The following is a 108,154-nucleotide window of genomic DNA, read 5'->3' on the forward strand; positions in this document are numbered from 1 at the left end:
TGAATAAAGCTATAGTTTTATCTTAGCTTTGCCTTGTTGTTTATCAAGTTTGTATTTGCCTATCTCTTGTTTGATGTTGGCGCTTTACTTCACCCAAAAAACAGTCGCAATTAGAAAACGAAAAGGAATTGGTGCACGTGTTAATGAAAGCGACTAATTAGGGGTAAAAATGTATTTTAAAGACACAGGTTTTGAAAGATGAAACGAGAACTTGGTTTCGTTTTCTTACCTGAAGTGAACCAACCTTCAGCAAGAAACCCAAAGCGATGAGCTTCGTCGCCATGGCTGAAGTGGTCGCTCTTCAGTTCCACACCCTCTCTTGTTAATTCTCAATTTAGTGAAGAACTGGCGCAAATTTAGAGTAAAGCTCCTTATATACCCATTAATCCTTACACACTTCTCAGAATCATTGACAAGAATTCGCTCTGATTGGTCGTTTATTCAGTTGCTATGGCATTTGGAAACGAGAGGTTAAGGAGTTTCTATACTGAAAGTGACGTTTTACAGGCGTGTTTACCTTTTTTTATCTTGTTGTTAGCCGATGTGCGATGAGATTAACCAGTCGCTGTGCACACAATAAAACCGTGCTCTCATTAGAAACATGTCGCGAATCAAAACACTCTGGAATATTCTCGATTAGTGAATAAACCCTGACGTAGTTCGCGACGGGGTGTTTTTCAACAAGTATAATAGAACATCCCTCTTATTGTAAAGTTTAACTCGGTAATACAATACCAAACAATGTCAAACTAGTCAAGTTTTTGCTTTTTAATAATTGTCAGTGGAGAGTGCATATCAATATCTTTACGTCATGAGTCCTCCAAGAAACGACGCTTTGATAAAAATTGTACCCGTTTATGTTCCTCTGTTAAAAACATGTTTTTAACATACCAGTTTACTCTGGCTTATAACTTGTGCAAAATTTATTTCACACCCTAAAAACTTCTAACTTAATCTCTCTTCTTATCGATAATAAATAAGAAAGACATAGGGGACAATCACAATTTGACGACTTGAGACAAATTAAGAACTAAATTGTAACCCAAACGCTAGGCAATAATTGAGAACGATATCCATTCACAAATATTGAAATTAGGGTCAAGAAAACGGTTGTCATTTTGGCAAACACTCGATCCTGGAACCTGGGATCACGGTACACTCTATTTTTTATATAAGAAATTTTAATGTATATAAGAACAAATAAATTATTAGGAAGAGAATTACACTAATGATCAATAGCAATTATAAAGTAACTATGGGCACAAATTATTTTATTCTGCATTTTAGAACGCATCAGGTAGACAAAGATGCATTTGCCACAGAAAAAGATAAGATATTTTAAAAGTTTTCTTCTCCGGATCTAAATCGCTCTTTTATTCGATATTTTTGGCTAATGCTAGCAACAAAGTTACCGCAACAAAAAAAAACTATATCGTTTACCTGCTACGGTTTTGAAAAAAAAAAAAACAGTTTAATTGGATTCAATTGGATATTGTCACAAGATATATCAGAAAGATGCAAATTGGTACTTCGAAAACATTTTGATGTTTAAACACCAGGTTCCGGTATTAAAGGCCGGGCCCGGGTGTTTCAGCGGCCTCACTTTATAGCGGTAAGAACTCTACATCCAACAAACATTGTGAGGTAGAATGAGTCCTCATTCTAAATAGAATAAGCACGTGGAAACGAATTTTTCGATGTTAATTTAGAATGAGCACATGGAAACGAATTTTTCGATGTTAATTTAAAATGAGCACGTGGAAACGAATTTTTCGATGTTAATTTAGAATGAGCAAGTGGAAACGAATTGTTAGATTTTAATTTAGAAATAGCAAGTGGAAACGAATTGTTAGATTTTAATTTAGAATGAGCATGTGGAAACGAATTGTTAGATTTTAATTAAGAATGAGCACGTGGGAACGAATTGTTAGATTTTAATTTAGAATGAGCAAGTGGAAACGAATTGTAGGATTTTAAGTTAGGATGAGCAAGTGGAAACGCATTGTTAGATTTTAATTTAGAATGAGCAAGTGTTAGATTTGTTTGCACGTACAACGTTTAAATAGCTGACTAATCATGCAAAACTTATCATTAAACGAAATATATGTTCTATTTTACGAGAAACTACTTTTAGTACAGGAAAATGGTGCGGAATTGTTCATCTTCTTAGTACAAGCATGTAATTTGGCAAGCTGATAGATCTTGGCATCACGAGTAATTTGTGATAGGATTCCACATCCAATTTATCATACTAAAGTTTTATAGAGGTGTTATTTATTATTAATTAAACTTACTTATTACTTAAACTGGCCTAAATACCTTGCAGTCTGATTAAGAGATACGTATATTCCATTATCCATACATTTGACACGCCCTTTCCTGGTACTTACAGAACACATAGAGACAGTGGATTACAATAATAGTCACCATACCAAAAGATACGCTAAATACGTAAATATTTATATGTGAAATTATGCAAAACGTAAATATTTCTATATGTGAAATTATGCAAAACGTAAATATTTATATGTCAAATTATGCAAAACGTGAATATTTATATGTGAAATTATGCAATACGTAAATATTTATATGTGAAATTATGCAAAACGTAAATATTTATATGTCAAATTATGCAAAACGTAAATATTTATATGTGAAATTATGCAAAAACATAAATATTTATATGTGAAATTATGCAAAACGTGAATATTTATATGTGAAATTATGCAATACGTAAATATTTATATGTGAAATTATGCAAAACGTAAATATTTATATGTGAAATTATGTAAAACGTAAATATTTATATGTGAAATTATGCAAAACGTAAATATTTATATGTGAAATTATGCAAAACGTAAATATTTATATGTGAAATTATGCAAAACGTGAATATTTATATGTGAAATTATGCAATACGTAAATATTTATATTTGAAATTATGCAAAACGTAAATATTTATATGTGAAATTATGCAAAACGTAAATATTTATATGTGAAATTATGCAGAACGTAAATATTTATATGTGAAATTATGCAAAACGTAAATATTTATATGTGAAATTATGCAAAACGTTCGACTGGCAGACACTTGGCAGCTTTTGATAGGACGCCACGCCCAGATTCTAGAAATTCCAGTTTTTTCCAGTTTTTTTATAGTAAGCTAAAAAATATTTTTTTTATAAATATTTCCTCTCAATCATACTTTCTAGATTGAAGTATTTGTAAATCCGTACAAAGAATACTTTGATTTCATGAAAATTAAAATATTTAAGATGGCCGCCTATCCAAGATGGTCGCCATTAAAGATAAATTACATTGAAAATCCTAATAAAATATAATTTACATTGAAAATCCTAATAAACGGCAAATTAAATTTATTGTTTTGTTTAAAACCCCCAAATTTAAGCCTTATTGCGGAAAAATGTTAGCTTAGCTCCTCGAGGCGCACAATTTGGCTGTGTATGCAAGACAGGATGGCTGGATTGCCATCAGACTCATAGACAACAGGGATGACTGAATTCTATCGTTATGCGGTGAGGGGATGACATCGGAATCGTATGCGAGAAGTGGTGACCGGGTGCCATCCCGACTTGCAGTGAAAGGTGACGAAATTCCATCGGACTCGCACGCGACAAGTGGTGACGGGATGTCATCAACTCGTACGCTACAAGGGGTGACTGGATGCCATCGAACTCGCACGTGACAAAGGATGACGGGATGCCATCAAACACGCCACGACACGCGGTAGCGTGATCCCATCGGACTCGCACACGATAGGGGGTGACGGGATGTTATCGGTCTCGCATTCTACAGTGGACTTGGAGTGACGCAGGCCCAAGATTTTGAGTTAAAATTTGCACGATATGCAAAGCTACGAACAGAAAAAGTTACATCATTTCCATTTATGATTTTTAGCTCTCACCAACTTGAATAGTTTGCGCTTTAATGGCCCTTCAAATTTCTGCCGCATTTTAACATGGCTGTGGCTGGCCTGTTCACTTGACGAACTTACATCGACCACGCATCCTTTCTCCGCTTTCTTCTTTCACCACGCTTAGAAGCAACAACTGATAAACACTTGACAGCTCTGGTAGGGTCCAGACAGGCTCCCACTGTCTGCTGCCGGTTTATTGTCCCCATTCAGATGGTGAAGGGATTATATAGAACAGGCAGTAAGTGCCTGACCCAGTAATGACGAGCGATGTTAGCAGCGCACAAGACGTGCTGAAGCAAAGCAGCAGATATTGGTGGAGAACCTCTATTCTGTTTCTCTTTGGGACGATGTCTGCCCTTGCCGCATCCCCCGCCAGACAAGTTATTATAACTCCAAATAGCTCCAGGTGTGAATGCTTGGTTATCACAGACTCCTTGTCAGGAATGCTGCAGAGTGAGACCAGTACTTGAGCGACATCTTCACAAACGCCCTAGCTGCCCTTCTTCTTCTTTACTCTGTTGTAGAACGAAGAGACATGACGGGAAAATCTGGAAAATTCGCAATTCGAGATAGAGAAAGAAGACACAATTTCTTACAATGGCTATAGGTTCCTTTTATACCGGAATGATTTTTGAAACACAAATAACGTGAGGCCGAAATGCACATACCAAGATTTTTGCTTTTTAAGATATTTTTTTCTTGATCATCCTTGCGCTATGTATGAGCTCAGGGACGAAAAGCTCAAATTTCAATGGCACATGACAAAAAGTCGCATCAATTTTAAAAAAAGTCGCATTTGATATTTTGTTTGCCATTACTCGCTAAGTACTTAGATAATTTTTCGCCTTATTAGATCTGAAATGAGCTTATTTGAAGCGTTAAGTCATGTTTTTCCGCCATGTCGAACGAAGACACTTGATCGCAAGTAGTTAGTTAATCCGAGCCTTGCTCGCTGAGCAGCTAATTGCCGCAAGAAATTGATATAAGCTTTTCCCAGCGTCGAGCATGATAAACAGAAAAAACTTGAGTTTTGTTTTTAGAAAAAAACTAGAGTTTGTAGAAAAACTTAGCTTTGTAGATAAATTTGGGCGTTGTATCCTATTGGGATATCATTCAGCGTGGTACAGATGTTTGCACGTGGTATGATATGTATTTAAGTAATAGGTTTGTGGCGTACGTCATTACTATTTATTTATTCTCTGAATAGACTGTAAGTATACGGAATTGGGTGTGGCATCCTATAAGAAGCAATTTATATGAAGTAAATGAATGAGTTCAGCCATGCACTCAGTATTGCGTATATTTGGTATTTAATTGTACTTCAAATCGAAAATTCTCTAGAATTACTTTTTAAAGTAATTAAAAGTAAATAAAAAAGAAATTGAAGTAAAAGTAATTAAAATTATTATTAAAAAAGCTTGTCTTACCAATTTTATATTATAGAAAACACTCCTTTCAATCAGACTGTTTCTAGGAATGTATCATTCTATGAAATGTACTCTGTTTTTATTTAAAAAGGGTTTATATTATTATATCTCAATAACACTGTAAGTATACGAAATAGGACGTGGCGTCCTAAGAAGAATCAATCACTTTAAAACAAATAAACATTTCGCGTGACGTTAGATATGTACCTAAGTATTGTAAATGTCGGGTATGTATTTATATCATAAACGTATATTCTCTAGAAGGCATGTAAGTAACAACAAGAAGGCGTGTCTTACGAATTGATATTATCGAATACGTTCAGCAAGTTTTCACTCCTGTATCATTCCATCAATTGGACATTTTCTTCATTGAAAGGTTAATTATGTGCAGCCCCATAAAACTGGAAGTATACGTTATAGGGCGTGGCGTCCTACTGCAAATTACTTGTAATATCAAGATCTTCCATCTTGCCAAATTTCATGCTTTTACTAAAAATTTGAACAATTCGGCATATTTTCTGCACCATTTTCTTGTAATATTTTAGGGAGATTGAAATCAAAAGTTTTTTTTTTTAGTTTAACCCAATTTACTAAGGGAGGGGAGGGGCGCTAGAAGTTCCCTACTCCATCCTATTTCCGGTACCGTTTGTGCGATGACTGCTCTATTTTTCTAAAATCACAAAAAATCTTGTATAATCAAGAATCAAAAAAACTATATGAGCCTCCCAATTTCTCGGATTTTTAAAGCTAATTTTTTTTTATATAAACACATTAAATCATGGAATCTAACAAACTGGCGATTTTTCAGATTTAATGGACTCGTACAGAAAATGTTTTGAAAAATTCCTTGAAGGTGAAAAATGTTACTTAGAATGATTTTAAAACTTCATGTATTTTGGAAGTTTTTTTTCCATGTGTGTAACCATGGCGTACAGAGAATTCTGACAACAAGCAAACTATTCACCTGTGCAACATTGCTCAAAAAAAATATTTCTCAACTAATTTTATACTCTACAAGAAACGTGTATAAAATCCAACAGCTATTTGGATTTGTGGAAACTATTCACAATCGAAAAATTCGGTGCGTTAATCCAGGGACATTTCCCTGGTTTAATCAAAGTATAAAGCGCATTGCCAGATTATGAGCATTTACACAAAATGAGTGGTTCTTTCACGACCCGCTAGTAAGGCAGACCAGTGGAGGAATACGTAACAGAGTGGAGAAGGAAGTCATTCTACAAATCGGAGTGAGTAGGATAGAAATGGTCGGAGGAATAAGTGGCGCATGCGCGAAGGTGTTCGATAGGGATTTGATAATGGAGGAAGATGATGATGGAAGAGTTTATCAACATTCGGACACAACTGAAAAGAGCGAAAGCAGTAGGCGCTTCTGTGGAAGAGGGAAAATTACAAACCTATCAGGAAAGGTAAAGAACTAACTGCACTATGGATAATAGGGATATCTACTCCAAACTCCACCATTAATGATTCACTTTATTTTAAAACGTCTACAATTATATATTAATAAACACAATTTCTATATAATATTCCATGTTATTTTCACTCTTATGGTAATTTCCTATGGTTGAATTCACGAAACAATGTCATTGATTGTAAATAGATACAAATTACGGGGAGAGAGCATTTCGCTGTGGTTTTATTTACTAAGCAATTAAAAGGCATTATCATAAGACATTGCATGCAATTTTTCCTTCTGTAAAACTCGTCATGGTTGAATTTTTAATAAAACTATGTCATCGATTGCACCTAGAAAAATAACAGGGGGGGCTGTCGCGTAGACTTTGCCGTGGATTTATCTACTTCTTTAATTGGCAATTAATACCCTTTCCCAACCTCGAAATTTATATAAAATTTTCTCCAGAAACTGCACCCACCACCCTCTCCTTACCGGAAATATACTCAAACCATATCATGCGTATCGTTAATTACCTCTTTACGTTACGCTTGAGGCGAAAATTAGGCACTGGTGTATAAATCATACTTTCCACACATAGGTTCTAGCCGCAGAGCAGTCATTCCATCTCCTCTACTCTCTCACGTATGGCCTGCTAAGCAGCCGATCTTATTTTTCCCCCATTTCCCGGTGTGGTTGAGAAAACATTGACTCTCTTTTATCGACAGCTGTTGGGACTCCAACTAATAGGGCAAAACAAGAAGATTAAAGGAAAATGAATCATCGTTATTAACATCAGGTAATTTATGTTAAAGAAAGGTCCCGAGTGTTATCATTCAGTTTTAAGTCCTCAAGTATTTCATTGTGATATACAATCTTAATATCGGGTTTGTCATTAACATCCTTCCATTTCTGTGCTTATTAGAATGTTCTTTGAACACAAATAATGTTCATAAAAGGTTTGATATCTTAATAATTGTAATAATGAAAAGAAAACACTTCCATACCAGCGCTGGAATCCCTAACTTTTAGTTTTGTTGTGTCTAAAGCTTATTTTTTGAGAAGCCATTATTTGAGAATACCAGAGAGTTGTATTGTTGGCAGTTTTTATAATAACTAGTAATAACAAATTAAACGAGACATACTTGTAAATGGAAGTTTGTTTGGGTTTTTGTCGAGTCATAACCAAACAAGAGGTCACGCGTGAAAGCACCTGTCGCCCAAGGAGTCAGTCTTTATGATGGCGGGCTACAACTGTTTTCGTTAAACAGCCAAACAGCTCAGGCCCGTACCCAGGGGGGGGGGGGGGGGGGTGCAGGGGGCGCGAACGCACCCCCCTCTACCCACAACACGGCCGAAAGTCAACTTTTTGTTCTCAATAGACGTGCTATTTATATACAAAACTATAAATCATAAGCTAGATCACTCTGGTATGGAAGTGGTGAGATTTTTATCAGAGAACTCCCTCCCCTCACCTCCCCTCCTAGGTCCACTTTTTCGGATTTCGCACCCCCCAAGAAAAATCCTGGGCACGGGCCTGAAGCTCATCTTCAATTTTCTGTAGAAGACTTATTCTAAGGGGGCGTTCCGAAGTTTTTTCAACTTTTATTAAATAATCATTGCTTTATCAAATCACGTTAAATCAACTACTCTTTGATGTCAAATCCAAAAGTTCAATTCATGTTAATATGACGCAAAAAATCTCAAAATTTACTTTTCAGTACTCCAAGTTGTTGCACACGGAAATTCGACTAGAAACTGACCGTGCAAACGTCGCAATTGATTCATGTGAATTTTGCGTTAAAACTGTCATCAAGTTGTTTGAAGAATAGTTGCGCTTTTGTCTCCAAGGATCCGTCGCCGCTCATTGTTGTGTCCAGTAGCTACGACAGCTTGTGTTAAAGAGACGAGGGGGTCAGTATTGTACAAGAAAACAATTTCAAATAGCCAATTTGAGGGTATTTATAAAGAGAATATTTGAAAAAGTAAATAATTTATTATTTTTAAATATTCAGAACCACGCCGCTTGTCTTCTAAGCTACTAACCGATGATACGGCTAAAATTGATCTTTACTTGAGTACTCGCACTGTTTAGCTGCGTGGCGAAACTGCGTTTATGAGAAATTAGAATCAGAATTTGAGTATCCGACCGCGCTTCAAACGAAGCCCACGCCAGCGCCACACACGGTAATCGATAGGCAGTCTTTTCCTGAAAACCCATCTATCGTGTCCCAAGAGGGCCCCTACATTGTAGAAAGCAGTCTTTCAAAAGAACGAAGCTAACAGGGAGCACATGGTTGTAACGATATCTGACGAACTGTTTCTTGCTTTCTCTCGTGGCTTCGCAGTTTATGATGACGAGGCAGAATCGTACAGCACCGAACAGCGCCGAAGTGATAATTTTCTGAGGCAAAAAAATTCAAATTGCATCTCTCGTTCATTGCCACAGTAGCTGACTATAGAACAACCAACATTTCTCAACAGCAAAATATTGTTTTGTAGTGTGATGCATTTTAAAATGCAGAATCAAATTAATTGATCATCTGCTTGTCTTTTTAATAATTCATTGTTAATATATTTTAATATTATAATATTTTCAGCCTTAAAATTAGACGTTTCTATAAAAAAGGGTGTTTTCCATATATCAATTGTTTTTACTTTGCAGAAACACGTTTTTAGAATTTTTTTCCAAGATGCACAGAAAAGTACTCGGAATTCTCCTAGGCTTGGGCCTAGTCCTCGCTCTTCTCTCGGTCACAAAGAGCACCTCTTGTCCTGACCGAGCAATCGAAATCATTGCCCTCACACTACCCCCCTACGCCTACCAAAAGAACGTCACCACAGGGGATGGGATTGGTTTGGCTTTCATTAAGAAGACGATCAAGAAGTGTTTTGCGAAGTGTAATATATCGGATATTTCCTGGAATTTTGTGAACACGACTGAGGAGCTGAGGAACGCGCTGCTCACGAACTCCACTGATATCGCCTTTCCTATTTTGGAATCCGAGCAAACATCACTTGACAACTACGAAGACGTGACAAATGGTAAAATATAAGCCTGGTTTTTATATAGTCGTAAGGGTGTTACACTGAGCTACAAAAAAAAATCATGACCTGTATTACCATCGACAGTTAATGGTTCACCTCGGGGGGCAAACTCTAGACGACTGCTACGACGACTGTTACGACGACTGTTACGATTATATGGAAATCAACCAAGCTTTAGTGGGCACGAAGTCAAGATTTGTGTGTGTGTCTGTATGGGGGGGGGGGGGGGGGGGGAGGGGCTAAGATGGCTGTGCAGACATAGATATCACCTATGAAAGAGCATTTTGGCTATCTAGGAGAGGAGAAAGGGGGTAGGTTCTTATCTCAGATATTCTAGGGTAAAATAATTGCGTCCTTTTAGGCAATAGCCGTATATGAGCGGAAAATTTCGGAAGGGGAAGATTTCCGTTCAATTATGAATATCTGCGTACATCCCCCCCTTAAGGGCCTCTCTCTGCAATGATTAAATGACCGGGCCTTTATAGAGTTATAATTATTATATGATGAATGATTATATCATTATTATGTTATCATTAGAACCATACACTAAAGCCGCCAAAATCTAGCCGAAAATATAGTAATCTCATAATATCGATTTTGTTATCATTAAAGCCAAGGGCAAGCCGTACCCGAGCCTTCAGTACACAACTATCTTCGAGTCGCCCGGTAGCTCCTTCATCGTTAACTTGGACAACCTCGACCTTGAGGCCCGGGACGTCGTGGTCGCATCCCTCTTATACATTTGGCCAATTTTCCTTATTACTGTGATTTTGGGAGGAATCGCTGGAGTTCTGGTCTGGATTATGGTAAGTCATTTGAAGGGGCTGTGCCAGCCGCCATTGTATCATCCAAAATGATTCAAAATACCAAGTGTATATATATATATATATATATATATATATATATATATATATATATATATATATATATGGTGCAATGTTGAATGAAAACAATAAAGAATGTATGCTTTGCCTGGCCTCTCAAAGCCGCATTGTCACCAGTTTTCTTCCGGAGGTCCGACGGAAACCTCAACCGTTAAAACACAAAAGAATCTATTAGAATCCGATATATTTTACAGGCCATCTGCTCTAAATTATCAATCACATCCTTAAAGAAACTTCAAATAGACACACTGCTTTCAATATTTCGAAAATGTTTTCGCGTTTTCCGTTAAAAATCATCGGATATTGTTAGCTAATCGACCGGAAGTAAACTGGTGACAATGCGGCTTTAAGGTTATATTTGCGTTCACGACCGCCGCCAGATAATATAAACATCTCCGAAAGGAGCATTGCCCCCGGACCGAGCCTAGTGTGCCAAATTTGCAGCCTTTTCGTTATCTCCACATGAAATAGCTTGCACTAAAAGGGTGTTTTTCCACAATGCGAATAGCCGTGGCTGCCATCGTGCGGCAGGAACAAGATGGCGGCCCCAACTCGGTCATAGAGAAAAATCATCGGGTAATGGCGGCAAGGTTACCCAGGAAATGTTATGGATAAGGTCTTTTACCATCAGGGACGAAAGTCGAATTTTTTGTCGTTTCATTCCTCAAAGTTTTGCTATGTTTCTCTAAAGTATCTATTTCATAAAATCATTCTGATAGTTCATATCATTAATTTTTTTCTTCTCAGGAATTCAAATTTAATCGTTCAGAATTCCCCAAGAATTTCTTTAAGGGAAGCTACGAGGGATTCTGGTGGGCGTTTGTTTCCATGACAACTGTTGGGTATGTAAGAGATCAAGCGCTTTTGTTTGCATATGCACCAACACATTCATTTTCACTTATTTATCTACACTTAGTATTCTTGCTCCAAGTTTTCCTCTTCTTTTTTTTCTTTTCCTTTCTCTTCTTCTACTTCTTCTTCTCCTCCTCCTCCTCCTCCTCCTTCTTCTTCTTCTTCTTCTTCTTCTTCTTCTTCTTCTTCTTCTTCTTCTTTTTCTTCTTGTTCGGGTATTCCATGCCAAAAAGTTAATCCCCAAATAACAGCGCGAAACAAGCGATCTGTTTTGAAACGCAAACCCACGCATTTGCAATTCGACACGAATTACACAAACCAAGCAAAGATGTTGTAAAAAGTCGTATAAATGCACTAAAGTCTTACAAATATGCACAAATGAACTTAACCAAAAGCTTAACATTGCACTTAGTGATAATGATGATGATGGTGGTGGTCGTGAAGGTGATGATGGTGACGTTCGTGGTGATGTTGATGGAAGTTTGATTATGTGAAGATATTTATGATGATAATCATGTTTCAAGGTCGGGCGGTAAAGAGCTATTTCGTGGGACGTGATTTCATGCTTTTATTTTTAGAGAAACGCGAAACGCCCGATTTATTTTACGTTAAACGTGATTCTTTATCCAGTTGTAAAATATGAGAGCAAATGGTTTAAAATATGAGAGCAAATGGTTTAAAATATGAGAGCAAATGGTTTAAAATATGAGAGCAAATGGTTTAAAATATGAGAGCAAATGGTTTAAAATATGAGAGCAAATGGTTTAAAATATGAGAGCAAATGGTTTAAAATATGAGAGCAAATGGTTTAAAATATGAGAGCAAAAGGTTTAAAATATGAGAGCAAATGGTTTAAAATATGAGAGCAAATGGTTTAAAATATGAGAGCAAATGGTTTAAAATATGAGAGCAAATGGTTTAAAATATGAGAGCAAATGGTTTAAAATATGAGAGCAAATGGTTTAAAATATGAGAGCAAATGGTTTAAAATATGAGAGCAAATGGTTTAAAATATGAGAGCAAATGGTTTAAAATATGAGAGCAAATGGTTTAAAATATGAGAGCAAAAGGTTTAAAATATGAGAGCAAATGGTTTAAAATATGAGAGCAAATGGTTTAAAATATGAGAGCAAATGGTTTAAAATATGAGAGCAAATGGTTTAAAATATGAGAGCAAATGGTTTAAAATATGAGAGCAAATGGTTTAAAATATGAGAGCAAATGGTTTAAAATATGAGAGCAAATGGTTTAAAATATGAGAGCAAATGGTTGTCCGTGTAACCCGATGCATACCCCACCTTCACCGTTAGATTGTATGAGGATTGTAATGCAATGAGTCGTGGATGTAATTATTGCAGTATATGTTTACCAGATACGGAGACAAAACGCCCAAAACGCTGATTGGTCGAGTGTTTGGCGTTATCTGGATTCTTATTGGTCTGGTCATCATTGGAACCTTCACTGCCGCTGCCACAAGCGCATTAAACGCGGGCTCAACCCTCTACACAAATGGCCCTAAAGGCAGACGCGTATGTAGCATTTAACAACGGGATTTGTATATACGGCGGTGGCTTTGACTTTGTACCTAATTCAATTGGAGTCTCCATATTTGCCACGATATAATGTTACATTTGTCCCAAGCTCAGATGGAGTGTTCGCAATTGCCGTGATGTAATGTTACATTTGTCCCTTATTCAGGTTTGAGTGGTCGTAATTACCGTGATATAATGTTACATTTGTCCGTAATTCAGGTTGGGGTGTTCGTAATTGCCTTGATGTAATGTTACATTTGTCCCTTATTCAGGTTTGAGTGGTCGTAATTATACATTTGATAAACATGATATAATGTTACATTTGTCCGTAATTCAGGTTGGGGTGTTCGTAATTGCCGTGATGTATTGTTCCATTTGTCCCTTATTCAGGTTGGGGTTTTCGAGGGTCACGAAGCTTCCCAACAGGCCATTAAACTTGGAGCCGACATCAAAGGTACTTTAAACGCACAACTTGAGCTAACTTGCCGTGCTTCGGAGATTTTTATAACTCAGGATGAACATCAAAACACTTAACCAGAATTGCATTTCTCAACCATATAATCGGAGAAACCCATCCTCATTCATCCTTATTCATCCTCATTCATCCTCATTTATCCTCATTCATCCTCATTTATCCTCATCCATCCTCATTCATCCTCATCCATCCTCATTCATCCTCATCATTGATCCTCATCATTGATCCTTATTCATCCTAATGCATTCTCATCCATCCTAATTCTTCCTCATCCATCATCATTCATCCTCATCCATTCCAATCCATCCTCACCCATCACATCCATCCACATTTTTCTCACCTATTTTCATCAGCCTTATCCATCTTCACCCATCTTCATCTATCTCACCCATCTTTGCCTGTCCTAGCCCATCTCACCCATAAACATCATTCTCATCCATCCTCAACCACCTCACCAATCATTTTCTTTCTTTTAAGTTTATCGTGATTTCGAGAAGATGTACCAAGACCTTAACAGCGCCCAGTTGCACGGTCTTCTCGTCGACAGCTTTCAGGCGTCACATATTCTCAACGATTGGGACGACAAGAGATTAAAAGTTTTAAGCTGGCTGGAGCACAGTACGCCCTACCAAACGGCTACAATACCAGCCAGAATGCCAGCCTTGGTGGGGAATAAGTGCTTCACAGAAATCATGAGAAAGGCAACGCGTTTAAGCAAGGCTCTCGTTCGAACATACGTTAAGCCCATAAAGGTTAGTTGTGTCTATGTATATTTGCGCAGTTAAGAGAAGCTAAGAAGTTAAGACAAAGATCGAGGTCGAAGTCTAAAATCTTAGTTTTGTATTAATTAACAAAAGTCGCTCGCGAGCCAGAATGTCGAGCGCAAAGAGAGTCCCAGGCCTGGACTATTATCCTTCCTGAGGTTTTCATTATCTTATTTCGCGGTAAATATGATATTCGCAGAAATGATAAATGCAGAAAGAACTTCGCTAAAGTTTTAAAACAGCATTAACATTTTTAAAAACAGTAATAAATACTGTTGAATCAGGACGTAACACAGATAACCCGAATGAAATCCTATTTCCATAGAAACTGCTAAATCTAACTTCCCGATAACTCGAACTCGGATAACCCGAACTACCCGCTAACAAGAACTCGGATAACTCGAACATCCCGATAACTCGAACTCCCCGCTAACACGAACTCGGATAACTCGAACTCCCCGCTAACTACATATCAATATTTGGGTGACCTTAAAACTCGCTCGGCCAATCTCTTGGAGGCCTGGGTCTAAGGGCTTTTCAAGGCTTGTGTGATAAAGATTTGACCAAGCGATAAAGTTTTTTTTTTTACACATTTATGCCTCGAGTCTCAAATTGACAGGAATCAGCATTTTTCACCATGTTTTCTGGAGATCAGGGAGAGGGAAAACTTTAGCTCTTCTAAATATGGCCATCTATGCCCATATAAGGCAATGCATACGAAGGACACTATCCATGGGGAATATGTTTGATATGGAACTCGGATAACTCGAACTCCCCGCTAACACGAACTCGGATAACTCGAACTCCCCGCTAACTCGAACTTGGATTACTCGAACATCCCGCTAACTAGAACTGGGATAACTCGAACATCCCGATAACTCGGACTCGGATAACTCGAACTTGGAAAACCCGAACTACCCGCTAACAAGAACTCGGATAACTCGAACATCCCGATAACACGAACTCGGATAACTCGAACTACCCGCCAACTCGAACTTGGATAACTCGAACTCGGATAACCCGAACTACCCGCTAACTAAAACTCGTATAACTGGAACTCCCTGCTAACTAGAACTCGGATAACTCGAAATCCCCGCTAACTCGAACTCGGATAATTCGAACATCCCGATTACTCCAACTCGGACAACTCGAACATCCCGATAACTCGAACTCGGCTAACTCGAACATCGCGATAACTCGAACTCGGATAACTCGAACATCTCGATAACTCGAACTCGGATAACTCAAACTCACCTCTACTCGAACTCGGATAATTGGAACATCCCGATAACTCCAACTCGGATAACTCGAACATCCCGATAACTCGAACTTGGATAACTCGAACTCCCCGCTATCACAAACTCGGATAACTCGAAAATCCGAAAAATCGAACTCGGATAACTCGAACTTCCCGCTAACTAGAACTCGGATAACTCGAACATCCCGGTAACTCGAACTCCCCGCTAACACGAACTCGGATAACTCGAACTCCCCGCTAACACGAACTCGGATAACTCGAACTCCCCGCTAACTCGAACTCAGATAACTCGAACATCTCGATAACTCGAACTCGGATAACTCGAACTCCCCGCTAACCCGAACTCGGATAACTCGAACATCCCGAGAACTTGAACTTGGATAACTCGAACATCCCGATAACTCGAACTCGGAACTTGGATAACTCGAACATCCCGATAACTCGAACTCCACGCTAACACGAACTCGGATAACTCAAACATCCCGCTAACTAGAACTCGGATAACTCGAACATACCGATAACTCGAACTCGGATAACTCGAACTCGGATAACCCGAACTACCCGCTAACTAGAACTCTGATAACTGGAACTCCCTGCTAACTAGAACTCGGATAACTCGAAATCCCCGCTAACTCGAACTCGGATAATTCGAACATCCCGATTACTCCAACTCGGACAACTCGAACATCCCGATAACTCGAACTCGGCTAACTCGAACATCGCGATAACTCGAACTCGGATAACTCGAACATCTCGATAACTCGAACTCGGGTAACTCGAACTCACCTCTAACTCGAACTCGGATAATTGAAACATCCCGATAACCCAACTCGGATAACTCGAACATACCGATAACTCGAACTCGGATAACTCGAACTCCCCGCTATCACGAACTCGGATAACTCGAAAATCCGAAAAATCGAACTCGGATAACTCGAACTTCGCGATAACTCGAACTCAGAAAACTCGAACTCCCCGCTAACACGAACTCGGATAACTCGAACTCCCCGCTAACACGAACTCGGATAACTCGAACTCCCCGCTAACCCGAACTCAGATAACTCGAACATCTCGATAACTCGAACTCGGATAACTCGAACTCCCCGCTAACCCGAACTCCGATAACTCGAACATCCCGATAACTTGAACTTGGATAACTCGAACATCCCGATAACTCGAACTCGGAAAACTCGAACTCCCCACTAACTCGAACTCCCCACTAACTCGAACTCGGATAACTCGAACATCCCGATAATTCCAACTCGGATAACTCGAACATCCCGATAACTCGAACTCGGATAACTCGAGCTCCCCGCTAACAAGAACTCGGATAACTCGATAATCCGAAAATTCAAACTCGGATAACTCGAACATCTCGATAACTCGAACTCGGATAACTCGAACTCCCCGCTAACAAGAACTCGGATAACTCGATAATCCGAAAATTCGAACTCGGATAACTCGAACATCTCGATAACTCGAACTCAGATAACTCGAACATCCCGATAACTCGAACTTGGATAACTCGAACTCCCCGCCAACACGAACTCGGATAACCCGAACTCCCCGCTAACACGAACTCGGAAAACTCGAACTCATCACTAACTCGCAACTCGGATAACTCGAACATCCGGATAACTCCAACTCGGATAACTCGAACATCCCGATAACTCGAACTCGCATGACTCGAACTCCCCGCTAACACGAACTCGGATAAATCGAACATCCCGATAACTCCAACTCGGGTAACTCGAACATCCCGATAACTCGAACTCGCATGACTCGAACTCCCCGCTAAAACGAACTCGGATAACCGGAACTACCCGCTAACTAGAACTCTGATAACTGGAACTCCCTGCTAACTAGAACTCGGATAACTCGAGATCCCCGCTTACTCGAACTCGGATAATTCGAACATCCCGATAATTCCAACTCGGACAACTCGAACATCCCGATAACTCCAGCTCGGATAACTCGAACTCCCCGCTAACCCGAACTCGGATAACTCGAACATCCCGAGAACTTGAACTTGGATAACTCGAACATCCCGATAACTCGAACTCGGAACTTGGATAACTCGAACATCCCGATAACTCGAACTCCACGCTAACACGAACTCGGATAACTCAAACATCCCGCTAACTAGAACTCGGATAACTCGAACATACCGATAACTCGAACTCCGATAACTCGAACTCGGATAACCCGAACTACCCGCTAACTAGAACTCTGATAACTGGAACTCCCTGCTAACTAGAACTCGGATAACTCGAAATCCCCGCTAACTCGAACTCGGATAATTCGAACATCCCGATTACTCCAACTCGGACAACTCGAAATCCCCGCTTACTCGAACTCGGATAATTCGAACATCCCGATAATTCCAACTCGGACAACTCGAACATCCCGATAACTCCAGCTCGGATAACTCGAACTCCCCGCTAACTCGAACTCGGATAACTCGAACATCCCGATAACTCCAACTCGGATAACTCGAACATCCCGATAACTCGAACTTGGATAACCCGAACTCCCCGCTAACACGAACTCGGATAACTCGAACATCCCGATAACTCGAACTCGGATAACTCGAACATCCCGATAACTCCAACTCGGGTAACTTGAACATCCCGATAACTCCAGCTCGGATAACTCGAACATCTCGATAACTCGAACTCGGATAACTCGAACTCCCCGCTAATTCGAACTCGGATAATTCGAACATCCCGATAACTCCAACTCGGATAACTCGAACTTGGATAACTCGATCTCCCCGCTAACACGAACTCGGATAACTCGAACATCCCGATAACTCGTTATGGCTTGACAGTACCCTTGAGAACAATTTTTAGTCGTTAAGAGGTGTGTGGTTACGGGAGGTATGTGGTTACGGGGAGCTATGACTGTTGGCAATTATTGTCTACGGTGACGATCTAGTAGAATGGTCACCGTCGAAAGGTCATGTAGAAGCTATCAGAAGATTTCACCGCATTGGACTGATGACAATAGAACGGGTATTCAATAGAACAAAGAGGTAATCCAGCCAATCCTAGAAAGCAATCAAGGAAGCACGGGTGGCCTAGTGTGTTAGCGCGTCGGCCTCTCACCGCTATGGCCCAGGTTCGAATCCTGGCTCAAACTGGGGATTTTTCCGGGTTCCTGCCTTGATTCGAATTTGTGTCGCAAGTGAGTTGAAGTTATTCTCCCGTGTTTCCAGTCTTCTCGGATAAGGACTAAACCGGAGGTACCGTCTTTTCAAGCTGCACTACACTAACCTGAACCGAAGGGACATAAAAGAACCACTGGGGACCCAATAAACCCTCTGGCAGTGACCACCCCCAGTGACAGTGCTTACAATGCTTACGAGGGCCATTTGTTATAAAACTGTGAATTCGGTTAATATGCTAACCTCGATAAACAAGGATTAAACAAACAAACAATCCCGCCTTACGAGAGGACTTCTACACGTTTCAGTATTAAGGTCAACCAAATGTTAAATGCATATCGAAACTAAAAAGCAAATATGATGTTTTGACGCGCAACTTAAATTGCGTGAAATTTATCCCTAATTCTCTGAATGTTTTCTCAGATGTACGACTCTGCAGAGGAAGTAGGTCTGTTCTCCAGTAAAACGCCCATGACCCAGATTGCCATAGCAACAACTGTAGGGATCTTATGCTTCCTGGTTTTGATAGGCACTCTTTATCAATGTGTGTACAAGAGTTTTAAAAGAAAAGCATACAGCGTTAAAGGTACAAATTCTCATTGGTTGTCTATTTATTGCAAGGATAAAGAAAAATAGCCCCGTTTTTTGTTTCCATGTTGATAATTGTTACGCGCTCTGTTCTTTATTTCCATGTTGATGATTGTTACGCGCTCTGTTCTTGTTTCCATGTTGATGATTGTTACGCGCTCTGTTCTTTGTTTTCGTGTTGATGATTGTTACGCGCTCTGTTTTTTGTTTACATGTTGATGTTTGTTACACGCTCTGTTTTCTGTTTCCATGTTGATGACTGTTACTTTCTCTGTTCTTTGTTTCCGTCTGGTGTTAATGATTGTTACGCGCTCTTTTCTTTGTTTCCATGCTGATGACTGTTACGCGCTCTGTTCTTTGTTTTCATGTTGACTCTTGATTCGAGTGTTTCGCATCCTTATTTTTATGTCGATGATTGTTTAAAGTTGCCTGTGTTTTTTACCTGTTTTTTGATATACTAGATAATATTTTTCTCTATTTTTAGACCAAAAAATCCCGATGCAGAGGGCTGCAATTGAGAATCTTCACAAAACTGCTGCAACTCTAGCGGATCAAATAATGAGTCTCCAGAAACAGCTTGACACTCTTAAGACAAATGATGAATTGGCGGCGAGCAATGTGCTGGAAAATAACGGATACAACCGGCGCGTGTAGGCGAGTCATATGTACCCTTCACTGTGGCCGGGACGAGGAATCAGAAATATGCACTTGTATGAGCAATGGAATATCTCGGAAGTTTCTTGGTGTCACGGAGCACCAGCACCAAAAACACAATGAAACAAAAGCCAAAAACAAAGACCCTAGAAGGAGACAATGAAATAGAGTACAAAGGCCTTGAGCACCAAAAACAAAGACCTTAGAACGAGGCAATGAAATAGAGTACAAAGCTCTCCGTAACACCAAGGAATACCAAATATCTCAACGTAGCAACCAACTCAAAGAGCAACGTGACCTGCATTTCCAATACGACCGAGTGTCTCTAGATTATTACCACAACTGTACTGTACTGTGTAACCGAATATCCTACGATAAGGCATCGATTACAAAGACCTGCACTTACATGTAGCTGAATTTCACGATTGAGCATCGATTAGAAACTGGTATGCACCCGACACACGGTACTTAAATGAATTTCACGATTGAGCATCGATTAGAAACTTAAGGGGCGGATCCAGGATTTCGAAATAGGGGGTGGACAATGGCCGGCTTATAACTGATCTAGTGGTTCTTGGTATGTCACATAGATCTAACAATACTTCACGCTAAATTGGATTTGTCGCGTCAGCAAAGTCAAGCAGGCGAAGGCACATGGACAGTACCTCCCGTCCCTCAGACATTTATTTTATTCAAACAAAGTGACTTTTCATTTTTTTTTTACTAAAAAGGGGGGTTGGATATACACCCAATCCCCCCCCCCTAAACTGATCTGCATCCAACACACGGCACTTGTGCATAGCGTCACGTTAGCTGTACCTTAGCAATGTAAGAAAACCCCATTTTCATGCAGCCAAACATCCCGATGCGGCAGTAAAAAAAGGAACGAAATCTGCATGTACTTATAAAATGATCACGATAGGGCATCGATTAGTTTGGCCGCCTGTGCTCTCGTCTTGCCGAGTGTCTCACGAAATCTGCATGTACTTATAAAATGATCACGATAGGGCATCGATTACTTTGGCCGCCTGTGCTCTCGTCTTGCCGAGTGTCTCACGAAATCTGCATGTACTTATAAAATGATCACGATAGGGCATCGATTAGTTTGGCCGCCTGTGCTCTCGTCTTGCCGAGTGTCTCACGAATCGTTTAGATACTTGACCCGAGAGTTGCATTGAGATTAGGGAGCAGGTAACCTTTTCGCGATTAAGAGATATTCAATGAAATGGGGTCGACTAGACTTTTGCTATTTGGGAAATCAATGACCTAGGATATGCCGTGTACTCTTATTTTTGGCGATGACTGGAAGAACGGTGCGTGACCCCTTAAAATATAGTGTATCTGTTGTAGGGGAGGGGGGACGTTGGTTTTTGCGGTATTGGCCCTTTATTTGTACGCGATTGCGGTAAAAGAGCACAAAACATGATGCAGTATTTCAAAACACTGCGAGATTTTGCATTTTAAACGGCGGTATTGCGGTAAAATCATCCCGCTGTTAACGGGATGTCGCGCATGCTCTCCCAAACCTCGTCCTTCTGTGCGGTATGCAGTATCCTGAAAAATATTGTGCGGTATTCCAACGTCCCCCCTTGTAGTCCCCCTCACAGCGTGTGTGCTCTGGCTATAGCTTGTAGAATTTTCACTCATAAAATATTGTTTTTGCTAATGCGCCTCTTTCCCCCGCCTTCCTTGGTAATCATGGATAATAGAATGGTAACCCATATAGTATAGTGTATTCTTGTAGTCCCCCTCCCCCCCACAAGACCACACCCATCTTTCTGTGTATCCTATCGATATGGCTAATAGAATATTCAATTAATGGTCTATTGTTTTTGTAGCTGTGCCACGTCTTTGCTAGATAACAACGCAAAACAGAAACAATTCACTTTTATTAACGCGTTATAAATTTTTAAATATTTGTTTACAGTTTAAATAAAATCATATCACGAGAAACACAGCCTTGATTGACAGCCTTGTTAGACCCGACACCCCCACACAGTAGGGGGGCATCTGCCAAATTAGTCCTTGGCATCTGATTGGGTTTCCTGTAGTGGGTGTGATGAGGCGTCCCAGGTCCCTTGCAATCCCCTTGGTCCATCTACGACCACAGAAAACCCAAACAACGCCATGGACCAGGCTGGTCTTCTGCCTTTTTTTATTATAAAGTATTGACCATTCTTACGCTGCGCAGGAGATTGGGTCGAGTTGATAAGCGAACAGCATGCTGGGACGGTTTTAGGGTCGCAATAGCTCATTTCCGAATTATGCTCGACTGCTTCAACTGTCTTGTTACCTTGCAAAAATAGTTTTATTCCAACCGACTGAGGCTCAGAGAATTTTACAGGAGGCTTATAATTAGTGACTGCTAGCGTGGCAGTGTTCTGACAATAATTGCAAATTTGAGCCCGGGGGTGGGAGGAGCTATCCCTTTTATGGCAGAGACTCGTGTTTACAGAAAAGCTTCAAATCGAGGTCCTGTGCTAAAACTACAGTAAATGTAACAGAATGGCACAGGGCCTCTATTTAAAGCTTTTCTTTTAAGGGTGTACTGACATCTGTTGCTAAGGAAAATTGAATATAGCATAAAAGCCTTGTAGAAAGTTATAAGGGTGTGATATTTGCCAAGTTGACCAACAAAAACGTGCTGACTATAATGATGACGCTACCCCGTGACGTCATGATGTGACGTCATAGATATAGATAAAAGCAAATATTTCAAGTAAAATTGCTCGAAAACAAAAATTGAATAGGTTTTATGAATCTTGAGGGATGAGTGCATTAAGCCAAGCATGCGTTTTAGAAATTATTGAGTAATTGTTTGTATAATTTTTTAAAGGTCCTGAAATCCAGATTATTTGATATAATTTTGGTTTCTGTTAGATTAACGCTAAATCCATGCTTGGCTATATGAAGAAGATTTTAATAAAAAGGAATACAGAAAAAATATTGCGTTTTGAAATAATTTGGCGACAAAAAAAAGCTTTTTTTAGAAAACGCAGAACCGGAAGTGAAACAAAGCCCGCGCGTACTCATTCGGCCTGCTCAGACACTGATGTCTCACATGATGAAATTGAAATGAAGTTTAAAGTCAAATCCCAATAGTTTTTCGTGGTATTTACACTTCAAAGGAGCGATATCCGTCATGTCATGATGGAAATTGAAAAAGTATTTTAAAATTCTGATACAGCGCGCGCTACTTTGAAATAAGATTTTCAGTGCGTGCGCGAGCGTTTGCAACCGGTGTTTGCAGCTCGCAAAGGTAGTGAAAATTGAAAACTTTGGCTTCAAAAAGGTTGGCTTGACTAAATCTTCGCTGAATCTCCGTTTTTACAAAATATGGGAATTATCATAACCCGAAAAGGCTGAGATCAACTTAAAGTCAATTTTTGGGAACTTGAAACGCATATTTTTTGCAACACTAATGTCAGTACACCCTTAAGAGCAGTCTAGCGTAATAGGCCATTCCAGCTATAAGCATGCGCGCGCACTCACCATAGGAACGTACCTCAACTACCGTCATGCAGCGCGCGCTTTGTTTGATGTGAGCTTAAAAAACGCGCGCTGCATTCTGGTAGTTGCGGTAGGTTTCTATGGTTAGGCGCGCGCAAAATTATAGCTGGAATGGCCTATTCGGAAATGAAATATTGAACATGGCGTCTAAAGATACCAATGCTGATCTTGTGAATTTAACTAACGAAGATATTCCGGGAGAATTACAAAACCCTAAGCATTTTCCAGTTTTCATTCAGTATAACATCAACATGCCCATCGTTGCCCATCGTAAGAATGGCGAATACTGTAGCATTTTTGAGACACTTTAAATTGCTAGTTATCACATGCCGACTTGGTGGCTACGGAAGCACACGTTACTCATGTATATAGAGGTGCAGACTCTCAGACACTTGGGTTAAAAAAAGAATGCAATATGTTATTATCGCCATCGAATGCCCGCTGGACATAGGCGTATTCCGACCGTTCTCTGCAGTTACCTGGCGTTATAGGAAACCACTTAAGCGCTGGCCATTTGATTGACGGACATTTTTTACACTATTTATAAAGAAGGAAATTACTATTTCAGGAGTTTCAGGATTCCTGTGGTGCGCAATAAGCAAGAGACCCCCTCTCACGTTCTTGCTATTTTTATCAACTCAAATCTCGAGACCCTAAAAATAGTATTTTTTGTGATAAAACCATTGGGGAGCCGTCTACCAGGCTCGCACTAGGTCTATTTGATGAAAATTAAATATAAAACTATCATTATTACCATATCAGAAACACTATCATTATCACAAACAATAGGCTTCTGTATTAATAAACCTGAATACACAGTCGAGCCCCAGGCGCTCTTACTCGGGTTCCTTTTTGGGCTTCCTGTGGAATGAAAGAGTTGTGACGTCACAGGAAACCATCTCCCGAGATGGGTGAGCTCGCCCCAGACCCCAACCTTCCCCACAGTTCATCTCCAAGGACAGAAAAACCGGTAAGAAGGCCTGGGGCTAGGGTGACGAACACATATTATGTACACCTTATTAAACACCATCATCTCTGGCCCTCGCCAATGCCTGCACCACTACAGTCACCGCTGCGTTATAATCATCGAGTTTCAAAGTCTTATCCATAAGCCGTACAAATAACGGGGAATAAAGATCGCCTTTGTTCATTTGCATTTAGTAGAATCCCACATTGGGGAGGGCTTATGGATTATAGAAGAACTTAACCAAAACAATCCCTGCCCTATTCTAATGGCCTCTTTCGTTTAATTCAGTATCCTTTAAAAGGAATTTTTCAGAACTCAGATGTTTACAAACCGATAAAGGTTTTGTTCACTTCATTGGTCGTACTATTGAGGTATCGTTGTGTTTGAACCATACAGAGGATTGAAGCACTTTCACCTTGGTGCCCGTTATGGTGAGGGTATGATTGCTTGTCTCCGGCTGATCATGCCAGCTAAAACAAAAAAGTGCCTTAAACAAAGAAAAGACGAACCAAAACAAGGGAAAGAAACCGAGTAAGGTAACCGAAACCAAAATCATTTTAAAACAAGACATTTACACTTTCACACTCCACCCCAAAATAATGATAGGAAAGGGGAGGGATGGGTATGGCTAAAGTCCCTCCTTAAAATAATCTGGCTTCAGTTTTTGTATGAAAATTGAGAAATTTCGTAATTAACGTGAACGACGTTGGTGTTGTCTCAAAAATCTTAATTTATTCCAGGTGGGTCATCAAACTGGAAATGACGTCAATATATTTACCGGTATGTCGATGGCGTTCTTGTCATAGTTGGGGTTCGTGATCGAGGCTGCAGGGTTCTTGATGACTGTCAGTGGGCTGTAAATTGATCAAATGTTATCATGAAACCAAGTAATTGGCTTCGCTATGGTATTCTTGTATTACGTGCGCGTAGTGGATTCTGGGGTGGTAGCACGTGGCGCGCGGAGGAGTATGGGATGGATGGACAAGCTTAGTTAGTCGCTATCAATACAAAAAAAATTCAAATTGATAAAAAAAATACTTGAAATAAAGTGCAAAATTACAAAACTCATCGTGCAATCACCTTTCCTTCCCATAATCCATCATGCGCCCTCTCTATCCTTCCCATAATCCATCATGCGCCCTCTCTATCCTTCCCATAATCCATCATGCGCCCTCTCTATCGTTCCCATAATCCATCATGCGCCCTCTATCGTTCCCATAATCCATCATGCGCCCTCTCTATCCTTCCCATAATCCATCATGCGCTCTCTCTATCCTTCCCATAATCTATCATGCGCCCTCTCTATCCTTCCCATAATCCATCATGCGGCCTCTCTATCCTTCCCATAATCCATCATGCGCCCTCTCTATCCTTCCCATAATCAATCATGCGCCCTCTCTATACTTCCCATAATCCATCATGCGGCCTCTCTATTGTTCCCATAATCCATCATGCGGCCTCTCCATCGTTCCCATAATTCATCATGCGCCCTCTCTATCCTTCCCATAATCCATCATGCGCCCTCTCTATCCTTCCCATAATCTATAATGCGGTCTCTCTATCCTTCCCATAATCCATCATGCGCCCTCTCTATCGTTTCCATAATCCATCATGCGCCCTCTATCGTTCCCATAATCTATCATGCGCCCTCTTTATCCTTCCCATAATCCATCATGCGCCCTCTATCGTTCCCATAATCCATCATGCGCCCTCTCTATCCTTCCCATAATCCATCATGCGCCCTCTATCCTTCCCATAATCCATCATGCGCCCTCTATCGTTCCCATAATCCATCACGCGCCCTCTATCGTTCCCATAATCCATCATGCGCCCTCTATCGTTCCCTAGCTTGTTGTTAAGAGTGCTACCTGTCATAGACTGGAGAGCTTGAGCTGGGGCTAGTGGTGGGTCCAACACTGCCGAAAGAAAACTCAGTCAAAACTGCTCTTCAGACAATGTCATTCAAGACGACATGACGGAAAAACATGACTTGACATTTCCCATAAGCTCATTTCACATCAAATAAGGCGGAAAATTCTCGTTAAGTGCCTAGTGAGTAATATAAAAAAAATTTTGTGTGAGTTTTTTTCAAATTGATGCGACTTTTTGTAAAGTGTCATTGAAATGTGAGCTTTTCGTCCCTGAGCCCATACATAGCGCAAGAAGATCAAGAAAAAATTATCTCAAAAATCCAAAATCTGGATATGTGCATTTCGTCCTCTTGTTCTTAGTCCGGAATACAAGGAACTGATGGCCATTGTAAGAAATTTTATCTACTTTCTCCATCTCTGCAAAGTGCGCATGTTCAGTGTTTTTCCGCCATGTCATTCAAGACAGGATAAAACACATACCTCTCATAACCATGACTTGGGCCAGAACTGAGAATGGACAAAACAAGAATGAGAACATGTAACATTATCATTGTAACAGTAATCAACATCAATGCAAACATTATCGTCGCCACAGGGGCTTCAAAGAATCCTGAAAAGTGTTTGTGCGGGGTGTTTGTGATGGTCGTTGTCGTCGTCATCACCATCAATAGCCATTCAATAGCCATCAAAATCATCAATACTTATCATCATCATCACCATTATCAATACTCATCATTTCAACCTTCTTTATCAGACTGCTTGCAGTCTGTTAGTTGGGGACGTTCATAAATCAAGTCCGAATGTTGAGGATTGATCTTATCTCCAACGTGTGTTTTGTAAGATCTGCAAGTATACTTTACTTCTTCTAGCCTCATAAGCCTCAACTATAACTTACCATTCGTACAATGGGTTCTCAATGATCCCCGGCAAAGGTTCAGGCCTGAAAAAAGCAATAGTTGGTGACAAACTGTTCAAACACCCTGAATCCGACTAACGCCCGACAATGCATTATTGTCATTACTTGGAATACTAAGATACATCAACATAAAACGACTACGACCGTTGTGTAGTTTATGCTCCAGCAATAAAATGAAGAGCTTTCTGAATAAAGGATGCGCGCACAACCCCGTCTACTGCCAAAATAAGGTGAAAGAATCACCAAATCTTAAAGTTTGTTGACCATACTTGCGTAACGCGTGGTTTCGTAGGCTAAGAAACCCTATGCAAGTAAGACATTTATCTCAGTAGATAATTAAATCCGCTTGATTCACGGTATTAAATCCGCTTGATTCAAGGGCAACTTCAACCAATCCTACAATAAAAACACCAAGATGCTATTTTTAAAGTAATGCAGGGTAAATTAAATTCTCAAAAAGAGCTTCCTCACCCTTAATTGAGGGACTTGAGGTAGAGGCTTTTTCGAGCAATTACAGAAAAAAAAAGCGAGATGGTAGTGTCTTACCTGTATAGGGGTGAATATTCTACTCCAGCCGCGGGGTGTTTGCCACTTTGGGGACAGCTGTCCGCACTGCAAAAAAAAAAAAAATATATATATATATAAAAATAAGAAATGAAAAAGCAAAAGCAACAACAAGAAGAACAACAACAAACAAGGTAGACATTCTAACGCTGCGAAAGAGGAGGGAGGGTTCGCGCATAGAATTTCTTAGAAAAAGCGTTTCCTCCTTGTTTCATTGTAGTCTAGTATCCAGAACAGTGCATGAATGGGGAAATCAATGAACTCTAGATTGAAATGGTAAGTGCGTGAAAATCGCAAACTTTTAGAAATAAAGCATAAGTCTTTGGCTCACCTCTCGTACAATATGTTAACTGTCTCGTAGTCGTTTTTTCGAGAAGATCCCGAGGGAAACCTGGGACAAGATCGAGAATGAGTGTGAGTTAGTAAGCGAGTGTCACTAAAATGGTACCACGGAGTAGTGTCCCCAGCGGTTCTTTTACGTCCCCCAATGCAGGTTAATAAAGTGCGATGAGAGACAGGACCTCCGGCTTAACGTCCTTATCCAAGAAGATGCGGGATTAACAGTCCTTAATATAGCAGAGTCTGGTTGTTACAGCTCTGAACAAATTCCATGTTGCCCTGACTCGGGTTTGAATCCTGGTCTTCTTACTACAGAGATTTAGCCCGCACCACTAAGCTATAACGCAACTCGAAAAAGACAAGAAAGAGCAGTGGCACGTTATTACTGAAGCAGAGGTAAAAAAGCTAGGGGAGAAACAATTCCACACCTGACCAGGATTTGAACCCAGGGGTTTCATTAAGTTTCATAGTAGGCGTTGGGGATTGATAAGTAGGGTATGGGAGTTAATTTATTTTATCAGTTCAAATAAAACTTAAATTAACATTTTTAAAAGTTAGCCGGTGCTTGGTGGAAAATAGCTGGTGGTTCCGCCGGCCGCCGTGGCCTTATGAAACACCTTGCTTAAAAAGCAAAGCCCGTACCACTGAGCTATCGCGCCACTCTCCAAGAGGGTGCGTTGACACACGTTATCCTTCAAGCAGGGGATAAAAAGACAGGTAGGTAGAGAAATACCATACCCGTTTTTTGGCAATTCTTCAGGCGAGAAAATCACATCGGGAACTGAAGAGCCCTTGTACTGGCGCCGCCTGAAAAAGATTTTACATCACACTTGTTGAAGATAGAAGACCAATCGCTCCCATACATTACCGAGTTACACAAAGCATCCACTTGCATCGGCCTATTTAAGCAAGTAACCGAGACATTTTCAATCACATATCGTCAATAACGTATTTGACTTTATTTTTAGGTTTTTATCGTGAAGGTTTCTTTCAAACAGTTCTACTTCAAATCGTAAACAATAACTAACGAATAGTTGATGATAACAATCTTTACCTGCGTCGGCAGAGGAAAACTGCCACAACAATGACAGTTACCACGGCAACGAACGTGATAGCCACGCCCAGTCCAATAATCAGGGGGGCATCACCCCCCTCGCCCCCACCCCTGGCCTGAAACTCGCTATGCGTTTGCATGGATGGTGTCGCGGTGTACGGGTAGGTGACCACCTCTGACACCACGAGGTCCGTGGGGGGGACCGTAGAAGGCACGGTAGCGGGCGGGCCAGATCTGGGTAAGGGGGTTGAAGGTATGGGAGGGGAGGGTGGGGTTCGGGTGGTGGCTGTGGTTGGTGGTACTGTGGTAATCGTGGTCGGGGAGGCTGTAGCTGTAGAAAGAAATGTGGTAGTGAGCATTCATCACATAAGTAGGGCAAGATGGTTATAGTGGGATGTCCGTTCAGTTTCACCGAACGGAGAGGGTTTTCCGCGCTAATAACACCGAGTACCGCCTGCAAGCAGGCTATACGTGAGAAAACATTTGTTGGTTAAAAGCGGGTATTCGTACCATGGCACGGGCTGGAGGAGGCAAATAAGGGGCTGTGGGTGTTGTGCGGTAGCGGGAACAAACCGAGGGGGTAGGTGTGCGGGCTTGTGTCGAGAATAGCAAACTTCTTTGTTATTCTAATCTTTTTGTGTTGTTTTAAAAAAATTTTTATAAAAAGATTTCAGTTTGTCAATTTATTCTACGATTCTATGATACTCTCCACTTCTAAGAGACAGAGACAAAGAGACATAGTGGGTAAAATAAATCCAAGAAAACAGCCACTACCGTATGTCGGGGGGTCAAGTCTGAGGCTGGACCAAGCGGTACGACTTTGTTGATTCTGTAAATTGGTAATCGCAATCGCGGCCTTCGAGGACATAAAACAAATATATTAAAATATCAAAACACTCACTCCTTAATTCTTTCCCATTGCACTGATAATAGACTTCCAGTCTCGGCTTAACTTCTCCACAGCTCACATTAAATGCGTGTCCCGACACATCAACGACACATGAATGATGATACTGACAGCGTGACATGACTTCCGTGACAGCATCACGGCCTTGACATGTCTTGTTCGATATAGCACCACCACCGCACGCTGAGGAGTATGGGTAGGCCCCATAATGGACGTGAAGAATTTGGATGGAGTGTTTCGTGACAGAGCAGTCGAGCGTGACAGAGCTGCCGTGACATCCACTTGTTGTCTTTACAGGGTCTACGCCTTACGGTGCAAGAATAGAATTTGGATTTCAGTATTTAACAAATAGATCTCCTTTTTGCGTGCTTCTGTCCTCTAATAGAAACTCTTGACCAATCAGAGCGCGCGATTTACGAGTGTCGTTGTATAGAACGGGATAGATTGGGCCTTGGTGGCACAGTTGGCAGGGCGATGCTCTGTATCGCCTTTGCCTCTCTTCACTGTTTTTTTGTCGCTTGCTGGTGTGTATTTAGTTATAGCAAACTTCGATGTGAATAGCATGGGCCTGAGATTATTAATTTAGCTCTAAAAGGGTAATTTCCATTCTTTAGCAAAATAATCCAAGCTATTTCAACAGCAATGGGCCATTCCAGCTATAAGTTTGCGCGCGCATTACCATAGAAACCTACCTCAACTACCAGAATGCAGCGTGCGCATTTTAAAGCTTGCACCAAACGAAGCGCGTGCTGCATGACGGTAGTTGAGGAAAGTTTCCATGGTGAATGCGCGCGCATGCTTATAGCTGGAATGGTCTATTGATCATGATGATAACAGTGAGATGATTCAGGCTGAAAGTGTGGCTACCTTGTGTAAAGGAGAGAAAACTAGCCAGGAAGCCTTTTCTAGGTTTGCTGTCAAAACCAGAATGAAACTGGATCCTAGCAGTGTTTCCTGTCGTCATGGCGGGGCTCAGCGACTTGCCGTTGCAGTATCGACCAATAGAAGTGGAGGTGTCGAGTGGGCCGTCAAGTACCTCCACCTGGTCAGCGGTACACTCTCCTGAGGCATGCGCTTCTTGGACGTCAAAGTCCTTGAAGATGACGGCGACTTGCTTGGCTTTGTCAGGGAGGGTGATGATCCAGGTGCAGTCGGTCTCTGGGGGGTAGGGACGGGGGTAGTTTGGGGAAAGAATGTCACCATCTGTTTGGGATTCAATTTTGGTGCAAGATTCTGTGATGAAGCAAAAGATAAAAGATAAAATATGCTGTAAGTAGTGTGTCGTTTATTTGAATGTCTGCCCGAGGAGTGGTGGATAGCCTGGGTGGGTATAGGGGCGTGGCCAGGAGTAAGCAGCCCTGACCCTGTTTAGGACAAAGATATATCTTACAAAACATGACTCTGGCCATGGCCCTGTTTAGGACAAAAACTCTTTTTCATAACCTGTTTAAAAAGGACAAACGATCATGGTAGACCTCTGGACCTTGGAAGTCATGTGAAAAAAGGCTTGCCATTCTACTCGACAATTCATATGTAAGCATAATAATAAAATTCAAACCTTGTTAAGCACAAAATGTCTTGAAATATACACCTATTTCAATAAACGTTATCAGTGGAAATGGCAATTGGCAAATGGCAGTTCTAAAGACCAATCACTGCTTATGGGTATAATTATTTGTAAGAATAAAGATGATAAGTAATATAATCGCAGAAATTATCCACATTTTATACATTTAGTTAAAATTTGACGAGTTCCCGTACGAAACGAGAAGCGCTTCAAAGCGCCGTAAAAGCGCTGCAAAAGCTGTCGTAAAAGCTATGGTTGAGACATCGCATGAAGAGTGCACTAAGATCATCATCCTCAAAGGCCGCACCAACTACTATGCACTGCTTTTAATTTTCACATCGTAGCGAGGGATTACATTATCTAAATGCTTACTTTGTATATCAAAGGGCTTTTTTTGTATCTTTTTCCTGAAACGATTGCCACGCAGCCAGCAGTAACGGGTCTATCACTTTCATCAGATCATGAGAGTTTGTGTTTGAGTCTTCCTGAATATTATTCAATTTGTCTTCAAGGCTTTGTTTGAGCTTGTCGAGATGCTTATTAAGCCAGGCTGGCTGTATGTTCCGGAATAGAAAGTTTTGACAAATTTTAGGAACATTGCAAACAATAATTCCCTGATAGCCAATTTTGTTTAATGCTCGTTCTTTTCCTGTGCGTTAGAAGCGTGAGGTCGATATGTTTGAAGATCTGATAACATTTAGCAAAACACACGTATGTTTCAAAATCACTTTGACAGCCTTAATGGCAAAAATTGGAAGCATTCAAATTTAGATTGCTAAATAGCACATGAATCAAAACGGACCAATGAAAATCGGGTGTGCTATCTCCGTCAGTAAAGGCGGGATATCCAAGCTAGGTTCGTTGAAGTTAGTTGATCGAAGTGTTGCAATGATGCAATTCCGTCGTTGCATTTGCTAGCCAAGGTAAAACAATAGTTTGAAAAAATGTTTGCACAAGGGTATTGGGTGGACGAAGCCTGATTCAATGTTGTCCAGATGGAAGACATATGAGTCAAAGAAGCGGGGAAAGGGGTAGAAGTTGGCATAGTTTGGCCGTGAGAAGGGCCGCGGATTTGTAGAGTGGAATACAACGCTGAAATAAAAGCTTTATCAGGTACGTATATGTGCTTATAGCATAAACTTGTAGAAGAATACGCTAACATTAATGTACTTTCTTATTTTATCACTTGATTTTTTTTATCGAGCCGTTTACTGCTAACAACTAACAGTATACCGTTAAAGCAATAATTCAAATATAGGACCAGGAAATTAACAGTTTTTTTTTATCGAGCCGCAAATAGTGACATTTAAAACCCTAAATTTTTAATGTGTGGATGTGAAGAACGGGTTTAATTTTCCTAATTTTCTCTCCCTGCTGTAATCAGTACTTTATGCAATTAGGGTCATGGAATGCATGGATTGCGTAAAACTCGAATAAAAATTGTTTTCATACGGCGTTAATAAATAAGAGTATCAATCGTCGCTTCATAACGCTTCTTGATCGCTTCAAATAGGCTGCTAGATAAAGTGATCAATGGACCGCTTCAATATAGCTTCAGCGCTGCAGAATCGCTTCTCGTGCGCTTCAATTTAAGCCAAAAAGTGCACCCAATGAAGCCCCCCGATATGAAGCCCCTTTGAAGCGCTTCTTAAGCCCCTAATGAAGCCTTTTGAAAGCGCTTCAAAGCGCGTCTCGTTTCGTACGGGGTTTCATGGTTTTTTTGACAGTAGAACTGCAATTTGACAATTGTCATTTGACAACATATTTTAAAATAGATGTATGCTTCATTTAGGATAAGAATAGCTTAGAGATGGTGAGAGATGGTAAAAAACCCTACCAGTAACACACCCAATAGCATATCCTTGTATAGGACAGATTCATGGTTGTTTGCTAGTCCTCAAGTCATACTAGCAAACTTTAGGATTCACGGCGGAGAGTTTACAACAGCGCACATATTGTATTTCTCCATGTGCTAAAAGAAAAATGTGATAGCGGGCAAAATCAAATCTTGCGATTGGACAGGAAGCTCTTCTTACAGCATTTTGAGAGACACCAGCGATTAGAGACTAACCTTTCTCGTCCAGACACCCATAAATCTCAAGTCTAAGACACATGTCATTGTAAAAGGAAAGTGGGTAGACCCTCAAGTAGAGCGTCACAAAAGTGTCACGTAACGTATTACGCTTCTCTGTATTGTAATTAGAGTTCCCTGTGAATATCTGTGGATACAATTAACATTATCAAAATTACATATTATTTTCATATATCAAAGTGTATTAACAAGCTGAAGCAAGAGATTCTGGTTTAGTTAGCTTTAGACTCATCTAGGCGTGCAAAGCCCAGGACAGCCCAATAACCAGAGAGGTGGTGGGGGGGGGAGTAGTTTAAAAACACCCCACTGCACCTAATATTGAAGGGGGGCTACTAAAGGGGGAACTGTGATAAGAATGGGAACCAAACGCCCCCCTCCTGAAAATCGTTGCTATGGGCCTGAAGAGGTTACCCATCTTTAGGGCTCAATAGGAATTCGAAACTGATCTGGAATGTTTACCTTAATTTGATCACTTCCAACATCTTTATACCAATGCCAGTCAATACCATCTAGGCTATACCTCAAGGCATATGTTAGGACATAGTATGACCTTACTAATTGGCTCTGGCCCTGTGAACTAATCCCTGACACATGTCTAACTTTATCCAGCCTTATTTGAAGGAAGGTAGTCCATAGCTTTTCACTGTCACTGCACCAAGCAGAGGCACCATTCAGCCGGGCCTTTCCAGGGCCCCACCCCAGATCACTCGACTCTGCAGATAGCTGGGTGTTACGTATCCTGCCATCGCTCATCCCAAGGGGATAAGTGCAGCCTGAAAGAGACACACAACAAGCATTTATCAATGCAATCTTTATAATCTTACTAGCATTATATGTAGTTCTATCATTATTATCCTTGTTCTCCTAGCATCATCACCATCATCACTTTTTCTTGCCATCGTCATGCTATAGGCCTATCATTTTTATCCTTCTTCTAGCATAATCAGCAAAGTCACCATCACCATCATCTGATCACCTTAACCACCACCATCATCATCATCTCATTACCTTTGCAATCATAATAGTCCTATCATTCTCTCCTTGTTCTTCTAGAATAATATCATCATCACCATATCGCATCACCATTATCATCAAAGGGACACATTATCACCTTCTTATCACCACCATCTTCCAAGTCCTTTAGTTCTCCTAGAATCATCGCATAATTACCATCACAATCCTCTGATCATTACCTTTTTCTTTTCTTATCACAACCATCATAAAATACTGTAGTCCTATCAATCTTCCATCACTATCATCACCACTATTGTTGCCCCCACATCATCAAACATTATGATCACCTTGTTTTACCACCATGACCAGTGTCCTATCATTATCATCATCAACACCATCATCATCGTTATTCTTGTCATCCTCCTAATCAACCATTTAATCATTTGTCCTGCCACTACTCACACGGCGTACCACACCTCACATCTGACCTACAATCACTCAACGTACCGCACTCACCCGACATACCACACCACATTCACCCGACGTACCACACCACACTCACCTGACCTACCACCACACTCATCTGACCTACCACCACACTCATCTACGTACTACACCACGCGCATCTGATCTACCGCATCTGATCTACCACTAATCATCGATGTTATACACCATAGTTATCTGACCTACCACCACCCATCGATACTACAGCACACAAATCTGACATACCACCACACTCATCTGTTGTACCACCACACTCATCTGTTGTACCACAACACTCATCTGACATACCACCACACCATCTACGTACTACACCACGCGCATCTGATCTACCACCACACTCATCGACGTACTACAGCACACTCACCTGACCTAGCAACACACTCATCTGATATACCACCACACTCATCTGATCTACCACCACACTCATCTGACGTACCACAACACTCATCGATGACTACACCATGCACTTATCTGACCTAACACCACACTCATCGATGTACTACAACAAACTCATCTGACCTAACACCACACTCATTGATGTCCTACATCACACTTATCTGACATACTACCACACTCATCGATGTACTACACTATGCACTTATCTGACGTACCACAACACTCATCGATGTCCTACATCACACTTATCTGACCTAACACCACACTTATCAATGTACTACACCAAACTCATCTGACGTACCACAACACTCATTGATGTCCTACATCACACTTATCTGACCTAACACCACACTTATCGATGTACTACACCAAACTCATCTGACGTACCACAACACTCATCGATGACTACACCATGCACTTATCTGACCTAATACCACCACCCATCGATGTACTACAACAAACTTATCTGACCTAACACCACACTCATTGATGTCCTACATCACTCGTCTGACATACCACCACACTTATCGATGTACTACACCACACGCATCTGAAATACCACCACACTCATCGATGTACTACACCACACGCATCTGACATACCACCACACTCATCGACGTACCACCCAACACTCATCTGACATGCCACCACACTCATCTATGTACCACAAAACACTTATCTGACCTACCACAACTCATCGATGTACTACACCAAACTCATCTGACCTAACACCACACTCATCGATGTACTACAACACTCATCGATGAATACACCATGCACTTATCTGACCTAACACCACACTCATCGATGTACTACAACAAACTCATCTGACCTAACACCACACTCATTGATGTCCTACACCACACCCATCTGACATACCAGCACACTCATCGATGTACTACACCATGCACTTATCTGACCTAATACCACCACCCATCGATGTACTACAACAAACTTATTTGACCTAACACCACACTCATTGATGTCCTACATCACTCGTCTGACATACCACCACACTTATCGATGTACCACAAAACACTTATCTGACCTACCACAACTCATTGATGTACTACACCACACTCATCTACGTACTACACCAAACTCATCTGACCTAACACCACACTCATCGATGTACAACACCAAACTCATCTGACCTAACACCACACTCATTGATGTCCTACATCACACTCATCTGACATACCACCACACTCATCGATGTACTACACCACACCCATCTGACCTACCACCACACTCATCGACGTACCACCCAACACTCATCTGACATACCACCACACTCATCTACGTACTACACCACGCGCATCTGATCTACCACTAATCATCGATGTTATACACCACAGTTTTCTGACCTACCACCACCCATCGATACTAAACCACACTCATTTGACATACCACCACACTCATCCATATACTACATCACACTCATTTGACCTAACACCACACTCATCTACGTACTACACCACACCCATCTGACCTAACACCACACTCATCTATGTACTACACCACGTGTATCTGATCTACCTCATCTGATCTACCACTAATCATCAATGTTATACACCACAGTTACCTCACCTACCACCACCAATCGATACACATCGATGTACTACACCAAACTCATCTGACCTAACACCACACTCATTGATGTCCTACATCACACCCATCTGACCTACCACCACACTCACCGACGTACCACCCCACTCATCTGACATACCACCACACTCATCTACGTACTACACCACGCGCATCTGATCTACTGCATCTGATCTACCACTAATCATCGATGTTATACACCACAGTTATCTGACCTACCACCACCCATCGATACTACACCACACTCATTTGACATACCACCACACTCATCAATGTACTACATCACACTCATCTGATATACCACCACACTCATCGATGTACTACACCACACCCATCTGACCTACCACCACACTCATCGACGTACCACCCAACACTCATCTGACATACCAGCACACTCATCTACGTACTACACAACGCGCATCTGATCTACCTCATCTGATCTACCACTAATCATCAATGTTTATACACCACAGTTATCTCACCTACCACCACCAATCGATACTACACCACACTCATTTGACATACCACCACACTCATCTGACGTACCACAACACTCATCGAAGTACTACACCACACTGATCTGACCTAACACCACACTCTTTGATGTACTACACCACACTCACCTGATATACCACCACACTCATCGACATACCACACCACACTCATCCAAACCAAATCCTTCTATGGAAATTTAACATTTTGCCTATTTGTCATCAGTAATTTAAAACAATAATTCCTTGTGTATAGCCATTTATCAAACATGCGTGAGAGATCTATATTGCGGTGAGAGCTTTATGAACCGCAAGCATCTGCTGATTGGTTCAATGATAGCAGGAAATCTAGTGAGAGTATACCCCACCCCTCCCCCCTAAAATCAAGCCTTGAGATTTTCTGGGGTTGACAGGTATGCTATGTTATTACAAGCATGCTGATTATTATTATCATCATTTATTGGGGAAGGGTACCATTCTATCCCTTACAGTTGTGGAGCATCAGAATCTGTACGAAATTGTATTTTCTGACACTTCGCCTTCGTCTATTTGAATGCTACGGTAAAGCAGCGGGAATTATTTGAGGCGATGAAAATCGCACGGTCTGGTTGGCTTTAATTTTTTTTTAAAGTTTCGAAAAATATGGACGCAAACGTTTGCACGCATAGTTCGACTGAGACATTCCTCGTATTATTTCTCGGTTTATCTTTGGTTATTTTACCAACTTTTACCAGATTGCAAGCTGACGACATGGTTCGGTTCGCAATGGCAACGGAATAAATTTTCACTTGCAAGTCATCTACATTTCATGAGTAGGCTTCTAAACAATAAAGTCTTTTGTTGATCGAGGGCCAATTTAGATTGTTTACCAGCGAGGTGTGAAAAAATACGCTACCTCCTCACACGATGTAGTAGAAATAAAGGCAAATAGCTTTGCTAAGATCATATGTAAGCACAAGAATCATAATATCTTATAAAGACTTAGTTCTGTCAGCTACGCTTGATTTAACGTGTTGATTACGCTACACGTTCTACTACTCAGTTTTATCGTACTACGTATTTTAGGAAATAAAATCAATAAACCCTGAAAATTCTGAAATAATGATAGATTCTGCAAGTATCTTGATATTTAATTTGTTTTCTAGAAAGGAAAGGGTCCCGTCTTTCTTTAATCTTATCTAAACACGATATCAATATTTTAGTGAATTTTAGCGCCAAAAGAACGACCACCTTTACAACCCTCAATTCAACATTTAAAGTATTATTGAACAATTTGCACCTTCAAGTACTAGAAGTACTAAAGACAACCTTTTGTCACCAACATAAAACAAAGATAGCTTAAAAAAGGCCATAATAAAGAAAAGGAAAGTTTCTCAAACTTACCGGCTCTTGTAGACTGAACGGCTCTCAAAGAAAAGCCGACAAAGACCACAGCTAAAATTCTAACGGCCTTTCCACCCAATAAAACCCTACAAGTACCCATCCCTCGGCTCGTTTCTATTCACCACATGGTTGTAGAAGCAAGTCAATGAGTTTTTACGAATTCAGTTGAGTAAATACAGGCCACGTTTCGTTTTCACTTGTTATTGGCCTAAAGCCATGTGGAGCGTGACTTAGATTGCGTTACGAGTGACAGGTGAAAACTTCCGGTTGCCGTAAGTTACCGGGGTACAGACTTTTTGAAATATATATTTCCTCTACTCACAGAGTAAAAACATTATGCATTTTATTAATAGGCATGTATGACATTTTTTTAATGAGTGGAATCTATTCTTACAAACAACTGTACACATAAGCGATTAACCTATTTTTTCTTCAGAACTTAATAACTAGATAATCCCCCCCCCCCCACAATTAATTATTTTCAATGTGCAACCCTTGTACAATATTGGCCTGAAAGTTTTGTTCTTTAAGAAAACAATTTTTTTTTGGAAAAAGCAAATGAATATGCACGGTAGAACAGGGCCCATATATTTTCTAATGTTTCTGTATGATGCCCTCCCCAAATATTTCAAGGCCTGCAACATCTCTGTAGAAAAGTCTTAAATTTGAAGTAAACGTCAAAGCCTAAAGTGCTGGCAACAAACGGGGATCTACCATGGCTGTCCAAAGCACTACCACCTAAAACCAGAAATAAAAAGACAGTTAGCAATTATAAATTATTGCATGAAGTTGCGTTAGGCTAGTTATTTTGTAATTAAGAATTTTTCAATGAAGCTCTAAGAAGCATGTAAATAATTGAATACATGAATAGGAAAAAAGCATTTTTGTACTGGCCAAGGGGGGAGGGGGATTAGGGGGATGGAGGAGTATGCAGATGTTGGTTACACTGGCCACATGTTACATGCATGGGCTGCATCAAGCTAAAAATCTGAAAATATCCAGGCATTATGGGAAAAATAACTAAATTGATACCTTTGCATTCCTCTTTCCAGATTAGTCTAATTTAAGTTGAGATATTGCATCTTCAAAAAATTGTCTCTTTAATACTGTATTTACTCATGTACAATAAGCATTTTTTTCACGCGAAAATGACCTCCAAAATCGGGGTGTGTATTATACATGAAATTTCTTGTTTGAGAGGTAAAAAATTTGCATAATATTATAACAATAGAAAGCTTTTGAGTATTTCGACCCGCAAATAAGTTAGTCTAGTTATTTAAACTCTGCAAGGCATCTTGTGACAAATCTAAATCAACAAAAAATCTGGAGAGCATGCCGTGAAGGACTCGAGCGAGAATGAAGTCTACTTGTTTTCAATGTCTCCAAGGCAAACGTAACAATTTTTTCAACATAGTTCTCATCTAGGATTTTTGTCAAATAGTTTCTTGTCTAGTTTTGTTTTTGGAAAATCACCTAAAAAATCAGGGTGCATATTATACACAAGTGCGTATTATCCACAAGTAAATGGTATCCAAAGGCATCTTAGAAAACAAAGTAATTGAAAACAGACATGAAGTACAAGTACAGTACCTTTTTATCTGGTACTGGAGGGGGTTTGTCATGGCCATCATCATCTTCATTTGGATCAATAAGCTCGAATTTTCTTGAAATGTGGCCATCGCCTAAAAAAACATGAAACCTTAGAATGGTTAATGTTTTATCTTTTTGTTACTCATTACCACCAAACCACACAGATGAAGACTTGACATTCAAACTGCAACAGTTTTCCCATCAATCAAGTACACTTGCTCAGGGGTTTCATTACAGGAGGCCCCGGCGGCCAGCAGAGCTGCCAGCGGAGGCGCCAGCGGAGCCGCCAGCGGAGCCGCCAGCTATTTTCCACAGAGTGCCGGCTACTTTAAAAAAAATTTAGGTAAGTTTTATTTGAACTAATGAAATAAAAATAACTTCTGCCCCCTACTTATCAATCTCCATTGCCTACTCTGAAATGTAATGAATCCCTTGCTTGCTGTCAGCTAATTTCATCAAATGAAATTTGATCAGTTTGGCATCTGTTTGTTCTCATTTTTTATTTTACACAATCTCTTGTCCGCCAAAAACAAGCTGCTATTTTCTCAATAATATCTAACATAAGCTGAATAAGCCATTCTTCATTCACCAATATGAAAAAAAAAACACTTTTCATCTAGAGATAAAAACAGGATTTGGAAATAAGCCCCTCTCCCACATATGTACAGTAAGCACATCCCCAGGATAAGTGCCTTGCTTGGAACACGAAATCTTTATTCAAGCCATTATAGTAATACAGTACCAACATCATTATTTGTCAGTACTTAGTAGCAAACTTGTGAGGTACCTTCTGGCCTAATGAGAGAGGCTTCAGTCAGTTCAAGTGAGACTTCATTTGTAGTTGGATCATATCCCAGCACTTCTCCTTCCTGGAAAAAAAATTACAGGGTCATTGAAAAAAAAGTTATTGAAAGCATGACTGGTTAATTAGATGCATACAATTGGAACACTTAAGGTAAGTCTAGTTTTGGTGCCGCTGTTTTTATTTTTCTGTTCCAAATGCAAATAAAGATGAGACAACCAATTAATTTATTTGTATGCATTTGCACTTGGAACAGAGTACAAGAAAAAAAGACAATATGTTATAGCTGACATAAGGTCATAATGAAGATTGCTCATCAATGATACAGGGATCACCAATGCTCATGTTATTATAAACACACCATGTGAAGTTTATAGAAGAGCTATGATTTCATAGAAGAACTACATTACTAACCTTATACCCTGACATCTCATAGAAGAACTACATTACTAACCTTATACCCTGACATCTCATAGAAGAACTACATTACTAACCTTACACCCTGACATCTCATAGAAGAACTACATTACTAACCTTATACCCTGACATTTCATAGAAGAACTACATTACTAACCTTATACCCTGACATCTCATAGAAGAACTACATTACTAACCTTAAACCCTGACATTTTATAGAAGAACTACATTACTAACCTTATACCCTGACATCCCTGAGAGGAACTACATTACTAACCTTATACCCTGACATCTCATAGAAGAACTACATTACTAACCTTATACCCTGACATCTCTGGGGTGTATGAGGCAGACAGCTCTAGGACCTAAACCATTAACCCAAAAGATCACTCAGACAAGGTTATGAGGCATCAAGTGAGAGATAAAGATGTCAAGGAATTTGCAAAGGACTACACTTTTTAAAACTCCTAATTTTTTCATACTCCTAGCATGCAGGCCATGAGGACTGGCTGAAGGGGGAGGAATAGGTACTATTCAAAAACGGCTAGGATTTGATATCTTTTCAATAGAGAATGATCACTTTTTGGTAGCCAAAGCTATGTTCCTGCCAAGATGCATACTTCAATAATACATACTAGATGAAACCCAAATTGTACTTGGTGAATGGTCCTTTAAGGATAATATCATTGCAAAACATACATACCTTGTATGCAATGCGATCACCAGGTCTTGGGGGTCCACAGAGACTAGGGAACTTGCTGAAGTCCTTTGGCTCAGAAATGCTCTCAGCAGAATTAGTGGCACCTGTTGACCCACTAGGGGGTGGCACATTTCCAGCCACCTCTACCTGGCCATTGTCTGTACTCTCAACATTAAATTCCAGGGCATTACCATTACTGAAGATCTGGCTTCTGTTACACCATTTGTCATTTCTCCCTACAGATGTTAATTTTTTAGGATTGTTATCTGGTAATGCTGCCTTTCCATGTCCAATATATTGAGCAACTATGGTAGCTTGTGGAACTTTAGTTGAACGACCATTTGAAGATACTTCTGCTTCACTACTAGTGATAACCTTGCCCAATATTGGGCTCTCGTGTTGGTTCAATGTTGGGTTTTCATATTCCATTGGCTGGTCCAGTGATGGGTTGTGTTGTTTTTGAGATTTCTGTGCAGAATTAGCTGCCAAACTCTCTTCTACTTCAAAGACACTTTCTTCTTCCGAGTCAAATCTTATATGATTGGAGGAGGAGTCTGATGTAATCTTCAGATGTGTAGGGGTACTTTGAGTTTCTTGACCATATGGATTTGGTGTTGGAATTTTCCTGGGCAAAGTATTGTTGTTTAGCTTTTCTAATACAATCCTACAAGTAACAGGCCTAGTTGAGGACTTGTCATCTTTTTGCACAACTTTAGGAACATCTTGTGTTACAGAATGAATAGCTGTAGACTTTTGATTTTTGCTGTTGGGATGAGGACTTACTTGATGGCTGAACTGATATCTAGAATGATCCTTGACATTGCTTGAATTAGAGGATGATGACGATGAAGAAAAGGATGATAAAGATGATGAAGAACAAGATGACAAGGATGATGATGATGCTGAAGAAAGTGATGATGAAGTTGATGTGGATGGGTTAAGTCTTAGCTTGGTTTTCCTGGGCTTTTCTGTTGCTAATTTAGACCTCTTTTTGGTTTTCTTTTTAGTTTTAGTTTCATGAAGAGTCAGTGCATAAGTTTCATTTTTAGATACCAATGGTGTCTGTTTTGTTTTTTTCTTTTTTACTACATTGCTGGGCGTAGAATTCACAATCCCATTTGCTTTCTCATATTTCTTTCCAACTACTTTCTTTACTCCTCTTTTAGATACCAATGGTTGCTGTTTTGCTTCTATTTCTTTCACTATATCCCCTTGCAGTTTACTCTCATCTTGATTGTTTTCAGATGTTTTTCTTTTTTTCTTCTTCTTTGATACTTGAGGCACCTTCTTAGGGTTGTCAGATTTTTTCTTTTTATCTCTGGAAAAGAAACATAATACACTTAATGACAGTTCAAGAGAGAAACACCAGTTTTGTTTCTCAAGAATTTTCCAAAGGCGAAAAATTGTTTAATTATAATCACAACAGAAATAACAATACAAATTTTGACAATTATTTTTTTTAGTAGTTGGAGAATTTGATTTACAGTAAACCACATAACTTTGGCATGATATAGCCAATGAGAGAGCATGACCATCACCAGCTATATATAACAGAATATACTTTTTTTTTAAGATGATGAATTAGGCAATAAAAGCATGCAATTGCTTAAATTATTCTTTCTTTTTACTACAAATTCATGTAACCCTTACCCTTTGCTGACGACATAGGTGTTAGTTGAGAGTTTTCTCTTTTTCTTGATGGAACATTTATCCTCTGAAACATCAAACCATAATAAATAAGAAACTGAAACAAGTATCCTTCTCTGCAGGAATAGAAATTAGGGAAAAGTGAACTAGGTGTAAAAAAATGTTTTGTCTGGCAGGCAAAAACTTAGTTTAAAATTGTGCGATAATAAAAGTGGATAATCTGATTGCAATATTATTGACTATGTTCATAAACATTCAGCATGTAGCTTTATTTTGGGTCTATGAAACAATAGAAGGAAGGACAAGACTTCAAACGATTAATAAAATCATGTTAAAGTTCTTTTGAGGCTACAAAAAATACCTGCATTTAAGAACCTTGAATTTTCAAGTCCAGGGCTAAATAGATTCTTATAAATTGGGGCATATTTTTATAAATCAGGCTGTTTTAGGTTTTTAATTGGTTCTATTTTTCATAAACACCAAACAATAATGTCAAGACATAAAAGCCTCAATCATGTCTTGATTCTCTTCCCAAATTCAGAATTTAAATCAACATTTGAATGATCCTTCAAATAAAAACCTATTCTTCCTAACCAGGGGAACCATTAGGTTTTTATAGACAGGGTGCTTAAAATACTAATTTTAAGCTATAGGCTCTTATACGTGGGTGTTAACTATAACCCCGTAATGCCTGGTGCATACTAGTGACATAACAACATGGGCGCATGCAATCTTATCTTCGTATGTTCAAGTGTGAATGGTTCGACACTTTGACATAAGCCAACGTAACGACATGGACATAACTACATAAGAGAAAAAACATGTCCACGACATTATGTTGGGCTAAACAGAGTGTGCGCGCCCATGTTGTTATGTCACTAGTGTGCACCAGGCATATAAACACAACATAGAAATCTAGGATATGGCTGTTATTTACCCTGTTTAGAAAAACCTTTTTTGAGTTGGTTTTCTGTAGTTTTCCATTCGACTCTGAAAAGACAGTAGACAGTAGAAGCAAAGAAATATTAGATAAGGATCATCTTGGGTCATCTTTCCTCTTCAAATTACTGTATAAAAAACGAACTATATGGCTGAAAGCAATGAAGTGTAAATATTGCTGAGCTTTCTTTCTGTCAGTCAGCAAGTTATTGGGGGATCCCCTTAAAATACTAGGGAGGATTGTTCTTATGAGAAAACTTTGAAATTTTGTTTATTATTGAAATTTGTATTATAATAACTAACTTCACTTTTTTGGTTTAAGTACTTTACTCTTCACTGTCTAATAAAGTTAAAATCTCCCCCTTACTCTACCTCCATAAAGTTCCTGTAGTAAACTCTGCTTTACCTTATTTTCTCGTTATCCCTTATCAAGGCAATGTTCTCTTGCGAAGGCAACAAATAGCCATCTAGGTATAGGTTCAAATGGTCATCAATGTCAAACTTTCTACGGATAAGCCATTCTAAGTCCGCAACCAAGTTACATCTCGCGACGTCTATCAAAAACCAGCATTTCCCTGGAAAATCGGGAAAAGTTCGGTCAAATATCAGACGCACACGACATAACGCCATAGTTTATCGGAATGGAGTTTCAAAAAGTACAGTATTCCCACGTGTGGTGCATTTCCAGTCAAAGTTTCAAATCTTCGATCCAAAATGGCCGCGGGGTTATTCGTACGATATATCTGATTGGTCAATGCTCTTGCCTCGTTTCCACTAACCAATGGAATTTTATTTACTAGCGCTAGATACCAGTCTCCTAAAGCTAGGAAGTGCAGAAAATGCAGGCGAAAATGCAGCGTTTGCGTTTGGTTGCTTGCCTTTTGAACGTTTCCGAAGCAAGATCAAAGCCCATCGTAGAATCGATTGCTCATTCAGCTATTGGGAATACTAAACCACTCAACGAAACGAGCTTGAAGTGTTCTTCGACAGTGTTAAACATTTTTTCAGATCTTGACTATAACAGGTCTGTTATAACAATAGCTGCCCCAGTTGATAGTATAGAGGAGAGTGTATTCAGAGCATGCAAAACGGCATATGAGGAAATAGATCTGAGCAAGCACCGTGGAGGTCATCCAAGACTAGGAGCGGTCGACTTGGTACCACTACACCCTATAACACCTAGTGTCACTCTAGAAGAATGCGGCAAAATTGCTATAAACATTGGTAGGAGGATCACAGATACAATTAAAGGTTCTTCTGTATTTTTCTTTGGGCATGCAGATTTACCACTTAAGAGAGGGCTTGTCACAAGACGCAAAGCTGTAAGGTGGTATGAAGGCAAGGGAGACATGACATTTGACGGCATTGGTTGGGACATAGGCCCCGCCCCCACTCCACGCTATGGATGTACAGGTGTGGGTGCCATACCTTATGTCACTAACTGTAATGTTACAATAGATACTAAAGATTTATCACTTGGCAAGAAGATTGCAGCTTCCATAAGAGCAACAAGCTCAGAAGGGTTACCGGGTGTGCAGTCCATGGCGTTTGCTCACGAAGGAATGGTGGAGATTGCTTGTAATGTTGAGGCACTGGAGGTAGGATTTGGTTGAGGGTTCTTTTTGACTCAGGTTTCCATACTAACACTACCCGAGGTAACCTGAAACTCTGTCAGTTAATGTAATGGTAGTCTTCTCTGCAGCTGCTAGTGTGGAAGTCACTCAAAGCTTCCCGCCCATGTGACTCTGACACAAGAGGAGACTAACCCATTAGTAACATATGTGGCAGAGCATGGCTTTATAGCACCTGTGCCTCTTACCAATGGGATTCTGGTTTGATTTTTGGTTCTGACTCAAGTGAATTGAGTAAGTTGGTTCTCACCTTTGCTTGGAGGGTTTTTTCTCCTGTTTTCCTCCCTCCACAAAAACCAACTACTGTATTTCAATTTTAAGTTGTTTTCTGTGGTAAGGCATAAGTTGTATGGCGGCTGCCTGAGAACCTCCTATGCCAATAAAGATTTTACATAGTTTTGTTACACACTTTTTTATATTTTTTATTAAACTTTCTTAAAACAAGCATGCAAGTGCCACTTTGTAACACTCGGCATAACTTGATCAGGGTTTATAAGTGAACACAATCTATCAGTAGCTATGTATTAAAATAGCTCTTTGCACGAACAAAGCATATTTTGACTGTTTCTTCTGTCCTTAGGCAAACCAGAGTTTTATAGGATTCTATAAATTGCATAATTGTTTCAATTGCTTTGTTCTCAGCTTTGTCGATCATCATGCTTACCCAAATTAACATATTATTCATCATCTTACTATTATTCATAGGAGCTTACTGATGAAGGGACATTTAATTACACAAGTGCCAATAACATTGAGGAAAGAATCAAAGAGATGGCTTCCACAGCAGGAGTCGAGCTTTATGGTACCAAAGTAGTGGGGTATACTCCCGAAGAGGCGTACCACAGAGCCAAAAATGCTCTAGAGCAGGGCAACAGTACAGCCTGGGAGACCTCTAAAGAGTATCGCATGTAAATCCAGATTGAATTCGTATAAGAAATGCTATCTGTTCAGGATCAAATAGGACTATTACCAAAGGACTGCAAATGGAGTCATTTTCAACCTGTACAACAAATCTACATGGGCCGATCAAGGGGTAGGGGGTGGGGTGGCGGCAAGATGGTCCAAGCTCCCTTTTTGAGTTTTGGCATAAAAATACAAAGAAAATAACAATAAGCAATGCGGCCTCACACTTTTTAAATCCTTGCTCTACACCTGGAGCTCCTGGAACTGCATGTAATAGTCAAAGTGCAGTTGTCCATCCAACAAAAGAGGTAATAAAGACATTTAAGTGTACAAGAATAGACTAAAGCATATTTCACAGCTTAATAAAAAAAAAAGTGGTATAGATATTTCTATACCACTTATATTGACAAAGTCAATAAAAAATAGTTACCCATAGCTGTCATCTCTCCCTTTATGCAGAAGTCTTATTTCACCCATTCAGTGTTTTTCTCACTGGATGTTTCTTATTTCTGTCTGCTGGGGGTGGTCAGCTATTGTTACCATATGAGACGAAAATGTTCCATATGCAAATACATACACTATAAATCAAATCTAATAAAAAATGATACACTTTATTTATTTATGCTTATAAGCATTATACTTTTTGAGAAAGGTAGGTGTACGAATTTAAAAGTATACCTATACTGTACAATTAATATATGGATAGCTTTCCAAAGTAGAATTTCAAATAAATTTTGTAGAAAATCTACATTGCCTAATCTAGTTTTTTCTCCATCTACATTTTTTATCCCAAATCATGTGTACAAAGATTATAGATAGTTTTTCAAAATCAAGAGGCAGTTAAGAGAAAATAGAACAAAGTCCTAAAAGCACCTCTGCCATTTTGCTTGGGACTCCTGTGGTTAAACATGAGGCAAGAGAGGGAGAACCAATTTCCAATTTCTCATATCATCAACAACAGGAAACCCAAAACACCACAGGGAGCCAGGAAAGGAAACCCCGCCAAGGACTAGGCTACATTGACAGGAGCAAAAAAATGGCAAAGTCTAAATTGTAAGGCTGTATTAGCTTATATTTGTTTGAATTTTGTGTGAAAGTTGTGTTTTTCTTAGAGTGGTCAAATGAAACAATGGATATTGTGCTGAATATAACTTTCAAGTCTTTTTATTTAGGGAGCCAAGCCTCCATCGATGTACTTATCGCCTATCTAGTATTAATCTTTTATTTTACTTAAGAACTTCCTTGCCATTTGATGATGTGAACAATAGATGAATGCGGCGAGACAGTTCAGGTCCAATACGCCTAGAGGTGGCAAGGGCTCCAGCCCCTCGACGCACCTGATAAAACGATAAAAATAACATGAGTATAAAACACTTGGAGAATACAATAGGCTTAAAACAAACATGTAAAAACAAATGCAAAATACGCAAAAGTTTTGGACATTTGTTGCAGTTCTTCGGTGATCGAAAGGACACATTTCATAGAATTATAAGTGCAAAAACCCAGCCCATGAACTTTTTAACGTCCTTGAAATAACATAATGTATGTTTGCATATGTGCTTGTATTGTTATTCGAGTAAAGGTATTATTTTTTCAATGATCTGTTTTGTGGAGCGCGCAATAATTTCGTGTTTAGAAGTTTGTGATTGCTAGCCTCGTTCCCAGATTTTAATGACGTCATCTTTTGATTTCCCGCCTTTCTCAGCCAAGAGCGTCCGCCATTTTGAATCCCGAATAAGTAGAGCTGACTAAGAGTAGCGTGGGCTTGAGATCGCATACTTACTGGGATGTCTTGCAGAAGTCGAGAAGCTTCTGTGTCACTGCTGCACCTTTTATAAGCCTAAGTAACAAAGATGATACAGACTCAAATCTCTCATAAACGAACAATTCTCTTCCTACAAGAATGTAGCACGCGCCTTTTGAAGTTTGCACCAAACAAAGCGCGCGGTACATGACGGTAGTTAAGGTAGGTTTCCATGTTGAGTGCGCACATGTCAGCACTGAATGAATCCAATCACGGGTAACAGCAAATGTTAAATAACTACTAAAAGGTGAGGTACAGGTAAACTCACTACTCAAAGGTAAGGTAAAGGTTAAACACTACTCAAATGTAAGGTAAAGGAAAAACCACTTCCAAAGATAAGGTTAATGTAAAATCACTACTCAAAGGTAAGGTAGAGGTAAAATCACTACTCAAAGGTAAGGTAAAGGTAAACTCACTACTCAAAGGTAAGGTAAAGGTAAAACACTACTCAAATGTAAGGTAAAAGAAAAACCACTTCCATAGGTAATGTAAAGGGAAAATCACTACTCAAAGGTAAGGTAAAAGTAAAATCACTACTCAAAGGTAAGGTAAAGGTAAAATCACTACTCAAAGGTAAGGTAGAGGTAAAACCACTACTCAAAGGTAAGGTAAAGGTAAAATCACTACTCAAAGGTAAGGTAAAGGTAAAGTCACAACTCAAAGGTAAGGTACTCTCTTACCCTCAGTAGCATTTGGGGTGATGGATAGACTGATACAATGGCGGCAGCCATCTGAGCTGACACGTTTGTAAACTGCTGGATCTGCTGTTGCCAAGCCTTTAGCAGTCCCTCGCCATCTTTCGTCACCTGTGGAACCAGCCAAGAACTCTGCGATTACATATCTTATTATAGGGACATAAAGTGACACACCTTTGTTGTTGTTTTCATTAAATATTAAAATAATAATTTTATAATAACCGAATTCAAACGAAAATATCGCATTGGCTTCCCCGTTGGAAATAGATGCTTGTCACACTAAGTACCTTGCTAAGAAGACAAGATGGCGGCTGACAGAGGCTGTTTAACGCCCATACTAGCTAACGTTGATCATAGTAACAGAATTGACTGAGGGGAGGTGCGTAGTCATAATTACTGTATTGTATACAATACCCTTGACTTGTGAAGCGCCAACATCAAAACGCTGATATTAGCTTACGCTGATTATAGGAACGTTAAATAAATCGTGTGCTAACCTTGACAGATGCTTTGTTCCATGAATCCACACAGAAGCTGAATGCCTCAGGCTGAGATTTTCTAGAGAAAAAAGAACAGGATTTTAGAAGAAGCAATCAACATTACTTTTTCTGAAAACAAAATCTGTAAGAACGGAAGCTTCAGTTCCAATATGCATTCAACTCCATTTAAAAGAAACACAAAAGAAAAGCTCCCAGGTTAAATTGCGCTCTAGCGGGCCACAACAGCCAACAGTGCAACATTTTTGCGAAGTAGTTTGCCACAATTCCCATCGCCTTAGAGACAGATCTGGCTTTTGGCTTAAAGGGGGGTTGACCAAACGACAGTGGGGGTGAGTAGTATAGGAAGGACCGAATTGACCCTTTTTTAGGCGGAATACAAACGCTGAGGCGGAATAAATCATCTCCGGTGACGTCATAGCCTTTTCTTCCTAAAACAATTGGACTTATTCGGTCCTTCTTATACTACTGGGGTCTGCTTTCTGTCTCCAGCAGACACAAATTCCTATCCCCGAAGGCAGCGCCATCGATAAATTAAATACCAGGTAGGGTGTTTGCATACACTCAAAAGGAAATTCTGTCTGCTATTTTTTGTACATAGAACCTTCCTTAGGCAGCCCAAGAGAGTCAAGGGTCTCTCTTCTATTTCCCCCCTCTTAGATCCGCTACTGACTGAGTCAGTGTGATCAGCCGAGCAAGAGGGGATTTCCTGTGGAAAAAAATGGGGAATTACACAGAAAACCCCAAAATTATTATTATTTTATAGAGATCCCTGTGGTTCATGAGAGCGGCTACAAAGGCTTACTTGAAAGGTGCCTCGGCCAGGGACTTGGTCATCATTCCAACAAAGTCAGCGAACTCCTGAGCAGTGTCGAGCATGCGTACTCCACACCCCACTCTCAGCTCTAATTCCACTAAAACCTCCTCTACATCAACTCTCGTCACCAGGACCCTCTCGGTTGCCCTGCCTCGCTTCCGTTGTTTTCCTGTCGTCGGGACCTCGGTGCCTCCTCGGACGGCGTTTCGGAATTGACGAGCTTGCATCGTTTTGATATTCCTATATGGGACGTCAAAGAAAGTCAATTACGCTGCCATTTTATAGGCTCCCACTTAATAGTGAGTCTGTTATAATAACATAAGATACGAATAAATACCTTATACAAGAAAAAGTGATTGAACTAAACTTTATCAAAGTTCGTTGTAAGGCTTTTGCTGTACTTTTCTAACTCGCTTTCCGCCATTTTCTGAGCGCACTTGATCGAAGCTAATTTGACCGCAAGATCGCAACCGATGGCAAAGTGGTTTCCATTTGATCGCACAAGATCTCACACAATCGCAGGGTGTGTTTCCATATAATGTATACACGGTCGCTTGCTTGCGACCTTTACTATGTACGAACCTGAAGTACTTTTCCAATCCCATTACTGCAAGTATCAAGGCCTTTTTACTATACAAATTCATAAGTCTTCGGCAAAACGACTCTAGCGTACTGCTAGACGTGGAATCACCCATGCGAACCTGAGAGAATATTAAGAAGTTTTGGTAAGGATGGCGGCAACAAGGACAATGATGGCAAAACAAACAAACGAAAAAACAAATAAACAAACAAAGTTAAGCTATTGTTAAATGACACACCCGTAGGTATTTACCTATACTAGTTGTTGTAGTTAAGCTATTGTTAAATACCACACCCAAAGGTTTTTACCTATACTAGTTGGTGTAGTTAAGCTATTGATAAATACCACACCCAAAGGTTTTTTTTTCATATTATTCCTTGGAACACAAACATATACCAACCTTCTTGTACGTGTCCACCATGGCGACAAAATCATCAGCAGTGACTTGTGCAAGGACATGACCCTCTTCAACAAACGTTTTCTCTGATGTTATCTTGTAGTGAAAAACAAAAGAATCTAAAGCACACGATTTAGGGGATTTAAATTCCATTGCACCCCCAAAGGAAAACATACAGAATATTCCCATTAGGTTCATGCACATATTAATTACTTTTGCTGCCTTTTTTGACCGGAGAATGAATGTGCTGGGGGCCAAGGGATTACATAAATAATACAATATCTTAATTTGTCGCTCCATTCAAACACCCTAATCGGTGGCTGCTAAGATAAAATTGTTTCTGTGTGATTAAAGGTCAATCCTCATTACGCCGATGTTTGTTTATGTTTCTAGTTTTTTCCAGTGACGGTACGTGTTTTTGTTTTTCCCTGGCAGAACTAATCCAATTAAGCGCAAATCCGCACAGATGTGGTTGAGGTGGTATATTTACAGTATTTTGTGGGTAAATTGCTCCCCAGAGGGAAACATATTTGGATTCATGGTCGAGAGACTGTGACTGCGTACCCGGTACGATCGGTTAGTCGGCTAGTGATTATATTTCATTTCGCAATGACAATAGCTTGATTGACAAAGGTAAAGAGAAATACGTTTTTGTTTCAAAATGGCCAGCTCAGACTACAGGCCGTCGCATCCTTTGATCTTCAGCCACCGTGGACAAACTTTTGTCTACTGTCTAATCGTGTCTGCACTTGTCTTTGAGCTTCACATGAAAGGTTATGTCAACAACCTCCGCTGTACAAACACCTAAAAGTACTAGTGCGGATTGGCCATAAGAAAGCAAAAGCAACAATAGCAAATTACACCCCTCCCCTATTGTCATTGAATCATTCCCCCCTTCAGCAAGAAGCTAGACCCGCCGATGTTAAAGTGCTTCATGGGCAGTACCTGGAGCTCTTCACCAACTGGGTGCTGAATCCCCCTCCTCTATTGTGATTGAGTCAAGCCCCCCCCCTTCCGCAAGAAGCTAGACCCGCCGCTGTTAAAGTGCTTCATGGGCAATACCTGTAGATCTTCATCAACCCGATGCTGAAGATGCACTCTATGCCAAGTCACACAGCCAGGGAATAGGCGTGGCTCAATAGAGTAAGCGACGTCTAGGGTGGCAAGCTTGGACAGTATGGGGTCTTCACTGCAGGGGTCAGTTGCTATTAGACTAGGGTCCAGGCAAACTTTTATAAGCTGTGCATAAAAGGGATGGGCTTTAAAACAAGCACCATATTTACACACTCCAAAATGACCTGCAGTTACAGGGCGAGTCTTATACATGTGTTATACACGTAAGGTTGCTGTAATACTGATATGTACAGCAGTACAAAAATTATAATTTGAAGTAGTACATCCTGTAGTTGATTTGTGTTTTATCTCTCATTCGTTTTACTTTCACAGAAAGTATTAAAAAAATTATTGGATTTTATTTGAAGGAAAACGAGCCTTGAAAATAGTATTTCATCAATAGTAGTGCTCTAAAGCTTTAAGCTATATGATTAGGTACACATACTTTTCGTGATATAGCTCATGGATAGGCAGAGCCTACAAAAAGGTGAACAGGCTACAAGAGTTACCTTCAGACATTCATCTTTTTTTTGGCTTTTCTGATTCATCATCTCAGCCTAAAAACAAATGAGCCACTTTACAATTTGGTTACTGTTTTTAAGCAGTTAAACATTTCTTATCGTGGGGACCTACTTTCTCTCGCATAAAATGTTAAAACATGATAGAACCATAAACACTGTATTATCCCCTGTTGCTTATTTCCCTGTGTAAATGGTAGAGGGAGCTTATATCTATATTTCTCCAGCTGCACATGTCAGCGTGTCTTCACTGCGTGCCGTTACAAGCATTGAATGGATTTGGATTTGTTGATGCTAGTTGTTGCATATTGTTGGAGTGAAGTGACTATAATAGTTGTTTTGATCTTTGGCATGCTTTGTTATTTTGATGAAGAGTTGGTTTAGTGAAATATTTTTAATAGGAAGACAAAAAACAAATTTATAGACAACTGAATGCTATCTTTTTTCCTTTAATCTGATTTTCACAAGGTGAAATTTCATCTTTGGCTTGTTTCCTGTAATCTACAGATTACACATTTTGCATAAAAATGAACTTTGTACCTTTTTTGATAGTTTGTCTCTCTCTTTCTCTTGTCGTTTCTTCTCTTGAGCCTGTTGCTTGGCTTGCTTTTCTCTCACCTTGGCTTGTTTCTTATCCTAAGCAAAAAAAGACATAGATGGATCATCAGTATGAAACAGATCAGTGACCTGCGGGGACATTATCAAGAAGAGGTGGAATTAGTCCTGAACAATATATAGATAATATATTCTATTCTATACAATTAACATTATTATGGATTCAACATATCCTGTCTAAAGGTCAAACCACCTATTATATTTGCCACCACAAATTCATACCCCCTCCCTCCTAAGTTGGCAGATATAACCCCTATCTCCTTGGGTCTACAGTACTACTATTACATGATGTTCCCTGTGCAAATAGCACCAGCATTTCTGTCAAGAATCTGGCTACTGTTTGTAAACATGTTGAGAGGAGATTTGAAGTAGTTCCCCAGCATTTTTGCTGTGTACAGTTCAGCGATACTTTAACAGCAATGCTGGCCAACATTGCACTGGGCTTAGGACAAATTCCTTAGAAACAACCCTGCTATATTACTCATGCTTTACTTGTGCTGCTTGCTTTCTTCTTAGGCTATCTTCAGGAGTTAGTTTTTTCCTTTTTCCTGAAGAATTACTAGTCCTACTAGTCTGTGAGTCTTGCGAATTCAAACAGTCACTGTCACTCCCTTGGGACTGTGAATCAAAACTAGCAGGTGCTCGGAACTGAGAAAAAGATGCGACACTGCTGAGAGGTACATCAGAATCTGACCCTGACGGCGATATATCAGAATATCTGGCCTCACACTTGTCTGGTGACTGCTCTAGTCTATCAATTCCTTCATTCGTACATCTTGTGTTGTTCCCTTCACAACTACAGTAAGACCCTTTTGATTTTGTTTTTGGTAACACATCAAGGTCCTCTGTGAAGCTCAAATCAATAATGTTATCATCAAATTTCTTTGACTGCAAAGAGGGCCTTATGTCATTAAAGTCAATATCAATTTCATCCTCCGAAAGAGTCATGTCAAATATTTTACTGGTTCTTTTTAGAACTTTACACTTTTTGGACTTTGATGCTGCTTTGGCATTATATTCAATGCTATCAGATTTCATCATTGTGTCACCAGCAGCTCGATTGTCGTCAGTTGAACATTGCTTTGTTTCACTGCATGCTTTTATTCTGTCTCCCTTCATGACAACAATATCACTGTCATCGGTGTCAGAGTCAATATCAGTTATGCTCAAATCTTTATTATGCTTAATGGAAGTAGTAGAGGTTCCTTTTCTTTGTGAATCTGCGAATTTTGCTATGGGTAGACAGTCAGATTGGTGTGATGTAGAATAGGTGGATGTTGAAAAACCTGAAAGAAACTGAAAAATAATACAGAAAGCATAAGTTATAATGTATATATTAATAGCCCCAACAGAAATTTAAACCCTAAACAATGAAAAAGGTCTTTAGAGGTTTATCATGTTATTATTGCCACTAAAGATGGATCCACAAGACTGGGTGCCCAGGATAGTTCTTTATGGCCTACTAACATGGGGCAAGTAAGACAGTCAACTCACAGACACATAATTCGGGGTGCATAAGGCGACAGAAAGTATTTCGTTTATGGTTGCAATTTCTTCCTCGTCTGTAGCATGCGAGCATGCAGTTTTTATTTTTATATAGTTTAATTTTCTTCTTTTTTACAGAGAAAGAATAAAAAAAAAGACTTGCACTCAATAACAACGTCACCGCTACATTGCCTGTTTATTGCCTATCGTTTTCCAATATCAATCAATTGACTGTTATCTTCTATTTCCAGGACTTTATGGGCTTGATGTATGAAGTGTTTATTTTACGACAGTTTTCAATCTAAACCATAATTGCCCACAATAAACCGATACGTTAATCATTTGTTGTGATAGACAACCAATCACTTTCTAAATAAGCCCAGATCTCTAAGACTTGCCTGACCATCGAAGATGCGATTAATGGTGCTCGAAACATTCCTCGTTATTTCCAAATCGCGACCAGTGTCCGCCACACTTACATCCGGACATACAGCAAGGACACTGTCAATCATATCTTGAGTGACGGTAAATGGTTTTAAAGCGAGGATCGGTTGCATCAGGTCTGCATCGTCGTCGCTGCTGTCACACTCCATGACGGCCGCCATTTTGAGTTCCCCGCTTTAATATCACCACAGGGAGTCCAAAAGGGAAACCACAGGAAGCCCAGGCGCAGCTACGTTAATCATTTGTATGGTATCATTTGTTTGTATTATCATGGATTGATGTACTAGAATTGCAAAGAAGGCTATACTGGCATTTTAAATCTAACTAGGTGTATATAGAGCTATTAGCTTTTTAAATCAGGAAAAAAAATCACTAGCGATCCAGCTTTGAGGAGCAAGGGTCTTGATTCGAATTTGTGTTACTCTCCCGTGTTACCAGTCTTGTTACCAGGTCACCTTCAAGCTGCACCACAATAACCTGAATTAGTCAGGGAGCAGATTCCAGTTTCGCTCAACCCTCACCACAGAAAAGGTTTGACAGTGGAATCTTATAGAACAAGCCCCCTGGACAACGCTAGCTAATTCGTAATGCCGATTTGTGGTGTCAATCAAAAGATATGGGCGTGTTTTATTACGGCACTCGTAGTCCTGCATGGAAACGAGGCTCACATTAAGAGGGCGCGTTTTTTTTACATTTTCCGTGCATAGAAAAGCTATAACTTTACAGTTTTTATACATATCAACATTCTAAGGAAATGGCTAAAGTACGCCCCAGATAAAGAAAAGTCACGTGATCAAACAGATGTAAAAAAATGTTGCTTTTTCTTACGAAAATCCCGCCGTTGCCGGTAAAACGGATTCAGTCTACTCAAGGCGACTGTTTTCCACTCATCTAATGGCTGCTTTGAGCTTTGAGCTGATGTCCGTGTCGCTGGAGATCCATCTGCCTTTATTTATCCCTAGCCGGCACCCCAGGAAGCCCGCTCCTATAAAAAGTAGAAAATGTTATGAAAAAAAGATAATTATGTTCATATTATCATCTCTAATTTTTACTTACGTGTATTACTCAGTCAGAATCTGAATCCGAGTCGTCAGAATCGGAGAGGTCATTGCATGCTAGTCGCAAAGAATACTGATTCCTGCAGTCTGTTCCAGCCATGCAGCTGCACGCTTCGGAGCAAGAGAGTCCGTTGTTATTGCAGGAACAGTTCCTCTGACAGCCAGATTTGCAGCCACACGTCGAGAGCTCTAACAAACTGCTTGGGGCAGGGTCCTTGGACATCAGAACTGGCTTCAGCTCAATCCCTGACCTCTCCCACCCGCTATCTTCTGGCCTCGGGAGGTCCTGCATTGCCTCCAAGGAGCGACGCCATACAAGAGCTTGGTAGTTGGCCCGTTCCAGGTGATGTTGCAGACTGTTGGATGTTGGAGGAAGCCTTTCGCTCTTTTGTTTCTTCTGGCAAAAGAGGAAGTAGCGTAGCTCATCAGCTGATGTTGACTTTCTCTTGTGGTAAAGATTGCATACATACTCTTCAAACTTGGACCTAGTTGCAGCACCGACGTTTTCTGCAGCTCCGAGCAGACTTAGACTATCCTGGTGATCATTGTTACTTTGAAGGATGTCCCATGCTTTTTTCTTGCCAATTCCACTAAGAGAGCTCGTGGAATCGCAACCAGAAATGGCATGAAATCCTGGCAGAGCATCGCACATTCTCTCCCCCAAATGTTGAGCCATAGCGTGTAGTGGGATGAACCGAAGGCGATCTTTGATTCCCGTTTTGAGCCAGAGTTCGTGGCAGCCAATTCTAGTATAGTGACAAACTCCAAGCACAAGAACATCTGTGTCAGGGGAGTGAACAACGATTCTACATCTGGGATGGTTGATCGAAGCATGCTTGACGTGGAGAAAGAGCCGCGTGTCTGCCTCTTCTTGGTCTGATCTCAGTGCTTCGACTTCTTCACTGTGCCCGAATGTAACCTCTAAAGCACGGAAGCCATCTCTTTCGCCTCCACTGAGGACAAGTCGTTGATCGCTCTCAAGCTGTTCCATCCCGAGCTCTGTTAAGGACTTCGTCAGAAATTCACAGAGATTGACTTTGTTCTTGCTGCTTGTGATGAACTTGCCCCATTGTTTAGGAATAGGTGTAGCAGGCCCACTGATCTGGACCTCTAGTGAAGTTGAAGTTGCAGCTCTTCTTGATCGTTCTTCCACTTTGATTGACATCTCCCAGTATTGATCAAACACTAGGTGAACTTCATTACAGCACGCAGCATTCATCGGGCTTGTAATGACGGAGAAGTATTTCACCGCTAACTCTCCGAATGTGTTGCTCCCACCAGACTTTACAGCTTGCACCAGAGCCATTGTATCGATCAGATGAACAATATCCTTAGTAGTAGGTGGTAGCATACTAGGGACGTCAACATTGACTTCAATTATTCCCGCCAGAGCGCTCTTGTTGGTCTTTCTCAGGCTTCTATCTTGATGAGCGAGGGCATATGGAACTGAAGAAAGTTCATGTGCAAAGACGCCCTTCAGGTCTACTTGCCGGGCATTCGCGGCGATTAACAGCCTGCCAAATAAATCCCTGTCGGACCTAACTGTTACCAGCTTCTCATTCGTTGCTTTTACTTGTACCCTCTTAGTCACGGTGTCAAAGGTCTTGACCTTGAGTTCCGGAATCGGATCCCAGAAACGGACCTCACTGGAGTTGATCCTCTCCTTTACGAATACCGCCATTTGCTCTTGGCCGTTCCGCTCGCTCTCCATCAGATGCTTGGAAACTTCGGTCGGCAAAACAACCCCTGTTGCGAAGTTAACGAGGGCGTCAGACTCATGCTCGAAAGGATTGTTCATTAATCCAGATGCGAAACAGTTAACAAGCTTGTTGACATCAGCTTCGTCTCTTGCAATCCTCTTTGATGACAACTCCTTGTGGCTATGGGTGTGATCACTTTGTGCAGAGTATGCATCCTTCAGTGCCGTGGTAACAGAGGCTCGCTCGTGACTTGTGAGAAACCACCTCTGCAAAGCTGCTTGGTTTGGGGAGATTCCAACGATTACACCTTTTGACTTTGAGTCCGCATTTACAGACTGTTCCAGAGCCATGTCTGTCCACACTTGAGAGAAAGGTTGACCAGAGCGGCTAACTGCATGGTTTCCAGCCATAAACTCTTCAAAGACGCGCGGGTTTTTTGACTTCCAGCTGCCTCATATCCGATATGTAAACTGGAAGCCACCTGGAATAGTTAGGTCTATCCATTGAGAAGAAGTGAGAAATCATCGCCGCTGTTGAAGCAAGATGTAATTCCCAGTTGCCCGTTCGCTCAGCTTTGATAAACTGGAGTAACAGCTTGACCATAGACATGTATCTCATCCAGAAGTCAAAGGTCTTGGACTGTAGTGAGGCCTCTTCCTTGAACTTTCCCAGACTGGCTGCTAGCTTCTCTATGTCACACTCAAGCACCTCTAGGTTCTGAGAGGTGTTGTCTCTTGATAGGATGGCCTCCCGGGATTCCTCAATCCTACTGATCATCTTCTCGTCCAGACCGCTGTCCTCGCAATCTTTGCACCGCTGTGCATAAGCACTCCACATCATGCGATGTAAGGCCTCCATCGATAGCTTGTGTGCTCTTATTCCTCTGTTGTACGACTTACCCTTTAACAGGGCAGAGGTTGTACCGGCAGCATAAACGCCTGACTCTATGAGAAGGTCGTCTAGACCATAGAACCCGCAAACTTCTTGCCAAGCAACGACAAAAATTGAGGGCGATATGGAAGCCCCCAAGTCTGATGACAGTGTTGGCAAACTCCTCTGGGTAGCGCAACTGGATTTGCTTTGCTTTGATATAGATAGCAAGGTCAAATGTTATTACAGTATCTTCTTGACCAGCAACAGCACTGACCTTTTGATGGGCAGTAGCCTATCTTGCTTGACAGAGGTAGATCTGGGTAAAGTATCGTGTTAAACCCACTCCATCCGGGCACAGTTTGTTTCATGACCGCTGCAGGAGTGCGCCCTGTGAGATCCATGCGGAGTAGAAGCCAGATCTCGTCCTCTCGCAACGCACGAACTAAAACATCAAGCTCGCTACTAAACCACTCGTTCTTCACCTTCCTGATGTGTTCATTGAGTGCAGGTCGTCTTCCATAACAGGGGCACTCCAGCAGTTCGTAAAGATTTGTGGATTCTGGCAAGGATCGTCTCCTACTGCTATGGTCAGCCAAGATGATTGGTGGCGGATCTGGACCAAAAACCTTCCGTTGGTAAACGACCATTGTCGTGGCGTTTGTGGTATTCTTTCCATCTAGGGTCTCCTCATTCAAGCCATTGTTGTCTGTAGCAAGCTGAACGAATGCTCCTGGCGAAATGACTGATGGTACAACAGTTCCGTGCTGCTCCGCTCTTGCCATCACGTATCAACTGCTTTCAGGTCATCGTACGACGATCTATGGCCCATGCGATTGAGTAGTGATACTAGCTGCTTTGACCCTGTAAGATGATGGACAGTCATGGCAAGACTGATATGCTTTGGCAACTTTGTACGAGCGTTAGACGCACAGTGAATGATGTCTTGAGCGATGCTTAAAATTCTTCTCTCGTCTTCCTTCTTCTTACAAGGACTTGGACTCATGCGTTTGAACTCGAATTCGTCTGCGGTCAGTAGAAGGCTGATCACCCAATAAAGACTATCTGTGATAATTCTTCTAGCAGAGTCAAGTGAGACGTCATTGACATTGAGTGGTTTGAATGATGTTCCATCACATTTCTTGATCTCACTTCTTAAGTATCGTGCCATATCGATGAGATAAGTTCTACTATCACTATTGGATTGTGCGGCAGCATTTAGGGCGTCTATGAGGGAAATTTGACTGGAGAATATAATTTCCGAATTATTCTTGCTGGGCTGCTGAGTGTTACCATGTCATAAGCCTTTCCTTCTTCGATTCCTTCTCTGATTTCAGCTGCAAGCGTCTTGAATGCCTCATCATACAGTGATTCCCCCTTTTCTTCTACAAACCCTTTATGCTTAAGGTTGGATTTGCTAACATAGGAGGCATGGCAATTCTTGTGGTACCTCCCATCTGCTGCACACAGATCATCTCTTACACTGTCAAGGAGTCGTAGCATCTTCTCATCGCCTTTGCTTGTCGCAGCTTGTCTAAGGGATAGGCTTGCCTCATTCGTAGCTATGTTTAGCAACCTCTTATCTTTCTTGTAGCTTCTGTTGCCACATATAAAGCATTTTGACAAGTCGATGGGCGGGGTAGAAGATCGCGTAGAGATGGCTGGTTCGCTGCTTATTTGGTTTTTCACATCTCGGGCTTGGGCCTCAAACTTCGCATGACAATGCCGTAGATTATGCTCGCTGCTGTACGATGAGTAGCACGTCGAGTGCCACTGTATCTCCCGCTCTGATATCTCCTCCAAATCTTTGCTAAGTCGCTCGTAAACCTCGTCTCTCCTTATTCTTGTAGCATTTTTAAATGTTTCAACGGATGCCTTCTTTACGTTTCTTAGCTTCTCATCTCTACGATCGACTTGGCAGATGATGCATTTCGAAAAAATACTAGCTCTTTTCCTCCTATTCAGCGGGATGTCAAATTTCACGAGTTCTTTAGCCATTACTAAAAAAGATACGATTCTTGTCAATTTAATAGCATTTTTAATAAAACAAATATACTCAACTTACAACGTACAAGTCTTAAGAGAGTAAAATTTCCATTTATATCAACTAAAATCTATTTTAAATATCAAAAAGTCGATGTACTTACAGACAATGTAAAGACTCTGCCATGGGCGCCGCCATCTTGGATTGAGCTAGCCTCGACATCATGATGAGACATATTTAAATATATACCTTTATAAATCATCTTTAACTTTGATTGTAAATGCTGCGGCTTTTTTATAGTCGTGTTTTTGAATACTGTAGTAGGGCGCAATGAGTGACCTTGTGATATGACGTAATGTTCACTGACTAATCATCCACAAAGGTATCTCGCGTGTTGCGTGTCGTCCTCGTACAGTGGTACCTCGCGTGTTGCGTGTCGTCCTCTCTAATAGTGGTACATATCGTGTTGCGTGTTCTCCTCTCTACCTTAGTGGTACCTCGCGTGTTGCGTGTTCTCCTCTCTATCATAGTGGTACCTCGCGCGTTGCGTGTTCTCCTCTCTATCACAGTGGTACCTCGCGTGTTGCGTGTTCTCCTCTCTATCATAGTGGTACCTCGCGTGTCGCGTGTTCTCCTCTCTATCATAGTGGTACCTCGCGCGTTGCGTGTTCTCCTCTCTATCACAGTGGTACCTCGCGTGGTGCGGGTTCTCCTCTCTATCATAGTGGTACCTCGCGTTTAGCGTGTTCTCCTCTCTATTAGTGGTACATCGCGTGTTGCGTGATCTCCTCTCTATCTTAGTGGTACCTCGCGTGTTGCGTGTTCTCCTCTCTATCACAGTGGTACCTCGCGTGTTGCGTGTTCTTCTGTCTATCATAGTGGTACCTCGCGTGTTGCACGCTCTCTTAGTACAGTGAGTAGTACAGTGTTGCGTGTTGTCCTAGTACAGTGGTACCTCGCGTGTTGTCTTAGCTGAGTAGAGCCTCAAATAATCTACATGACAGATTCTCGGGTGAAAAATCTTGTGCCAGGCCATTTTGATATACTTCTTTTATTACTGTTGCTTATAATTGTCAAATGAAATCGAAATCGAGACTTAGTGTTTATTATATAGAGGGTGTCCGATTATTGATCGGTTATAAGGAGATACCAGTATTATTATCACACTTAAAGCACAGGCTTCCCACCCGCGTCACCTTTCTTTGTCCCTTCTCCATCCCTCTTCTAGATCGACAGGTCGCAAACGTCGACAGTCCGCATGTACTCTCCATAGCTATACAAGTTATGTTTCACACAACAACACACAATTTAGAAGTTAGTGAGGAAACTATGACAAAGACAAGTCGGGTCTAGGGTGATGTAGGGCTAAGCTGTCTATGCAAATTACATTCCAAGGATGCCATTTGACCAGCTGCTTTGTTCCGATCATCGACGGAAAGCTAAAATTGACGTTAAAAAATCATTTCTCGCAGGTTTTTAGGCGGATTGCTTAAAAACTCGATTCGGGGATAGTTCCATCCCTCTCCCATCCTGTACCGGTGTCAGTGATTTCGTACTGCTTAAAATCCGGCAGAAAATCGCACTGAAGCTTAAGAATTGAGTTGCCAGCCTCGTGTCATTAACATACTTAAAATCGACTCAAAATCCGAGACAAACTTATATCGCTCTAAACTCGTAAAATTGAAATTCTTGAGAAAAAAAAAGCACACAAACGGATACATTTATATCCCAACTAAGTTTATTTCATGGATTAAAGCATGAAGATATAACTAATAAATGTTTATTTGCGTGAATTCGTATGTCCTTCACTGACGCGGGTGGGAAGCCTGTGATTAAAGCATAATCTCATTCTTGGAAAGTCCTAACCCTTCCCTTTGCGATCTTGATTATCCATCAGTGATTTCACACGTCCGTCGGCCCCGCCCTGTACAATCGTCCTATGATCGTTGCTCAACAGGCGCTAGTTGCGTTAAAGGCGGAAACGCCACGGAGGCGATAGCGAGGCCGAGCGCTACGTCCGATAGAACCGCTTTTCCGGGAGCTTTTTTGGGGTGCTATTCGAGAGCCTGTTCGCAGTCTAATGGAATAGCTAGTTGGAGTAGAAGCCAAAAGATACTTACGTATGTTGTCCACAATGTTGTATGGGGTCTCGGCGATCGACCTGTACACCTAACACGACCCAGATTCTTTCTGAGGATGTTGTTTGTCATTAGAATAGGCATTAACATCATTGCATTTGCGTTGTTGTGTTTATTGGATAAATGAAAGCAGAAGTGAAAAAGTTGAATGGAACCGAATTGTGTGGCACTGTTGTTTCAGAATTATTTGCAACATTAGGATATCTAATAACTTCGGAAAAAATCTTCATCATTGTATCAGTTTATTTTTTAAGAATAGAATGCAGCCGTCTTCTTTGTAAACTGGGCTTGATTGTGCGACAATTGATTTATTTCGTTACTAAAATAAATATCTCATTTACATGGTATTTTTGTGGCAGTAAAACATTAATTATGATAACCTCGACATTCAATGGGAAATATTTTATCTTTTGTGAGGTAAAGTTACATCGTATATGTGGTGTAATGTCATAAGAAATTATGAAAGATGTTAATGTCTAACTTGTTTCTCCTAACGGGAAACAACTTGTGCTTCACATTATGAAAATGCAATAAAATATTGATAACTAAATTCTCTTGCAAACTTTATTTTGTCTGTGTTTCTACTGACTTCAAAAGTCTAAATACTTAACTATGTAGCGCAAGTCAAGTGCCAAGTACATGGAATTCCTATTGCTAAGAAAGTGGTTTCCAAATGAACTTTCATTTTATGCCAGATGCACCTGTGTTGTCACAAAGCTCTGCGCTATGCATCGTGGGAAGGGTGGGCATTTTGTAAAAAGTAACCCCTATCTCAAACGAGAAAACAAAAAGTCTAATAAAGTTCTTTCCTTACGCTTCGCGGCAATAAGGCTTCCTGTCGTATTAATTAGTTTCTTTCTCCCAGTCCCGTGCATATTAAATTTTACTTCACGCCAGGGGCCACCTAGTAAATACAATACTGCATATGTGGTTTGATAGCCTGCGATGCATCCGGAAATAATCCTCACATTACTAAATACAGAAAGTTTTAACGGTCGGCACAAAAAATATATAGGAATAAAGTACGTAATCCCCGCTACTTGAATTTGTCAGAGTTCGAGTTAGCGGGGAGTCCGACTTGTCCGAGTAAAAATAACTGAAAGAAAGGTCCTAATCTAAGGGATATCAAACAAAGTTTGAGTAGAAGAGGAAGTTGCGTCATCCGAGTTCTAGTTAGCGGAGTTCTAACTTATTGTGCTTGCATTTTAAAATGGCCCACTTTTTGTTGACCTACAGTTCATGGCATCTCATGTCCCAACCAATACTCCGTAGTTGAATCTAGCGAATCGGTGCAAAGGAAGGTCTCTTGCATAGGGTTATACCAACCGAACGCCTCCCACAGATTAGACACATATTCGGGTGGCCGCAGGTCACAGCCTGTCAACGGAGTGGCGCATAAATGCCATTTGCCCTTCTTTTGCTGTAGTGCCAAGGTGCAGTCCCAGCAGCTGTAGCCTTCTATGTCCACGTACGTCACGTTTTTACAGGCGGCAATGCTCTCCTCCTCAATGATGTCCCACGCTGACAGGCGTCCCTCGAGGTAGTCTCGATCTGTTACGTTCTTCCTCGTTAGGAACTTGCAGGTAACTCGGTACGACACCGCTGTAGCTTTCACCGCTTGCATGCGCTCTCTCGATAGTCGGTACCTCGAGTGATCTCCGGGTGCCTCTTCATTGACTGAATAGTCATCCAAGTAAGACTGTCCTCGGAATTCCATGTTATGCTTACTCGCATACGATTCAATCAAAGTCCATGCTTTTTTGGGTGGCTCAAAATCACAGTATACCTTGACTTCCGTCTCAGTGTCGCTCCTAAATAGCATATACACACCTCTGAGTGGATTGGACGAGACGTCGTACATGTCAACGCACGACTCTGGCCTGGCTGACCGCTGACAGCGATCCCCGGTAGTAGCACGTGGGCAGGCGCAAACGAAATTCCCGGTGTAAGTTCCACCGTTGAGGCATGGGTTTAAGAGATTGCAACCATTCGCCTGAAAAAACAACAAAAACAAATGTCGTTTCGTATCTTGAGATTTCGGGAAAAGGGATTGTTTTGTCACAAAATTGGCGATTGTGGAGTCGTAGATTTTTTTGACGCTTATCAATGCGGGAACTCGAGCCGTGAAAAGTTTTTGGTTAACTATTGCACCCGCAAACAGTTATCTTTTCGCAAGGCAGAAAAATTTGAGGCTGTAAATTTGTTATCTCTATAATGAGTACTGTTCGATGTTGAACCACCATAGTTTCCTTGAAATGAATTATATTTTTGCAATCGAAAATTTTCGAAAACATCCTTTACAGCTGACATTAACTTTTAATTAGTGAGCCCGGAAAAAGTTTCAGTATATATCTTAATCCTTAGAATAAAAAGGCTAGCGATGGGTACCTCGAGATTTCGAAAGTCTCGCAAAAATTTCGCAAAGTCTCGAAATCTCGGTGTTTTTTACGCAAGTCTCGAAGTCTGTTTTTTTTTTTTAAGAAAAACTTTAGGGGTGTCGGAGTCTCGTTTTTTTGTCTACCGCACGTTCTCGAAGTCTCGTGGCCGTGCCGATCTGTATCTTTATTTCCAGAAAAACGATTCTCTTCTAACAAGAACAATTTCACAATCGAGTCTCGCGCTCGCATTTTTATCGAACTAAAATCTAGGGCTCGGAAAAGCTCGGAAAGGCTCGGATTCCGAAAGTTGACAAAATTCCCGGGCTCGGTATCCAAAAGGCGGGTCTCGCCGCCTCGGCAAGTCTCGGATTTACCTATCGATACCCCTAATAAAGGCAGTATAATATGATAGCTAATGTCGTTCAAATCTTAACTCTGTGGGGGTAAATTTCGCTATCCACAACGATTTTCCATTACACGTTAATTTTTATTTTTCTTTGTTTTAAATCCTTAGAAGAAGAAAATAACTTATATTGTTTTGAATAATACTTTTGAATGCGGCTTCTTTTAACTGATAATGGGACCGTTCGTAGGCATCAATTATTAACGAACAGGAACAAGAGAAAAACCGAAAACGAATGTTACCTGCATGCGTTAACTTTTGCCTCACTTATGTGCTCGAAATTAGGAACCAGCTAATTATGTAAAATGAGATGGCTTTATGATTATTTCATTCCTTGTATGTAGAAATATTAATATATAGTTAAAAAACGCTCGAGGGAAGAATTTTAGGGTCTACAGTAAGTAATAATTTTCCTCATGCCATATAGCCCCACGAAATAAAATTAGTTAAAATCGAATTACATAATAGGAAAAAAAATAATTGATGCGAACACAGTTCTATGACTTTCGCTATTTTACTTCAATATTTCCTGTTGTCCACAAATCATATCATCCACACTGCCTGTGAACATTAAGTATAAAACAAAGTTGAAGTTGCGAAAACATGGAGTCAAGTCTATGTCAAAGCTGTCAAAGTAGACTCACGTGAGCACTATTGTACACATCTTAAGAATTTATTGCCCTCGCTCCAATATACTTTTCTCGGACAATCCACACAGACATCTATTTTGGTTGTTTAAGAAATTTGACTTCCATAACAAAGCTTACCTTTTTGTTGTAATGATCGAAGTCTTTATTTTCGTGGTATTTAACCGAGTCATTGCTACATCTGTTGGTGTACAACACTTCACACGTGTGCATCCCATATTCGTCAGGTCGAACAGCGAAGTTAAACGATTGGGACGACGCATCCTTGATACTCTTCAACGCGCACTGTCCCAGACGTTTGACTTTGTGCACTTCTTTAGCTGTCACGTTTAAATAAGCCTTTTTCTCTTTTTCAAACCCGTCACTTGATGCGTGTAGAATTTGAGAGACGCACATTTTGGCTAGAGATGCGACGAAACATAGCGAGAAGAATGAACCAACCATTTCCACCGGAAATAGTCAACGAGCTCGCTACACAGCTTTAGTTGTGAATAATGACAACCGCTCCTTTAGTCATTCAGTTATGCTGAGGGGCCAAGCCATATCAAACATATTCCCCAAGGATAGTGTCATTCGTTTGCATTGCCTTATATGGTCATTGATGCCCATATTTAGAAGAGCTAAAGTTTTTCCGCTCCCTGATCTCCAGAAAATATGGTGAAAAATGCTGATTCCTGTCAATTTGAGACTCGTGGCAAGAATTTGTCCAAAAAAAAAACTGACAGCTTGGTCAAATTTTTATCTCACTAATCTTGAAAAGCCCTTAGACCCAGGCCTCCCAGAGATTGACCGAGCGGGTTTGAAGGTCACCCAAATATTGATATGCTCCTCCGTGTTTCCTGGGGAGGGACTGGGCAGACTACGCGCTATTCCAAAACGAGATTGAATTCAACAAAAGATTGGATTCGTCGGGGTTGCTCAAGAACGACTTCAGCTGTAACAGTTTTCTCGAGAGGGAAGTGAGAATGTGGATTTTTTACCTCATTAATTTTTATCTCAGTTCAGTTGATTTTTAAAACTTTTATTCACATTTCTTTCTTTCCACACCTACTTGAAATGACAAATATTTAAGTGGGCAAAATACTGTATTGTATTTTCAATAAAGTCTGTGTCGAGAAATCAAGTTTGACATGTATAAATTTATAACTATAATTTAAAAAAACTTTCCTTTGGGTAAAGCGCTATAAACAAAAGAGGAATGAAAAATGAATAGTTCCCTTGTGGAAATGACCAAAAGTTGGCTTTGGTACGACATTTATTATACTTTAAGGGGGAATAAAAGCCAATTTATTACAGAATTGGCTACATATATACATCACGCCTTTATACCGGATGTGTTCAATAATATTAACATTATTCCCGGTATTTAGGCATTGCATTCTTTCTATACATATAATACAATGGGAAACTTGTATATTGTGGACTTTTGGTTGAATGACACGACGAAACAAAAAAAAATTCACAGCCGAACACCATTTCAAGACATGAACGTGTGCATTTCTAGCCCTGGGGCCGGTTCCTAGAAAGCAGGTTAGCACTAACCCAGGGATAAATACGGCTATCTCGACTTTTGGTTGGATAAAAAGGGCTTTTATTCCTGGGCTAGCGTTAACCTGCTTTCTAGGAACCCGGCCCTGGTGTAGAAGGTGAGATTAAAAAACAGGCTTTTGCACTTTCGTTTGGATAAGACTGAAAGTGGATATCAGCCAATCAGCTCCAATGAAAATGGTGGAAAAAAGAGGCGCGCGCGAAAGAAAAATTGATGATCGTATGCGTGCCACTTTCCTGCCATTTTGCTAAAATATCACTCCTGCGCAAAACCTTCCTACGTTAATATGCTAATTGATATTAAAATTTTCTATTTTTAACTCTTTTGTTGGTGTGTACGATAAATGAACGTTCATACACATGTTGTTGCTCGAAAGGCATTTAAAAAGCGATTGTTCAAATACAAATGTCTGAAGGCCCTGTTATACTTTGTTACTCGTACGTTTTTCACTTGCGACCTGTCTCGCAAAAAAAATGTTGCAGGTCGCACGCGCATTTTTTTGCGTGTGACACCACCTTTGCAACTTGTTTTGCATTTCTCAAAGTCGCACGAAAAGTAGAACGCTCTTCTACTTTCTGCAACAAATTGTTTCAAGTCGCAGGAAAAACGTCACGTGTGACAGGGCGCGTGCAACAGTTTTTTTGCGAGACAAGTTGCAGCCGAAAAGTCTACGTGTGACAGGGCCTTTAAACAAACAAACAAAAAAAATAATAATAACAAGTTGTGTGCATACATCTAGACAGGGAAAACAGTATGTCGGCAATACGTAGAATTTTTGCTATTTAAAAAAACTGGCCCATTTAGTCCATGTGATGACCTGTGTGTTTCTTCATGTAAAGTCTTGAATCTTCCAATCGGTCCCACGCTTTCTCGATCAAGAACTTCGAGCACAACTAGAGTGGACTGGGGAGAACGACACAGAAACATCGTGTAGATGAGGTCGCATGTATTCATCTGTGTGTGTTAAGTGAGCACCAGGTCCCACGCGGCCGCTAGTACGGAGCGTATCTGTATCCGGTGCCGTAACCTACTGGCGGGGGAGGGGCGGGGACGGGAGTGCGATAGGCAGCTGGTGCTGCTGCTGCTGCCGCGGCCGCTGCGTACGCTGCCGCCTGTGAACGCAAATGAAGGAGTAAATATGCACACATGTGATGTCTTGAACCTGTCAAATTATTTATATATATATGCGGAGCCCGAGTGCCGCAGTTTACAAAGCGTCGCTCTGTGCCTCTCAACACTGGGTTCCGGTTTCTCGGTTTCCGGTTTAAAACGAGACAAATGTCTTTGGTTAACCATATATACATTTCTTAAGCATACATCAAATAAAAAAATAGATGCAATTCGAAATAACATAGTGACTTTCTTTTTATAGTTGGGGGAGGGGGGGGGGAGAGCTGACAATCCCTCCTTATCATACGCTCACCGGCGACATGCGCTTTATTTTAACCAGGTGCCCGTATTTACTAAGCTGATGGCTCCAACAGACACTCTCGTATGTGAACAGCTCTACTGGATATTTTTGAAATTCTTGCTTTATCATATCAAGTATTTGGAAATTTCTGCCACCGAACGTGTACTAACAGACACTTTTTACTTGCGAAGGATTTAAACTATTTTCTAATTTCTTTTTCTGATATGAATTTGATGGTACTTACAGGGTAAGCACTGTAGGCGGCCGCGAGCTCATAGCTACAAAAATAAGGTATAAGACAATCAGTACACACCATTAAAACAGCAACAAAAAGAACAGCAGCAGCAACGACGGTAAAAGAACCGCGCAAATGGGAGATGGACACTAAGTACATACGGGAGGGGCGGGATTATCCTCGCTCCCGCAAGATGAGTCCATTATAAATGGTGTTTGTGAGATTACTAAGGACATACGCGAGTGGAGGGTTTACATTGGGGGGGGGGGGGGGGGGGGGAGTGGGGGTTGTTACCTTGGATATGTTGCACATGCTGGTCTTCTTAAATACGCTTCAAGACAAGCCTGATCCGCATATGCCTCGTATAAACTGTGAAAATTGTAAAAACTGTTTTCAGAGCAACACCTTTGATGATACATTAGGCTACGTTAGGCTAGCTGTTAAAGCGCTACAGTTGGCTGTGCCAAGGGTAGGCTGTGCCACAGGTTACCCACCTTACGTAACCCGGATACGCCTCGTATGCTGCTGGTATGGCTAGCTGTGGTAGCGCACGTGTGCTGAACTTCGTGATAGGTATTATCCCTCGTCTAGCTCCTCTTACTGCAGTAGCCCGTACTAGACCTGTCAATCATACGGATACCATATGAGGTCATCAGAATGTTGTTGGCTATAAAAACTAAACTCGGGAGTAGCGGAGAAAACGGCGCGCGCATGCCGCAGTGACTGGCTACTAGACATTAAAAAGCGAAGAAATGATTAGGAGAGCAGGAAGCTCTGGGGACTTTTACGTAAACGGTGTTATTCTTCGGTATTATTATTCGACGTTGCCTCCATTGGTTTTATCTATTAGTCTATGTTACTCGGATTATATCATGGATAGAATCAGGTTAACGCTAACCCAGAGATAAAAATGGTGTTATACAATCAAATGTCTCGATAACCATATTTATCCGTGGATAAGCGCTAACCTGCTTTCGAAGAACCGGGCCCAAGGCCCTAGAAAGTGAAACAATAGCTAGCTTCAATCACTCATTCAAGAGTTGTACTAATTGAGGCTGAATGGGGTTTTCCTTCTATACTGCTGTCCCACTTTCACTTTCTTACACTGCTAAAATGTCCAATAGCCACCTTACTATTAAAAATGGATTATTTCTTTAGGTTTAAGTTATGAACCTTTGACACGCTCTAGAAATTTGTTTATTGCACGCACCAAATCATCACGACCAACACCTACGCCCCCAACCCCACAACCCCCTCCTTAGCAAATTCTGCTACAAGTTGTTTTTAAAGTACGCTATTGGGAATCACAGCAGCCGTGCAAACAGCGCCAGAATCGTTGGGCGCAACCCGTTGCATGGAACCAATGTCATTTTTAATACTGTCGTTTTTCTAGCTGAGTCGACTAAATCCATAATATAGAAGGATTTCCTTGTAAACGAGCAATAAATCGTGTTTACTACGCTTTAAATGGCTGCCATATTGAAATAGCAGCCCAGACCCTAAAGTTTTAGAATATCACAGGTATCCCGCACACTCGCGCCAGGCTCCTTTTGGCCATTTAGAAAAACGACAGGCTTTGATTTGTATGCAATGCTGCGCCTAGCAATGTAAAGCTGTTTGCAAACCGTGTTGCAGGATGCTGCGAAAACGAACGAGGCGTTTCTCGCACTAGATAAAGATACACAAAGATACTGGCGCTGTCTGCACAAGGAAACAAAGAGCCAATTACAGAGCAGAAAATGCTGATATTCATAGAACAACAGCCAATGAAAATAACGAAATAGATGAACATGAGAAGGAATAAATGATAGGTCGAATGAACAACAAGAATCAACAAGTAATGCATGCATGCAAAAGCGGTACTTATCTGCACTGGACCGTCATGCACTTCGGGCACACATGCACTAGCATAATGATGGACTAAGTATTCATAGGGTACTAATCAAAGTGTTTCATGCTGTACCATTGCTATAAGGTCCTCTAGCGGGGGCCGGGCTTTTTTTCGCGTGCGGTCGTGGGGTTGCATTGTTGACCTGGATGTGAGAAAGGCCGAGTGTCAATCAAAACATGCAAGACCATGCTTTCATGAGGTCGTTATAAGCTCTCTCCATATAAGGGCATGAGTTTTCCATATAAGGGCATGGGTTTTCCATATAAGGGCACAAGTTTGCCTGGAAGGAATTGGAGGTTACCGGTCCCCAAGGATTACATAGGTGTCAGTCAGACTCAAACGTCAGCGTTATATGGGCGTGGGGACGTTTGGGAAAGAAAAAGAAAAACTTGAAAGAAACGTCAGAATAAAGATAATGCCAAATCCTTAATATTTTATATTTTTGAAGAATTTTTCACTCAAAGAATAATAAAAAAAAGATTTTAAAAAGTGTCGTTGGTATCCTAGCAAACGGAATATTTCTCCATCAATTTTTCATGTTCAGTTCTAGGTTAAATTTGAGTGTACAAAACTCACATTATTTTCAGAAATTGAACTCTCATTGCATTATTTGACTGTTTTAAAAATAGAACCGAGCAGTTAGTATTGTAGGATGAATTGAAATTCACCTACATTCACGTATTATTTTGTTAGCAGCTAAAATAAATTCTTTATAAAGTCTTTATGGATCCTAATCAATCATATGAAGATTAAATATTGCTTGTTCCTGCCCATATTTCCCGCGGACGTTTGAAAAATTAGAGGTGGGTTATTTTATGATGAAAAGAAGAAGCAAGGTCTGTGAAAGGCAGTTACGAAGTAGAATCTAAAGCCAATGCATTGTTTGGTAAGAAATAAAAGAAGTGCTTCATTAAATACCGTTCACAATATGCTCTTTGTATCATAGAAGCTTCGACTCATTCACTCCATATTCATAACAATTTAAAAGCCATTTCCTTCTCTTCTTTTCTAGTTTTGTGTTATGGTAAGAAGCTTGTCGGCTTGACGGGTCGAGTGACATAAAAGTGAGGCTATAAACAAGCTCAGCCAATTTATTATAAATTACCCAGAGATTTCTGGGTAATTTCAAAATAGCTGAGTTTTAAAAAATAGAAAACAAGTTTTAGAAAAGGCTTGTGACCTGGTACCCAGACTCCCTAGTAATCATGATCTTTCACTTTAGCCTCGCTTCCTTGTTGTTTGCCCCAGACCCAGACAAACATCTATAGTAATCTTTTAAAATGCATGTACCAGTGTACATTTATTTTCGTGCGTCTCTGTCAAAGCTACATAATGGTTCCGATAAAAAGAGCGTAAAGAAAACTGTTCAAAATTGCTCATTTATATACACTATCTGTCACCAGCTCACAAAGCTTCCATCCGATTAAAATGCCTTGTGCGTATATAAGATTGTTCCATGCATAATGATACCTCGACTTTTCTCCCATCAACTATCGTCCCGTTCAGCTTTTCTCTCGCCTTGTTCGCTTCTGCAGCGGTATTGAACGTTACAAACCCGAATCCCTGCGAATGAAAAGTTAGAATTGAAATCCATTTGAAAAAAAAAAAGCTGACCTAACGCCAGCGTACCTTTCCTCCCTCACCTCGATTCGCAAATTCAGAGGATTGGGGCGAGTTGGAAAGCGAACAGCATGCTGGGACGATTTTAGGGGGCGCAATTTAACATGGCTTTGAAAGATGCCGATATGTGAATCTAAGTAACGAAGATATTCCGGGATCAGAATAGCCAACACCTATCTTTTTCTAGTTTCATTCAATATCAAATCAGCATGTCAACGACATGTTGAATTGAGTCCCCTGAAATCTCCCCAGCACGCTGTTCGCTTATCAACTCGCCCCAATCCCCAATCCAATGGCGGTCAGTGCTCCCTTTTCGAACTGTAATTTTAATAATTATGGTAGCAAACCCTCAAATTCAACTTCCATCATATGTTCCACATATATTTGCTCCCTTGGATCTGAGCTAGTGTAGTTTTATTCTTACCTTTGATCCCCTTTCATTATAAATAATTTCAACATCTGCTATAACACCGAATGACTGTAAAAAGGATAAGGGTAAATCAGTAGAAGTTTTATCAGATGTGAAGGAACATCAATGAGTACTGTGAACATTCTATCACACGAGACAAGTAATAAATGGATACCCCCCTAATGGCTACACACTACACACCATATGTACCACCCCTGACAGGGCCATGGTAGGCTTCCAGAAAAATTGAAGGGGGGTTCACGATACAGAGACATTAAGAAAACTTGGGAGATGGGCACAGCTACGTCCCTAAAGGTCATTTACCTTTATAAATTTTGAAAGACTGGGGGCACTCTAACCCTCCCCCTCCCGGCTATTTCCTATGCCACGCCCTCAAAGCTAGTATTTTGAGCGCGGAAAATTTTCTTTATGGAAACTCGCTTTAACACGCATACTTAATAAGTACTTAATTTTCGTTTCTATAAGAGCCTTCTAGCCCAGTGGGGCGGTTCTTTCGAATCTCAAGACCCCGCTACACATTTCAGAGCCCTGGAGAGTCGGGAGACATGTAGACTAAAGGCACTTGCCGATCTTTTTGACATGATCAAATTCCAAACGCTGGTGCAAAGAACAGGCCCTTTTAAGGTCCTTATAGAGAGCTCTTTATTTGTTTAAAGCGCTTTTATTGCTCGTGGACGTTAAGTGAGAGACAAGTCTGATAGTTCTTTTTTAATAAGTTTTAATCTAAATCATCAATATAAACGTTATCCTTTTAATGCTCTTATAAGACGTTGTCGGGCTTTAATAACCCTTAATCTCTTTATGGCATTTCAAGACCGAAGGAATCTATTTGATTGCACAAGACACTTAACTAATGATAGACAAATGAATCTACTTCAACTGAAGTTGTCGTCACATTGCGAACTATGCGGTTTAAATGGCGGGTCGCGGTAAGAAAATTAGAAAAGACCATAATATAATACACAGGGTATTCACAGGGTATTCACAGGGTATTCACAGGGTATTCACAACCCTGCCACTGACACTTCAAAGGGGATCTGTCTGCCGCAATTGTTTATTCCTAGCAGCTATACGGCCAGATATCTTGTAGCTCTATCAGTAAATAATGGAGAATAAATCCAAAAAAGTTTCACAAGCTTTAAAAAGTCTCTGCTGGTTTGTGACCTTCTTGCTAAAATATGGCTCGGTTATATCTATCTACACCCCTTCCTCATCCCCGCACACCACCCATCACCTTCTCACACCATCCACCACATTCTCTGCCCTCTTTCCCACATACCGTCCATCAACTATCCTTAAAGATTCTTTTTGAAAATGGCGCGCACTTACCCCAAACATTTGTCGAAGATCATTATCCCTAAACCTAAATGGTATATTTGTGACATGAAGTCGTTTCGGTCCAGAACTGTCACCGTTCTCAGCGCTGGGAGATCCCCCATCGGCAGGCGAGGCAGCTTGCTGTTGCTGTTGTTGTTGTTGATGTTGATGCTGTTGTTGTTGTAGCTGTGCTGTGTCGGGTAAAGTGGGCGGAAGCTGTGCGATTTGCGAGTAAGGTTGGACTGCTTGTTGGGCATACTGTATCCCATTTGCAAATGGCTAAAAGAAAAAAAAGAAGGATTAGGTTGTGGATACATTAATAATGAAATAATTCGTCCTAGTGCAACACTATGTAACACTATGTAGCTTGGTGCAACACTATGTAGTCTAGTGCAACACTATGTAGTCTAGTGCAACACTATGTAGCCTAGTGCAACACTATGTAGTCTGGTGCAACATTATGTAGTCTAGTGTATTGCAACACTATGTAGCCTAGTGCAACACTATGTAGTCTAGTGCAACACTATGTAGTCTGGTGCAACATTATGTAGTCTAGTGTATTGCAACACTATGTAGCCTAGTGCAACACTATGTAGCCTAGTGCAACACTATGTAGTCTAGTGCAACACTATGTAGTCTAGTGCAACACTATGTAGCCTAGTGCAACACTATGTAGCCAAGTGCAACACTATGTAGTCTAGTGCAACACTATGTAGCCTAGTGCAACACTATGTAGTCTAGTGCAACACTATGTAGCCTAGTGCAACACTATGTAGTCTAGTGCAACACTATGTAGCCTAGTGCAACACTATGTAGTCTAGTGCAACACTATGTAGCCTAGTGCAACACTATGTAGCCTAGTGCAACACTATGTAGCCTAGTGCAACACTATGTAGCCTAGTGCAACACTATGTAGCCTAGTGCAACACTATGTAGCCAAGTGCAACACTATGTAGCCTAGTGCAACACTATGTAGTCTAGTGCAACACTATGTAGCCTAGTGCAACACTATGTAGTCTAGTGCAACACTATGTAGTCTAGTGCAACACTATGTAGTCTAGTGCAACACTATGTAGCCTAGTGCAACACTATGTAGCCTAGTGCAACACTATGTAGTCTAGTGCAACACTATGTAGCCTAGTGCAACACTATGTAGCCTAGTGCAACACTATGTAGCCTAGTGCAACACTATGTAGTCTAGTGCAACACTATGTAGTCTAGTGCAACACTATGTAGCCTAGTGCAACACTATGTAGCCTAGTGCAACACTATGTAGTCTAGTGCAACACTATGTAGCCTAGTGCAACACTATGTAGCCTAGTGCAACACTATGTAGTCTAGTGCAACACTATGTAGTCAAGTGCAACACTATGTAGCCTAGTGCAACACTATGTAGCCTAGTGCAACACTTTGAGTCTAGTGCAACACTATGTAGTCTAGTGCAACACTATGTAGTCTAGTGCAACACTATGTAGTCTAGTGCAACACTATGTAGCCTAGTGCAACACTATGTAGTCTAGTGCAACACTATGTAGTCTAGTGCAACACTATGTAGCCTAGTGCAACACTATGTAGCCTAGTGCAACACTATGTAGCCTAGTGCAACACTATGTAGTCTAGTGCAACACTATGTAGCCTAGTGCAACACTATGTAGTCTAGTGCAACACTATGTAGTCAAGTGCAACACTATGTAGCCTAGTGCAACACTATGTAGCCTAGTGCAACACTATGTAGCCTAGTGCAACACTATGTAGCCTAGTGCAACACTATGTAGTCTAGTGCAACACTATGTAGCCTAGTGCAACACTTTGAGTCTAGTGCAACACTATGTAGCCTAGTGCAACACTATGTAGTCTAGTGCAACACTATGTAGCCTAGTGCAACACTTTGAGTCTAGTGCAACACTATGTAGTCTAGTGCAACACTATGTAGTCTAGTGCAACACTATGTAGTCTAGTGCAACACTATGTAGTCTAGTGCAACACTATGTAGCCTAGTGCAACACTATGTAGCCTAGTACAACACTATGTAACCTAGTGCAACACTATGTAGTCTAGTGCAACACTATGTAGTCTAGTGCAACACTATGTAGTCTAGTGCAACACTATGTAGTCTAGTGCAACACTATGTAGTCTAGTGCAACACTATGTAGCCTAGTGCAACACTATGTAGCCTAGTGCAACACTTTGAGTCTAGTGCAACACTATGTAGTCTAGTGCAACACTATGTTGTCTAGTGCAACACTATGTAGTCTAGTGCAACACTATGTTGTCTAGTGCAACACTATGTAGTCTAGTGCAACACTATGTAGTCTAGTGCAACACTATGTAGTCTAGTGCAACACTATGTAGTCTAGTGCAACACTATGTAGTCTAGTGTATTGCAACACTATGTAGTCTAGTGCAACACTATGTAGTCTAGTGCAACACTATGTAGTCTAGTGCAACACTATGTAGTCTAGTGCAACACTATGTAGCCTAGTGCAACACTTTGAGTCTAGTGCAACACTATGTAGTCTAGTGCAACACTATGTAGTCTAGTGCAACACTATGTAGTCTAGTGCAACACTATGTAGTCTAGTGCAACACTATGTAGTCTAGTGCAACACTATGTAGTCTAGTGCAACACTATGTAGCCTAGTGCAACACTATGTAGTCTAGTGTATTGCAACACTATGTAGTCTAGTGCAACACTATGTAGTCTAGTGTATTGCAACACTATGTAGTCTAGTGCAACACTATGTAGTCTAGTGCAACACTATGTTGTCTAGTGCAACACTATGTAGTCTAGTGTATTGCAACACTATGTAGCCTAGTGCAACACTATGTAGTCTAGTGTAACACTATGTAGTCTAGTGCAACACTATGTAGTCTAGTGCAACACTATGTAGTCTAGTGCAACACTATGTAGTCTAGTGCAACACTATGTAGTCTAGTGCAACACTATGTAGTCTAGTGCAACACTATGTAGTCTAGTGCAACACTATGTAGCCTAGTGCAACACTATGTAGTCTAGTGCAACACTATGTAGTCTAGTGCAACACTATGTAGTCTAGTGCAACACTATGTAGTCTAGTGCAACACTATGTAGCCTAGTGCAACACTATGTAGTCTAGTGCAACACTATGTAGTCTAGTGCAACACTATGTAGCCTAGTGCAACACTTTGAGTCTAGTGCAACACTATGTAGTCAAGTGCAACACTATGTAGTCTAGTGCAACACTATGTAGCCTAGTGCAACACTATGTAGCCTAGTACAACACTATGTAACCTAGTGCAACACTATGTAGCCTAGTGCAACACTATGTAGCCTAGTGCAACACTATGTAGCCTAGTGCAACACTATGTAGTCTAGTGCAACACTATGTAGCCAAGTGCAACACTATGTAGTCTAGTGCAACACTATGTAGTCTAGTGCAACACTATGTAGCCTAGTGCAACACTATGTAGCCTAGTGCAACACTATGTAGTCTAGTGCAACACTATGTAGCCTAGTGCAACACTATGTAGCCTAGTGCAACACTATGTAGTCTAGTGCAACACTATGTAGTCTAGTGCAACACTATGTAGTCTAGTGCAACACTATGTAGTCTAGTGCAACACTATGTAGTCTAGTGCAACACTATGTAGCCTAGTGCAACACTATGTAGTCTAGTGCAACACTATGTAGCCTAGTGCAACACTATGTAGTCTAGTGCAACACTATGTAGTCTAGTGCAACACTATGTAGCCTAGTGCAACACTATGTAGTCTAGTGCAACACTATGTAGTCTAGTGCAACACTATGTAGTCTCGTGCAACACTATGTAGTCTAGTGCAACACTATGTAGTCTAGTGCAACACTATGTAGCCTAGTGCAACACTATGTAGGCTAGTGCAACACTATGTAGCCTAGTGCAACACTATGTAGTCTAGTGCAACACTATGTAGTCTAGTGCAACACTTTGAGTCTAGTGCAACACTATGTAGGCTAGTGCAACACTATGTAGTCTAGTGCAACACTATGTAGCCTAGTGCAACACTATGTAGCCTAGTGCAACACTATGTAGCCTAGTGCCACACTATGTAGTCTAGTGCAACACTATGTAGTCTAGTGCAACACTATGTAGTCTAGTGCAACACTATGTAGCCTAGTGCAACACTATGTAGCCTAGTGCAACACTATGTAGTCTAGTGTATTGCAACACTATGTAGTCTAGTGCAACACTATGTAGTCAAGTGCAACACTATGTAGTCTAGTGCAACACTATGTAGCCTAGTGCAACACTATGTAGTCTAGTGCAACACTATGTAGCCTAGTGCAACACTATGTAGTCTAGTGCAACACTATGTTGTCTAGTGTAACACTATGTAGTCTAGTGCAACACTATGTAGCCTAGTGCAACACTATGTAGTCAAGTGCAACACTATGTAGCCTAGTGCAACACTATGTAGTCTAGTGTATTGCAACACTATGTAGTCTAGTGCAACACTATGTAGTCTAGTGCAACACTATGTAGCCTAGTGCAACACTATGTAGTCTAGGGCAACACTATGTAGTCTAGTGCAACACTATGTAGTCTAGTGCAACACTATGTAGTCTAGTGCAACACTATGTAGTCTAGTGCAACACTATGTAGCCTAGTGCAACACTATGTAGTCTAGTGCAACACTATGTAGTCTAGTGCAACACTATGTAGCCTAGTGCAACACTATGTAGTCTAGTGCAACACTATGTAGCCTAGTGCAACACTATGTAGTCTAGTGTATTGCAACACTATGTAGTCTAGTGCAACACTATGTAGTCTAGTGCAACACTATGTAGCCTAGTGCAACACTATGTAGTCTAGTGCAACACTATGTAGTCTAGTGCAACACTATGTAGTCTAGTGCAACACTATGTTGTCTAGTGCAACACTATGTAGTCTAGTGCAACACTATGTAGCCTAGTGCAACACTATGTAGTCTAGTGCAACACTATGTAGTCTAGTGCAACACTATGTAGCCTAGTGCAACACTATGTAGTCTAGTGCAACACTATGTAGCCTAGTGCAACACTATGTAGTCTAGTGTATTGCAACACTATGTAGTCTAGTGCAACACTATGTAGTCTAGTGCAACACTATGTAGCCTAGTGCAACACTATGTAGTCTAGTGCAACACTATGTAGTCTAGTGCAACACTATGTAGTCTAGTGCAACACTATGTAGTCTAGTGCAACACTATGTAGTCAAGTGCAACACTATGTAGTCTAGTGCAACACTATGTAGCCTAGTGCAACACTATGTAGTCTAGTGCAACACTATGTAGTCTAGTGCAACACTATGTAGTCTAGTGCAACACTATGTAACCTAGTGCAACACTATGTAGTCTAGTGCAACACTATGTAGTCTAGTGCAACACTATGTAGTCTAGTGCAACACTATGTAGTCTAGTGCAACACTATGTTGTCTAGTGCAACACTATGTAGTCTAGTGCAACACTATGTAGTCTAGTGCAACACTATGTAGTCTAGTGCAACACTATGTAGTCTAGTGCAACACTATGTAACACTATGTAGTCTAGTGCAACACTATGTAGTCTAGTGCAACACTATGTAGCCTTGTGCAACACTATGTAGTCTAGTGCAACACTATGTAGTCTAGTGCAACACTATGTAGTCTAGTGCAACACTATGTAACACTATGTAGCCTAGTGCAACACTATGTAGTCTAGTGCAACACTATGTAGCCTTGTGCAACACTATGTAGTCTAGTGCAACACTATGTAGTCTAGTGCAACACTATGTAGTCTAGTGCAACACTATGTAACACTATGTAGTCTAGTGCAACACTATGTAGTCTAGTGCAACACTATGTAGCCTTGTGCAACACTATGTAGTCTAGTGCAACACTATGTAGTCTAGTGCAACACTATGTAGTCTAGTGCAACACTATGTAACACTATGTAGCCTAGTGCAACACTATGTAGTCTAGTGCAACACTATGTAGCCTTGTGCAACACTATGTAGTCTAGTGCAACACTATGTAGTCTAGTGCAACACTATGTAGCCTAGTGCAACACTATGTAGCCTAGTGCAACACTATGTAGCCTAGTGCAACACTATGTAGTCTAGTGCAACACTATGTAGTCTAGTGCAACACTATGTAGTCTAGTGCAACACTATGTAGCCTAGTGCAACACTATGTAGTCTAGTGCAACACTATGTAGTCTAGTGCAACACTATGTAGGCTAGTGCAACACTATGTAGTCTAGTGCAACACTATGTAGGCTAGTGCAACACTATGTAGTCTAGTGCAACACTATGTAACACTATGTAGTCTAGTGCAACACTATGTAACACTATGTAGCCTAGTGCAACACTATGTAGTCTAGTGCAACACTATGTAGTCTAGTGCAACACTATGTAGTCTAGTGCAACACTATGTAGCCAAGTGCAACACTATGTAGGCTAGTGCAACACTATGTAGTCTAGTGCAACACTATGTAGGCTAGTGCAACACTATGTAGTCTAGTGCAACACTATGTAGCCTAGTGCAACACTATGTAGTCTAGGGCAACACTATGTAGTCTAGTGCAACACTATGTAGTCTAGTGCAACACTATGTAGTCTAGTGTATTGCAACACTATGTAGTCTAGTGCAACACTATGTAGTCTAGTGCAACACTATGTAGTCTAGTGCAACACTATGTAGTCTAGTGCAACACTATGTAGTCTAGTGCAACACTATGTAGCCTAGTGCAACACTATGTAGTCTAGTGCAACACTATGTAACACTATGTAGTCTGGTGCAACACTATGTAGTCTAGTGCAACACTATGTAACACTATGTAGCCTAGTGCAACATTATGTAGTCTAGTGCAACACTATGTAACACTATGTAGTCTGGTGCAACACTATGTAGTCTAGTGCAACACTATGTAACACTATGTAGCCTAGTGCAACATTATGTAGTCTAGTGCAACACTATGTAACACTATGTAGTCTGGTGCAACACTATGTAGTCTAGTGCAACACTATGTAACACTATGTAGCCTAGTGCAACATTATGTAGTCTAGTGCAACACTATGTAGTCAAGTGCAACACTATGTAGTCTAGTGCAACACTATGTAACACTATGTAGCCTAGTGCAACATTATGTAGTCTAGTGCAACACTATGTAGCCTAGTGCAACACTATGTAGTCTAGTGCAACACTATGTAGCCTAGTGCAACACTATGTAGTCTAGTGCAACACTATGTAGGCTAGTGCAACACTATGTAGTCTAGTGCAACACTATGTTGTCTAGTGCAACACTATGTAGTCTAGTGCAACACTATGTAGTCAAGTGCAACACTATGTAGCCTAGTGCAACACTATGTAGTCTAGTGCAACACTATGTAGTCTGGTGCAACACTATGTAGTCTAGTGCAACACTATGTAGGCTAGTGCAACACTATGTAGTCTAGTGCAACACTATGTAGCCTAGTGCAACACTATGTAACACTATGTAGCCTAGTGCAACATTATGTAGTCTAGTCCAACACTATGTAACACTATGTAGTCTGGTGCAACACTATGTAGTCTAGTGCAACACTATGTAACACTATGTAGCCTAGTGCAACATTATGTAGTCTAGTGCAACACTATGTAACACTATGTAGCCTAGTGCAACATTATGTAGTCTAGTGCAACACTATGTAACACTATGTAGGCTAGTGCAACACTATGTAGGCTAGTGCAACACTATGTAGCCTAGTGCAACACTATGTAGTCTAGTGCAACACTATGTAGCCTAGTGCAACACTATGTAGCCTAGTGCAACACTATGTAGTCTAGTGCAACACTATGTAGCCTAGTGCAACACTATGTAGTCTAGTGCAACACTATGTAGGCTAGTGCAACACTATGTAGTCTAGTGCAACACTATGTAGCCTAGTGCAACACTATGTAACACTATGTAGCCTAGTGCAACATTATGTAGTCTAGTGCAACACTATGTAACACTATGTAGTCTGGTGCAACACTATGTAGTCTAGTGCAACACTATGTAACACTATGTAGCCTAGTGCAACATTATGTAGTCTAGTGCAACACTATGTAACACTATGTAGCCTAGTGCAACATTATGTAGTCTAGTGCAACACTATGTAACACTATGTAGGCTAGTGCAACACTATGTAGTCTAGTGCAACACTATGTAGCCTAGTGCAACACTATGTAGCCTAGTGCAACACTATGTAGTCTAGTGCAACACTATGTAGTCTAGTGCAACACTATGTAACCTAGTGCAACACTATGTAGCCTAGTGCAACACTATGTAGTCTAGTGCAACACTATGTAGCCTAGTGCAACACTATGTTGTCTAGTGCAACACTATGTTGTCTAGTGCAACACTATGTAGCCTAGTGCAACATTATGTAGTCTAGTGCAACACTATGTAGTCAAGTGCAACACTATGTAGTCTAGTGCAACACTATGTAACACTATGTAGCCTAGTGCAACATTATGTAGTCTAGTGCAACACTATGTAGCCTAGTGCAACACTATGTAGTCTAATGCAACACTATGTAGCACTATGTAGTCTGGTGCAACACTATGTAGTCTAGTGCAACACTATGTAACTCTATGTAGCCTAGTGCAACATTATGTAGTCTAGTGCAACACTATGTAGTCAAGTGCAACACTATGTAGTCTAGTGCAACACTATGTAGCCTAGTGCAACACTATGTAGTCTAGTGCAACACTATGTAGCCTAGTGCAACACTATGTAGTCTAGTGCAACACTATGTAGTCTGGTGCAACACTATGTAGTCTAGTGCAACACTATGTAGCCTAGTGCAACACTATGTAGCCTAGTGCAACACTATGTAGTCTAGTGTATTGCAACACTATGTAGTCTAGTGCAACACTATGTAGCCTAGTGCAACACTATGTAGCCTAGTGCAACACTATGTAGTCTAGTGCAACACTATGTAGTCTAGTGCAACACTATGTAGTCTAGTGCAACACTATGTAGTCTACTGCAACACTATGTAACCTAGTGCAACACTATGTAGTCAAGTGCAACACTATGTAGTCTAGTGTAACACTATGTAGTCTAGTGCAACACTATGTAGCCTAGTGCAACACTATGTAGTCTAGTGCAACACTATGTAGTCTAGTGCAACACTATGTAGTCTAGTGCAACACTATGTAACCTAGTGCAACACTATGTAGTCAAGTGCAACACTATGTAGCCTAGTGCAACACTATGTAGTCTAGTGCAACACTATGTAGCCTGGTGCAACACTATGTAGCCTAGTGCAACACTATGTAGTCTAGTGCAACACTATGTAGTCTAGTGCAACACTATGTAACCTAGTGCAACACTATGTAGTCAAGTGCAACACTATGTAGTCTAGTGCAACACTATGTAGTCTAGTGCAACACTATGTGCCAAAAATATCGCCCTCTTAATTGTTATTTCCCTTGTGTTATTGCCTTAGTGACTGGTATGGAAAAAGAAAAAATGTCACTCTAATTTAGTGAAAACACTACCCAAATAAAAGCATCATCCTTTACATTGCATTCGCCTACTCTTAGCAAAAATTGAAGAAAAAAGAAAAAGGAAAATAGGACATCATTATGGCTCAAGGTGTTTTATTAACCTTTTCAGTTGTTTTTCCATGTGTTCCAAACTTTTGAATAAACAAAACAATAAGATACGGGCTTTGTTAATTCAGAACAAAGCATAATTTCGCACACCCAACTTCGACATTCTCTTTCGACAGGGATCACACGTTCCATTCATTCATTAGCAGAGCAAGGTGTTTTTTCTAGCAGGGGTGCGATGTATAAACATGCAAATCCTTGCTCTTCCTTCGTTTAGCTGTTCAAGGATGTTACACGTGCAATTAGGGATGATCCGAAATAGTAAAATTTTAAGAGGAAAAATATTCAGTTTGACTTCCACATTAAAATGAGAGTTGTCTGGTTCCTTTAACTATAGAACAAAAACCACCCATTTATACAAGTCGCTGTTTTGAAAATGTTTTGAAGCAGTTATTATTAAAGGTACTACGAGGAACGTTTAGTGCACAAGGCATATGGAAATCTCCGTGCTGTTATTCTAACCTCCCTGAGTTGTTTGGAATCTCAATTAAAAAAAATATGCAAAATAAATAAAAAAAAAACATATGCTGAGAAATAATCTAAACGAAACTTGTCTGACACTAGATTCATGTCGTAATTTAAATTAAACTTATTTTTTTTTATTTAAATAAAGTAAAAATAAATGTTTATTTCACGTGAGATTTTAAATGTTAAAAATTGATTTGATATACGGGGAAATCATTTCAGGTCTTACTGTAATAAAAATAAGTCCCAACGAGATTTTTTTCTTTTTCTTCTTTGGGCTTATGTGATCAAATTCGATAGAAAGTTTTTTGTCGGAATTATTCAAAATTTATGAGAAAAATCCCGGTATGTTAGGTTCAAAGCTTATTTTTCGAGCTGAACAAAACCCGGTATGTCAAAAGGGACCTGCTGGCGAGTTTTCCTTTCGGCTTATTAATTATTAAACCTGCAAGATAATTAAAATTTAGGCGACCGAAATATACTAATAACATTTGTGCAAGAAAGTTTACTAGATAAAAACACAGAAAAAAGCTAATAGATACGACCATTTGCCAAAGCTTAAGAGAAATTCAATTTAAATGTTCCTTTGCAAAGTAAAAATCAATTGCACGAAGTAGTCAAAGTGAATTTAGATTATACCGGAAAAGCTCTAATAGTTTTTGTTTCTAATAGCTGTTAGGTAAATTTTCTGGGTTTTGGAATGAAATTTAAAAATATACATGGGTCGAATATTACTTACACCATCTGGACATATAGTTCATACTAATATTTTCGATTATGTATATCATGAATTTTCAACGTCAAAGCTCGTTAAATTTGACTGTTTAATCGTAAGTATGCGACGAATGAAAATATGCTATTGCTTATTCGCTAATACAATTTATGAACGAAATGTTCACATAAATCGCAGTCTAAGATTTTCTTTTTCATAGCTACAACAAAAACTAAAAGCAAATATTTCGCGAAAGTTCCATTGCATTATGTGGCACGCTTCTCAAGTGTGCCGAAAAGTATACCACAAAAGAGTGTTTTGAAAATAATTATTGTAAAAAAAAAAAAAAACTCGCGTTTGGTTTATGTCTATAACGATTCACTGGGTAACCGAATAGTGGCTCTTTGTGCCAGTATCTCTAGGGTAATTATCGAAAAAGAGGAAAGTTAAGTTTTAACCGGAATGTTTACCTCAGAAACTTCCATGTTGTAGTCCGACGCCATAGCTAACTGTGTCAGGATCAACTTTCGAACGAGTTCCTCTTTGAACGAAGCAAAATTTTGCGGCTCGTTTTTTAGCCTTCGTATCCCCTCCATTTACTTGGATGAAACATTTATGATAGTCTTATTTCATTGCACAGCTTCGTAATGTTCAATAATTCATAGTTTAGATAACCAGTAATCGGTCAAAGAGCTTCTAGGGTGACAAAGTCTTTGTTGTTTCATCAATAGAACAATTGTCAAGAAACTCCTTTGTACGTTAAAAAAGAAACTGGGGTTCCAAAACAAACTTTGCATTGACGCAAAAACGGGTGTCTTATAAATCCGAGTTAAAAATATGACATACAAAGCTTTTAGGGGTAGCTAACATAATCAATACACTTGCACTTATCGATGTCAAAATAGTGCACCTTAGAAAAGACGTTATGTCTTAAAGGCCCCGCTATTTGCAATTATTCAACACGGTTTGCAAAATCAGAGATTTGTAAATGCTTTTCCTTATAGCATGGCGCACAGATTTTCCATTAAAGATTTCTTTATTTTTTCCGTACTAACAATTGTTTTGAATCAAGCCTGTAAGAACTTTAGTTTTTGGACATTTAGAAAACTAGAAACAATCAAACACCTGGATTTTCAGTTTCGTCCACATATCAGTTTCAAAGACTAATATTTACTTTTACTTAACGTTGCAGAAATAATTCATGTTTAAACGTTTATAATTATCAAACCTTCAAAAGTTTCTGTTTCAAAGTGGTTCTAATAATTTACACAGTCGCAATTTGAGTTGTGCATTCTAACGGTATAAGAATAAAATAACGGATATGTACTTGTATGGTTTAATCAAAATTCAGAGTATCGTTCGATTGGGATTAAACTAACCCGTTCAACAGTGAAATATATCCATTTTAGTAAAAGCTATAGAAATTTGCAACTCAGGATAAATATCTGTTCAATGTATTGATTATAAAATCTATTTATATGAGTGACACGTTTAAAATTGTGTGCCCGCATTAGGCAAATAGAATTAATTCAATGATAGTTTTTACTTCTCGTAATTGGATCATAGGCAAACACGAAAATGGCATTAATGTCTAATTTTTTAAAGCGCACCAGTGGAACAACTTTGGGTCGTTTTCAAAAAATTGCATCGCTATATATAACACTTTCAAAATCGATATCTTCAAAATCTCCCAAGCACCCGAGTTACGTTAGTTACGTTACAAAAAATATTTGGTATATAGAAGTAAACACAATCTTACTTACGAAAAGCCCATATAGACTGTAATCCATCATAGTCAGGCCGTGGAAATTGGCCGTAGTTTGGTTGAGCTCAATTTTGACAGAGTGAAGGAACGCGACTTGTAAGAAGATAACTAGATCAGCTTTGCACGCTTCCCCGTCGTTATCGAGAAACCTAGTCAGCTATCTGTCCTTTGCGTTGAAAGAACACATGTCTAAATAGCTATAGACGTCGAAGGCATTGTAAAGCATGGACCCCTTAAGAGCTGTGGCAAAAACAAAAGTAACCAATCGGAGGCAAGCCAGGATATAAAGCCCTGCGCCACTGTGGTTTATGCGAGGTATACAGACGTCTGCACGAGCTGTGATTTGATATTGATTGGAAACAAGACACCAATAAAAATTGCGAGAGAGCCACAGAGGGCAAATCGCTCAGATCTGTTTCAGTCCTGTGGAATGGCCTACGGTCAATATTGTTTTTTTTTCTGAACGGGAACGAAAAATGTCTAAAATACTTTCAGAGGAACCTTGAAATGGTGATAATTAGTTTAACGCATTTACATTGAGGAAAGTTTATTTTTTAATGTCTTGTTTCTGGTACGACTTTGAAAAATTTTCCCGGTGATAATGAGATTAAAAAGTATTACACCTAATTACAATTTCTAGTGGAGTTATTATAAAGTTACCATTGCTTGAGTATCACAGTAGATATGCGGTGCGTTTTCTGAAATAACAGCTATTTATAAATATAAACAGTAGAAATACGCAAATGAAAGTTTGTAATAGAGTGGAAAACGTTTGTTATTTAGTAAAATATTATTAAGCAGTTCTAGATTTCTACGAATTTAAAAAGAAATACTAGAAATTTTTACTGTTTGGGGACTAGCCCGGGGATAGGGCGTATAAAACATCTAATAAAAAACTTAAAACTTGGTATAAAATATGTTAGTACACCTTGACAATTATAACATATGCTTTAGGCTTCTCCTAAAAAAAGGGTCTCACATATTCCTTACTTCCCTGGTTTAGAGAAGGGGGAATTTCTCAATAGATAAACATCTCCTACTAATGAGGTGCCAAAATATTTGACACCTTCATGAGTGAATAATAAATAAGGAAAATTCATAAAGTGTTAAGACTATTATCTGTTTATCCACGCGCGCTAGAGTGAGAATACTAATCGGACGAGGTTACCAAAATAACGAAATGATATGATCATTATCTCTCACCGCCACTCACGGAATAGACCGCCATTGGCCGATACTTTAACCTCGACCTTTCCTTGTTGAAAAATGCACAAACCAGATAGTTCCGCGGCGGGATAAACACCTCAAGTCCACGGATCGCAGCTCTCTTATTAGGTCCCTACTGAAAGAAACTGCGCAGAGCGTGTATGAGTTTCAGGGAGAGGGGGATTTTCAAACAATGTCACTGCCGCGAGACGCAATAATTGTTGAAAAGAATACAACAGAGCAAATTTGAACTCAAAAGTGTAATCTTTTCAGGATAATGAAGTCGTTCAAAAAAGAGAAATATTTTCAGTCAATGTCATTGCTGAAATCTTGAATATGCGCTAAAAGACATATGGCAGAGTGATAAATAATTCCGCAAAAAAGATAATATTTTCTCAAACAATATCGTCGTTAGGATCGCCAAAGGATAAATTTCAAGTAATTAAGATGTTATCTACCTTGTTGGAGTGCGTTTCGTGTTATATAGTTCGTTATCGTAAACGATAGGTCAGCGTTATCAGGTCAGGGACGCATGAGTGTTTGACAAGGACTCGAAAATGTAATCCAAATCCAAACAGTACTAAACCTCGTATATATTTCCTATGTTGAATGCAGTATTGACTAAAAATAAACGCTACAATACGTTGAGTTCAACCTTTTTTCTTACTATTTTACATCAATAAAGTAAATCTATCTGAACCGCATTGAATAGCGTGATAATGGTCACATAATTAGTAGCCTAAGTGTTCGTGCTTTCTCTTTAGATTCTGTAGATCCTTAGATGCGACAGCGTGTTTTATTACCCTCTTAAAAGAGTCCGTATGTAAGTCCTGTCACTAATGTTACTACAGGGCTGGCCTTCTTATTGGTTCTATATCTGTCTGTTGTAGCACATAACTAGATATTTTTTATATAGGTATGTTTGTTCTATTTATTAAACCCAAACATCGGTCAGAATTGCTGGCAACTCCTCGCTCAACTAACCACAAGACACTACATAGCACTTCCCAACTAGGTCAACTACAACTAATGCTGGCAGTATTCAAGAGTAGCGTGAGGGTGTTCGTACTCGGATTTACCGCAATGATTCGCGCCCGGGGCGCTTATTTCATTTTTCGGGACATTGGGCGGGCGCTTGTTAGGGCGGGCGCTTAATTTAAATTAGAACGGTTAACAGGTTAACAAACGCATACAGTTTTGAAGGAGAAATAAAACGACTAAATAAATGAGGAGTGGGTCCGGATGGCGAGAAAACCAACCGACAGCCTCATATATAAAACATATTCCCCACGGATAGTGTCCTTCGTTTGTATTGCCTTATATGGACATTGATGCCCATGTTTAGAAGAGCTAAAGATTTCCTGCTCTTGATCTCCAGAAAACACGGTAAAAAATGCTTATTCCTGTCAATTTGAGACTCGCGGTAAGAATTTGTTAAGAAAAACTTGATCGCTTGGTCAAATCTTTATCTCACTAATCTTAAATTTACTCCCCAATTTAAAGGAATATTTAGAAAGACAGCACAAGAAGATTGTCCAAGCAGGTTTGAAGGTCACCAAAGTATTGATATGCTGTCTGCTGGTGTGCGTCAGACCTTGTGGTCTGCGTCGACAGTTAAAAAAAATAAGAAAATAAACAAAAAAGGCGGATTTGGTTTTTAAGGACAATATTTCGGTAGGCCAATACCTGCCTTCTAGGGGAGGGGTCCTCGGGGACCCGGTGTGAAAAATAGTGGAGGGGTCCTCGGGGACCCAGTGATGTGTATAACAGTGTGGATGTGTCCATACTAATAGGAAAAGCATACAAAACATTGGGGACGTTTTCAGTGCTAGCTTACTGACTTGACGCGCGGGAAACCTGTGATAATCTTAAACGTTAGAATCTGGGTCGATTTTTCAATATAGTGCGGACAGCTACCACGAATCGAATCCCGAATTCCTGCAAGTTTACATGCAATTTCTCGACTTACACTGTTCTAGGAAATACGTGTCTGAAGCTGACTCCAGCCAGGGGGGTGCCCCCCCCCTTCTAGCAGCCAAAACATATCAATATTTGGGTGACCTTAAATCTCGCTCGGCCAATCTCTTGGAGGCCTGGGTCTAAGGGCTTTTCAAGACTTGTGTGATAAAGATTAGACTTTAGACTTAGACTTTTTTATTGTATCATTTGTTATTTGTAGTAGGTGTGACTGATCTGCAAATAGACGAGCTAATCGAGACGGATCAGTCACTTATTTACATAAATATTAAATATAATTGTATAAGCAAAGTTAAGTGAGAACTAGTATATTATGAAAATTTGAAAAATTTTGGGAGAAAAATGAAAATTTAAATAAACACTTCTGGTCTTAGAGAAAAAAAGAGCATTAACAGCATTATTTAACTGATGATAAAAAAGGGGAAAACAAAGCAAACATAAGTATGTGAGTTTATGATACCAATAAATTGTGATTTTTCAAAGCTGTGCTGATTTGGCAGACATCAATATAGTCATCATATTTAATAAGGATATCAACAAGGGCTGAACGCAGTTTTGTTTTAAACTGTTTTTTTGGAGGACTCTCTCAATGACTGTGGCAGCTCATTCCACACCCTTGCGCCCACTCTTGAAAAAGAGTTTCGCTGGATTTCAAGTCTAGATTTTTGAATGTAGAATTTATTTGAGGTTGATGATCGTGTATTATAAGAATGAACGCTTTTGGTATCCGTGAAAAGGTTTAGAATATTGGGTGGGGCGGTTCCATTTCGGATATCATACATAAGATGGCACACCGATTCAAAATATAACGACTGTATGGGTAAAATATTAGTTCTAGCGATTTGACCAAGCGATAAAGTTTTTTTGACACATTTTTGCCTCGAGTCTCAAATTGAAAGGAATCAGCATTTTTCATTATGTTTTCTGGAGATTAGGGAGCGGGAAAACTTTAGATCTTCTAAATATGGGCATCAATGCCCATATAAGGCAATGAATACGAAGGACACTATCCGTGGGGAATATGTTTGATATGCAGTAAATGTATGAGACATTATCTAGAATACAGGAGAAAATGCCTTCAAAGGGCACTGGTACTAGAAATTGTCCGAGCGAGTATAAAAAACGACGGTTTTCAAAACAAAATTCTTTGATATAAGAATCAAAGCAACAAGCGAACGAAAAACTTGTGTGCGTTCTATGATATGTGTGTGTGTGTTTGTCACTTTTGCCCCTATTATCACTAATTATATGCGACTTCGACCCAGGCTTGACAGGACTAGGAGTCCTTAGTGCCTTTGACCAGCGGGCACCGGGCAGCACAGTGGAAATCGAGGCTAGACTATTCTAGTACAACAAGCACACATAACACGTGCGTTGGCGACGCAATAGAAACAATGTCAGCAAATGTCAGCAAAGGCTTATTTTTAACAGTCTCTGGCAGCCGCCATTTTGTCATCCTGGCAAAGAACTAAATTTGAAAAAGTATCAATTTCTATCGGCTGATTCTTTCAAGCCAATGTGATATTTTCGATTCAGTTTGGCAAATAAAGTATTAAATTTTGTTTTTAGATGGTTATTTGAGATTTTAATTCATAATGTGCTTCCAATATTAAAATAAAGCAGCAAAAGGAGTGACTGACAAGGGCACTTCGAAAGGTTTTATTTTGTCGTTGCTTTCTGGCGTGGGCACCGCGCGCTCCCTGTGTGCACGATCTCCGCGACGCCCTGGGTCCCCGAGGATGATTTTGGCTTGAATTTGCCATTCAAAATGTCACGTGACTTCTTAGTGCAAGGCTCCTTATTATACCAAACTACCACATTTTAAGCAAGGTTGTTTAGCTTACTTGGGGAGGGGGGGTTTTTCAGGGTAACAGTGATAGGGATGCTCGTCGGGAAATTCGAAAAATACCCCTAAAAAACTGCACACCAAAAATTGCTACCCTAAAAATACTCCAGATGTCCTAAAAATACATTGTGACCCCTGAAAAATAGGACGAGCATCCCTATCAGGGAGACATGGGAAGAACCCCGCCCCCGGGGGGATGGGGTACATACCATCGGGGGAACGTTGCGTTACCCAGCATGACTTTAAATTCTTCAGCCTTCACCGACAGAGCAAAAAAATGGCATGAAATTTTCCAATTCTCAATACATAAGCTCAAGATTGCACATACAAGGAGTATCTCTGACCAACAGCTTAATTCCAAATTTTAAAGAAATTTAGAAGATATGAAATTTATATATTGAGCAAAGTTGGCTTAATTTCTGATCAGAGCCCGACTTCTCCCTAAAAACGATGAGAATTCATACTTTGAACATATGAAAATTGCACTTCAAGCCTCATATCTCGAAAACGAATCAATTAGTAAAAAATACTTTTTGATATGTTGGTTTACATAACATAAGAAACCTCTATGCAAAAATTCAAGCTTACAGAAGTTAACCAGACCTTATTTTGGGAAAACTTGTCATTTTTTTCTAGACCTCATACTATTTGCATAATGACCTGAAGTCTCTCATAAGAAGTAACAGCATAAACTGCTGGTTGAAATTATGATTTTGCTGCATCTTTGTGTTCCATTATATTAATTGATCTTACAACAAATGCAGAACATTTTACACAATATATAAGAAATTATTCAAACATGTTTATACCACTTATCACTGCTTTGGATGAAGAAATATAACAAGAAAAACAATGAACATAGAATAAAACTAAATTAAGATGTGCGTACATTTACGGTGGAATACAAAACAAAATAACAAGGAAAAAACACTAACACAATCATTTACCTTAATTTTTGCGTCTGTCTTCCTAACGGGCATTTCACTAAACGGCAAATTAAATTGGAACTAAGAAGATTAGTCGAAGTACTTCTGAGAAGTCAATTTTTTTTACGACAGGTATACGGATTTCCAAGCCGGATTATCTGATACGATGACGCTCTGAAAACTCGATAAACTCATAACGAGGCATTAGAAATAGAATGCTGTCACTCAGTTGATTAAATATGGTCGATTATCGTTTGTGTGTTGATCAGCAGAACCAGATTACAAAGGCGAGCTTAGAAGATAAACGAATTTGGGAATCGGGAGGATACTTTTCGAGAAGAAAGCTAGTCTTTGATTGTTATTCCTTTTATTGCTTCATAGACGTATCCTACCTTTTTTATGCAAAGAGAGAACGAGAAGAGAAAAGTTTTCAGGTCTCGCATTACCACTTACAAATAAGACACCGTAAAAATATTTCCAGTCGAATCCATGGTTATACAAATTAGAAAAAAATATTATAAGAAGTTATTACTTTCATTTATTTCAGTTTGAGAAAAAACAAACAAACCATGGCTTTTTCTTTCAAGTATTCTGCTCATAATTATGTTTTTATAATTAGGAAAACATCACATCGCACAAACCATCTGAGCTCTGGCTAGGGTGAAATATAAGGTGATTATAAAAGAAATAGAAAAATGATGAAGTCGTCACATCCGAAGCAACTTGAATGCAAAGCCTCGCAAAATAAATTTCTCATACTGTTTTCATGCAAATCAGGTAAATATGCTTTTCCAAATATAACAATGTCAGGATTTTGATAAATCCTTTCAAAATCTAGGATTGCATCAAATATTTATAAATGTGCCAGCAGTTTATTTCCGACGTCTGCAAATAAAGTTAATTTATTCCTTTGAAATGAATTCCTAGTGATGCGTCGGTTTCAAGGCAAACACTCGCAAATCCCCCTAAACACAACTTTTTATCACGGTAAGGAATGCCTTATGGGGATTAATTCGGGATAGTTTCTCTATCGTTTTATTTTTGGTGGTTTCGTCCTTTTCATGATTACAAAGCTATGGAAAATTTCATGATTCATAAACTGTAAGAGGCCTTAAAGGACGTGGTAATGCCTATTGTCTATACCTGGTCTATACCTGGAAGTTCTTTAAAGTAGGGTAACATGAATAAAAACACTTATAACAATAATGAATTAAAGAAGCCCAGCTATTGCACGGTTTGTTTCTATATTTTCGTCTGTTTACAGTAAGATGAAAGTTAAGCAAAACCAGCGGTAGCCCTATCTGTCTCGTCGCGCATGCGCAAACAACCTAGTTTTTCAAGATTTTCAGGTTTAGGTCTAAAAAACAGGATCAATAGCGGAAGACGCATGCGCACAAGCCTCCCGTGCCACACCATCTTGCGTCTCTCATCTTAAACCGTTCGCGACTAGAGTTCACAACCAAGCCCATTTCCTAGCAACGACTTTAAGCAGAGAGCTCATTAAGAGCTCATCAATTGTCAAGCTCGTGAAATGATTTTCTTATCGCAGTTTGCAGCATGCCATCTTCACACATATCCTTATTATGTTTTTGAACCTCATTTATTAACAGCCAACCAATGAGCGTTCACCCTGGTCCCAAACGTTGCTACACTGCATTTGGGCGAATTTCCAGGGCGATGGGAGAGGCGGTTGTTGTGGGTGGGTGGGTGGGTGGGTGGGGGGGTTCGTATTTATCGATGGGGGCTGGGGGTAAAAAGAACCTTTGTTCTAGTGTGTAGAGAGGGTTATGCTCTGCATGATTCAACAGGTCGTCAACAAAACATGAAAACTTTTTTATGGCTGTAGGGGCGAATACATACATCATCAAGGTCACCAAGTTAAGAATTACTGAAAGCGTTTGTTAACTGGATCTGCCTAGCTTCACGTCATTGAAACAACATTTTTAATATCGAGTAAAATAAAATCGTAAAATCCAGGATCTGACCCACTTTTTCACTAAATATCAAAAATCTTATCAGCTTTTCGATGTAAAAAATTAACAAATAAAGATTAGGAAAAGCCATACAAAAACTATACATCTAACACCATATGTATATGATGGTTATGCTGAAAACCTGCCAGCTATAGATTTCATCCCTTCAAACATGTTTCGTGGCGCCTTCTAATCAGGCTTCAAGGATGAAATGTAATTTTCGTTTTTTTTTCGACACACCCAGATAAATTTCTCTCTACATCCGTGTAGAGCACTGTTCTATGGACGCTGCACTCATGCATTAAAAATTTGTAATATATAAAAGTTGTCTTTGTAAAAAGAAAAATATAATAAAAAATTTGCTTAGTCAAGTAAATGTGCAACACTTTAAGTACTACTTTCTTCAACAACGTAGCCATAACACTCTTATTACATTCTTTCTAAATAAATATTGTTATTTCTTGATCAAAATACTCCCGACCTCACTAGTGATTTTTTAACATTTTAAGAAATTTTGTTTATAGAAGGTTTAACTTTATTCAACAATTAGAATTTTTAATGTCTAGAACAGTCCTCAATGTATTTATTTGTCTGATATTTAAAATCAGGTGAATCCAAATCGAGGTTTGTCAAAAATTTATCATTAAGATCCAAATGACTCATTTCTTATATGAATCTTACAGCCAAAAGTGGGTCAGTACGCAGCTCTTACAAGCTGCAATTTGATTGGGCAAATGAACAATATCCGTACCTCGACACAAATAACGAGAAGAATAGAGACAAAAGAACTCCTTTATAGAAGAAAAATAGGAGACAAAGCAGCTGCGTACTTACTCCCAAAAGTCACCGGAAAGCGCTCACATGAGATTGCACAATTCAGCGGATGTAAACCTTCGATTACCAATTAACGTGAAAAGGAAACGACCAACTACAAATTAACCACGGAATATTTTCCGGAGTGAAACAGTGATTGGGTTAATGGGTTGGCTTTGCCAAAGGGAATAGGACGGAATGATTTTAAGGGGGACAAACGCACACTTTAAATATCACGTTTTTTTCTAAATTATTTGAATTGCTTTGATTGTAGACTGTATAGAAAGTACAGAATGTACACCTTACTCATCAAAATTCGTTAAAGTAGATGACAACATACTATTTTTAATAGTCTACTGTATATATATTTTGAAGACAATTAATTAAAAGGCAAACATGAATCGGTTTTATAACGTGATTCATTTACAATTACTTGACTTCTTAATTTTTCGTTAGCACTGACAATAGCGCTTTTTTCAAATGGGTGTATACACTACACATATATACTTTATACAGCTTGGCAATTCCGAAGTTAATCTGCTAAGTCAGTCTGTGACAATTGCTAAGAAAACACACTTGATAGATGATAAAATCAGGGATATAATCATCGCTTATCTGGTGGACTAGCGGTAAAGTTTCAAGAGGTATAATTGAGGATTTGGGTGTTATTATAATAACATGATAATTTAGACTCCAATGTTGGATAAGCGCAATTGTTTTGCTGTTTTGTTCTTTTTTGTTAGTAATCATTGGAATTAAAACAAACCCATGCTCAGTGCTATTTGTATATTTAACCGGCTCAAAAAAAAAAAAAAACATTAAATAAATTTAACACTGAAAGTACAAAACAGAATGATTCGTATTATTCCGAGAGAGAAACTACAGCAGGAGGGGATGGTTCTCCTTGATGATGATTTATCTTGTTTTTTTGTTGTCTTATGGGCTACCACATATCTATTCATATTTACAATACCCTAGCCATCTGGGTCGAGTTATTGAACCCACAAGACCCAACTCTAAGATCACAATCCAATATAAACCAGATAGGATGTGAAATATTTGTACACCGTATGTGATTCAAGAGAAAAAGAGTTGAAGTGGAATGGATTCATATCTTTCAGGCGCCATTTCTTTTATCTTTTAACAATCGCTAGAAGTGATCATGAAAAATGAATACTCATACAAGAAGATACTCATCCGATAAAACCCTATCTAAAAATAAAAGGCAAAATAAAAGGTCTGGAAAAAAAGGCAGGTAGAGAGCAGTGTTAAAGAAGAATTTCTAGTAACTTTCAGGGAAAACTTTAGTCCCGCCCTAAAATACAATTTTGTATTTTTTAATGCTATACAGGATTACAGAGGGTTGGGTGGATATACCGCATCCTTTTAAGTTAAAAAATATAAACTTAGGTCAGGAAGCCCTAATCCTTCCCCCCCTTTAAAAAATTCTGGATCTGTTTCTATATAATGATATACAAATTTTAAATGATGTTTGCATCATGGATAACAGACATTTTTATATTATAATATTGTCAGCCTGCCCGCATTTCTGTAAAGTTGTACAGAAATATAAGGGAATGAGCTTCCAGAAATACTTGCTTCAATAGTGGTAATGTAATGTTATATAGTACTTTCCGTCAGTTAAGGGGTCGAACAGAGTAAAACCCCATGTACTGCCACAGGTGAATCACCAACAGGGATTCGTTTCTCAAAACACCCGAGAATTCTCAGGCCCGAAAACAATTTATTCCTAAAATTTGAAATGCTGGCTAATTTCTATAAAATTTATGGTATCTTGTTGAAATATCATCAAACATCGTATTTTACCACAAAGATTTATGTAAAGGATGATTCTCTTTATGGATTTATAGATTTTGATCTTCCCCGAACTTGTCGGGCCCGAAATTCACATGGCTTTAAATATTAAGAAAATTCTCGGGCCCTCGCAGTCACCCGAGACTTTTCGGGTAACTTTCTGGCTTCAGCAAAACTTCGAAAATAGCCCTATTGAGCGTAATCATTTGGAATATGAACCAAGAGGAAGTTTAAACTGTTCTAAAACATGAAAGCGGTTCTCAAAAAGAAAACATGCGAAATTTTGGGCAAAAATGCAAGATAAAGTTTTCGGGCCCGAGAATTCTCGAGTGTTTCGAGAAACGGGCGCCAGGCCCTGTAAGATGGGGGAGGGGAGGGGGAGGGGGAGAAAAACACCACTAGCTTAAAGTCTGTCATAGAGAGAAATGTGTATGATGGAATGAAGCTGTCTGACCCCAAAGGTGGTAGGTACTTGACCCTCCTCCCCAGTGAAAATGTCCTAGTAAAATAATAAACAGCAGAAAGTACTCTGTATAAACCTGTGCCAAATCAAATGACAATCTTAACTTTCCTGTTAATCGTAATGTTCGAGGTGAAATTTCGTTTAGCTTTTGTAGATGAAGGATTGAAACTGTCTGATCCCAATACAAGGTGATAGGTAGATGATTACTTCCCTGGTGAAAATGTCCCAGACACCTTTATTACAAAGCACGTTTTATGTGGAAGATAACTAAGATTTTGGATGTTCTCTCATGCACCCCTTTCCACTAAAACTTATTGAAAGCCATGTAATGATAAAAAATAATAGATAGACACCTGCCAAATCAATCAATTTTTCCATTACTCTGCTTTTAAGTGATTCCAAGTCTTCCAGTATATCTAATGCAAAATTAATGGAATACTGATACGAGTGTGTAATCAATAAAGATTGTACACACTTTCTTCATTATATCAGAAAACTTCTTTCTAAACAACTAAAACTTTGGATTGTAAAGAAATTCATTAAACCAAGAGATGGAGTTTTAATTCCACGAGTTTGTCATCTACCAATATTCTTTATGATAAGGGTTCAATGCTTTATCCTCTAAAGAATACTAGAAATAACAATCCAAAAACAAAGTTAGCATATGCTTCCCCCAAAACAGCCGACTCAAATAGAACCTTTCTAGCAATTGGTATTTTTTTTGGTGACAAAATGGCGGCCGACAGAATATATTTAATTAAAGGTGATAATGGTCAAACAGATCACAGATGGGACATTTCTGTTAGCCTTAATTTCATTCTACGTATTGTAGACGGCTTTTAATGTCATTTTAAACAGGTTTAAATTCTTTTACACTGCTACTGAATTTTAATGTTTTCTTTTTAATTTTTTCTTAACATCCGTAAATAATGGCCCATCAAAGCAATCCAAAACAATGCAGAAAATTAAAAGTATATAAACCATTAGGGTTGAATATCTCTGGTGAAAGGAAATCCCTAAGGAAATTATTAATAAGTTATACTCACGAAAAATAACTCATCGGCTGATATGAATCTGACGCCTGTTAGAGAGCGATTCTATAAATAAAATATGTCGAGAAGAGTTTCTAAATTTTTGAGTAACTGCCTCACTTGCGATTGTATTTTTTAATTATTTTGAAAGTTTATATTTCTCATGAGAGGTTAATTTCAACGCCCTCAGTCATAACATAATTAGATTACTAATGTCTGAGAATTTTGTAAAATAATAAACAGCAGAAAGTACTCCGTATAAACCAAACCAACAAAATTGAATGGCAATCTTAACTTTCCTGTTAACCGTAATGTTCTTCGTAAAATTTTATTTAGCTATTGTATTGTGAGTTAACGGCTATTGTCGTGATCCCACGACCCTGTTATTAACCCAAAATAACAACTGAATCTAGAGATTAAAGTTTGAGTACTCCTCTTATTCGCATTGTGTGGAAAGAAAACACCATTGAGAAAAGACACTATGACGATTTTAAATATCGTATAGATCATTTTTTACGCATCACTGTCCTGTTAGGAATATCAATCGAGGATTAAACACTGCACTGTGTAAAATATATCCCACGTCCTAGCGTGCGAGGCGAAAAGGATTATACGACCTAAACGTTAACTGTCAACCTCGCTATCTTTTAGTTATTATTTTACACTAGTGCTTGAAATTCTAGATGTCATATATGCCTATTCTACTCGTTGAGGTTGTCTGCGAACATCCTTCAAATTTTTCTGTCTAGAATTTATAATAAGCCTAGATTATAACTTCCATGGAACAATTTCTACACATGAAAGAGTAAAGCGGTTTTCAATTATTCTGAGTTACATTCGTACGCGGTAAATGATTTATTCAATTGAGTTTTTAAGTCGATATCAGGTATTTCGATGCATGAGAATACAGAGGAAGGAAAAGAACAAGTTTGCAGGATGACTTCGCTAAATAGCAGATAGTTAAAGGATTATTTTGGCGGTCACTGTATATTTCAAGCGCGCGCGTCAAAATGTAAACATCCTACCATTCGACCACTGGCTGTGTGTAGACTGCGATCTAAAGCATGCTAAGTTCTATTTATTTTAACAACGATGTTGTTTTGAATTGCAGTCTTTTCGATAACAAACTCTCGAGCTTTCGCCATGGAAAGCGCATAGAGATTTTATCGAGGGGGAAGTATTAATGATGAGCTTAAATGAGAGACATAAAATACCGATAGTGCGTGTAGACGAGGTAAAGGATTTGTAGAATAAATCTAATGTCTGCTCCGTCAAATTCTTGTAATGCTCACTTACTAGAAGTGTCATACTGTGAGAAAATAACTTGTGAACTCAGGCATTTAGGTTCAATGAAATCAATACGGCAAATTCAATCAAAGGCACTTGTGTCTTTGAATACTCTGGGGGCTACAAATGTAGCAAATGAAAATTTCAAGAGGGGGAACAACCCTTGCAAGTGTTCGCTTCAGACCTTTATTCGACCCCACGATGAAAGCTAGAGATGGAATCCAATCCCTGTATCTTGTAGATCCATGCATTTTTCCTTAGTCGTATATTGAATAGATCGTCCGCAAGTTACAAAAACATAGCACCACAGAATGTGACAAGTATAATAGTGAGCGCGCGTTGAGTCGAGTCTCTCACCTTTTCGGGTTTTTCCTTCATGGTTTTGTCCTCTGTACTTTCCTCCTGCGTCGTGGAAGGGCTTTTGCCCTCTTCTTCACTTTTTTCACTCATCGGGTTGAATTTTAGCAGTAAAAACTCCCGGACTAAGTCAATAGAAGTGAACGCACACTCGTCTGTGTAACGCGTGACACCACTGTCATTTCCAACGACACACACAACAAATAGAGCCATTTATTACAGCCAATCAAATCGTGGATCATGCCGCAAGCACAGCGAGAGACCCGGATGTTCCGCCGGCTGCTGGTTCGAAGTGTACTATGCTTTTGGAATATGGACCAATGAAATATACATACGGACCGCGATTTCGAGCTGACAGCGTTAAAAGATAAGCCACTCCGTCCTCGTCAATTTAATAAAACAATTAAGCTTTTTAATACATTTACAATATTGTATGGCCAAAGAAAAATGGATTCTAAGAAAGTATTATGAAGAATTTATAGTGTCGACTTTTGGCGCCTGTATTCATGCTTTGTTATTTTGAAGAGCACTAGACCAGAAAATTAAACATTTGCCGTTTTTTTTTTAAATTAAAAATCCCTACGAAAACAGAAAAAAACAAATGATCAGGTCCTAGTATTAACGCATTTTATTTGGAGTTTATTCTATGCGTCAAAATGTGGCGGTTTTTTTCACTGAAATTCGATGGGGATTTCCAAGCGATACCCAATTGAGCTTTTACCCTTATAAAAAAAAAACATGGTCTTTCATCAATGTGCTACCAAAATATTTCATATTTCAGAACAGGTGCAGACTGTGTAAATTGAAATACGCACAAATTAACGCGCTTTCGAGGCGCATAGCAAATAATTATTTTTGAACACTAGCGTTAAATCGATTCATTGGATGAGGAAGCCAATAAAGTGCATTGACGATGTCAATCACTCCCATGTGTTGGCAGTTATAAATAGGGTTGAACTAATTACCTAGTGGAAGAGTGACTAAAATGTGGTAATTTAAAACACCGGTGCGGCCCAAGGGAAGAGATAATTGAATTTGATTTACCGAAGGCAAAACGATAAACATTTTTCCATTTACAATTTTACTAAGACATTACTATTTTTAGACTTTGTTGCAAAAAAAATATACATATATTTATATATATAGCGCTGGCTTACTGTTTAAAAAGAAAGCCACTTCACGGGAGGTAATCAACTTACCGTATTTTATATCCTTGTTTTGAATTGGTTACATCGAGTTGGTATAAGAAGTGCACACACGCTTAAGTTTGTCGCGTACAAGATAAACATAAAGTCTATATATTGAACTTTTGCCCACTAACCCAAAGTTCCGTTAAATAACTAAGTGTACTCGGTTATCTGATACATAGTGGTTTTATGGTATCTAAGACTGATGGAAATATAACATGAATATTTTCCAAACGAATCCACCTGTCTATGGCTTTTCCCTTAGGCATTTTCTGACTAAAAATCAATAAATAGTATGTAGATGTACAAAAAAGATATAATATAGACTTATAGACTTCCGGTAGCACTACGGGAGGAGGTCTTTTTGGTAAGATTTTTAACATGAGCTAATAAATAGTGTGGCCTGGCTTTGAGACAAGTACATGGCCAAAGTATGGTTACAGGGCCAGGGGGTAAAGTGGAGTTATTTGCCGACTAGATAGAAATATAATACACAGTGCAGGCGCGAACTCGGGTGCGCGCACTTCCCTTGGCCGCCAAAATATGACTCACTTTTTAAGCCCCGTCTTCACGAGCAATTTTTATGCGAGAACTATCTATGACTTTTATTTTTTCGCAAAGCTGAAATGTCAATAAACAAAATAAAAGGGTCTCTGTATACACCTATTTCAATTTTAACGTTGTCCGTGCAAATGGCGTCCAAATGGCAAATGTTAGTTGTGAGACCAATCGGGGCCTTTAGGTATAATTACCCTTAAGAGTAAATAGCAAGTAAACTTATCGCACGGGTTATTCACATTTCCTGCTTTTAAATATGAGGAGTCCCTAAATGTCGAAGGGAAAGTCAAGGATTTGCTGCAAATCTTGTTAATTTAGGGACTGTGCAATAATTATTAGGAGGGGGGCTGTAAAACCAGGGGGGGGGGGGGGGGGGAAGCACTAAGTTAAAATGTTGCCAAGATAGGGGGGGTTAGTATTAATTTTTTCACATAAAAGAGGGGTAATGATTTCGTTTCAGTATTTAATCAAGTATACAATATGCTGTTATTATCGTGCTCGGCTAAGCGCTTGTTTTGGCGAGAGAGAGATTATGGTTCGGATTACATGTTAACCTGGGCGTGATTAATATTTAACAGATTATTATAACTGATATCATTACATCCCCCTTTCCGTGAGAGATTTTGTTGGCTATATGAAATTTCATTGTTCCAGATTCACAATAATTGTTCCCCTAATAATAACATACCACTGTCCTCATTAATTAATAATCAATGCTCGAATATAATGTTACTCAATGTATCAGGGATGCTGTCTTAGTATCTGTTCTTCATTCATACGTATCGATCAGGTGGTTTAACTACTCTTCCGCAGCGCGTCATAGTTGCTCCAGGTGGGCAGGGGTTGCTGGTCGTCTGGTGTGTGTTGAGGTGATCAGATGGTGCATCATCCCTCGTACTATGCTGCGTGCGTTGTGGTGGTGGTAGTGGTGATGGGGGTGTTGGTGATGGGGGTGGTGGTGATGGGGGTGGTGGTGCTGGTGGTAGTGGTGATGGGGGTGTTGGTGATGGGGGTGGTGGTGATGGGGGTGGTGGTGATGGGGTGTTGGTGATGGGGGTGGTGGTGATGGGGGTGGTGGTGATGGGGGTAGTGGTAATGGGGGTGTTGGTGATGGGGGTAGTAGTGATGGGGGTGGTGGTGATGGGGGTGGTGGTGATGGGGGTAGTGGTGATGGGGGTAGTGGTGATGGGGGTGTTGGTGATGGGGGTGGTGGTGATGGGGGTGGTGGTGATGGGGGTAGTGGTGATGGGGGTAGTGGTGATGGGTGTGGTGGTGGTGGTGGTGGTGGTGATGGGGGTGGTGGTGATGGTGGTAGTGGTGATGGTGGTAGTGGTAGTGGTGATGGGGGTGTTGGTGATGGGGGTGGTGGTGATGGGGGTGGTGGTGATGGGGGTGGTGGTGATGGGGGTAGTGGTGATGGGGGTGTTGGTGATGGGTGTGGTGGTGATGGGGGTGGTGGTGATGGGGGTGGTGGTGATGGGGGTAGTAGTGATGGGGGTGGTGGTGATGGGGGTGGTGGTGATGGGTGTGGTGGTGATGGGGGTGGTGGTGATGGGGGTGTTGGTGATGGGTGTGTTGGTGATGTGGGTGGTGGCACACTTCTGATGTGTAGTCTGCTGCGTCAAGGTTCCCTTCCATCGGATGTCGACACCTCGTAAGAGCGCGGCGCATCCTCTAGCTTCTCTTTGATGACTGCCGGTTTCCACTTCCGTGTTGTTGGGTCTTGAATAGTGACCGGCTGTCCTGGATGCAGGATTGGCAGTGGTTTAACGTGTCGGTCATGGTATTGTTTCTGCATCTCTTGCCTGTACGCAAGCCTGCCGATTACTTCTTGGTTATCATGATTTCGAGCAATCACGCGTGGAAGATTATCTTGTATTTTCCTACCAAGTAGGAGCTCCGCCGGCGATGGGAGTTTGCCATCGATAGGAGTTGGGCGCAGACAAAGTAAGAAAAGCTATGTTGGCGTCGGCGTGTCTTCTTTGCTTTGGCGAGAGCTGCTTTTACAGACTTCCCCTGACTTTCTATAAAGCCATTGTTACGCGGGTAAATCGGCGATTCTTGACATACAAGGCACGATTTGGTGATTGATGCGATGTCTTCATTAATCTTTCTCCAGAATACTGATGTTCTTGCTCGTAGCTTTGTCTTTTTAGAGCCTTGATGTGCTGCATGGAGTTTGTTCAGGACATCCTCTTGAAGGGCAGCGGGTATTATTATTCTGTGACCCTTCATATGTATTCCGTCATCGATGCATATCTCGTCCCTGTAAGACCAGTACAGTCTGACTACCTGGGAGACTTGTTTAATGGTTGATGGCCATCCCTCATAAACAACTGCCTTGAGTGCTGTTAGTTCTTCGTCTGTGCTTGTGGTTTGTTTGATCCTTCCAAACATCTCGTTGCTAAATTGCGGGCATACTTCGTGTATGTGGACGTTCATGTCCTCTACTGGAGATTTCTCTTCCGGGGATAGTCGAGATAATGCGTCTGCTATCACCATTAATTTGCCTGGGACGTGTTAGATGGTGAGGTCGTACGGTTGGAGTCTTAGTAGCATTCATTGGAGAGTGGCGGTGCTGCTGTCAGGTGCTTCAGGTGGATGCTTTTCAACGGTTTGTAGTCGCTATGCACAGTGAATGGACGTCCATATAGGTATTTATGGAATCGCTCGCAACCGTAGACAACGGCTAGTAATTCTCTTTCAATGTTGGCGTATCGTGTTTCTACATCAGTCAGAGCCTTGCTTGCAAAGGCTACTGGTTTGCCATCTTGTATCAGTGCGGCCCCGAGGCCTTTCATCGAAGCGCCTACTTGCAGTGTGACTTCACGGGTGCTGTCAAAGTAGGTCAAGGTGATTTATTCACTTATGGATTGCTTGATTTGGTTGAATGCCGCTTGGTGGTCGGCGGTCCAATCGAAAGTTTTGTCTTCTTTAAGCATGTCTCGGAGTGGGGCAAAAAGAGTGCTCAGGTTTGGGATGAAGGGACCCGTGTATGTTGCTAGACCAAATGAGGTTTGAATTTCTCGTGGTCTTTAGGTCATTTGTTGACACCTTTGCCGAGTCTGGTTTGACACCATCTTCTCCACATACTTCCCTGAAGAACTTGATCTTATTCTGTTTGACATTGCATTTATCTGGATTAAGCTTCAGCCCCGTCTTCTGGCATCTCTTGATCATGCCTTTGAGATTTCGGTCGTGTTCTCCGGCGGTCTTCCCGAAAACCACTATGTCATCGGCGATCCCTACGACACAGTCACAACCCTCGAATGTCTGGTCTACCTTTGCTTGGAATACGTCTTGTGACATCCTTAATCCGATGGCATGCACTTGAAACGATACCTTCGAAAAGGCGAGTTGAAAGTGGTAAGGTAACTTGATGGTTCATCTAACGCTACATTCCAGTAACCGCTTTCAGCATTTAGAATAGAGAAATGTTTGGCGCCGCTTAGCTTTGGAAGGATTTCCTCTAGGGTGGGTGTGACGTGTTACTCTCTTTGTATGGCCGCGTTTAGGTCTTTCGGGTCTAAGCAGATCCTCAGCCTGCCGTTGGGCTTCCGTCGGTAGACTAAGCTATTAACCCACGCGGTGGGCTCTCCTTCTCCAACTTTAGTGATGATGTCTTGCTCCACCGTCTTGTCCAGTTCACGTTTGATGTCATCTTTGAGGCTGATAGGCACACGCCTGGCTGAGTGAATGACCGGCGGGACTGTTGGGTCCAGAGTAATATGATATTCACCCTGGAATTTACCAATGCCATCAAAACAGTTCGGGTTCTGCGCGATAAACTGCTCTTTGTTTGTTATCAGAGA

The 108,154-nt window shown here is 40.1% G+C and overlaps 8 protein-coding genes and 1 long non-coding RNA gene across 17 annotated transcripts; 2 read left to right on the forward strand and 7 right to left on the reverse strand.

Annotated features, from left to right (window-relative positions):
• Nucleotides 1-4,642: 4,642 nt before the first annotated feature.
• LOC5516852 lies at nucleotides 4,643-20,114 on the forward strand. Of its 5 annotated transcripts, none has more exons than XM_048719633.1 (11): nucleotides 4,643-6,791; nucleotides 7,507-7,577; nucleotides 8,630-8,692; nucleotides 9,444-9,823; nucleotides 10,439-10,632; nucleotides 11,458-11,552; nucleotides 12,935-13,091; nucleotides 13,485-13,548; nucleotides 14,047-14,321; nucleotides 19,181-19,343; nucleotides 19,830-20,114. In XM_048719633.1, the coding sequence occupies exons 4-11, from the start codon at nucleotides 9,472-9,474 to the stop codon at nucleotides 19,997-19,999; spliced, it is 1,470 nt and encodes a 489-aa protein (XP_048575590.1). In that variant the 5' UTR covers nucleotides 4,643-6,791; nucleotides 7,507-7,577; nucleotides 8,630-8,692; nucleotides 9,444-9,471; the 3' UTR covers nucleotides 20,000-20,114. The 5 variants fall into 5 exon arrangements, with proteins under 5 accessions (XP_048575590.1, XP_048575589.1, XP_048575592.1 ...); XM_048719635.1 differs by lacking the exon at nucleotides 4,643-6,791 and adding an exon at nucleotides 7,048-7,423; XM_048719632.1 differs by lacking the exon at nucleotides 8,630-8,692.
• A 1,757-nt stretch (nucleotides 20,115-21,871) lies between these two features.
• LOC5516849 lies at nucleotides 21,872-39,355 on the reverse strand. The gene is made up of 14 exons (XM_048719629.1): nucleotides 39,123-39,355; nucleotides 34,246-34,559; nucleotides 33,766-33,913; nucleotides 30,995-31,360; nucleotides 30,122-30,433; nucleotides 29,221-29,551; nucleotides 28,905-28,973; nucleotides 28,159-28,218; nucleotides 27,810-27,875; nucleotides 27,243-27,287; nucleotides 26,828-26,854; nucleotides 26,345-26,392; nucleotides 25,255-25,330; nucleotides 21,872-24,946 (listed from the first exon to the last, which is right to left on the reverse strand). Exons 1-14 carry the CDS (start codon nucleotides 39,220-39,222, stop codon nucleotides 24,938-24,940), a joined length of 1,971 nt encoding a protein of 656 aa, XP_048575586.1. The 5' UTR covers nucleotides 39,223-39,355; the 3' UTR covers nucleotides 21,872-24,937.
• Nucleotides 39,356-39,448: 93 nt separating this feature from the next.
• LOC125556672 (coilin-like) lies at nucleotides 39,449-45,947 on the reverse strand. The gene is made up of 8 exons (XM_048719630.1): nucleotides 45,624-45,947; nucleotides 45,216-45,268; nucleotides 44,282-44,345; nucleotides 42,635-43,949; nucleotides 42,249-42,296; nucleotides 41,500-41,581; nucleotides 40,713-40,804; nucleotides 39,449-39,860 (listed from the first exon to the last, which is right to left on the reverse strand). Exons 1-8 carry the CDS (start codon nucleotides 45,845-45,847, stop codon nucleotides 39,807-39,809), a joined length of 1,932 nt encoding a protein of 643 aa, XP_048575587.1. The 5' UTR covers nucleotides 45,848-45,947; the 3' UTR covers nucleotides 39,449-39,806.
• An 80-nt stretch (nucleotides 45,948-46,027) lies between these two features.
• LOC5516848 (glutamate formimidoyltransferase) lies at nucleotides 46,028-48,341 on the forward strand. The gene is made up of 2 exons (XM_001636853.3): nucleotides 46,028-46,815; nucleotides 47,554-48,341. Exons 1-2 carry the CDS (start codon nucleotides 46,057-46,059, stop codon nucleotides 47,758-47,760), a joined length of 966 nt encoding a protein of 321 aa, XP_001636903.3. The 5' UTR covers nucleotides 46,028-46,056; the 3' UTR covers nucleotides 47,761-48,341.
• Nucleotides 48,342-48,347: 6 nt separating this feature from the next.
• On the reverse strand, nucleotides 48,348-56,925 carry LOC5516851 (crossover junction endonuclease EME1). Of its 2 annotated transcripts, XM_032386838.2 has the most exons (12): nucleotides 56,671-56,925; nucleotides 55,280-56,083; nucleotides 54,713-54,808; nucleotides 54,164-54,211; nucleotides 53,604-53,780; nucleotides 52,545-52,637; nucleotides 52,147-52,265; nucleotides 51,553-51,804; nucleotides 50,748-50,808; nucleotides 50,236-50,361; nucleotides 49,535-49,591; nucleotides 48,348-49,088 (listed from the first exon to the last, which is right to left on the reverse strand). In XM_032386838.2, the coding sequence occupies exons 1-12, from the start codon at nucleotides 56,875-56,877 to the stop codon at nucleotides 48,978-48,980; spliced, it is 2,151 nt and encodes a 716-aa protein (XP_032242729.2). In that variant the 5' UTR covers nucleotides 56,878-56,925; the 3' UTR covers nucleotides 48,348-48,977. The 2 variants fall into 2 exon arrangements, with proteins under 2 accessions (XP_032242729.2, XP_048575585.1); XM_048719628.1 differs by lacking the exon at nucleotides 53,604-53,780.
• A 386-nt stretch (nucleotides 56,926-57,311) lies between these two features.
• Nucleotides 57,312-59,824, reverse strand: LOC116605833. The gene is made up of 2 exons (XM_032368469.2): nucleotides 57,773-59,824; nucleotides 57,312-57,701 (listed from the first exon to the last, which is right to left on the reverse strand). The coding sequence occupies exon 1, from the start codon at nucleotides 59,822-59,824 to the stop codon at nucleotides 57,782-57,784; it is 2,043 nt and encodes a 680-aa protein (XP_032224360.2). The 3' UTR covers nucleotides 57,312-57,701; nucleotides 57,773-57,781.
• A 2,372-nt stretch (nucleotides 59,825-62,196) lies between these two features.
• Nucleotides 62,197-62,643, reverse strand: LOC125557388. The gene is made up of 2 exons (XR_007305255.1): nucleotides 62,492-62,643; nucleotides 62,197-62,344 (listed from the first exon to the last, which is right to left on the reverse strand). It is a non-coding gene; the product is annotated as an uncharacterized LOC125557388 (long non-coding RNA).
• A 2,111-nt stretch (nucleotides 62,644-64,754) lies between these two features.
• LOC5516850 lies at nucleotides 64,755-68,401 on the reverse strand. The gene is made up of 2 exons (XM_032386792.2): nucleotides 68,015-68,401; nucleotides 64,755-66,459 (listed from the first exon to the last, which is right to left on the reverse strand). Exons 1-2 carry the CDS (start codon nucleotides 68,336-68,338, stop codon nucleotides 65,704-65,706), a joined length of 1,080 nt encoding a protein of 359 aa, XP_032242683.2. The 5' UTR covers nucleotides 68,339-68,401; the 3' UTR covers nucleotides 64,755-65,703.
• A 1,814-nt stretch (nucleotides 68,402-70,215) lies between these two features.
• LOC5516855 (RNA binding protein fox-1 homolog 2) lies at nucleotides 70,216-102,825 on the reverse strand. 4 transcript variants are annotated; one of them, XM_001636903.3, is made up of 9 exons: nucleotides 102,598-102,825; nucleotides 76,360-76,626; nucleotides 75,025-75,078; nucleotides 74,451-74,543; nucleotides 73,053-73,122; nucleotides 71,584-71,710; nucleotides 71,384-71,458; nucleotides 71,099-71,132; nucleotides 70,216-70,555 (listed from the first exon to the last, which is right to left on the reverse strand). In XM_001636903.3, exons 1-9 carry the CDS (start codon nucleotides 102,808-102,810, stop codon nucleotides 70,436-70,438), a joined length of 1,053 nt encoding a protein of 350 aa, XP_001636953.2. In that variant the 5' UTR covers nucleotides 102,811-102,825; the 3' UTR covers nucleotides 70,216-70,435. The 4 variants fall into 4 exon arrangements, with proteins under 4 accessions (XP_001636953.2, XP_032242790.1, XP_032242791.1 ...); XM_032386899.2 differs by lacking the exon at nucleotides 102,598-102,825 and adding an exon at nucleotides 94,880-95,100; XM_032386900.2 differs by lacking the exon at nucleotides 102,598-102,825 and adding an exon at nucleotides 88,902-89,255.
• Nucleotides 102,826-108,154: the final 5,329 nt, after the last annotated feature.

Source organism: Nematostella vectensis, chromosome 12 (genome assembly GCF_932526225.1).
Source record: "Nematostella vectensis chromosome 12, jaNemVect1.1, whole genome shotgun sequence".
Taxonomy (NCBI): domain Eukaryota; kingdom Metazoa; phylum Cnidaria; class Anthozoa; order Actiniaria; family Edwardsiidae; genus Nematostella; species Nematostella vectensis.

Coding starts and splice junctions, on each gene's coding strand:
- LOC5516849 (XM_048719629.1), bottom strand. CDS start 39,222: ATGGGTACTTGTAGGGTTTTATTGGGTGGAAAGGCCGTTAGAATTTTA. Junction 29,552..30,121: donor CAATGGGAAAGAATTAAGGA/GTGAGTGTTTTG, acceptor TTCTTTCTACAG/CTACAGCCTCCCCGACCACG. Junction 27,876..28,158: donor GTTAACATATTGTACGAGAG/GTGAGCCAAAGA, acceptor TTTTTTTTGCAG/TGCGGACAGCTGTCCCCAAA.
- LOC125556672 (XM_048719630.1), bottom strand. CDS start 45,847: ATGGCGTTATGTCGTGTGCGTCTGATATTTGACCGAACTTTTCCCGAT. Junction 44,346..45,215: donor AAAAGGTTTTTCTAAACAGG/GTAAATAACAGC, acceptor TTGATGTTTCAG/AGGATAAATGTTCCATCAAG. Junction 39,861..40,712: donor CTCCAGTACCAGATAAAAAG/GTACTGTACTTG, acceptor TTCTGGTTTTAG/GTGGTAGTGCTTTGGACAGC.
- LOC5516855 (XM_001636903.3), bottom strand. CDS start 102,810: ATGGCTCTATTTGTTGTGTGTGTCGTTGGAAATGACAGTGGTGTCACG. Junction 74,544..75,024: donor ATAATGAAAGGGGATCAAAG/GTAAGAATAAAA, acceptor TTTCATTCGCAG/GGATTCGGGTTTGTAACGTT. Junction 73,123..74,450: donor TTGATGGGAGAAAAGTCGAG/GTATCATTATGC, acceptor TCTCACATCCAG/GTCAACAATGCAACCCCACG.
- LOC5516851 (XM_032386838.2), bottom strand. CDS start 56,877: ATGGCGGCCGTCATGGAGTGTGACAGCAGCGACGACGATGCAGACCTG. Junction 54,809..55,279: donor GAAGAAAGCAAGCAGCACAA/GTAAAGCATGAG, acceptor TTTTTTGCTTAG/GATAAGAAACAAGCCAAGGT. Junction 51,805..52,146: donor GGATTGGAAAAGTACTTCAG/GTTCGTACATAG, acceptor CGTCCCATATAG/GAATATCAAAACGATGCAAG.
- LOC116605833 (XM_032368469.2), bottom strand. CDS start 59,824: ATGGCTCTGGAACAGTCTGTAAATGCGGACTCAAAGTCAAAAGGTGTA.
- LOC5516850 (XM_032386792.2), bottom strand. CDS start 68,338: ATGGTTGGTTCATTCTTCTCGCTATGTTTCGTCGCATCTCTAGCCAAA. Junction 66,460..68,014: donor TCGATCATTACAACAAAAAG/GTAAGCTTTGTT, acceptor TTGTTTTTTCAG/GCGAATGGTTGCAATCTCTT.
- LOC5516852 (XM_048719633.1), top strand. CDS start 9,472: ATGCACAGAAAAGTACTCGGAATTCTCCTAGGCTTGGGCCTAGTCCTC. Junction 13,549..14,046: donor ACTTGGAGCCGACATCAAAG/GTACTTTAAACG, acceptor CTTTCTTTTAAG/TTTATCGTGATTTCGAGAAG. Junction 14,322..19,180: donor CATACGTTAAGCCCATAAAG/GTTAGTTGTGTC, acceptor ATGTTTTCTCAG/ATGTACGACTCTGCAGAGGA.
- LOC5516848 (XM_001636853.3), top strand. CDS start 46,057: ATGCAGGCGAAAATGCAGCGTTTGCGTTTGGTTGCTTGCCTTTTGAAC. Junction 46,816..47,553: donor GTAATGTTGAGGCACTGGAG/GTAGGATTTGGT, acceptor TATTATTCATAG/GAGCTTACTGATGAAGGGAC.